Source organism: Diabrotica virgifera, chromosome 2, assembly GCF_917563875.1.
Source record: "Diabrotica virgifera virgifera chromosome 2, PGI_DIABVI_V3a".
Classification (NCBI taxonomy): Eukaryota; Metazoa; Arthropoda; class Insecta; order Coleoptera; family Chrysomelidae; genus Diabrotica; species Diabrotica virgifera.
The window spans coordinates 107,434,426-107,578,604 of NC_065444.1; the positions used below are offsets into that span (position 1 = coordinate 107,434,426).

General features: G+C 34.0%; 3 protein-coding genes across 3 annotated transcripts in view; 1 reads left to right on the forward strand and 2 right to left on the reverse strand.

Annotated features, from left to right (window-relative positions):
* Window positions 1-8,887: 8,887 nt before the first annotated feature.
* On the reverse strand, window positions 8,888-44,646 carry LOC114334691 (39S ribosomal protein L2, mitochondrial). Its single transcript, XM_028284792.2, has 2 exons — window positions 44,033-44,646; window positions 8,888-9,367 (listed from the first exon to the last, which is right to left on the reverse strand). The coding sequence occupies exons 1-2, from the start codon at window positions 44,505-44,507 to the stop codon at window positions 8,910-8,912; spliced, it is 933 nt and encodes a 310-aa protein (XP_028140593.1). The 5' UTR covers window positions 44,508-44,646; the 3' UTR covers window positions 8,888-8,909.
* Window positions 44,647-44,938: 292 nt separating this feature from the next.
* On the forward strand, window positions 44,939-68,315 carry LOC114334690 (uncharacterized). Its single transcript, XM_028284791.2, has 5 exons — window positions 44,939-45,159; window positions 45,223-45,385; window positions 45,444-45,506; window positions 65,938-66,073; window positions 67,583-68,315. Exons 1-5 carry the CDS (start codon window positions 45,034-45,036, stop codon window positions 68,235-68,237), a joined length of 1,143 nt encoding a protein of 380 aa, XP_028140592.1. The 5' UTR covers window positions 44,939-45,033; the 3' UTR covers window positions 68,238-68,315.
* A 24,237-nt stretch (window positions 68,316-92,552) lies between these two features.
* LOC114334689 (uncharacterized) overlaps window positions 92,553-144,179 on the reverse strand; it is a 58,660-nt gene continuing 7,033 nt past the window's right edge. Inside the window, exons 2-3 of the mRNA XM_028284790.2 lie at window positions 118,766-118,828; window positions 92,553-93,355 (exon numbers count right to left, since the gene is read on the reverse strand). Coding sequence (XP_028140591.2) covers window positions 92,567-93,355; window positions 118,766-118,828 — 852 coding nt within the window. The 3' untranslated portion in view covers window positions 92,553-92,566. The remainder of the gene's footprint in view (window positions 93,356-118,765; window positions 118,829-144,179) is intronic.

Consider the following 144,179-nt stretch of genomic DNA (forward strand, 5'->3'; position numbering starts at 1 on the left):
AGTCCAACTGTTTTTAAATATTCGACATTCTTTGTCAACTTTACGTTTTTTTTCTGATGACATCATGTTTTGCAACAAACACAAATCAACACTGCAACACAAATGAACCAAATCGCCAAAAGAATCTTCACTAAGTCCGTTATAATTGCTTGTATCGCCCTTAAGTATTCGCTGATCTTCGCTTTGTTTCCGAACTGGAACTGTATCTGCACGTTTACCGTTAGCCGTATTTATACGCGAGTATAAATAATAAAGTTAAAAGGTACAGGTACAGAAGTTTCTCCTGTTTAAGGTTTTAATAGTAAATACTATTTTTAGTTTGGAATTATCTTCTATATAAAAATAAGCCACAATCCTTCACTATTCACTCATTCAGGTAGATACATTTTACCCCCAAAATCGTATTTATAAAAGCACAAAGGACTGGTCAGTGGTCATAAAAGTATTAGTAAATCCGTATCTGATATCTGCTGCCTGGCTCGCACGTGTTACAAGCTATTTAAGTAAAGTGATTCAAAAATTCTTGAAAATTAACCAAACTCTGTTGCCAAATCTATCCGCTAAAGAAATTTTGTAATAATTTTGTTTTTGCGGTAGAAAAAAGATTTCGGTAGAACGGTAGATTTTACAGGTTTTCGGACATTTCAGGTAGATCTACCGAAAAATCGGTAACTGTGGCATCACTGGATGTGCGTGAGCTCTATGGCTCTGCGTGGGTGTGGGTTCGGTGAGAAGGGACTCGCGGGCCGGATGAAGGGCCTACGCGGGCCGCATGAAGGGCCTACGCGGGCCGCATTGTGGCCCGGGGGCCGTATGTTGGACATGCCTGTTCTAGAGGGTATTTCAGGACTTGGGTCTAGAGGAACAGAGTTTACAGCCGATGGTCCTGGAAGGACGTTATTAAAGGGCTCCTCTTCTAAAATTTCTATAGGATGATCTGTCACTGCCGATCCAAGAAAGTCGCTCTCTCTAAAAACATTTGGATTGAAGGGACATATCCCTGTTTTTTCAAAGCCTAACCGAATATTTTGAGGTACGAGAGCTTTATCTTGTGCTGTACCTACCAACTCAGCGATATTGTATGTTGTGATAGGCGTTCCTGGATGATTCAGTAGCCAAGCCTCACATGCAGCATTATAATATACCTTGAAAGGCCCAAAGACAGCCACATCTAAGGGCTAGAATTCGTTGCTACAATGTGGGGGCAACGTCAAAAAATGGACACCTGCTTCACGAGCCTTCATGATTACTTCGACTGTGACGTGGCTCTTGTGATTATAAAATATTAGCAGCGACGGATTTTCTTTGGAACTGCTGCTGTATTTGATAAAATGTTCAAATACTTGTAAAAAAAGTTCTGCTGTCATCCAGCCTGAAGGGTTAACTAGTCCCAAGGTACCACGAGGTGCTCCATTAAGCATATGCTCTTTAAAGAATTTACGTGGAAACACCATCACTGGTGGACAGTATATGCCAAGAGCGGATATTAAACAACAGGTGGTAACTTAACTGCGCGTCATAGAAAACGGGCACCCTAAAAAATGGGTCATTTTTGATGTCGCGTATCTCCTAAACCTGTTGTCCGATTTAAGTGATTTTTTGAATATGTTATAGCCTTATTCTTTGTCAATATCCCTGTAATAATATTTTTGCTGAACAGGTAAATTTTCATTGTATATCGGGTGTCCGAATCAAACTGTGTTTTTTTCCTCAAAGTTCGCAACACCCTGTGGAATATTCTAGCATTTATAAAATACTGAAATTAAAACCCAATTATCGCCTCAGGTTTTCTTAACATTCTGTTTTTTGATTTATTCGCTTATGTTGGATAATACAAAAGTTATGTACTTTAACAACTAGCCATGTTCTTCATCAGTACAGGGTGTTATAAGTCTAATGGGTTTTAGGGACTAAATAAGTTCGACAAACTTTAAGGGGTAATTCTGCATTAAAAAATAATGACAGTTTGCTTTATAATCATATATCCGCAAATACTTCGTTTCCGAGATACGGGATGTTAAATTTTTTCTTACAAACTGACGATTTATTTATTGCTTTAAAACCGGTTGAGATAGGCAAATGAAATTTGGTAGGTTTTAAGAGATGGTTATTGCGCATTTTTTGACATGCAACTAAGAATTTTATATTCACCATTGGACCGCATACGGGTAATATGACCGATCATATTATTCGTATGCACGCCAATGGTGAATAAAAAATTCTTAATTGTATGTCAAAAAATGTTCAATAACTACATCTTAAAACCCACCAAATTTCATTTGCGTATCTCAACCGGTTTTAGGGCAATAAATAAATCGTCAGTTTGTAAGAAAAAATTCAACAGCCTGTATGTCGGAAACGAAGCATTTGCGGACATATGTTTATAAAGCAAACGGTCATTATGTTTTCATGCAGAATTACTCCTTAAAGTTTGTCGTACTTCTTTAGAAACACCCTGTACTGATAAAGAGCATGCCTAGTTGTTAAAGTACATAACTTTTGTAATATCGAACATAAGCGAATGAATCGAAAAACAGAATGTTAAAAAAACCTGAGGCTATAGTTGGGTTTTAATTTCAGTATTTTATTAATGCTAGAATATTCCACAGGGTGTTGCGAACTTTGAGAAAAAAACACAGTTTGATTCGGACACCCGGTATACAATGAAAATTAACCTGTTTAGCAAAAATATTATTACAGGGATATTGGCAAAGAATAGGGCTATAAGATATTCAAAATACACTTAAATCGGACAACAGGTTTAGGAGATACGCGACATCAAAAATGACCCATTTTTTAGAGTGCCCGTTTTCTATGACGCGCAGTTTAGTACAGCATGTTCACCACTAGTGTAGCTATTTACTTGTTTAATGCCTTTTTCAGTCACAACTTTTTTGGGGTCGTGGACAGCTTTTGTGCTAGTCTCATCAAGATTAAAAATACGTGAACTCTCAATTAAAATAGGATATTTGTTTAGGATGTTTTGAAGATTATCAAAAAACAGCTGAACGTTATGTCGGTTGAAAGAAGTAATAATAATGATATCGTATGGCATTTTTGCCGGGGAGATCCTTTCGGACAAGTTTCGGCGCCACTTGCATCTTTAACCCTGTTTCAAGTAACTAGTGTCGATGTACACTAGCCCAGGGGGACCGACGGCTTAAGGTGCTCTCCGGATCACGGTGAAACGGCTCGTATCATTTTTAGAAATGAAAATGGATTGTCGTTGTCGGGTCTCGAACCCGGGCGCTCTGGCTAAGCCAGTTTCATGCCGCTGCACTACGGCCGTTCACAATTTTTTTAATGAAAGAAATTAAGCGTGCCAAGCTACATGCCTCAGATTGTAGTATGCTCAACTTTTTTCTTTTCATAAATGCACGAAGCCAGTCGATACCGGCCATTCTACGTTCTGTCCATGATTTTGGTATCTTCAATTTATTTACTTTAAGCTACATCAAATGCGATGCGTCTTACAGCTACGGTAGTTAGGCCGTACGCCATATTACTGTAGTAGTGTTTTAATGTAGTTACATAGAATATTTTCCTGTTCATCTGTAAAAATTTTGTTCACCGAATAATTTGGTTGCATATTGATTGTTAAATTTTCAGGATTGCACATATCTCTGAAGGGTTTGAAATTTGATATCAAATTGTTGTGCCGCTTGTCTTAATGGACATATTCCATCAATGACAGCATTAACAGCATTGGACATCTGTTCAGCAGAAGCCTTGCCAATTTTGCGTGGAACATTCAGTTTTCTAGGCATCTGCAACAAAAACGGTATCATTATATTCAGGTAATTGTGTTAATATTCATTTGTGGTACACAGTCCCACTGTGTACGAGTAATGCTTGTCTCACTGTGTACTGTTGGACGTTATTTTGAAATTTACTATTCTGAAAAAGTACAAATTATAAACAACAACGTACCTTGTTCACAACACCTGATACTCCAATATTCAGCTGAAATCACTCAATAACTGCTTATAGTTTCAGCAAAATATTCCTCCGAATATTGGTTTTAATGTAACTTTATACTATCAAAAACACGTTTTAGTTAAACCATTTACACTATACGCCATGTTGCAAAAATAACAATAAGTAGTATGTAGTGACATCTGTGATGTATAAGCCCTCCTTAAGTAGATTGGCAAAGAAAAAGGAAGAAAAACTTTCGAATTTAAATTGGTTGTCTTACTGTGTACCGTGTCTCACTGTGTATTATACCACCTTCCCCTACTGTATTTAGTTTCCAGAATGTTTAGGGTTTCGTCTATGTCTACAGTAATGTTTGTAAAAAGTTAAAAGATTTCGAAACTTACTAGAATGTCTGAGTGAAGAAAAATGAAGCATTTGCGGCGAAAGGTTGTAGAGTTTGGGCCAAGTATTTTGTCAGTGGTTGTTTAGGGGTTGTATGCGCGGACAATGGGACGTAAAGAAATATCAGGTTTATGAATTTTCGCTAAGTCACATATTCGACGTGTTCTAGAAGACTTTTCACGAAGAATTAAAGTTCGTTTTGCGTCAACAGGAAGAAAGGTAAGTATTATAGCCCAGTAAATGACCGTTTGGGATTGTAATTTTTAGGGTCAACTACGAATTGCATGAAAATTTGGATTTAGGTTCAACTTACCCTCCACTTCAAAGTTGAACTTGTGCGGTTGGTTGCATTTACTTGGGCGGTGACAATCACTCCTTCTCGGGGGTGAAAAAAGGCGCGTGTAAAAGAAGTCTGGAAATGGATAAAATGACTAATTCTAAACAACATACGATCTATGAAAAAATGGTGTAAGTATTAATACAGTCTATAAACCCAGAAAGAAAAAAGTTGTAGCTCATGAAAAATACGTTTTTATTGGTGAAATTCCAAATCGAACATTTCAATGTGAAATAATTAATAAATTAGGCAATTTTCGGGAAAAACTGATTAAAAGTATTTGGAGTGTTCAAAAAGAGCTTTGTTTTTGTTTCCTATAAAAGTTTCTAGCATCAGAACTAAACAAATTACGCTCAGAATAAAGTTGGCCACTTTTTTCGGTAAAAAAATTCGTAAAAATCGCCCCCTATTTAGCGCTCTAAATAAAACTGGTCGTTACCGCTTCACCCATGTACTTTATGTGTGTGTGCGTGTGTGTATTGTTTATACAATCTGTAAGTTTGACCGGTTCGAAGTGCTTATTTTTGAAAAAAAAAATGGTTTTATATACAAATATTTATAAAAATTTTGGAAAAAAGCTCTTTTTTAAAATAACTTAAACAGTATTAGTGATACGAAAAATCTTACAAGAGTAAAAAAATGTAGGTTTTGCTTTTATTAATATGCTAGTTTTATTTTGCTTTTCTGTAAAACAAATATTGGTTAAGATATCGTTAAGTTTGCATACACACGAGATTAGTGACTCGTTCAATCCCCTTCAACTATAACCTTTTTAAAAATAAGCACTTTAAACCGGCGAAAGTTACAGATTATATAAAAATACATAAATAAAGTAAACTGTTTGTAAAGCGGTAACGATTAATTTCATTTGGGGTGCTAAACAAGGAGATATTTTCACGATTTCTTTTACCAAAAAAGGGGGACCAATTTTATTTTGAGCCTAACTCGCTTCGTTTTAATGCTAGAACTAGAAACTTGTATAAAAAAAATAAAAATAAAGTTTTTTTTAAGACTTTAGTTTTTCCCGAAAAGTGCTTCATTTTTTGGTTATTACACGTTGAAATATTTGATTTGAATTTTGACGAAAAAAAAACATATGTTTCATTAGCTACAACTTTGCTTTTGCTGAGTCTATACACTTCACGGGTACACAAATTTTTTTTTTAGTTATTTTCTATTAATGCTACATTTTTGCTATGAATGTTTTTCTATAAAATACTTAGCTAAAGCACCAATTACAAGTAGACATTGAAAAATATCTGGATTTCATGGGATACAACCTTTTTATATCCTTAAATGTTAATGACCATTTATGTGTTGAGTCCAAGCGGGGATTTTTGTAGTTACTCGAGCGAGTCAGAAAATCACATGGGGAAAACATTGTAGGTACTCTGTAAATGTACCCCCTACTACATATTGGCCCTTAATTAAGGGGGTTCGTTAAGATGGGGCCGAAAAAAATATATTCTTGGAAAAACTCAAAATTCTCAAATTAAGATAAGTAAGGTAAGGGACCGTTCAAGTATTACGTAGCGCAGGTTGGGGGGGGGGGGGTTAAAAATCTTCAAAAATCGCGTTACGTAATACTTTAACGCTCCCTAAGTACATGCAGAACTGTATACAGTGGAATCCCGATAAGTCGGCCCCCGATAACCCGGAAGTCCGGCTAACCCGGACCGATTTTTATCAGACAAACATTACAACAATAAAAATGTATGTCCTTTATGCTGGATTTTCCAATTTCTTTTCAACATCTTAAAATATTTTCTTTTATCTTTCCTTATAAACATATTGTTGGAATACTATAATATCTTATATTTTTCAGGCTAATTTTATTTATCATAATAAACTTTCTTCGTAACAATTTGTCGCTTTAGCGAATTCCTATATGTAGTTCATTCGTTTCAATTTTCAATGTCAAACACATTATACAATGAGAGATAATGCGTATTTGTGTAATTTGATACATAATATACCTTAGTAAAAATGACTGGCATGGCAGACAACGCTCTTTGTCGTGTTATCGAAACCAACAGGCATCTGTAGTATCCTTTATTTACTTGAAACTGTCTAGCATTGTTTAGAAAAGACTATTAAAAAATTATTTTTCAAACAATGGTCTTAGTCTTCTCTCTTATTAAATAACATAAGTTCGTTCTCGTTGCGAGACGGTATTGTGTGTGTGTAGTAAAGTCGCATTGTTCGTTCCGTTCTGTAATCGTTCGTAAATATATTCAGATTTTGTGTTTGCGTCTACGTAATGGCAATAAAACTTAAAATGTTTTTGTTTCAAAATGATAACAAAAGACAGTTTGGACAATCGGTGCAAAGCTAAGAAAGCTAAAAATGAGACTCTCGACGACGCTTTGTATGTGTGGAACGCGAACGTGGTTTACAAGTGTCTGTGTGCCAATTATAACGGAGTTTATCTGTAAGCATACCATATTTTAATAATTTTTACCATTTTCTCCGGCTAACCCGAATTTTCGATAACCCGGATAGGCCGCGGTCCCGATTAATCCGAGTTAACGGGGTTCCACTGTATTTCAAAAATCTGATGATTTGAGCGGGGCCTAAGGAAATGGACAGTTAGAAACTTTTCGAAACGAACGTCAGATCGAAAGACTAAAAAATACGTGTTCAACATTTTTCCAAAAAAACTATCGAATGATACCAAACACGACCCAACATATTTTTTATGAGTTATGAAAACATAAAATACCGTACAATTCCAAATGAAATATAAAAAAATTAGAATTTTAAAAATTAATCATCGATTAATAATCAGTATCACTCACACTCACTGATTAATTTTATTGGCTTTCAAGATAACTAATTTTTCCAAGTTTTCATCAGTTAAAGCATTTCTTCGAGGGCAATTAATTATTGTAGCATAAGAGAATAGGCGTTCTACATGCGCAGAAGAAGGTAAACATGTATTATACCTATCTTAGAAAAACTTTTTTAACTATAGGAAACTCATTTAACAAACTCAAACAACTTTTTTTGCCGTGTAGCAATTTAACAAGTTTTAGTTCTATTTTGGATGTTTTAATTATATCATTTTCAGTTGATTGAGACTGATGAGATTGGTTTCGTGTGTCTTATTTAGGTGGATACTCTGGTTCATTAAAATCGAAAAAGCCGTCTGGAGTAGTATCACTTGAATATCATGTGTCTAGTTCTTCGCAATAATCAAGAGAAGTTAATTTTTCAGTAGAGTTAATCACTATCTTTTTCAAAGCGTCCATAGACAATTCTGCATTTTAAGACATTATACCACCGCAATTTAAACTTCCAATGACAAATTAAGTTTTCAGAAAATCTTTTCTCCAAGCTCTGCATACATATTTTTAGAAAAAAATCACCGCCAGAACTCAGTGTTTGAAACTTTAAGTTCTCCCATTTATTCCTCAAAGATAGCAGACTTGGAAGTAAGTACCCATAGTAGACATATTCTTCTCCTTGCAGAACATCGAGGTAGCGAGATGTTTCAAGATCATAAAGTACTCCTCTAAGTACGGCAACTCGGTTTCTTTAAAGTTTTTTTTTTATATCAAGCCTTTGAAAAAGAAACGGTAGCTTTTCTCTTTCACTTAAAATTTGCAAAACCGTGTCATAATAAGAGTTCCAGCTTGTTACAGCTGGAGAACCTAGACTCTAGAGCAGGGGTGGGCAAATACTTTTAAGCGCGGGCCAAAATGAAAATTTCAGAATATCTCCCGGGTCGGAGGACTACACAGCATACGTGCGTTATGCATACTCTAATATTTTTGGCGGAGAAAAGAGATACAAAAATTGCTTACGGGATTTTTCAACGGGCCGGATTAAGTAAGCAAAAGGGCCGGATCCGGCCCGCGGGCCGGCTTTTGCCCACCCCTGCTCTAGAGTGTGTCCTAAGACATCTTTAATAATCTCAGCAGTTTAATAAACGCCGGTACCGGGTATTTTAGACCAATTGCTACGAGTACGAGTACCCAAAATGTACTTAGAGTACAAAATTCGGGTACTTGTACCCGGCTATTGCCCAGCTCTGCAAACAAATGTCTGGAACTGTGATCTAGAGTCTAGAGCTTATCTTGGGGATAAAAAAAGTATAATAGTTAAATATCTTTTCCTGTTATTATTTAAAATGAGCTAACATGAAACTAAATACTTAAGTGTTATAGTTTTGGTCACTAGTTAGCTCTAAGATGATATTAATAATTCTACACTTAATAAAACAATATATTTTATATCACACATTTAATACTTAATAATGATATTGGAATCTAAGAGTTTTTACAAATGGTCTAGTAAAGGTAAGTTGGATTGGTTCAACATTATCTATTGGTTTAGCAACAATTGTTCTTACTGGTGGAGGCCTTCTAATTTTTCTACCATGACAGCCCCTCTTTCTTTGCCACAAACCAGATCTTGGCCTATTGCCCAATTCTCTATTCTTTCCAGCAGAGCCAATGGGAGTACTGCCATGCTCTACATTACTCAACCTTCCAACAGTACACATGCACTGTGCTGGTAAACTAAACTCCTTCTTTGAGGGCATCATGATAATAACAAAATTATTTGGAGCTTTTCGTAAGACTGTTGCATATGTTCCTGCAGCATGAACCAACATTCCTCCTTTTCCAGGATACATCTCAACATTGTGTATTTGAGTGCCTATTGGTATTGCCCCTAATGGATAAGCATCTCCTTCATTAGCTCTCACTAAAACAATTAACGAATGTTAAAACAGTGTGTAGGATATTAATAAAAGCCTACTACTATATTAAAACAAAATCAAGACTTAAGACAAAGGTATTGCTATGATATTTTATTGGAATAAACAACAATTATTTTATTCCCATAAAATATTGCAGCTAATATAAAAAAAGAGTTTCAGAACCATATAAAGATATTTCTCTAGCAAATATTATTGAGCTTCATAATTATATTTTAATTAAGAAGCATGAAAGGAACAAAAAGGAAACAAATAAGAGGAATTAGAAATGAGCGAAGTGAATTAAAAACAAACATACAAGACATACTAACCATATGGAATAAGCACTATAAAGAAAAATTCGAGGCAAGCAACCAACAAAATGAGGAGAGAGGACAGCAGGAAAGAGAAGAGGATAGGGACAATCGAGTAGACGAAATTCATATCAAAGATATTGAAGAAGGATTGGCAAGAATAAAGATTGGAAAAGCAGGAGGTGCCGATGACATAGATCCGGAGATGATGAAGTACGTGGGAGAACGAGGCAAGCTTTGGCTACTGGAAATAATGAGGGAAGCATGGAGAACAGAAAAGATACCGAAAGACTGGGAAGCAAATTTATTGATACCAATACACAAGAAAGGAGATGAAGCGAAATGTGATAACTATAGGGCTATATGCTTATCATCAGTGGCATATAAAGTCTACACCGGGATAATAGAAAGGAAGCTCAGGAAAGAACTGGAAGGAAAACTAGAAGAAGAACAAGCGGCTTTTAGGAAGGAAAGGGGAACAACAGATAATATATACATATTGAGAAATATAAATGAAAGCAAAAACGAAATAGGAGAAGACTTATATATTACGTTTGTAGATATTAAAGCTGCTTTTGATTCTATAAATAGATAAATAATATGGTCAGTAATGAAAGACCTGCAAAGATCGCCGATAATAAACCTAAGGAGAGGAATAAAACAAGGGGACAGTCCCAACCCAGTTTTGTTTATATTAGTAATGGATAGAGCAATAAAGAGCGCTAAAAGAAGGTCAAGGCAATTACAGTCAACAATAGGGTACAGGAATTTAGTACCAGTGAGAATGGAGGGATTACTATATGCAGATGACCTAGTAATAATAGCAGACAATAAACAGAAAATGCAAAAATTAATCGATATCTGGGTGGAAGAAATAGAAAATTTGAAAATGGAGATAAATGTAAAGAAAACGAAGTTCATGATAGTAACCCAAAAGAAAAGGGAAGAAATAAACCAAACGGTATTTAGGTGCAAAAACGAAATAATAGAAGCAGTCTCGACGTTTGAATACCTGGGAGTAATAATATCAGAGGATGGAAAGCTAGATCAAGAAATCTCATACAGGACGAAAAAAGCAAATAAGATCTACTATGCACTAAATAAAACAATATTTGGAAAGGAACAAATAGATAAAGAAATTAAACTGAAGGTATTGGGACCGTGCAAGTTCGGCAAAGCGACCTCTATTTCTACGCTCCGTACTTTTATTCGCACTTTTAATTATATTGGCCAATTATATTAGTCCTGGTTGCTGGATAATTGTCAAGACCATAGTCCAAAAAAATAATAAGAAGAAAAAATAAGATGCAGGTTATGTTTAGCAAACGTAAACAATTGTATGTAGTAAATAAAATCAGTTATTAAAATGCAGTACTGCAAGCAAAATACAATTAATTAAATTTACCTTTATATAATAATTGCATATCATATCAATATTGTGGAGTAATATATAATTTTTCTGCGTCAATGACAGAAGGTATGAAATATACGTCAATTTGACAATTTCAATTGACAATATGAATTATTTAAGATAGTTGCAATATTTCTCCGCGACTCGCGCACGGTCGTTTCTCGTTTCCCTTTCCAAGTACTTGCACACCGCGAATACAATGCAATATATGTACCAACTTTAATATATGCAAGTGAGACATGGGTAAAAACTGCAAAAATAGACAGTACAATAAACGCAGCGGAGATGAAGCAGCTGAGAAAAATAGCAGGAAAAACGAAATTGGACAGAATAAAAAATGAAGATATTAGACAAAGACTGAAACAGGAATCGATAATAACCAAGATCAAAAAAAGAAAATTGAAATGGTATGGACACCTTAACAGAATTGACCAGGGAAAACTACCAAAGCAGGTGATGGAATCAAAAAGATATGGTAACAGAAGGAAAGGGAGACCAAGGAAGAGATGGATCGACCAGATTATAGAAATTGGACAGGAAAAAGTAAAATCACACCAACAAATGAAAGAGTTAGCAAAGGACCGCAAGAAATGGAAGATATGGATAGAGGATGAATAAAACCTCCGACACCCTTGAGGGGCATAAGGAGTTTCGAGAAAGAAGAAGAAGAATTATATTTTAAAAAAACAATAAATGCTGTATAAAAGGTATATTTAAAAAACCCTCAAAAGGGCCACATCAATTCACATAACTAGTTTTCGACTGGTTTACCAGTCATCATCAGTGCTTACCTAAAATGAATATAACCTGATAAAAAGGGCAAAGATGTTGAAATTTTGACTAGGGTTAAAAAAATATTAGGTTATACTCACGTGCAATGTACATGTTAGCCACCAAAATGCTATTTTACAAAAATATGTGGGTCAAAGCCCATTTCAAGTAGTCCGTTAAGGAAACATAAGTATAAGTATATTAAGCCTTGATGTTTAAAATATAATTTAATTTGCCCTAGGTAACATCTGAAATTTGGGTGTGACTTGTTCACATGTTGGAAGTTTGACGGCAAGTGAAATTGAAATGGTTAGGAACCTCGGAACGATGACAAGACAAACGACAGTTCCACAGGTAGTTTTTAACATAACCTGTCATATTTAAGAATAAGGTATAAATATTATTGAAATTAGAAATGATGTAACAACACACCCAATGTGGAAATAATCATGTAAAATTCATTAAACTAGTTGTTGTAGTAAAATGGATTCTCGTATACTGTAAGTGGAACTAGTTAGGCAAACCACATTACACAAAAGGTTAGTATTCGACAACTAATACCGTAATGAAATCTTATTGTCAAGAGATCGAAGATTTATAAAGGCAAATTTTGTGGTGATTTAGAGTTATCGAATTTATTTAACTTATTAGTAGCTGTTGGGATTTGTGTAAGTGTGTAAAAAATCACATTTGGGGTGTCTGAGGTGTAGCATGTCTTAAATAATCTAGGGTATGTGTCATTATGAAAGCACAAACTCAGACTGAGACGACTGTTTCTTAAAGGCAGTGCAGGCTACCCGGATCTCTAAGGGTCCAAAAACCAAAACCGTAATATGATGATGATAGTAAGGACTAGGTGGGGGGTGGGTATGAGATGTCTGTGAGGGAATTAGTGAAAGGAACATGAAAGAGACCCAGAAAGAAAATTAAACTGTTGATTTGGTTTTGCTAGAGATGAGTATTATATGCTGATGGTGACAAATGGAGTAGGTATGGTGATAATAGTCATATGTAGAAATATAGTGGTGGGTTGTATGTAGATGAAAATTTGTCCAAAAAGGATATTTGCAGATGATATCAGTAATTTCTATGTATGTTGTGAATAGATAAAATTGGTGAGATGGCTGAAAATGACAGAAGTATAATTATGACTAGTAACAGATGGAATATTAAAAGTGTGACTGAGAATGAAGTAGTTGAAGTGAGGTGAAAAGAAATATTGTAAATGTATTAAGAAAAAAGTTGTCGATGGAGTGGTTGGAAGTCCCGATTGAACGAAACATGACGGTTGCCACAATTCGGACTTTTTTGTTTTTCTTTGACTATTTCTAGGTCTTCGTACAAGTCTAATTTTAAGAAATCTTTCTGTGGGATGTTGTGAAGTAGAGCAACATCATCTGGGATATTCAACTTATGGTTCTTTTGTTTAAGATGTTGTGAAAAGGTAGAGGTGTTCTCTCTTTTAGTGTGTTCAAGAGAGCGAGAAGCCAGTGATCTACAAGTTCTTCCTATGTAAGTAGCATCACAGTCAGAACATTGTAGTCTATAAACACCACTACGGTTCATGTAATTGATGCTATCTTTAGAATTAGATAGAGATTGTCCTAAGTTGTTGGATACTTTAAAGGAAATTTGGATGTTGTCTACTGATCTTTTGATAATGTTCGAAATATCCCCAGATAGCCTATCTTGGTGAAATGGTATGGAAGCATAAGTAGGTTTGGTTGTCGGATCCCTAGGGAACGCAGCATGTCGTAAGACTTTAAGCTGTCTTTTATGAATGAGTTTGTCTATGATGTGTGGATCGTAACCGTTATTAAAAGCTATTTGACGAAGTATGTTTGATTCTTTATTGTAATTAGATTGTGACAGGGGAATGGTTTCAAGGCGGTGTATGTAACTGTGAAAGGCGGCAAGTTTGTGTGACATAGGGTGGTTGGAAGATAGAGGTATGACATGGTCAGTTTGTGTTGGCTTCCTAAAGATACTGAAATCGAAGTGGTCATTTAATCTGGTAATAGTGAGGTCAAGAAAGTTAATAGATTGGGATGACTCTAATTCCATGGTGAATTTAATATTGGGATGGATTTGATTAATTTTAGAAAGTAATAAATCAGCTGTATTTGAATTACCTGAGATGATCAATAAACAATCGTCGACATAACGATACCAATGTAGAATTTCAGGATTTTTCATAATATGTACGGATTCTAAATGATCCATAAAAATATCAGCTAAAAGAGGAGATAGGCAACTACCCATGGCTAAACCATCAGGTTGTCTGTGATATTTATTGTTGAATACAAAGAAGTCTTGAGCTAGACAAAATTGTAATAATTGAATAATTGAATCAGTAGTGGAAATGGTAATGGAATTTGCTCTTAGAAGAGAGTGTACCAGATTAATAGTTTCTTGTTTAGGGACTGAAGTAAAAAGATTGCTAAAATCAAATGAAAGCATGGTAATGTTAGGGCGAAGTTGTATTTGTTGGAGATTGTTGACAAGATGACTTGTGTTTTTGACAGAGAAACGAGGGGTGAAGTTCGTCAAGTTGTTAATAAGATTGAGTATGAATTTTGAGAGAATGGAAACAGGAGTGTTTATGAAGCTAACAACTGGACGAATGGGGATTCCCTCTTTATGTATCTTAGGTAAGCCATAAAGTCTTGGTGTTAAAGGATTGCTAGGTAGTTTATAGTAAGGTGCAAATTGTTCAGAGAAAAATTCGGTAAATGGTTTGAGGTTATCTTTGAGTTTATTAATGAATTTTTTGGAGGGATCTTCTGGGAGTGACACGAAATTATTATCAGAGAGAAAAGTGGCGACTTTGTCAATGTAGAGATTTTGGTCTAGAATAACCAGACAATTGCCTTTGTCTGCCTTGCTAATTATTAAGTTATTAGATTTGACTTTATTTTTGATGGAATTAAGGGTTTTGAGATGATGTTGACGTTGCTTGTCAGAAAATTGAGGAAGGCTATAGTTCAGAACTGTGTTCTGAGAAAAGGCAGGCACATTAATAGACGAGGCGTTGTTAGAAGTATTTATTGACAAATTAGTGGTGGAATTGTTAGGAGATGAAATGTATTTATGTTTGAATTTATTAATAGTATTGAAACATGAGTTTCTGATAGAAGTTTTTTGATTTAATGGGACGGAGAGATTTTGAATGATAATATCTAGCTCAATTGAAAGACTCTGGAGGTCTTTTTCAGAGACCTTTCTCGGAATGGAGTATTTGAGTCCTAGATGAAGTAGATCTAATTCATTTTTGTCAAAGATAACCGTAGATAAATTTTTAAGTCTGGGGTGAAATTTAAAATTGGAAAATTTAGTGTTATTGTTACTGTTTCTATTAGATAAATGAGAATTTTTGAGGATTAAATTATTGAGTTTAGATTTTAATGTGTTGAATTTAATAAAGGTTACTCTGTCAAGTCTGTCCTGAACATCATTCAGAAAGTTACCCAAACTATCAAAGCCTAAAGATATAAGTAAAGAGTCATATGTTACCTTGAGCTTACAATTGATGAAGTTGAGCTTGCTATAGTGGTTACAAATCTCCTTTTTCAAAATTTTCCGTTGGAATGTGTTCTTTAAGTTAACTGGAACATTTCTAGGTGTTTTGATGATGCAAAATTTTGGATAAACGTTATTATTGATGCATTGAGAGATGAACCATATATCTAGCTTGAGAGTACATCTTTTGGTGGCTAGACGCATGTATTGATTAGCCAAGTTGACCATACCGTCAAATATAAAAATCCACAAGGAAAAAAGTTTTCCTGTAGTTGGCTCTATGATGGTTTAGCCATGGGTAGTTGCCTATCTCCTCTTTTAGCTGATATTTTTATGGATCATTTAGAATCCGTACATATTATGAAAAATCCTGAAATTCTACATTGGTATCGTTATGTCGACGATTGTTTATTGATCATCTCAGGTAATTCAAATACAGCTGATTTATTACTTTCTAAAATTAATCAAATCCATCCCAATATTAAATTCACCATGGAATTAGAGTCATCCCAATCTATTAACTTTCTTGACCTCACTATTACCAGATTAAATGACCACTTCGATTTCAGTATCTTTAGGAAGCCAACACAAACTGACCATGTCATACCTCTATCTTCCAACCACCCTATGTCACACAAACTTGCCGCCTTTCACAGTTACATACACCGCCTTGAAACCATTCCCCTGTCACAATCTAATTACAATAAAGAATCAAACATACTTCGTCAAATAGCTTTTAATAACGGTTACGATCCACACATCATAGACAAACTCATTCATAAAAGACAGCTTAAAGTCTTACGACATGCTGCGTTCCCTAGGGATCCGACAACCAAACCTACTTATGCTTCCATACCATTTCACCAAGATAGGCTATCTGGGGATATTTCGAACATTATCAAAAGATCAGTAGACAACATCCAAATTTCCTTTAAAGTATCCAACAACTTAGGACAATCTCTATCTAATGCTAAAGATAGCATCAATTACATGAACCGTAGTGGTGTTTATAGACTACAATGTTCTGACTGTGATGCTACTTACATAGGAAGAACTTGTAGATCACTGGCTTCTCGCTCTCTTGAACACACTAAAAGAGAGAACACCTCTACCTTTTCACAACATCTTAAACAAAAGAACCATAAGTTGAATATCCCAGATGATGTTGCTCTACTTCACAACATCCCACAGAAAGATTTCTTAAAATTAGACTTGTACGAAGACCTAGAAATAGTCAAAGAAAAACAAAAAAGTCCGAATTGTGGCAACCGTCATGTTTCGTTCAATCGGGACTTCCAACCACTCCATCGACAACTTTTTTCTTAATACATTTACAATATTTCTTTTCACCTCACTTCAACTACTTCATTCTCAGTCACACTTTTAATATTCCATCTGTTACTAGTCATAATTATACTTCTGTCATTTTCAGCCATCTCACCAATTTTATCTATTCACAACATACATAGAAATTACTGATATCATCTGCAAATATCCTTTTTGGACAAATTTTCATCTACATACAACCCACCACTATATTTCTACATATGACTATTATCACCATACCTACTCCATTTGTCACCATCAGCATATAATACTCATCTCTAGCAAAACCAAATCAACAGTTTAATTTTCTTTCTGGGTCTCTTTCATGTTCCTTTCACTAATTCCCTCACAGACATCTCATACCCACCCCCCACCTAGTCCTTACTATCATCATCATATTACGGTTTTGGTTTTTGGACCCTTAAAGATCCGGGTAGCCTGCACTGCCTTTAAGAAACAGTCGTCTCAGTCTGAGTTTGTGCTTTCATAATGACACATACCCTAGATTATTTAAGACATGCTACACCTCAGACACCCCAAATGTGATTTTTTACACACTTACACAAATCCCAACAGCTACTAATAAGTTAAATAAATTCGATAACTCTAAATCACCACAAAATTTGCCTTTATAAATCTTCGATCTCTTGACAATAAGATTTCATTACGGTATTAGTTGTCGAATACTAACCTTTTGTGTAATGTGGTTTGCCTAACTAGTTCCACTTACAGTATACGAGAATCCATTTTACTACAACAACTAGTTTAATGAATTTTACATGATAATTTCCACATTGGGTGTGTTGTTACATCATTTCTAATTTCAATAATAGTTATACCTTATTCTTAAATATGACAGGTTATGTTAAAAACTACCTGTGGAACTGTCGTTTGTCTTGTCATCGTTCCGAGGTTCCTAACCATTTCAATTTCACTTGCCGTCAAACTTCCAACATGTTGAACAAGTCACACCCAAATTTCAGATGTTACCTAGGGCAAATTAAATTATATTTTAAACATCAAGGCTTAAGGTAGCTTTTTATACTTATGTTTCCTTAACGAACTACTTCAAATGGGCTTTGACCCACATATTTTTGTAAAATAGCATTTTGGTGGCTAACATGTACATTGCACGTGAGTATAACCTAATATTTTTTTAACCCTAGTCAAAATTTCAACATCTTTGCCCTTTTTATCAGGTTATATTCATTTTAGGTAAGCACTGATGATGACTGGTAAACCAGTCGAAAACTAGTTATGTGAATTGATGTGGCCCTTTTGAGGGTTTTTTAAATATACCTTTTATACAGCATTTATTGTTTTTGTATCACATGGTATACAGCCAACTACAGGAAAACTTTTTTCCTTGTGGATAATTATATTTTAATGATATTTTTCTCTGGAAGCTCTCAGTTCTACACTGGTTGTATTCCAGCTAACCCGCTGTGATACAACCTGGATATAAACTATCAGTCCACACCTGATAAACCTTATATTACAAACAATAGTCCTGATATAGCTAAGCCTCTTGCATCAGGACAAAATCAACCCTTCTGCTAGAAATAATAAGTTATATCTAACTGCCTTTTAGTATGATGAACGTTCACCTACAAGACCCTGATTGTGTCACCTACCTGTAAGACCAGGATTAAGGGCATGGATATAGACAGAGTCCTCAACAGGGATCGCCTCTCTACTTGTTCCCTTTATATTTGTTATTTTTGTAGATAACAAATGAGTGGTTCTCAAAAGAACCACTCATTTCTTTAACATATTCGCTGCCTATCATAGAGGATGAAACTCGGCTAGGATCCATTTTGTTAGACGGTGCCAGACAGAAGTAACCATATCACGTGTTGGCACGTGGTTGGCAGCAAATAGGTTAAATCCTCCTCTAGGTCATCTTTTTTTGCCTCTTGTGTATTTTATTCCCACAAGTTAAGAGGAAAGAAGTATCGGATCACAAGCCTATTCACTCTGGCGTACCACAAGGGAGAATACTAGGGCCATTATTGTACATACTCTATACAGAGTGATTGATTAGTGGGGTAAAGCTCCGTAGATCCGTTATAGTAATAGATAGCCATAAAAGTTAATAACAAAAATTGTACCAAACTTTGAGCTTCACATTAAAAAATTAGTTACAGAGTGTTCAATAACGTAGTGGCAGACCAAACTTATGTTTTTTTTTTAAATGGAACACCCTGTATTTTATTTTATATTCGAAATCTTCTTAATTTCTCCATTCCAAAAATATAAAAATATAAAGGTTTGGTATGTTATACAGGGTATTTACAAAGTTATAACCAATTTTATATGAAAATCGTAACAAGTTCAACTCCCTGTATAAATAAAAATAAGCACAACGGCAATAGTTTATTGATGCCATATTTTTTTATTTATTGTCAAAATTTTCATAAATGACTGATATTGCTAATTTTCTTTATATTCAATACAGGGTGAGTCAAAACGTAAGTACATTATATTCTCAGTAATTTTAAATGGAACACCCTGTATTTTATATTACTATCGAAAAGTACCATTACCGTAGGTACTTTAATTTGTATACAACATTCTCTATGTCTAAATTTATGAGTTTTCGAAATATTGTCATTTTTGCATGGACCAGTAGAGTGACCACCCAGATTACCAGAATTTAATAAACTGAACCGATTTTTTGGGTTACAAGAATGAAGGTTATGAAATGCCTCAAACAACAAGAGATGATATGAAAAGTACAACAATACAAAGTGTATTTTGAAGTGTTAATTTACAAATGCTTCGTAGTGTAAGTATCTCATTCAATGGCCGTTTTTTGGCCTGCATAAATGTGTTAGGAGGTCATTTTGAACACCTTATGTATCTATCCATATCTATATGAATCCATAAATATTTAAAATATTTTATTAACAGTAGCTTTTAATTTTTTCAAAAATGTTGTATCTTGTGTTCATGTTTTTTATTGTAAAATTTTTTACTGATAAATTATCTTTCGTTCTTTATTTGTTACATTGTTACATTTACATACAAAAGTAGTTTTTAATTGTTTTCACAAAATGTCGCATTTTGTGTTTTTTTGTAAACTAATAAATTAAATTTCTTTCTTTATTTGCTACATTGTTACCTTTATTACCAGATTGATAATCAGTAATCGTAAATTGTCAGTTTTAGACAATTCAGTCATGGCTTACTTAAAATTTGGAAAGATTTAAACCGATAATTAATAATTTGCTCTAAAAATGAAAATATCTCGAAAACTGATAAAGTTCGACATAGGGAATGTTATATAAAAATTAAAGTAGGTACGGTAATGGTACTTTTCGATAGTGATATAAAATACAGGGTATTCTATTTAAACTTGCTGAGAAAATAATGTACTTGCGTTTTGACTCACCCTGTATACAATATAAAGAAAATTAGCAATATCAATCATTTATGAAAATTTTGACAATGAATAAAAAATATGGCATCAATAATCCATTACTTTTGTGCTTATTTTTATTTATACAGTGAGTTGAACTTGTTACGATAACATACAATTGGTTATGACTTTGTAAATACCATGTATGACATAACAAACCTTTATATTTTTGAAATGGAGAAGTTAAGAAGATTTCGAATATAAAATAAAATACAGGGTTTTCCATTTAAAAAAACATAAATTTGGTCAGCCACTATGTTATCAAACACCCTGTAACATTCTAATTAATTTTGAAATGTGAAGCTCAAAGTTGGCTACAATTTTTGTTATTAACTTTTATTGTTATCTATTACTGTAACTTACCTAAAGAGCTTTACCCCACTAATCAATCACCCTGTACATATGATTTACCTACAAATGATAAAACAACCATTGGGATATTCGCAGATGACACTGCTATTTTTGCCAAGCATGACGATTATATTGCAGCAACCCAAAATCTCCAAGAGCATCTAAACTCACTTGAAATATGGCTGAAGAAGTAGAAGTTTAAGGTAAAGGAAACAAAATCATCTCATATAACATCCACTCTCCGGACTAGAATCTGTCCACCGGTAACTAGCAATCAAATAAAAATACCACAAAGTAATCAAGTCAAATATCTAGGACTACACTTTTACAGTAAACTCAACTGGAAACACCATATAACAAAGAAAAGAATACAAATTGACCTAAAAACCAAAGAATTTTACTGGCTCATCGGAAGAAAAGCCCATCTTACAATAGAAAACAAATTATATATAAGTAGTGGGGTTCCTACGGTCTCCTCCGCATCCCACATTTCGCCCGCCATCGTTTTCTATCCACCCATTCGTTTTCGTCAATAGCTCTATCTGCCATAGACTGTTCTATGCCTTTCTTCCATGTTTCTGTAGGCCTTCCTCTTCTTTTTCTATTTATGGGTGTGTAATTTAACGCTCTTTTTGGCCATCTTTCCTCTGACATCCTCATAACATGACCATACCATAGCAATTTCTTTGTTTCTATATGGTCAACCGTGGAATGTAAACTATTTGTCCGTCGTCTTATTTCTTCATTTGGTACATGTTCTAATCTAGATACTCTGCATGCTCTACGTAAGTAATCCATTTCCGCTACTTCTATATTTTTTCTTTCCTTTCCTGTGAGTTGCCAACACTCTGCTCCATAAGTTATAATAGGTTCTACAATTGTTCTGTAGATTGTTAACTTTGTGTTCAGCTTCACCTTGTCAGACCATAGTAGACCATTTAAAATACGAGTTGCTACAAAACAAATTGCTAATATATAAAGCAGTGATAAAGCTAATCTGGACTTATGGCATTGAACTGTGGGGCTGTGCTAGCAAATCCAATACCGTGATTATCCAGAGAGCACAATCCAAGATACTTCGAGCAATAGTTAATGCACCATGGTATCAAACCAAACTCTACACACTGATCTAAAAATTCCATATGTAAACGAAGTCATTCGAGAAAATAACAGAAAACACCTAGACAAGGCGAAAACGGCGGGTTCGAAGGGAAAAATATTCCCATGAGATTTTTTTGCATAATCACATTCGTGAGACATCCCAGGATAAGGTTCAAGAAGTCGCCCAAGTGAAAAGTGGGCCAATTTTTTTTTAACAATTTTTTTTTATCAAATTGCAAGAATAAATATTTTTGGCCCGAACAATTTTTTCTTTAATTTTTTGGACCATTCTGGACAAAAAAGGTCTCTTATAATTTTTCTCTGAAGTTGATCGTTTTCGACTTATAAGCAATTTAAAATTGAAAAAAACGAAAAATGGCGATTTTCAAGGCTTAATTACTCGGTTAAAAGTTATTATTATGAAAGTCAATATATGACTAAATCAAAGTTTGAAGCCCCCCCTACAAGATCCTGAAGAAATTTTTGTCATTATTTTATTACTAAGCTGTTATTTTTAAGTAATAATAATAAGTGCCATGCACGTGTGCGGGGCTGTAAATGCTGAGTGCGAGAGAGAAGCTATTCCAGTAGTCCAAATTGTGCATCTTACTCGCACTCACATTTACAGCAGCGTCAATACGATACAACCACTCATTGTTATTAATTAAAAATAACAGCTTAGTAGTAAATTAATGACACAGATTTCTTCAGGATCATGTAACGGCAACTTTAAACTTTGATTTAGTCACTTTCTGACTTTCAAAATAATGATTTTTGACCGAGTTATTAAGCCTTAAAAATGGCCATTTTCGCGTTTTTCAAATTTTAACTTGCTTATAACTCGAAAAAGACCAACTTTAGAGAAAAATTATAAGAGAACTTTTTTGTCCAGAATGGTCCAAAAAACCTAAAAAAAAATTAGTCCGGGCCAAAATATTGATTTTTGCAATTTGATTAAAAAAAATTGTTAAAAAAAAATTGGCCCACTTTTCTCGTGGGCGACCTCTTGAACCTTATTCTGGGATGTCTCACGAACGTGATTATGCAAAAATATCTCATGGGAATATTTTTCCCAACGAACCCGCCGTTTCCGCCTTGTCTAACCACAACAAACTAGAAGACTAAATTAGTTCTGGATGTGGATGTAGAGAGCTAAATTAGTTCTGGATGTGGCAAATTGCTGGTTGAAGTCATGTTCAATCTATAAACTTCAATTATTAATAACAGATGCAGTGTCTCTGCCAGATTCTCAGTTGCTCCAAACAGGATTATTTCATTATTTTATAGTTACACCACACATACATGGTGTCCCAGACTAATTTATCCAGGCTATATCTCTTAAACCAATAGAGATTTTCGAATGGGACAAAAACTGATCTATTCCATTTGTAATACACTTTAATATGGCGTAGAAAAAAATGATCAGCTAAATATTCATCCCTTAGTTACAACCCCTAGCTTTAATTTTTTTAATAGTACCCACTACATTTTTTTATGGTTTTGGATGTGATCTTCTATCGTTTATTCAACAGATTTTTTAAAAATAAAATCGGTTCGTAAGTAATCAAGAAAATATCAGTTTATTTTTGTTAATTATGTGTCCCAGACTAATTTGTCCAGGCTATATGCTATATTTCTTGAAGGAATAGAGATTTTCGAACGGGACAAAAACTAACTTTAATTTTTTTTAATAGCACCGTGTACATTTTTTTTATAGTTTTGTATGTCTATTCTATCGTCTATTCAACAGATTTTTTAAAAAATAAAATTTTATAAATAAATAGTATTTTGTATTTTGACAACGGCACCCGATTTGGGCGTCGAAACGTTAATAAAATTATTTTTTTCATTTTAATTGTGGCTTATTTCCCATATAAATAATTAATCAAAAATAAAATGGTTTAGATGATTTGTTATTGTTATTTTCTGACTCTACATATGTAAGCTTTGACCATAAAATTGTAAAATTTTCAGTGACAATAAAGCATATTTATTTTTTATTCTATTTTTTAACTATCTTGATTAATTTTATCAAAAACAAAAAATTAACTGATAGTCAGTCCATTCTTTCACGGTTTTTGCTCTAAATTTTAAAGAACCGCTTGGATTGACATGAAACTTGGCATACGTATAGCTTACATGTCAAAGAAAAAAAGTGATATTGTGCCGATGTGTGCTTTTGCCCTGGGGGTGACTTTCACCCCCTTTTGGGGGTGACTTTCACCCCCTTTTGGGGGTGAAAAAATATATGTCCAAAATAAGTCCTGAAATGGGTAAACTGACTAATTTTAAGTAACTTTTGTTCTATAGAGCTTTTTCGCCAAGTCAACACTTTTCGAGTTATTTGCGAGTGAATATGTTCATTTTTCAACAAAATATCCACATTTTTAGACGGTTTTTCGCAAATAACTCAAAAAGTAAGTATTTTGTCGAAAAAAAAACGTTCTTAGCAAAAATATAGCTTATAAAAAAGTATAAAAAATGGTGTACGCGTTAGGTCTCTGAATCTCGTAGAACCAGAGTTATAGCCAATGAAAAATAGATTCATGTTCACCAAATTTCAAATAGAATGTTTCGACGTGAAATATCCAAAAAATTAAGCACTTTTTGGGGAAAACCCATTATAACTTTTTTAAAGTGTTTAAAAAAAGCTTTATTTCTGTTTTTACAAAAAGTTTCTAGCATTAAATTTAAGCAAGTTACGCTCAAAATAAAGTTGGCCCCTTTTGTTTTTGCAAAAAAAAATCGGGAAGACCACCCCCTAATTAGCAACTTAAATGAAATTAATCGTTACCGCTCCACAAATTATTTTACTTATGTTGTCTTTATATGATCTGTAAGTTTTATCGATTCAAAGTGCTTATTTTTGAAAAAATTTGGTTTCAAAGTAAAATTTTTAAAAATTTAAATTTTGAAAAATATGCTTTTTTTCAAAATAACTTAAAATATGTTAGAGATACCAAAAATCTCGAAAAACAAAAAAAAAGTCAGATTTGCTTTTCTGAATATCATGTATTTTTTTGTTTTTCTGTTAGACAAAAATTGATTAAGATTTGGTGTTTCTAAATTTGCATACATTCGTGATCAATGACTCGTTCAACCCCTTTTAACTATAGCCCTTTCAATAATAAGGACTTTGAACCGATGAAACTTACAGATTATATATAAACAATATATACACGAGTCAAGAAACTTGTGAAGTCGTAACGATTAAGTTCATTTAAGGTACTAATTAGAGGGTGATTTTCTCGATTTTTTTACCAAAACCAAATGGGACTAACTTTATTTTGAGCGTAACTTGTTTAATTTTGATGCTAGAAATTTTTTTTATAAAACAAAATGAAGCTTTTTTAAACACTTTAAATAAGTTGTAATGAGTTTTCCCCGAAATGTGCTACATTTTTGGTTATTTCACGTTAAAATATTCCATTTGGAATTTGACGAATATGAACCTATTTTTCATTAGCTATAACTCTACTTCTACTAGGTGTAGAGACGTGATATATACACCATTTTTTAAAAAATTTTACAGGCTATATTTTTGCTAAGAATGTTTTTTCGACAAAATACTTACTATTTGAGTTATTTGCGAAAAACCGTCTAAAAGCGTGGTTATTTTGTTGAAAAAATGAACATATACACTGCCAAATAACTCGAAAAGTATTGACTTAGTGAAAAAACTCTATAGAACAAAAGTTACTTAAAATTAGCCAGTTTATCCATTTCGTGACTTTCTTTGGACGAATATTTTTTCACCCCCAAGAGGGGGTGGAAACCACCCCCAGGGCAAAAGCCCATATCGGCACAATATCACTTTTTTTCTTTGACTTGTTAGCTATGTGTATGCCAAATTTCATGTCAATCCAAGCGGTTCTTTAAAATTTAGAGATTTTGCAATATTTTACCGTTAAAGAACAGACTATGATATTTTCTTGACTACTTACGAAACCATTTTATTTAAAAAAAATCTGTTGAATGGACTGTTGAATAGATAGAAGAACTATAACATACAGAACTATAAAAAAACGTACAGGGTGCTATTAAAAAAATTAAAGTTAGGGTTTGTAACTAAGGGATGAATATTTAGGTGATCATTTTTTTCTACGCCATATTAAAGTGTATTACAAATGGAATAGATCAGTTTTTGTCCCATTCAAAAATCTCTATTCGTTTAAGAAATATAGCCTGGATAAATTAGTCTGGAGACACATAATTAACAAAAATAAACTGATATTTTCTTGATTACTTACGAACCGATTTTATTTTTAAAAATCTATTGAATAGACGATAGAAGACCACATCCAAAACTATAAAAAAATGTACAGGGTGCTATTAAAAATTTTTAGTTGGGGGGTTTTAACTAAGGGATGCATATTTAGGGGATGATTTTTTTCTAAGCCATAATAAAGTGTATTAAAAATGGAATAGATTAGTTTTTGTCCCATTCGAAAATCTATTTGTTTAAGAGATATAGCTAGATTTATAGTATGTTATAAAAACTATTTTCATATTCTGATTCTGAAAATTAGAAATAATACCAAAATATCCGATATACTCAGGTTTACTTTCTGTAATCACAAAATGAGTCACTGTTTACAAATTATCCCACTGTTGTGTGATATTACAATATTTTACTATGTTCTGCAATCTTATCAAAATCCAAAATTGTAATAAAAATTTTGATTATTTTGGTAATTTCTTTATCAAAACAACGTTCTAAATTGTCTCTTTTTACATTAAAAAAAATTGATTTTTTTGGCCGGTATTTTTCAAAAAAAAAATGTGCATTAAGGGGTTAAACCATTTTTTTCGACCATAAATTATTAACATCTTGCAAGAGATCTCTATCTGATACATCATGTATGTAACGAAAAATGTTGTTCATCAATAATAATTATGTTTCGGCAAGCCTAAGTAAGATTTATTGATACCAATTTATCTTAAAGTTTTGGCATTGCGGATTGAATAGTTATACCTCTATAATTATTTACACACTCACAACTGCCAGATTTATAGATAGGAGTAAGAAAACTATTTTTCCAATAATGTGGAAATACAGATGATGACAATGATAAATTGAAAATTTTGTCGTAAAGGTTTACAAAGGAAAAAAATACAGTTCTTTCCCATCACACTGAGCTATTACATCCCCACCTTCATTAGACATTACATTAGGATAAGCATTAGACCCACAAGCAGCATTAACATGTCTCCAAAAAGACCAGGGATTGCTTGAAAGATTTGCTGAATATTCTCTAAATAAATGTTGAATGGGTTGCATATGTGAGTTCATTTTAAATGAAGTAAAGATAAAGAAACACAGACTTACAATCATTTAATTTACTTCAACGACCGGTTTCGATCTCTACAATATACAGATCATCTTCAGGTCGGCGGTTACAAGTGATTAAATGCTACAATTAAAGAAAGCCAGAGTTAGAACATTGTCTGGTTGTATCAAAATGCTAATAGAAAGCCAAAATTTTGAAAGGTATGTGTACAATAAATATATTATACACGGCTCACTAAAATAATTAGTTACGCCCCTGTACTACTGATTACTTAAAATTCAAGTAGTATTTATGTAACCTTTCTGGAAACTCCAGGTTATTGTTGAGACTCGCATTTGAACCCCTCGCCGGGGCAGATCGTAAAAAGCTTCCTAACGAGAATCATCTCTAATCTATCGACGCTCCCGCTATTCGTAAAAAGGCCGCATTTTACCGGCTTTTTTTGCTATCGTTTTATACCGCTCAGATAATTCAATCTGCTCAGTATTATCGACGATGATTTATTTAGCGTATTAGTGAGTGCCTTACAAATGAACCAAATGGATTATGGAATTCAATCAGAGCTCTGATGTGACACGTCATCAAGGAATAAAACTGTAAGTACTCTACATGTATGTGAACATAACTTATTAGTCGTGATACTGTATGCATTTTGAACCATATACCTCTCGTAGCAAATATTCTTTGTGCCATTTATGCAGATAATACTTTAAATTACATATGAAAAATCGTTATCTACTCTTAACCAGCTTACCTATGGGAATATACTCTATAACCGTACAATAAGTATAGGTTACTATTGTTAAGGATACTTTACGTATTGCCTAAACATTTCTGTTCCATCGAGCCGTATCATATTAATTATTTATTAATTAAATCCTCAAGGTCCTTCGTATTTGCATATTTTGATAATCTCTATTCTGAGAATAACGGTTTTTCATTTATAGTGTCTTTCTGTTGCATTTGGAAATTTCCAAGCCACGCCGCCCCGGCACAAAAATAAAATATTCCTCTCTTTCTGCACTCAAATTCTCAGTATTTAACCCAGCACGTCTCTACAATAGCTGGTAGGTTGTTAAGCCCGGTCTACACGTGCAATTTCAGAAACTACTTGCTTTGTTCAAATAAAGGAGTCGTTTTGTTTGTATGAAAAAATATTTGCATATATTACATTATTTTATTTTCGTAAATATATTTTTCTGTTTATAGTATACAAAAAGTGTACTCATTTCTTGGCTGATAGTACGGGTGTTATAATTTTAACATTGTTTGTTCAACCTTTTGATTTAAATTAAATTTATAATTTTGAATCCGATTAAGCCTGGTTCACAGGTTACAAAAATTATTAAAAATAATTTTGTTTTCTTGCATAAATTGTAAGTTTTTGCTACATTTAGCTTCGCTTAAGCTCATTTTACACTTCTAGAAAACTATAGAAAATAAATAATTGTTTTTTCCTTCAATTTAATTAATTTAAATACTTGTTAAGGGTGTCTCACACTTGCTGAAAAATACCCATTTTGGAAAATTGCATATATTTTGAAATTTTATAGTTTTGCATTTCATATACTAATCTGCGCTCATACAGGGTGATACTATTAAGCCAATCTCACACTATTAAACGTGTAATATATAATATATTGTACATATTCTCTCATTTTCGCATCGATTTATAGGTTTAGACATTTGCAAATAATCTATCTAATCTCACATTCTCGCAACATGGCTGACCGATCAAAATATAACCGACAGAGGCTCACCGCAAAACTTGATATAACCAAGTTGGCTGATTCGGTTCCCACAACTCTTAATTCTCTAAACAAATATAAAATTCGTGAAATAATTTCACAACTCAAACATTCTTACGGACTTTTCCGCGATGCTCAAAATGTGCTGGAGACGATCCCCGAGGAACCTACCCCCTCTACTGATTCCTCTGTGGTTTTTGATAAATATTTGGATACAATTTCTCTATTGGAAGAAAGGTTAGAGGTCATTGAAAGTTCTAATGTGACTGCTACCCCCTCCCTCCAATTTGACCCTAATTCTTCTCTAACCTCACAGTCTATGGCTAGGCAACGAACAGTAAACCTCCCTCGTATTCAGTTAAAACCATTTAGTGGCTTAGTTACTGAATACAATTCATTCATTGAGACCTTTGATACAATAATAGGATCTGATACTACATTAAGTGATCTGGAAAAACTCATTTACCTCAAAAGTTTTCTAACTTCCGAGCCTTTGACGCTTCTCGAGCATATCCCACTCACAGGTGACAATTACAAAATAGCCCGGGATAACCTGACACAAAGGTACGCCAACTCTAAATCGCTTATCAAAACTCTCATCTCTCAAATTCTTGATGCGCCTCCTATTTCTGGAAACGCAAATCACTCACAATTAAGAAATTTTCATACGGTCATGTCAAATAATTTCAAGGCCCTATTGAACTTGAATAGGCCCCCTTCAGATCTCTTGCATTTACTTCTCATACATATCGCTACTCAGAAACTCGACGCACCTACCATTAGGGCTCTTGAGTTCCAATCCGGTGGTAGCCAAGCTACCCCTGATTTTGTCCATTTTCTAGGGGAAATCGAGACACGCGTTGTTCATCTTGAGAATATTCAATCTCAATCAAAACCAAAATCGACTACTACTTCCAGACACTCTTTACACCTAGCCTCAGACACTTCTACCAGTAACCTTTCGCCTCGCTTAGGTCCTAAGAAATGTTCCTATTGCAACGACTCTCACTCGATCTACTCTTGTCCTCAGTTCAAGCAGTTGAATTCTAAAGAACGTTTTAGTTTTGTCAAACAAAATAAATTTTGTATTAATTGTCTTGGGTCTCACATGCTCGATCAGTGTAAATCCAAATTCTCTTGCATAGTTTGTAAATCTCGTCATCACACGTTGCTCCATTTCGACAAAACGGGTCATAGTAACCCTTCCGCGGCTGTTGGCCAACACAACTCAAATAATCATAATAAAACCGCTATCTCAAATAACTCCCATACACAGGGTAATTCACAACAGGGGCCCTCACATGTTAGAGCTCCTGAAACGGAAGTTAATCTTCAAAATTCGACTCCACATTCAATGGCTCTATCTGCAGCCTCGCTTGATAATCATTTGGTGTTATTAAGCACACTCCAGGTCTATCTTGTCGCTCCTAGCGGCAAGAGGGTCTTCGCAAAGGCACTTTTAGACTCGGCCTCACAGGTTTCATTTATTAGTGCTGACCTCGTAAAGGAACTGTCACTCACCACTAGAGATGGAAAATTACGGATCAATGGAATTAACTCCACCTCATCCTCGTCTCAATCTATTGTAGATACAACAATTTTCGCTGTCGCTAACGACGTTCCTTTTGACATCTCGTGCTCTGTACTCCCAAAGATAACAAATCCGCTTCCTCAAATTTCTATTTCGGCGAGCAAACTAAACATACCCTCAGAGATACCATTAGGTGATCCGATGTTCCATGTAACATCCCCAATTGGTATCCTGCTCGGTGCAGACCTGTATAACGATATCATTCAACCTGAAATAATTCGTTTGGGAAAAGGTCTTCCCGTTCTTCAACGCACTCTACTCGGGTACACGATATCAGGGTCAGTTCCAGACTTTGCTCTTAAGTCGAAAAATACTAAAAAGGCTTTGGAATTTTATTCAAACTCTCTCGTTACTTGTTGTTCTCATAACACTCCTTCCGCCGTAAATGAGCCGGTAGTGTCCAACGAGGAACTATCCGATCATTTACAAAAATTCTGGGAGCTGGAAGAAGCCGCTCCTCAGAACACCGATCTCATTAATGATCACCCCGCTGAAATTAATTTTGTAAAACATGTTAATGTTCTCCCCAATGGACGATATGAGTCCACACTCAATCTCAAACTCCCTATCGAAGATATAGACATGGGAAATTCGTTTCTCTCGGCAAAAAGACGTTTTCTCAGTCTCGAGAAACGTTTTCAACTCAACCCTGATTTATTGGAAAAATATCAGGACATTATATCGGAATATCTCAATAACGGACAAATAATTCAAGTGCCGTTAAAAATGCTAAATGACTCAGGTAAACCTAATTACTTTCTCCCTCACTTTCCCGTTTTCAAATCCAACTCTACTACTTCCACTCGTATAGTTTTCGATCCAAACAATAAATCGTCTACGGGAATCTCCCTCAGTGACGTCATAGACAAAGGTTATGTCGTCCAACATGAACTTTTTGACATTCTCGCTAAGTTTCGTCAGTTTAAATTCGCACTAGTAGGCGACATCAAGGCTATGTTCCTACAAATCGCCATTTGTCCCACTGAAACATTTCTGTTAAATTTTCTCTTTAGGGACAATATTCAGCAGCCTTTACGGTGCTATCAATTTCAAAGATTACCCTTCGGGCTCCCAAGTAGCCCATTTATCGCTCAAAGAGTTATCAAGCACATCGCTGACAACAACAAACATACCCACGAACTTGCTACTAGTGTTCTGCAAGAATCTATCTATATGGATGACCTGATCAGCGGTGCTGACAGTCTTCATGAATTAAGTTGTCTTTTCGAACAATTAACTTCTTTGCTAGAAACCCATGGTTTCCTCCTCCACAAGTGGAACTGCAGTTCTTCAGAATTTCTGTCTCAACACAATTTAAATCCCGTCTCTGAAGTCAGTCTTAACTTCACGGGATCTGATAAAGTCTTAGGCATATTCTGGGATTCAGAACGCGACCACTTTTCGTTTAAAACTCCTATCTTCAAATTGGCTAATGTTGTTACTAAACGTACTATTCTCTCCTACATTGCTACTTTGTATGACCCGCTAGGATGGTTATCCCCTGTCCTTGTGAACGCTAAGCTCTTGATACAGGAAATATGGTCCCAGAAATTGGACTGGGATCAACCCATTGACTCACCCATCATTATGAAAAATTGGCAAAACCTCTTATCGACATTCAAAACTATAGAAGAGGTCAAGGTACCTCGATGCTTACTTTTACAAAAGAAAGTTGTTGATGTTCAATTAATTATTTTCACCGACGCATCGGAAAAAATATACAGCACTTGTGTGTATCTCAAAGCGACATACTCAGACTTTTCTGTATCGTCGCGGCTTATCGCTTCTAAAAACAAAATTTCTCCGCTAAAAAATAAACTCACCATCCCCAAATTGGAACTTTGTGGAATAGTGTTGGGAGTCACTCTGGCTCATAGACTTTTTCACATCTTCAAGAAAAATTTGAGTATATCTTCATCTCATCTCTTTGCTGACTCTACAATTGCCTTGTCTTGGATACTTTCTAAAAAACACATTTGGAACATTTTTGTACAAAACAGAATTCAAAAGGTCAATTCCTTGTTGGAAACTTTTCCTTGTGATTTCCATTTCGTCAGAAGTCACGAAAACATCGCTGACCCCGCTTCCAGAGGGATAAATGTCTTTGATAATCCCCAGACCACCGAAGACTGGTTATGCGGACCTAGCTTTATTAGAGACAATCCCATCGATTTTTCTCTTCATCAAATTCCTCATTTTCAGGATGATCTTCCTGAATTAAGGAAGTTAGTTGTCTCAAACATAGCAACAAATCACGAACTCAACGACACCTTTGAAAATCTATTCGCTAAATCTTCTTCTTTTCGTAAAATTCAAAGAATTGTCGCTTATCTTTTTAGATTCATCAGTAATATTAAAAAGAAAATAAATAACTCTCCACGAGATACGGATATATTGACGCCACCCGAAATGGAGATCGCTGATCACGCGATCATCAGGTATATCCAAAGTATCTACTTTAAAAAAGAGATTCTTGAATTGAAAAATGCTAAACTCGTGACCAATAAAGCCATTCGTAAACTCAACCCCTTCCTACAACATAATGATGGGCTGATTCGTGTGGGAGGACGTCTCCGACACGCCCCCATATCGTATAATCAAAAACACCCCATTCTACTTCCTTCTAAATGTCGAGTTGTAGAACTAATCTTGACTCAAGCTCATCATAAGTTATTACATTCAGGCGCGCAAACAGTACTTTCGTATGTCAAAATGAAGTACTGGCCAATTGACGGATTAAGACAGATTAAACGCTTAATTCGTAAGTGTGTAAACTGTTTCCGATTCATGACACCCAATTCTGTTCAACAGATGGCAGATATGCATCCCGATCGTGTACTCCCCACTAGACCCTTCCAAGTCGTCTCAGTGGACTATGGGGGGTTCTTCTTAATTAAGTCCTCACATTTGAGGAAGGCACCGCTTTACAAAGCATACGTAGCCTATTTCATTTGCATGAGCACTAAATGTGTTCATATCGAACTCGTCACAGGATTAAGCGCAGAAGCCTATATTCTTACTCTGAAAAGGTTTATTGCCAGAAGATCCACGCCCAGTATTATTTGGAGCGACAATGCCACAAATTTCCATGGGGCAAAAAATGAAATGCGCGAATTCTATGATTTTTTCTTAAATCAAAATAATTCGGAACAGATTAAGGAATTCTGTACTCAAAACTCCATAACTTTCAAGATGGGTGTTCCCCGCAACCCCCATCAATTCGGCCTCCATGAGGTAGGAATAAAGAGTGTGAAGTATCACCTCTATCGAATTATAGGAAATTCCCACTTCACCTTTGAAGTGTTTAACACAGTATTATGCCAAATCGAGGCTATTCTAAATTCGAGACCCATCACTAGGATGTCGTCTGACGCCAATGACTTCGCTTTCCTATCTCCAGCTCACTTCTTAGTTCAAAGAAGTTTAACCGCGCCCCCTGAACCAAGTGTTTCAGAGATACCTGAAAATAGGTTGAATCTTTTTCAGCGTATTAGTAAAATTCAACAGCAATTTTGGAAATTGTGGAAAAAAGACTATCTTTGCCTCCTGCAGCAAAGAAATAAATGGACCGACCCTACTGACCCTGTCAAGATCGGGGATTTGGTTCTGTTGAAGGAGGATGGTACTCCTCCACTCTTATGGCCAACTGCCAGGGTAATAGATGTATTGCCTGGTAAGGATGGTCTAGTTCGTACTGTCAAGATTCACACTACTCACGGTGATTTTCTTCGTGGTATTACGAAAATCGCTGTGATTCCCCTGGAAGATTAAAATCTATCCCTAGGGGGAAAACTTATCGTTTTCCTCCATTTTATCGTTGTTACCCCTTGTGTATATAAACTCTAATTTCTTCAAACATTTCTTATCGTTGTGCACATCTTTGCCAATCCCCTCTCTTCGAGGTGATATAGGCCATCTCTCTCGCCTGTCGCCCCCGGCAATATGTACAATAAATATATTATACACGGCTCACTAAAATAATTAGTTACGCCCCTGTACTACTGATTACTTAAAATTCAAGTAGTATTTATGTAACCTTTCTGGAAACTCCAGGTTATTGTTGAGACTCGCATTTGAACCCCTCGCCGGGGCAGATCGTAAAAAGCTTCCTAACGAGAATCATCTCTAATCTATCGACGCTCCCGCTATTCGTAAAAAGGCCGCATTTTACCGGCTTTTTTTGCTATCGTTTTATACCGCTCAGATAATTCAATCTGCTCAGTATTATCGACGATGATTTATTTAGCGTATTAGTGAGTGCCTTACAAATGAACCAAATGGATTATGGAATTCAATCAGAGCTCTGATGTGACACGTCATCAAGGAATAAAACTGTAAGTACTCTACATGTATGTGAACATAACTTATTAGTCGTGATACTGTATGCATTTTGAACCATATACCTCTCGTAGCAAATATTCTTTGTGCCATTTATGCAGATAATACTTTAAATTACATATGAAAAATCGTTATCTACTCTTAACCAGCTTACCTATGGGAATATACTCTATAACCGTACAATAAGTATAGGTTACTATTGTTAAGGATACTTTACGTATTGCCTAAACAGTATGTAAATGTTGACATTTCAGAACAACAAACAAATACATATTATGTATGCACACATATGAGCAAACAGGTACTCATAAGCACGCACACGTACACAGATGCATGTGGTTTATGACTATTTGTTAAATTAAATTGAATTACAAAAAAAAAATTAATTTTGATTTACTTACATGCTGTTACAAGGGATGATTTGTAAGTTCATCAGTAACATGTTTAATAACAACATAATCTGGACGTTTAAACATGTTACTGATGAACTAACAAATCATCCCTTGTAACGGCATGTAAGTAGATCAAAATTATTTTTTTTTTAATTTAATTTAATTTAACAAATAGTCATAAACCGCATGCATCTGTGTACGTATGCGTGCTTATGAGTACCTGTTTGCTCATATGGGTGCATACGTATGTATTTGTTTGTTGTTCTGAAATGTCAACATTTACATACCTTTCAAAATTTTGGCTTTCTATTAGCATTTTGATACAACCAGACAATGTTCTAACTCTGGCTTTCTTTAATTGTAGCATTTAATCGCTTGTAACGCTGACCTGAAGATGATCTGTATATTGTAGATATCGAAACTGGTCGTCGAAGTAAATTAAATGATTGTGAGTAAGTCTGCGTTTCTTTGCTTCATTTATTCTCTAAATAGTTTTTATAACATACTATAAATCTAGCTATATCTCTTAAACAAATAGAGATTTTCGAATGGGACAAAAACTAATCTATTCCATTTGTAATACACTTTAATATGGCTTAGAAAAAAATCATCCCCTAAATATGCATCCTTTAGTTAAAACCCCCAACTTTAAATTTTTAATAGCACCCTGTACATTTTTTTATAGTTTTGGATGTGGTCTTCTATCGTCTATTCAATAGATTTTTAAAAATAAAATCGGTTCGTAAGTAATCAAGAAAATATCAGTTTATTTTTGTTAATTATGTGTCTCAGACTAATTTATCCAGGCTATATTTCTTAAACGAATAGAGATTTTTGAATGGGACAAAAACTGATCTATTCCATTTGTAATACACTTTAATATGGCGTAGAAAAAAATTATCACCTAAATATTCATCCCTTAGTTACAACCCCTAACTTTAATTTTTTTAATAGCACCCTGTACATTTTTTTATAGTTCTGTATGTTATAGTTCTCCTATCTACTCAACAGTCTATTCAACAGATTTTTTTAAAAATAAAATGGTTTTAGAGACTTACTCACAATCATTTAATTTACTTCGACGACCGGTTTCGATATCTACATTATACAGATCATCTTCAGGTCGGCGTTACAAGTGATTAAATGCTACAATTAAAGAAAGCCAGAGTTAGAACATTGTCTGGTTGTATCAAAATGCTAATAGAAAGCCAAAATTTTGAAAGGTATGTAAATGTTGACATTTCAGAACAACAAACAAATACATACAGGTACTCATAAGCACGCATACGTACACAGATGCATGCGTTTGCTCACTTCAGACAATAAGCGTAACCGTGAGACCACTTTAGAGCAGTGTTTGACGCTATTTAAGTGTGTAGTTTTTACGTTTCATAACTTTCGACGAAACATGGATTCACTGGTATACACCAGAAACCAAGGAACAGTCGAAAGAGTAGACCGCGCCTGGCGAACGTGCTCTGAAGAAGGCGAAGACTGTCTAATCGGCCGGAAAGGTGATGGCCAGCATTTTCTGGGATTCACGAGGTGCGATCTATATCGACTACTTGAAGAAGAGCAAAACGATCACAGGGCCCTATTATGCCAAATTATTGGGCCGATTCGACGCCGAATTGAAGAAAAAACGACCCCATTTGGCAAAGAAAAAGTGCTCTTCCACCATGACAATGCACCTGCTCACACCTCCGCCGTCTCTATGGCCAAATTGGTCATCCACCACACCATCCACCGTATTCTCCAGATTTGACCCCTTGCGACTACTATTTGTTTCCAAACTTGAGAAAGACACTCGCTGGGCAGAAATTTAAGTCGAATGAGGAGGTCATCGCCGCCACGGAAGCCTATTTTGCAGACCTCGAGAAAAGGTATTTTTCAAACGGGTTAAAGAAGTTGGAGCGTCACTGGGTCAAGTGTATCGAGCTAAAAGGAGACTATGTAGAGAAATAAATTGCCACTTTTCCAAAATTTTCCTTTTTCTTTTGTAGGCTAAGTACTTATCGGACTGCCCCCATATAACTTGTTCATTAACGATATTGATAAGACTATCAAAAACTCACACTTTCTACTACTTGCTGATGATATTAAATTATTTCGTTACATACATGATGTATCAGATAGAGATCTCTGGCAAGATGTTAATAATTTATGGTAAAAAAAAATGGTTTAACCCCTTAATGCACAATTTTTTTGAAAAATACCGGCCAAAAAAATCAATTTTTTTTTTTAATGTAAAAAGAGACAATTTAGAATGTTGTTTTGACAAAGAAATTACAAAATTACAAAAATAATCAAAATTTTTATTACAATTTTGGATTTTGATAAGATTGCAGAACATAGTAAAATATTGTAATATGACACAACAGTGGGATAATTTGTAAACAGTGACTCATTTTGTGATTACAGAAAGTAAACCTGAGTATATCGGATATTTTGGTATTATTTCTAATTTTCAGAATCAGAATATGAATATGAAGGATATACGTCCCTAATAAGTTATAAGAAGAAAATGATATTTTTATACTTGAATAAGTAATTGGTATTCGCGGTGTGCAAATACTCGGAAGGGATACGCGAAACGATCGTGTGCGAATAGTGGAGAAATATTGCAACTTTCTTAAATAATTCATATTGTCAATTGAAATTGTCAAATTGACGTACATTTCATACCTATTGTCATTTAAGAAGAAAAATTATATATTGCTTCACAATATTGATATGATATGCAATTATTATATAAAGGTAAATTTAATTAATTGTATTTTGCTTGCAGTACTGCATTTTAATAACTAATTTTATTTACTACATACAATTGTTTACGTTTTAATAACATAACTTAAATCTTATTTTTTCTTCTTATTATTTTTTTTGGACTATGGCCTTGACAATTATCCAGTAATCAGGACCATATGATTGGCCAATATAATTAAAAGTGCGAATAAAAGTGCAGAGTGAAGAAACCAGGTGTCGCTTTTCCGAACTTGCACGGTCCCAATAGCCTACAATCCCAGGTAAATGACAAATATCAATAAAACGTTTGTTTTTTTGCTCTCACATTGTTATTTTCAATTCTTGATTGCATTCGAGTGTGATAAACTATAGAAACATAAAATATAACGTCGCTCGAATTATCTTGAGTGTGCACATTTTGGCAAGTTTAGTGCGCTCGATTTAATTCGAGTGTGTATGTTAAGGAATTAAGCTTAAATCCGACTAAATATTCTTGTATTTCATTTGGTTGTATAAATAATCTAACAGCTAATAGATATGTTCTTAATGATGTAATATTGCATTCAGTTACTGAGATTAGAGATTTGGGTGTATTATTGCATTGTACATTGACATTTAAAAGCCATTTTCTTAAAATTAAGGAAACAGGATTTCGCAATCTTGGTTTCATTTATCGTAACAGTCATGATATCTCACCTACTGTATTCAAATTACTGTACTGCTCTCTAGTGCGCTCAGGTCTTGAATACTACTCTGTTGTTTGGTCCCCATTTCATCAAGTCTACATTGATGGATTGGAGAGCGTTCAGCGGAAGTTTCTAAGATCTTTAGCTTTTAAAGCACATATTAATACAAGAAATACTGAAAATTTCCTCATAGATTATTCTGGAATAATGTCTCAATTTAACATTGCTACACTGTAGAACCGCAGGTTGAGAGCTGATATGTTATTTCTATTAAAAATTCTAAACAATGCTATTAATTGTCACTCGTTATTGGATAATGTGTACTTAAACACAATACATAGAACTCGACACACTGCACTCTTTTATATTCCTTTTCATAGGACTGAGTATGCTCTTCATTTTCTCTTGTCCAGAATGCTAGCTTTTGCAATGACATGCTTCTGGATCCATTCTGTCCAAACATTAATATCTTCAAAAGGCTACTTAGGAGTTTAATGATTTAAATTCATATGTGACATTTTTCACCTTCTGTGATTTGATATACTGTATTATTTTACAAATTTTATTGTTTAATTGTCTTTTATGTAAAACAGTATTTACTCCATGTAAAACAGTATTATTTGCAGACGACACTACTTTTATTTTTTCTGACAGAAATCGTTCTCTTTTAGAAACCACTTCTACGAATGTAAATTCAAATGCTCAATCATGGTTCGCAGCAAATAAACTTAGACTAAATGACAGCAAAACTCAAAATCTATTCATTTCATCTAATCCATTCGATGCTGGAAAAAAATACTGTAAAATTGCTGGGCATGAAAATTGACAACACACTGACTTGGTATAACCATATTGACCATCTCAAAGGCAAACTTTCAAGTACTTTATTTTTACTTAGACAACTAAAATTTATTACAAGTGTTGATACCTTAAGAACAATTTATTTTTCTCTTTTCCATTCGTTTTTAAGCTATGGCGTTATTTTGTGGGGAAACTCTTGCAATGCACTAACAATATTTAAATTGGAAAAAAAGCAATTAGAATAATTGCAAAAGTTGGTTACTTGGAATCTTGCAAACCATTATTTATTAAATATGAAATAATGCCCTTGCCAACACTACAGCTATACAATGTTCACAAGGAAAAGAAAAAGTTTTCCTGTAGTTAACTGTATACCATCAATCACAAAATTGGAAAGAAATCCTTTGTAAAAGGTATAAAAATTTTTTATTAAAAATCCCTTAAAAGGGCTACATCACAACAAAACGTTTTCGATTTTTATAAAAAATCATCATCAGTGTTCGATCTAAAAATAAGTATAACCCATTTAATGAATATAAAGTTATTATTTAAATTTTGACAAAGGTTAGAGCAAGTTGGTTATACTTACAAACTGGATGCTAGCTGACCCACAAAAGAAAAATATCTGGGTAAAAACCCTTTAAATAAAATATAGATGCCTTAAAAGTACTACTAAAATATAGATACTTCAAGAAAAAGGCCTGTGATGGTCACATGGCAAACATGATAATGCCCTAAGGTAAGGTATACTGGTTTCCCAACACGTGGGATCCAAATTGAGTTGATCACATTTCAATGACTTAATGGCAACTGAATGCGAAATGAGTGATGTTTCTGAAAGGTGTCAAAAGACAGATGGACAACGTGACGTGGAATTTACCCTGTATTACGACAGCCAACTAATTGTTAGTAAAATATTTAATGAAAATTTACATAGTAATAACAAACATCAACAAAGTTGTGGCTATAATTACATTTAAGTAAGTACCTTGAATATGTAAGATGAACGTAAAGTATGAAATGATTTTTATAATGAGAAATAGCCAAAATCTATGCAGCCATCTATACATGTTCCTATTCAAATTGAAGTAAGTCCAACTGTGCTGTTGAAAATTTGATTTACTATGAATTAAAGGAGTGTTTGGTTTAATTGTACCAATGGCAGAGTAAATTAGAGAGTCTGTGGTAAATGAAAGTCTGATGAAATTAAGATAAGTTGTATGAGTCACAGGAGGAAACTGATATGATATAATGATATGTGAATTAATTGGTTAAGGTACCTGAGTGTTGATATTGGAAGTGAAGAAGAATATCAATTGAACTAATAACCTGGCAAAAGTATGAGGTCCTTTTATGTAACATAAGCATCTAGGACTAACCATGTTTATGAAATAGGAATTTTTTCTATTTTTTATTTTTTGTACCAAGTTATCGAGTTGAATTGAAAAGGTTTAAAACTGGATGGATGTATGAAGGTGTATTGGAAAACAAGCAATATGTGTAAAATTAGAAGGTAGTGAATAATTTGTGATTTGATATCAGAATTTCATCACACCTCATTAAAGTAAAAAATTCTGATATCAAATCACAAATTATTCACTACCTTCTAATTTTACACATATTGCTTGTTTTCCAATACACCTTCATACATCCATCCAGTTTTAAACCTTTTCAATTCAACTCGATAACTTGGTACAAAAAATAAAAAATAGAAAAAATCCCTATTTCATAAACATGTTTAGTCCTAGATGCTTATGTTACATAAAAGGACCTCATACTTTTGCCAGGTTATTAGTTCAATTGATATTCTTCTTCACTTCCAATATCAACACTCAGGTACCTTAACCAATTAATTCACATATCATTATATCATATCAGTTTCCTCCTGTGACTCATACAACTTATCTTAATTTCAACACTACTTTAATATCAGACTTTCATTTACCACAGACTCTCTAATTTACTCTGCCATTGGTACAATTAAACCAAACACTCCTTTTAATTCATAGTAAATCAAATTTTCAACAGCACAGTTGGACTTACTTCAATTTGAATAGGAACATGTATAGATGGCTGCATAGATTTTGGCTATTTCTTATTATAAAAATCATTTCATACTTTACGTTCATCTTACATATTCAAGGTACTTACTTAAATGTAATTTTCCGCAAATCGCCAGGAAATTTTGACATTCCTGTCAAAATTTCTTGAAGAAAAAGTCAGGACTTCCTTACTGTAAGGAAATGATATTTCCGTACAGTTGTTAGTGTTCTACATAAATGATAGAAAACACATTGCTATTAAAACCTTGTAAATTACCTTAATCATTAAATTTTCTTTATCTGGAGCTTCCTGGATAAATTTTTCAATTTCTTCCTTCGTTAAAATCTTAGATTTCTTTGCCCTATAACCTTGAGCTTGCCGTTTCAATAAAGAACGAAGTTTTGAGTATGTAGATATATCTACATTGTGTTTAAGTGCAAGGGTTGACTTCAGCATTGAATAATTGGCCCATAATGTTGAAGATTTCATCTTTAAACAAAGGTCTAGGAAGTATGCCATTACAACATTTTCTGAGAAAGAACTCGTATTTTTACTCATGCGATAATCCATAAAACGTCTGTATGCATTTTCGTACTTTTCTCTTGATTTCTTTGGCAATAATTCTAATGAAGCAGTATTCACTGCCTCAACCAGCTCTGGAGGAGTCCCAGGAATGGAAATTTCATCATCACTTATCATTTTACTTTCGAGAACACCAGCAATTAAATTTATAAGTGTCAAGTTTGACAATTCAACCTCAATACGTTTCCATAGTAACCCAAGTAATTTTATTAGGAATTTCAAAGCACCATTTATTTGGGAATAAAATTATCGCGTTTTTTTTAAATCAATCAATATCTGTCGAATTTTAAACGATTTGCGGAAAAATAGTATGTTTACCTCGTAGGAAAAGCCACATTCCTGGACTCTGTGTTGCTAAGTCTCGGCTTGCGCCTCGACTTAGCAATCTTCACAGTCGTCCAGGAATGTTAAGCTTTTCCTACCTGGTAAACAATGTACTATATAGCCACAACTTTGTTGATGTTTGTTATTACTATGTAAATTTTCATTAAATATTTTACTAACAATTAGTTGGCTGTCGTAATACAGGGTAAATTCCACGTCACGTTGTCCATCTGTCTTTTGACACCTTTCAGAAACATCACTCATTCCTCATTCAGTTGCCATTAAGTCATTGAAATGTGATCAACTCAATTTGGATCCCACGTGTTGGGAAACCAGTATACCTTACCTTAGGGCATTATCCTGTTTGCCATGTGACCATCACAGGCCTTTTTCTTGAAGTATGCACTTTTAAGGCATCTATATTTTATGTAAAGGGTTTTTACCCAGATATTTTTCTTTTGTGGCTCAGCTAGCATCCAGTTTGTAAGTATAACCAACTTGCTCTAACCTTTGTCAAAATTTAAATAATAACTTTATATTCATTAAATCGGTTATACTTATTTTTAGATCGAACACTGATGATGATTTTTTATAAAAATCGAAAACGTTTTGTTGTGATGTAGCCCTTTTAAGGGATTTTTAATAAAAAAATTTTATACCTTTTACAAAGGATTTCTTTCCAATTTTCTATACAATGTTCTCGTGGAAACACACAAAACTACAGATACTTTAGTTAAACAGTCTGACTTGCATAATTACAGCACAAGAGGTGCAAATAATATCAGAACAGTCAAATATCGTTTGAGTAAATCACAAAAAAACTCAATTGATTTTAACATATTATAATGTCCTACACCTATAAATCCTATGGATTTTAAAAACCTTACAATCAATAAATTTAAAGTCTTTCTGAAAAAATATCTACTGAGATTTGCTTTTTACTCTGTTAGTGAATATTTCGATCATTTTAAAGCAGTATCATGGACATGAATATTGCTCACCATGTTTTCCGATGTTTTATTTTGTAAATGTGCGTGAATGTATTTATATTTCTATATGTTATATTGTATATACACATTATCTCATGTATTTTATATATTGTCAGCTTACTGCCAAAACCGACTAACTCCATTTTTAAAATTTTGAGAGATCTACTTTTTAAACTTTAATTTGAAATTGAAGATCAACTGAATTTAAAAAATTATTTAAGAACTGAAAAATATTTTTGTCATATTTTTCAATTATTAAATCATTATTTAAATTCAGACGATTTTTCATTTCAAATTAAAGCTTAAAAGTTAGATTTCTCAAAACTTTTAAAAATGGAGTTAGTTGGTTTTGGCAGTAAGCCGACGATATATCAAATTGACTTACTACAATTCAACAATTTTTTTTTGTAAACGTAGTCAATAAATTTTTGAATGTTCGAATCTTTTATTCATTGATTTTTTGATTTTTTTGTACATGACCTTTACTTTCACTATTTTCTTGTATTCTTTTGTGGTTTTACCGTTAAAATAAATAAATATACCCTTGATAAATTAGTCTAAGACAAACTGTATATCAATATGATATTCTCTGTTACGGCACATATCCATACAAGGCAAACCCCTCTCCGTGAACCAGCTCGAATGGATAGGCTATGAGCTCCCCTCTCCCCTACATATAAACCGCAAACCGGTTGGATCAAAGAGGGTGAGTTCTGAGCGGGGTTCACTGATGTATCCACTATGTGGAGCTGCTTTGTTGTAATGCACTGTAGCAAAGGTTCACTACAGGACATATATGCCTCATAACGCACTCAACGGGAGTTTATAAATATTTGTAAACGCAACCAAGATGTTTAAAATAATTAACATAACTAATAAATAAAATATAAATGTTAACATTTTGGTATCCTCATATTCCAATTACTTACCAGGGATGCGTGGAATATAGCAAGAAGTTTTAATAATATCTCCAGGTTTCATATTAACAGTGGCCAAAATGTATTTCAATTTATCTCCATATGCAACTAAAGCAACATTTGCAGTGCGACATCCATCTTTAATAATTTTAATAACCTTTTCAGTCTGTACTTTTCCTTCTTCATTTGGTCCAATCCTCTTCCAATCTATCCAATGGTACTTGTGTTTTATTCCACCTCCGATTCCCTTTACAACCATCCTTCCTGTTTTAGGATCTCGACCTCCCAAATTGGTTACATCTAAAGGTTTTACCGTGTATTCTTCAGGATAATGTACTATTCTGCGAAAACAATTTCCACTTCCACCACCAATTGCAGGCAAGGGTACTATTTTTGCTTTATATCGGACACTACTTATTATTGGAGAAATATGTAAATTGTCAAGAACTGGATTTAATTTATATAACGTTCTGGTTAACGAATTCATTTTAGTTTAGAGTTAGTACTATTTTCTATTTTATTTAAAATTATTTTAGAATAAAATAAATGAACATTAAGGTTAGGTTATGCATTGACATTATGACATTTGACATTTAGACAAATACATGAATCACACGATCTTCATGCTGTTCAGCACAACTGGAAAAAATATGGAATTTTTGAATAATATCAATTGTATAACTAGACCAATATTTATTAAAACTGTTTAACAGATGTATATCCTTTTGAGGAACAATGGAAACTCATATGATAAATTTCATATCAACGAATACTTACAAGATTTCAAGAATTTTGTTTTGAAAATTCACATGTGAAACATGTCAACCTGCTCTTGCAAATGTTGGAGAGTGGTTGGAGACCGCTAAGCTAAACGAAAAGAAGAGATTTCAGTATTTGACGTAAAATTTCATTTGTCATTTTCAAATGTCATAATGTCAATGTGACATTTTCTAGTGCCGTTAATTTTTTAATCGTAATAATTAATTGAAATTTGTTGAAAATATTAATCAATTATGAGTTTTAATATAGAAGTGAGAAAAAAGCAGTTGAATAGTTTAAACCAATACATTAATTCAACCAAAGATAAAATCGATTCAGTTCTAAATTACTTAGGATGGACTGCCAAATCAGTCCTGGATGTAAGTATAATTTGGTTATTGTATTTACAGTAAGTGTACTCAAGTGTACTGTTTATTTTTTAGGCTTCTGATAGTATTAGCTGCCCTTTAAACAGAAAACATATAATGCCAATTGAAAAAATTGAGGAACATGTCAAAAAATGTAGCCTTATATCTGCTGGTTACAAAACTAATGAAGACTTCTTGTCAGAAACTCCAGAACCTTCCTCGTCTTTAATTTCATTAGGTAATTAATATAGTAGTAGTTTAATTATTTAGTTATTTTTCTAATTATTTTTTTGCAGATCTATCTAAAAAAATGGAAATATTTAATGAAGCCCAGCGGCAAAACTCAAAGTTTAAATCAGGTTTGTTACATTAATTGTTTAAATATGCATTGTTATCAAATGATAACAACTATTATTTTTTTCAGACTTACTATTTATCCATGTGCCATTCATTGTGTGTTACTGAAATAAAAGTAACACTTTATATCCTTTTTTAAATATCCTTTTTTACCAGAAAAACGAGGTCATTATTAAAAAGCATGCATAAAGCTTATACAGTTTGGCACATTGGTTAGACAATTTAAAAAATTATTGGTGTAAGTTTCTCATAGCACATATTATTTTTAATGTGAATAGATTACCTGTTAACCACTTGAAGTATATAAAATCATACCTATTGGTTAAATTTTATACATCTAATAGTTAAGATGGTATTTTTGCACAAGATACAGTAGAACCCTGATTATCTGAACATTTAGGTATTTCTTATACAGTTATACATGATAAATATATACACATAAGTATACATAATACATATATGAAGGGTACAGGCAAAGAAGGTACCTACTATGTCAATTTTTGCAAAAAATGAGTTTCTGGTTCCCTCTTTGAGCCAGCGATCTCGACTACCATTCTATAAATCAATCACCGCTATAAACTTGTTTAGTCAGGAATAATAACAAATTTTAATTTCCCTAGTGCTAAGAAGGTGGAGAGCCCACGTGGTCCTGGCGAAAAAAGTGCTATATCATGTTGTACACATAGACTGATGCCATCCCTGTAATTCCAGCAAAGGGCCTAGCCGGGTAAGATGGTGAAAAGTGCCCCCAAGCCGATTCGAATTCCATATAGGCCACTTTTTAGCACATATAGAGGATATCACTTTCTGAAATTTTTGACCCCCTAGGTGGTCACGTGACCCCCCTAGAGCCTAATTAAGCTTTTTATGTTTTTATTTTTTATCTCAGCCGCATCGAGAGCTAGCCAAAAACTTTATTTAAAAAATTTGTAAGTTTAAAAAAGATCTATATGAAAAAATTTTTTTTTTAATTTTTGGCGGGAAATTCGAATTTTTAGAACAATTTTAAACTTTTAAATAAGTCTGAAAAAAAAACTAAGACACTCGTTTTTACGAAAATCAATTATAATGTGTATTTTTGCACAATCTTTCACCCTGAAATTTTTCAGATTTTTAAAATTGGTGAAACGTACCTTTAGAAATGAAAAACCGCATTTTTTCGCTTTTTTCGGGTATTTTTTGAAGAAAATCCAGTATTAAAAATCAGAAAAAAAATTTTGCGCATTTAGCATAATTTTTAGATTGTTCAATACCTTCTATGTAAATAATATATTCTTCATTCTTAACGATAAAATCATTAGTTTAAGAGATTTTTGAAGTTAAAACCGAAGGGATATAATGCATTACTCAAAAAAACTCTGCGTTTCATTTTAACTTCAGATATCTCGAAAACTAACGATTTTATCGTTACGAATTAAGAATACATTATTTTCATACAAAGTATTGGAGAATCGAAAAATTGCACTAAAATAGCAATTCCGCCAGTGACGTAGAATTTAGGAAGGGTCAACCAATCATTCTCCCCTGTCGTACGCCTCTGGTAGTAGCCTGAAACATTTGTTTAACATAATTTAGTAGGGTGTATAGTACCTACACTTGCTGCCAAGTATGACAAGGATATGTCGAACAGTTTTTTACTTTTAGCGGGAAATTCGAATTTTTAGAACGATTTGAAAATTTTAAATGAGTCTATAAAAAACTAAGAAACTCGTTCTCACGAAAATAAATTATAATGTGTATTTTTGCACAATATTTTACCTTGAATTTTTTCAGGTTTTTAAAATTGGTGAAAAGTAGCTTTAAAAATAAAAAAACTCATTTTTTCGCGTTTTTTTTTTTCAGAAAACCTAACAAAATCAGAAAAAAAATGTTTTGCGAATTTAACACGAAGTGCTGCTGCTCTGAATTAGGTAAAGATACTAGATGGTTGTTTGTAGATGCTGTAAAAAATCAAATACTAATTTTTTCAATTTTTTTTTTTTCGTATAAAATGCACTGAAAATTCTGAAAACACTTTCTCACGTGTTTAACATAAAGGACTCTTGACCATAATATTTTAAGAGTCAATCAAATAGTCAAATAGATACCATAAAATATCAAAAATCGATTTTTCAAATATTTCTTATAATGCTATGTTTACAAAAAAGCCCCCATGAAACTCTAGAGTTCAGCCTTTACATTATTTCGGCGTATTCAGCTTAGTTTCACAGCGTGATATAATCCATCAAAACAAAATATATAGCAACATCTCAGGAGAGCGAAGTTTTCTGAAGAAGTTATATTTCTATTATATGATTTCAACGAAATATATATATATATATATATATATATATATATATATATATATATATATATATATATATATATTCTAAACAGTTTATTTGTATTTTGTTTAAACATTAGACCAATTTTAATACTTACTACTTTCAAAAAAAAATTTTTAAAATATGTAATACCAAAGATTAAAAGTGGTCACCCATCCAAAACATAACTGCACTCGACACTGCTTGATTCCGGTTGTGGATCGACAACCGCTCAAGTCAGTAGGCTATGATGCGCGTATGTATCTAGGTAGCAGTGGAATAAAATTGACACCAAAATGACATTTAGTCAGATTATATAAAAATAATTCTCAACATTTTTACTGTGCAACATTTACTGAAATAAGTTCAATTCGTGTTTTTATTTAAATTAATTTCAGTAATAGATCTGGACACTTGAAATATTGAAAACAAAAAGTGGTTAAAAAGCAAATTGGAGTCTGTGGAGCCAAGCCGTTTAGCAGTCGTTTACGTGTTTTATCCATTCACAAAAAATACTGGTAAAATAATTTTTCTTTATAATAATTTTACGAAAGAATGACTTGTCTTTATTGCAGTCCTGTATGAAAATGTGTGTTTGTTTACATTGTAAGTGAAAAAAAATGTTGATTAGTTTATAAGGTGGCATATAATTTATGGTCTCATATAATATTTTTCATTGAATCTCAATTTGCGCTAATTTTTTAGTCTAATACTAACTTTAATCTATTTATTTCAGGTTAGTAATGTCTGATAGCACTAGTAAAGGTAAATCATACAAAAAGTACATCAAATGCGGTGCCGATGAAAGAAAAGCTACGTCGTATAAAAAATTCATTGTGTCTGATTCTTTAGCCAATCAAATAAACCAAGTTTTGAATCTAAATAGTGCACTCGGTGATTACATCTGCAAATCTTGTTATACAACGTTTCAATTTTTAAACCCAAAACCAAAGGAACAACAGGATTCATCGCAACAAGAACAATGTTCACAAAGTACACAAACTGATAGTCAAGGTTCAGGACCGATTACTTTGTCACAATCTTCTAGCAATGTCTCAGAGTTCGTACTTGAAGAGTATCCTAAAGAAGAAGAAGAGTGTATAGAATTGCCATTTCCTCGTCCTATTTCGACACATAAATATTGCTTCTTATGTGGAAAATCAACTATTATTGTCAATGTACCCTTTAATGCTCGCAAACAAGTCTTTACATCCAAGAAAATATTTATTCCTGATGGCAACCGGTGTTGTTCTACCCATTTAATAAAAAAACGCTTTTTTGAAGATGAAATAAATAATATTCAAGTATATACACATTATAGTTCAATTAAAAAATCAGACGTCATAAAGCTTCTTGAAAACTTGAGAGTTGATATAGACAAAGAACTAACAGACAAAATTGGCGAGTGCTCTCTATCCGAAGAGCGTTTACTTATTTTTACTGGCTTAACTTGGGAAAATATTATTATGCTACGTGATATGATGACGTCACTGAGAAATACGGAATCGAGAAATATAATTCAAGCATTGGTCGTATTTCTTTTTAAATTACGATCAGGAAACTCAAACAACACAATTGCAGCTGTACTTGGACTTGAGCGCCCTCAACAAGTATCGGATTTTTCTGCATCGATTTTAAGTTCTTTTGAGAAAGATGTTTTGCCATCTCGTTTTGGAATTCAAGCTGCTAATCGACAACATTTAATCGACCAAACCGCGCCGGTTGCCAAAATATTGTATGATATTCGGGGCGATCAGCTAGGTCTCGTATGTGATGGCACATATCTCCGTCACGAGAAAAGCAGTAATAATGAATATCAAAGAAAATCATACTCTGGACAAAAAAAAGCTCCTCTGTGTAAACCTTTTACAATTTGCACTACCAATGGCTACATCATAGACATACTCGGCCCGTACTATGCAACTGACAACGATGCTAAAATTCTTGAGAGTATTCTCAATGACCCAAATGGATTGATAACGCTTTTGCAGGAAGGAGATAAATTTTTTTTGGATAGAGGGTTCCGCGACGTTATACAAAAACTGTCAAACCTTCAATTTCAAGCACTGATGCCTGCATTAAAGGGAAAAAGGAAGCAACTCACAAGTATAGAAGCCAATGAGTCACGTATGGTTACAATGGTTCGTTGGGTTGTCGAAGCTGTACATTAGGGTGGAGCGCTGTTATATGGGGAAAAATGAAATAACAATTTTCACAAACGCGGGGTGCGGAATCGATGCTACTGTGGGAAAGGATTCGAAAAGTTAATTGTCATTGTTTTATATTTTCACTCTAAAAACTGCCCCAACGTGATTTTAATTTTGAAATTATAAAAAAAAAATTTTTTGCCTTTTTACATACGCGGGATGCGGTATCAATTCGCTTTTAGGATACGAACCGAAAACTTCAATAACACTTCTTTCTATTTCTATTAGAATAACTGCCCCGACGCTACTGAAATTGGTCTATTTTGAATTTGCAGGCCAACCCCCAACCTAACGGTGCAAAGAAACAGTTATAACCTGTCACACGAGTGGACCTTCACTCTCCCACTACAGTTCAATTCTAAGTAGGTATTAATTATTCACTCACTATCTATTCAGTACTGTTTCGATAATCGGTTGGGTTAGTACCGTTTTCTGTAGCCTCAAAGCTTAATCGTCAAAGTTTAGTGTTGTGACAAATTTTGTGTGAATTCGTTTACTGTTGTTATAAACAACTATGGCATTACTTCTGAGTGAAGTATCTTGTCCAATATTTGTTTCTGGCAGTGAGCTCCCCAAAAATGTTTTACCTACGTTTAAATATATAATGAAGTTGTTTATATTCGTATCTCAAAACTATAAAAGACAGTATAAAAACTGTGTGCGGAAAATCAGTGAAATTGTGACGGAAAGAGTAGAGGAGATGTGGCGCAAAGCTTCAATAGCAATCGTAGAACACAAAACAATATTATCTAGAATTATAGCTTACCACGATAAGTATAAAACATTATTGAAACCTTATAACGGCAGGAAGGACGAAGACGGTTACAAAGCGAAGCTGTTCAAGTTTGGTGAGGATAGCAAGAAATTATTTGATATTGCTACTTGCAAATGTTTAGAGTTCACAGATTGCAACTGTCCTAGAAACCGAAAAATTCCACTACCAGAACGAAATTTCTTAATCGACCAAGGAACTGACCGTAAAATGATGATTGGCAGTTTAGATCGTGAAACGACCAAAAAAAATCAGATGAATTTACATAGATTACACCAACAAAAGCAACGTGAAGAACAAAGAGCCTTGCAAATCGAGGTGGAATCTATTTCTAGTACCTCTAAATCACCTACAACTTCAAAGGCACGATCGAATGTTCAGCAGACAGATACATTAAAGAAAAATGATGAAATTGAGGACTTCCAATCGCAATCTCTTATTTCCACTACTTCACTCACAATGACTGATGTCACATTTCCGGTTGTTGCCAGAACATTAGATCGTTATGGGGTTTCAGATCGTGCTGGTGCTGCAATAATTTCTGCAGCTTTACAAGACATTGGTCTTATTACAGAGAGCAATTCATCACGGGTTATAGACCGAAGCAGAGTTCGAAGAGCTAGTTCTAAAGCTAGGGCTACTATCTCAGATGAACCTACAATTTTTGATACTGACACTATCGGATTATTTTAAGATGGTAGAACGGATAAAACGTTAATACACGAAGATGGTCGTAGAAGAGTGACTCAGGAGGAGCATATTACCATATTGAAAGAACCGGACTCTGAATAACTAGGCCATATTTCTTTGAAAACTGGTGACGCCAAAACGATTTGTAACTCTATTTCTGACATTCCTTTCCTCCAAGTCTATCGATGCAAATCAAATAATGGCTATTGATTGTGATGGGACTGCTCTTAACACAGGAATCAAAGGTGGCGTTATTCGTTTATTGGAAATCAAGTTTCAACATCTACTCCAATGGCTCATATGCCAACTACACGCTAATGAACTGACGTTGCGTCATCTTTTTCAACATCTAGATGGCACAACAAGTGGACCAAAAGGTTTCATAGGTCCCATTGGCAAGGCTGTTACTAACTGTGAAGTATTACCAGTTGTTCCGTTCGATGCAATTCAATGTGCGTTGCCCGATATTACCAAATCGACACAAGAGTTAAGCACCGATCAACTATATCCACTGCAAATATGTCAGTATATCAATAGTGGACATTGTGATGCAAGTTTTGCGAAAAGAAATCCTGGTAAATTAGTTCACTCTAGATGGTTGACAATGGCGAACCGGATTTTGAGATTATACGTCTTAAGTTAAAGTCCGTCAGAAAACCTAATCATATTAAGCACATTTATTTTAACGGTGTATGCTCCTATGTGGTTTAAGATCAAGACTGAGCCAATTTGTATTTTTGGTGCCAAATATTTACATGATACAATAAAACTGTCGCGCTATTTGCCAAACCATTTGAAGGATGTTATTGACCCAGTTATACAAAGAAATGCATTCTTTGGCCATTCAGAGAATATACTACTAGGAATGTTAGCCGACAACAGAGAGTACGTCAGAGAACTTGCACTCCGCCGAATATTGAAGATCAAAGAGACATCAGAGATCGGAGTCTTCCGTATTTTCCAGGTACCTACCTTAAATATGGATGCTGATGATTATATCGATCAGATAGATTGGAAAACCAAGACAGAACCTCCACTTACGAAGAGTATTAATACCGAAATAATATCTCAGGCAATCATAGAGCCACAGCTTGTGGAAAATGAAATCCTGAGAAATATCAGAAAAATTCCGTGTCACACACAATCCACTGAAAGGTGTGTCAAATTAGTTATAGAAGCAAGTGCTGCCGTCTGTGGGTCACAGAGGAGAGACGGATTCATTAAGAATAAACTCAAATCATGCCTTTTGATGCCTAAGTTTGATACTAAGAGAGACTATAGTTCATAGCGATTTTAATGTTATTCTTCAATTTGTAACTATTTATATTTTTTATTTTATATTAACTATTTATTTTTTTTTCCTCATATTATAGTTCTAATAGCTCTAATAAGTGAATAAAAAACATCATCGTTGACTCTATCAAATTAAAAAAAAAATTAAGAAATTCTAAAATTTCAATCGCAGTGGGGCACTTTTTAGACTGAAAATACGAAAAAATGTCATTTAAGTTTTTCATTCGAAAATGGAAGACGCATCAATTCCGCACCCCGCGAAAATGAAATTCGAAAAAATAAATTTGTGCTCCACCCTACTGTACATGGTGTAATAAGCCAAAAGTATAAACTTCTGCATAATCAGTTCGATAACAAGATGATTCCCAACGCAGCTCTATATTGTAAGATAGCGGGTTTTTTGATAAACACATTTGGAAAGAGATACGTTTCCGAAGTTTCAAGTAAAAACGAAATAATTGCACAAATCAACAAAATAAAAAGTTTAGAGAATACGTTGCTTCAAGAATGTGAAGAAAATAGATGGGGTAGGCGGAAAACTTTATTTCAACCACTCCAGTCCAATGATGTTTTAGATTTCCCCGAAATGACAGAACAAGATTTAATAACTTTCTTCACAGGTACATATCAACTGAAACAATCAATTTCATATTTGGCCGAGTTAATTACTGAAGATAATAAAGTGGATCTACAGTTCTTGAAAGAAACTGCAGACATAATTAAAATTCAAGTTCGTTCGAGACATATAAAGGCTTAAACATACAACTGTTACATTCACTATCAGCCTCATTCAATTGGTACCAGTGGAATCAAACGCCATTATTGCGATTGCGCAAATGGTGCCAGAACAATAGGATGTTGCTCACATGTAGCCGCTATCATCTACTACTTATCAAATGCAAGATATCTAGCTAAAATTGTAAATCCAGCAAAAATACTAGCAAACATATTTGATTCCAATGTTATACCTGTTATAAATGAAGACAGTGATGAAGATTGAATGCAAAAACGATATTAAACTATTGCAACAGGGCCATTTCGCTCCCTACAAAAAATATAAGTAAGTACTTTTTTTAATGTTAGCAATGGAAAACTTTTTTCAACATAGGTTATTAAATTAAGTTAAAAATTTTAGATTACGAGGTCAAACAATTATTTCGACGTAACTCTCCAATGCTCAATCAATAGTGTCCAAATAGTGTTCCGTCATCATCTAGTATAACATAGAACAATGTCCAAGTGGCTTGGTCCCGGCTAGGATTTGTAACAGTTTCTAGCATCGGCGTCGACTGTATATTCAATTTATGTATTATAATATTATGTATATTGTTGCACTTATGTAAATAACTTCAATAAATATCTTTTTTAAAATACTGTTATAACTAATACGTACTATTAAGTGGGTTCTATAATATTATTATAGAATGTATTCATTATGTATATCGTTTATAAATATACAGGGTGTTTCATTAATAATTAGAAATATTTTAATAGTAGATTCTTGGGCTCAAAAGATTAAGATCCAATAACCAAATACCCAAATCACTTAAATAAAATGTGGCTAGTTACAAGGTGTTTTATTAATCAATTAAAAAATTATATTTGTACCCAGTACTTTAAGATTGTTTGACATATCCTTGTCATATTTGGCAGCAAGTGTAGGTACTATACACCCTACTAAATTATGTTAAACAAATGTTTCAGGCTACTACCAGAGGCGTACGACAGGGGAGAATGATTGGTTGACCCTTCCTAAATTCTACGTCACTGGCGGAATTGCTATTTTAGTGCAATTTTTCGATTCTCCAATACTTTGTATGAAAATAATATATTCTTAATTCGTAACGATAAAATCGTTAGTTTTCGAGATATCTGAAGTTAAAATGAAACGCAGAGTTTTTTTGAGTAATGCATTATATCCCTTCGGTTTTAACTTCAAAAATCTCTTAAACTAATGATTTTATCGTTAAGAATGAAGAATATATTATTTACATAGAAGGTATTGAACAATCTAAAAATTATGCTAAATGCGCAAAAATTTTTTTCTGATTTTTAATACTGGATTTTCTTCAAAAAATACCCGAAAAAAGCGAAAAAATGCGGTTTTTCATTTCTAAAGGTACGTTTCACCAATTTTAAAAATCTGAAAAATTTCAGGGTGAAAGATTGTGCAAAAATACACATTATAATTGATTTTCGTAAAAACGAGTGTCTTAGTTTTTTTTTCAGACTTATTTAAAAGTTTAAAATTGTTCTAAAAATTCGAATTTCCCGCCAAAAATTAAAAAAAAAATTTTTTCATATAGATCTTTTTTAAACTTACAAATTTTTTAAATAAAGTTTTTGGCTAGCTCTCGATGCGGCTGAGATAAAAAATAAAAACATAAAAAGCTTAATTAGGCTCTAGGGGGGTCACGTGACCACCTAGGGGGTTAAAAATTTCAGAAAGTGATATCCTCTATATGTGCTAAAAAGTGGCCTATATGGAATTCGAATCGGCTTGGGGGCACTTTTCACCATCTTACCCGGCTAGGCCCTTTAGTAAATAAAGGAGTTTTTGTTAGTGTATAAATAATAAACAGGAGATAGTCTTAATCTTTAAAACCATTTTTCTCGAAACTTACTATTTTGGCATATCACCTTCTTTGCCTGTACCCTTCATATATTAATATATACCTACTCTATAAAAAGTAACAGAAAAAATAAATCTCATGTTTAAACTAACTTATTGTTCAACCTTCTGACATTCAGTGCAAATTAAAAATATCAACAAGTTCCGAAGATTCTTGTTGTTCAAGTCTAATAGAATATTAGCAGCTTTCTCAGTCACTTGATTAGTTACTATTTTTGATTGATACAGTCCCATCATTTCCTATGCCTTGACTCTCATTTTCAGGGAATCAGTTTGAAAGGTTCTTTTATTTTCAAGTATCTGTGAAAAAAACTCTGCTTGCTTAGCATACATAGCCCCAGAGATTGTTACACCCTCTGATCTTTTCTGAGAAACCACTTAGTTGGAAAGTGCTTCATCAAGTTGTTGAAAAATGGATCTTTTCAATATTTTCGTGTAGATATGTCTGTAAAAGAGTCAAACTGGGTTATAAAATTGTATAGATTCACTTTGTATTTATTGATATTATGTCTTTAAAAGAGTCAAACTGGTTTATAAAATTGTATAGATTCACTTTGTATTTATTGATATGGCATATTGTTACTTGCCAAATTGATAGATTTGTGATAATGAAGCAATGTTGTTCAAAAGTCAATCCTTTCAATGATTTTTGTGCAGACGTTTTTAACAGTCAGACTTAGATATACACTTTTGTAGAATTATATATTGTTTACTTACCAACTTTATAGATTTGTGATAATGATGCAACATTTTCATCTTTCCACTTATGTTTAAAATCTCATGATTGTTCAATATTGTAAAAGCATTTCTGTCATTTTGAAAACGACATGTGTCATATGTTTACCCTCTTTTGACCAAGAGAAGAAATCCTCAACCCATGATAATTTCTTTTTAACCTTCGGATGACCAAGTGGGGGAAATTGTGACCCCAGCGTATGTTTTTCTGTAATAAACTCAAAAGTATTTTCAATTTTTAACTCATTATTTTTTATTTGACTTTAATATCATTCTAGATATCCTCATATTTTGAAATAAAAAAATTCCCTATACAGTGGAACCCCGATAAGTCGGCCCCCGATAACCCGGAACTCCGGCTAACCCGGACTGATTTTTATCAGACAAACATTTCAACAATAAAAATGTATTGCTGTTACAAAATCTCGTGAACCTAATTCATTCATTTGGTGACGTCAATATACGAACGAAACAATTGAATCCGACATTACTGAAAATATCAGGGTGCAGATGGGACCCTGTCGTGCAATTCGCAGCAAATAAAATAGTCGTATGTTTTTTGCTTCATTTTATTTCGGTTATACATACGCATTTTCAAGGTTCACGAGGTTTTGTACCAACTCTATGTAATATAATATTTGAGAGATAATGGAACCGGATTGAACTACATTTACCATAGTAAAAATGACTCATGGCACACCACATTCATTGTGGTGTTATCGAAAACAGACACCTGTATTATCCTTTATTTATTTGAAACTTTCTTAGCATTGTTTAGAAAAGACTATTAAAATTCTTTTTTTAACAATGGTCTTAGTTATCATTGTTATTAAATAACATAACATCAGAGACGGTATTGTGTGTAGTAAAGTCGTATTGTTCGCTTCGGTTTTGTAATCGTTCGTAAATTTATTCAGATTTTGTGTTTGCGTGTCTTTTGTCTATAAGGGCAACAAAACGTAAAAATGTTGTAGTGACAATGGAAAAGAAACTAGAAGCATTAAGTAGAATTGATAAAGGTGAATCTTGCAGCATTAAATTATGGTGTCGGTACATCTCCAGTATCGGATTGGAAGAAAAATAGAACTAAAATCGAAGAATTTTTTTTCAAAATGATAACAAAAGACAGTTTGGACAATCGGTGCAAAGCTAATAAAGCTAAGAATGAGACATTTGACGACGCTTTGTATGTGTGGTTTTGTGTGGAATGCGAACGTGGTTTACCAGTGTCTGTGTGACAATTATAACGGAGTTTATCTGTAAGCATACCATATTTTATTAATTTTTACCATTTTCTCCGGCTAACCCGGATTTTCGATAACCCGGATCGGCCGCGGTCCCAATTAATCCGAGTTAACGGGGTTCCACTGTATTTTACGAATAAAAAATATATTCTGAAGTTGATGTTTAGTAAAATACCGTCTATTATGTGTAATTTCAAGTAGTTTTACGCTAATGACGTCAACTTTGCAAAGTAACAAGACACTTACTCAACATACAGACTACACATGACACTAATACTCATGTTGTGACTGGCTGAATGACATAAAGTCCATGCCAAAAAAAACACTTCATACACTTCATTTTTTTGTTGATTGTCATTTTTGACCTGGGGTCATTCCCCCCCCCCCCTTGGTCATCCGTGTAACAAAAAAAGGTTGGTCATTGGAAGGTTAACATCTTATTCTTTTAGGGCTCAATTAAGCAAAAATCATATTTAAAATTATTTCCCCCCTCCCTCCCACATATGCTGCGCAATTTGTACTGGAAGATACATTTTATAAAAGTATATTGCAAATAAACCAGAAATTATTAGTGCCTATAACTTGTGAATAATTAAACTTAAATGTAATATTGTCACTGTAATGGGTTTTTATAAAAAAAAAATATTAGAATAGTAACAGTAGGTAACCTGAATATACTTCTTGTGTTGATGGCTTAAAAAAGGCGCACATTCACAGAACAAGAAACTAAATCAACATAATACTTTGAAACCGTTTAAATCAAACAAAGATAGCCAACCGACTAGAGAAAGAATAGCTGATTGTGACAACTAAAGTTTGAACTATTGAAAAAGCCCTCAATATTTAAAAAATCAATTATAAAGTCATATATCTTGTGAGATATATTGGGCAAAAGAGGGTTAAGAATATAGCGGAGTAGTGATTCTTCTCTAGTGCACAACTAAATCCCAACCATGCGAAGTAACAGGCAGTGGTACATAATAAGTAAATGACTTCCGGGGATTCCCCAAGCACTGTTGCTATCGATGTTGCATTATGCGTCTCCCTCACAGTATATAGAATTTCCATCAAGTAATTTACAGTGAAACTATTTGGATAAAACCTCAAAAATGCATTTTCTGTAATGGATAATGTGCGGCTCTGATAATTTGTGCACGGATAATTGGGGTTCTATTGTAACGTATAACATTACAATAATTTTTCACTCCAAATTACACTTTCAAGCAGATTTTACAAAATCAGATTTAAACAATTTTTAAAGGTCAAAAAGACTTTTGAAAAGTTACTGTGGTTATTGTTAAGGATTTATTCTGCCAAATAATTTATAATGAAATATTAAGTACTTCTGGGAAATTTAAAAGATCAAAGTGTAAATGAAATTTCCAGAAAATTTTGTTTGTTTAAAAAATTTAATATTGTGGCCCCTACAAAACATAATATAGATGTCTAAGAGGACAAAATATTGTATGTCCGTTTTTGTTTAAAATGAGATAGTCCCTGGTCTATGCCAGTTGAAATGAAATCTTTATTGTGCTCAAATATTGTATGTCCTCTTAGAACGGTTTGATAGTTACTAAAGTAGCGTTAACTGGTTGACTGCCACATATAAAATACATAACACTTCTTGAAGGCCTAAGCTATACTGAATCAATTATGTCATATGGTGCATTTGACTCCAGAGTTGAGTCATCGGTCTGTAAGTGGAAACCGTTGTGACTAAACTGTTTTGTCACCAGTTTTCAACATATTTAGACAAAGCAACGGAGACCTAAAAAGAACAAAACCCAGGAATTTTGTGCAGTAAGATGAATCGTTATGCAACTTTTTGCATTCAATTCGAGAGTGTCAGGCAATTTTGTGAACTAAATTGATCTCCGGCAAACATTTGTGTGCGTGAGAAAATGCATTTTCAAAGTGCATCTCGACGAGATGGAAATGAAACATTTAGAACTCAGGAAATATTGATGGAAATGAGTTAAATTTTTATATTTGGGGGTTTTGGAGTCAGTGAACACAAATTTCATGACGGCGATGGTCTCCGAGGTACCTGGTTCTCAGGGTGGAGCTCGTCGCCTGGGACGATCGAATAATTCGAGGGGCGATCGAATAATTGCAAAATGAAGATTGGATTGAAAAACTGAAAAATACGCGTTTAATATTTTTCAAAAATCTATCGAATGACACTAAAGACGACCCCCCCACTCCATCCCCTGGGGGTGGGGTGAGGGTAACTTTAAAATCTTAAGTCAAGTCATTTATTCATGTCAATATACAAAAGTACTTACATACGTCGAAAAATAGTATACAACTTTGGTTCACAGATATAAAATACAAATATAAAAACACAAGATATAAAATACAAGTATAAAAACACAAGGCATAATATGAAATAATACACACATCAATTAAGACAGACACTTTCTGGGTTCCTAAGAATAAAGTACAATTCAACAATTCACAACCCAGTTCCAAACATTAAAGTTAAAATTTAAAAATTCATCACTGCTGTAAAATGCTTGGCCCATGAGAAAATTCTTTAGTTGTTTTCTAAATTGTAAAGTTGGCAATTCAGTAATTTCAGTAGGCAACTTGTTGTAGAATGTTAAACCATATGAGTTTGGTCCGTCTCTACTTCTTTGGAGCCTGGTGTAGGGCAGTATTAAGGCATGCTTATTTCTGGTTTCATATTGGTGTACATCCTCATGTCTTTGATGACAATCTATATTTTGTTTCACATGAACAAGACTCTCCAGAATAAATAGCGAAGGCAGAGTCAGTATGTGCAGTGCAACAAATGCTTGCCGACATTCTTTCTGATAGGACAGGCCAGCAATTATCCTTACTATTCTTCTCTGAATACGAAAGACATCTTTGGCTCCAGCACTGTGACCCCATGCCAAAATTGCATAGCTGATATGTGAATGACACAGTGCAAAATAGGCCTGTTGTAAAGTGAACTGAGATACACACTCAGAAAGTCTTCTAATCAGAAAAGTTGTAGTTCCTAACTTAGCAACAAGGGACCGTGTATGAGCCTTCCAACATAATCCTGCATCCAAGTAAACTCCCAAAAATTTTATTTGTTTGTCTGCATCTCCGGATGGAAGCTGTCTTGTTGAAAAAATCAAAGACTGGGTTTTATTGATGTTTAGAAGCAACATATTTGCTGCAAACCATTGTTCTGCATTATCTTGTGCTTGCTTTGATGCCTCTATTGCTGCCTTACAATCCCAATCTTTGCAGGTAATAGTAGTATCATCAGCAAAAAGAGTAAATGAACTGGTAAGGTCCATCTGTGGAAGATCATTAATATAAATTAGAAACAAAAGTGGTCCCAATATTGAGCCTTGAGGTAATCCAATATTTATAGCTCTCTCCGCCGACCTCACAAATTGCTCATGACAGTGTCTGCCGACACTCAGATCATTGCAATGCTACTATCTCCAAACCCATATCTCTCCAATTTCCTGAGAAGCAGTTCATGTGAAACACAATCAAAAGCTTTGCTCAGGTCACAAAATGTAGCCGACAGATAGCAACTCTGCTCAAAAGCCTCTTGAATCTTCATCACTAAGTCCATGATGGCTTTTGTCGTATTTAGACCCCTCCTAAAACCAAACTGACTATTTGTGAACAAATTTTTGGATTCAAAGTACTTAATAATCATTGCTGCCATACATTTCTCAAATACCTTTGATATTATAGGAAGGAGTGATATTGGCCTATAATTGGATGGGTCGTCATTGTCACCCTTTTTATAGATCGGTACCACCACTGCTTTTTTGAGCAGATCAGGAAAGATGCTTTCCTTAAAGCAGTGATTTATAAGTGTTGTTAATGGACCAGCAATGAGATGTTTCACTCCTTTTATTATGTTAACCGAGAATCCAAAGTAGTCTCTACTTTTCTTGTTCGCCATATTTGTTAAAATGTCTCTGGTTTCAACGAGAGAAACATCTTGGAAGAAAAATTCTTCCCCAAACATGGTGACATTAAAATCCAAGGGATTGAAAAAGGAGGGTTGAATCTGGGTTTGCAAGTTACAGGCGACATTAGTGAAGAAGTCATTAAATTCATTAGGTGTAATTTTTGTTTCTAACTTACTTTTAGACTTGTTTCTGTGTTCATTGATGATATCCCACATACACTTAACTGGATTGGATGCAGTTGAAATAAGGTTATCATTGGCCTTTTGTTTAGCAGATTTTATTGCTAATTTGTAATATTTTTTGTGATTTGCTAATAGAGTTTTCTGAGCCAATGTAGGAAACTCATCATACTGCTCCTTTAGTAAGTAGAGTGTTTCCCTCATGGACTTCAAATCATCGTTGAACCAGTTTATTAGTCGACTTTGATCTCTACGTTTTTAAAAGAGTGTAAGAAAGCCTTACTTAATTTATTATGAAATGCAAAGAATTTAGCTTCAGCAGACAAGTCAGAATCTTTTAGAAACTCCCATTTTAAACCTTCAACATATGAGAAAAAAGAACATTTACCCTTTTGTGTAATTGGTCTAAAAACAGATCTAACAAGTGCTGGATGATTACCACTAGTAGGCACAAGAAAATCCAGAAGCTGGCCACAATGATCAGAGAGTGCAGTCTCAACAACCTCCAGATTACAGTCATGATGATCCAAACTCAGAAATATATTGTCCAGACAATTATTCCCCCTTGTAGGTTCAAAGACCAACTGGGATAGTCCAAAAGAGGAAAACAAGCTACATACTTCAACACATTCTCGAGTCGTAGACAGAAAATTCACATTGAAGTCCCCCACAACTAATAGATTACCTTTACCATGAACTATAGTCAATGCTTGCTCCATTATTTCCAGAAAAATATCCAAAGAAGCAGATGGTTTCCTGTAAACTGAAATTACATATAATTTAGATGTTTTTAAGAAAATACAACATATTTCCACGCATTTTACAACAGTCATGGCATTTACTTCATTTATTAATTTAAAATCATACATGGATTTAAGAAAAATAGCTGAACCTCCCCCTATGCTGTCTCGGCAACTAGCTGCAGCCAGTCTATAGTCGGTTATATGTAAGGCTTCAATCTCTCCATTTGTGTGCCAATGCTCTGTTACACAAACAATGTCACAATTTTTGTCAGCTAGGAACATTTCAAATTCATTTGTTTTATTCCTCATTGAATGTATATTTATGTGAAATAGCTTTAGTTTATTCTTGTGTTTTGCACCACCATCAGGCTCTTGACACTTGGATGCAGCATCTTTTTTAAATGGAAGGTCATCTACAGCATTTGGTTTTATGACCTCATCACACTCGCTTGCTTTTACTTTTAAAAATTTCCACCTCTATTGTCAAATAAATCTTTATACCTGTTCATGTGAAATCTTTTTACCCCTACACCAGCTGGCCAGAAGTCAGGTTGATACTTCTTGTCCTTGTGGTTAAAAGGAGCAGATACTACGAAACGCTTTAACATATGTTCCTGGCTAGGCAATTCTTTTACTGTGATGATAGTTTCTTCCATACCACGTTTCTCCTTTAGGAATTTATAAATATCATCTTCTGTGGAAGTTCTTCTAATTCTGTACAAGTATAACCATACCTTACTCTGTTCTCCCAGGAAACCTCTGTTATTTTCATCTAGACTTATCTCTGCAGTACCAATATTTCTTTTTGTTTTCCATTTTTCCCTTCGTCTGTTTACCATTTCTACAAATCCACTATTTTCACATGACTCATTATCATTTTGCACTTCATCATTTACTCCATTACTCTCCAAATTAAAGGTTTTTCCTTTTGGTTTATTTTTATTAGATTTGTTGTTGACGTTGTCAGCTGTCAACTGTTTTGGTGCAAATGATCTACTGCTTGCTACCATCTGACTGTATGTTTTATCTACTGTTTGTGTAGGCAGCATGTTCTGTGTCGACATCAAAGTGGGTTCACTTGTTGTTGGTTCACTTTCACTTTTTTTCTCACTTTGTTGATAATTACTGTTTACAGTTTTTTGATCAGTGGTTTTTACAGTTACATTTTTTTCTAAAAAGTTGATTCTTTGCAACAATAATCTATTGTTTTCTTTTAGAATACCATTTTTATCTTCCATCTCAGTAATCAGTCGTTTTAGCAACTTATTTTCTACCTTTAATAGATTTTGGCCGTCTTCTGGTGCTTCTACTTCATTAAGGTTCTGTTCAGTTTTTTCACAGCATTTTGTCAGGTTCTTCTCACAAACTTCTAAACCACCTCTTTTTGCGCAGCTTGGGAGGAACACATTGTAACACCATTTGCACACTACTATTTTGCACTCTTTCTTTATGCAACATTTATAATAAATTGAAAAATTATCTCCATCAACTGAACGTGCGTCTTCATCGCCCGCCATCTTGACAACCGCTCTGGTTCTTAAACGGAAACGCCCATTTGTTATTACAGATTTGGATTATGTAAAAATAAGCAACTTCTATTCGAGAAATTTTTTCGAATTGTGGATAGATGGCGCTATAATCGGAAAAAACGATTTATCGTGATACCATAGGTGAATTATAGAAATGGTCTAATATCTCGAGAAATAGATACACTTCCGAATAAAATACCAAAAAATACGTATTTAATATTTTTCAAGAACCTATCGAATAACATCAAACACGACTCTCCACTCCACCTCCTGGAGGTGGGGTGGGGGTTAACTTTAAAATCTTAAATGGGAATCCCCCATGTTTTATTGCAGATTTGGATTCCTCATGAAAAAATAAGTAATATTTATTCGAAACATTTTTTAGAATTGTTAATAGATGGCGCTAATAAATAGTGTTTTTCCGATTATAGCGCCATCTATCCATAATTCGAAAAAATGTCTCGAATAAAGGCTGATTCTCATTATAACGCAAGGCAAGTGCTCGGCATGGGTAAGGCATCGGCTCGGCAAGATACATTTTACATAGAATCTTATGCACTGCACAGGATGTAATTCACACTATGCGTGCCAGGCATGCGACGTTCTTTTCGAAACAATCTTTGCCGAGCACGTGCCTTGCCGGTTCCTTGCACGTCTAATGAGAATCAGCCTTTAAGGTTACTTATTTTTACGTAAGGAATCGAAATCTGCAATAAAAAAATGGGGGCTCCTATTTAAGATTTTAAAGTTACACCCCACCCCACCTCCAGGGATTGGAGTGGAGGGTCGTGTTTTATGCTATTCGATAGGTTCTTAAAAATATATAAAAGACGTATTTTTTGGTTTTTTGTTGGGAAGTGTATTTCTCGAGATATTTCCGTTTCTACAATGTACCTGTGGTGTCACGAAAAAATCGTTTTTTTTCCTATTATAGCGCCATCTATCTACAATTCTAAAAAATGTCTCGAATAAGAGTTGCTTACTTTTACGTAAGCAATTCAAATCTGCAATAACAAATGTGGTTTCTATTTAAGATTTTAAAGTTACCCCCACCCCACCTCCAGGGGGTGGAGTGGGGTGGTCGTGTTTAGTGTCATTCGATAGATTTTTGAAAAATATTGAACAAGTGTTTTTCAATTTTTCGATCAAATCTTTATTTCGCGAATTATTCGATCGTCCCGTGCGACGTCCCAGGCGACGAGTTCCACTTTGGGCACCAGGTATCTCGGAGACCATCGCCGTCATGAAATTCGTGTTCAGTGACCTCCAAAACCCCCAAGTATAAAAATTGAACTCATTTCCGTCAATATTTCCTGAGTCCACAAAAATTTTTGCCGGAGATCAATTTAGTTCACAAAATTGCCTGACACTCTCACGAATCGAATGCAAAATGTTGCATAGAGATTCATCTTACTGCACAAAATTCCTAGGTTTAATGCTTTGTTGCCTCGTCTAGTTAAAGACATGTCCTTTAACAACACGATAAATTTAGAGCTCAAAAAAAATTTAGGCATGGGTGCAACAGGGAGGTTGATACTGGTAGAATTCAGGCCACACCATTTTATAGTAAATCTAGTAGAAGATATTGAGTTATTCGCTTCATTTTGAGTTACAAAAAGAAATTTTATTTATTAACAAGTTGTAACTGGCGCTTAGATCAGTAGATGATGTGTGCATTGTTGATTTTCTTCTTGTAGCTTGCACCACCTTAAAAATATTCAATACTGAACACTGTATGTTACTTATATAATTGAATAACAAAAAAAATATTTTTAAACCATGATTCAATTAGAGAAAAATGTAGGTACCTATAGGTTAGTCCAGTGTTGAAAAAGTTAAAAAAAAAACTGAAAAAATAGTCTACTGTTTTGCCAACTATTGTTTTTGAAAAAATTGTTATGGGAAGTCTAGATTGTTGGTCATGGTAAAAAATCTTTTTCTGTTATTTGTTTTATATTCATTGTGTCTATCATATAGATTTTTCATTCTGGGTGTTTTGAATAACAACTTTATGAAATAAATTACAAGTAATTAAAATTAAAAGAAAAGATCAAAAGATTTAAGCTACTACAAGGAACAAATAAATGATCTCAAATTCATATTTATTTTATTTCTTGCTACAATAACTCTGAATGTATTTTGGGCTCATTTTTTATAGTTATACTGTTTTTTATTAGTGTGGAATCAAATTGATGCAGATCCAAAAACGAGTGATAGACTTCTATCAACATATTCACCTGATGAAAGGTTAGCAATTTATGATTATTGTGTACAAAGTACACAAGGTCCACCAGTACCAGAAGAAATTAGTATGTAAGTATTAGAAAGTTTCTAAATATTTATATATGCAAAAAGTTGGCTAGATACTTCTTTTCAATTTGGCTAAACTGTGACTAGTGTGTAAACTGTGTTTGTAGTAAGCAACAGCATAGTACATTTTGACTAACATCAGTTTAAATTACTATCTCCTAAGTTTGATCAATTATTTTAACACAGAGTGTGAACTAACCAGTTTTAATTTTTAAAACGTTTTTAGATATATGTTTTTTTTCTGTCTCTTTATCACTTTGTCCGAAAAATCTTGTAGTCGATTTTAAACATATTTCCCGACTAGCTAGGGCTGTGAAATTTTCAGAATAGCAATGACAATGCAATATTCAACAGCCTTTACATGGATGTATTGAGTTTTATTCCAAAAAATCATAGTTATTTTAATACTGTTGCACTAGAACTTATATGCCAAGTATTTATCTCCATACCTAACATCCAATATGGTCTAGTGCAGGGGTTCTCAATCTATGGTACATGTACCACTGGTGGTACATTTCATTAGGTGCGGTGGTACACAAAACGCGAAACCACAGCCAAAATCCAGCATATTTGTAGTTAATTAAATTACCTACCTCCATACATACTTCAGTTACATGGTACCAAAAATAATTATAAGCATTTTGGTGGTACATGGCTCAAAAACATTGAAAACCACTGGTCTAGTAAATAGGATATCTGGCTTTCACCCAGGAGGCTGGGGTTCGATTCCCAGTATTGGGTTTCCTTTTTTGTTTTTAAAATGAACATTTTGACTTAAAAATAATAATTGTGTTTATAATACTTTTTTTATATTGTGTCCTATAAATAATAAAAACGTGGTATTATAAAAAGTTCTTTTTTATAAAAGTGTAATTGTTAGGTATATATGGGATTGTAAGTTTGTCCAGGAGAACATGACATTGTCTTTTAGTTTAGAAGTTCCTTTAGCAAAGCCGAAATACTTGAGAGATGAGGAATATAACTTATACATATAACCTTAAATAAATTATCATTCCAAGAATACTTTGAAGTTCTTTATTTGATAGTTTTTTTTAAATTTTTTATGGCTGAAATTTATCATAGTCAGGACTCACTCCTTCTATTCCAAATATATTTCCCAAATATCTTACTTCGTTAACCCTATACTGAATATTTTTCTCATTTTACCATTGAGCTGTCTTGTCCTATATTTAAATCCATATCATGTTGCTCCTTCCCCCAAAAGTCAACAATGTTTAGTAAACATGCCGTATTGTTTTTCCTTGTTTAACTTATTGTGGTTTCTATGGACAAGCAGTTTAATTTTGTGTTACTAGTTTCTGTGAGTAAAAAAAGGGACCTAGTATAAAAAGTAATTCGTGAATAAATTTCATGTATGTGCAAATATATAATGGAAGAACTATACCACTAAATAACTTCTCATAGTTTTATAACATTCATATTTCTTTAAATTTTTGCTAATAATTAAAGAAAAATCCTGATTTCACATGTTTACATCACTATAATTTTTAGGAGCATTAAAGAATCAAACAGAAAAGAAGATACAACACCCACTGAAGAGGAGGCATTAAAAAAACAACGTGATGCCAAACGACGCCCAGTTAAATATAAATCTGTACATACCAGCCGCAACAAAAGTTATATAGAAGTTATGAGGGAAGTTATTCAAAATCAAACAGATATGTACAAGGATTATTTAATTGAAAAGCAAAAAGAAGAAGAGGCAATTGAGCGTAAAAGACAACAGGAATTATTAGAGAAGGCTGAAAAGTATGAGCAATTTCCGCACATTGATAGTAGGGTAGTATATGATTATGGACTTGATCCATACGAAATTGAAAATTCAATTAACGGTAATGTTAGCGTTAATGTAACGTATGATTACAGTGTAGAATTACCGATTAAGATAGAAAATGATGATGAAAAGCATGAGTCGCATATGTATAATTGTGATGGATTAAGTAATGAAGCAAGAAGTGGTTATAAATCTTCCAATGGGAGCTCTTATCGCGATAAATATAGCCGAAGGAGTAGAGATAGAGATAAAGATCATAAAAGAAGACATGAACGAAGAAGTAGGGAAAGAAAGAAAAGGGACTTTTATCCTAGGCGACGAAGTCGGGAAGATAGAAGGGAAATTTATGTAAGATCTGAGAAAAAATATTAGTTACGGTTTTGACTAAAAGATAATAAATTATTTTTAGTACTTTTTTAGTTAATTTAATAAAAGAAATGCATAAGTAAACTGTTCTTTTTGTCATCACCTTCTTTTTATTGACCAAAAATAGAAATGTGTATAAAGCTATTTTTAGCAAAATAAACAGGCTACGGTGGTTAGGCCACTCAGAGAGAATGAACAAGATGGAGTCAACGAAACACATTTATAACCAAAGACCGGATGGAGTGAGAAGAAGAGCCAGGTCCAGAATATGATTTAAGGACCAGGTGGAAGACGACTTATGAGTTGTTACGAGTGCGAATTTGAAAATCAAGGCAAAGGAATGGAAGCTGATTCTTTATCAGGCTAAGGACCACAGTGGTTTTAAGCCAATGATGGTGATGATAAAGCTATTTTTATATTATGCGATTGCACATCCCCACTCGATCTTTTAATGCAATGTCTGTGCTAGACGAAAAATTGTCATGCAATAAGTCTCCCCTCCCTCGCAGAGGTGGAATACATCGATTTACCAATAATATAATTTTTACGGAATTTTTTATAGGAAAAAATGTTTCAAACAAGAAATGTAGCTAATATAATTTTGAACAAACATGTTTATTAGCATTTTTTGTGTAGAATGAACCATTCTCTCAGAAACAAGCTTGAAGTGACCGACGATTTTGAATATCAATACGTGCCCGAAATCAATTTTTTAAATCAAATTTGTATCAACTCAACGGTCAAAATTCGATATCTTTTTAATCAGAGTGTTCTATCGACAACAATTTGAAATTTTGAATTAATTGTTGAAAAGTATACCTGTCCATCAAGAAAAATTTACTTTTACTGTTGGTAGTTGTTTTGTTGAAAATAAGTATTTCCATGATAGACGTCAATTAGAGTCATATAAAAAACAGCTCCTGAAAATTACTATTTAAATAGTGAAATAATATATTTTGGGCTTGTAAAACTCGATATATTACATCCTTAATAGTTTTTTATTCCCCGTGACCAAGAAAAACCTAGAAGTTAATTGTATTTGAATTTATTTTACCCCATTTGGGGTTTCCGTTTGGAGACGTCAATAATTGGAAGTGACAAAGTGTTCAGTTATTAAAAACGTAAAAATTTAATATGGACTATGCAGGGAGACCTCCAGATAAACCTCCAGATATTAACAGGATGGATCAAGATGATAATATAGAGAAAAGTAACATCAATATAAATAACACATGGGACGGTAAATCAAAAAATAAAGGAGAAACTGTAAGTAATAAATCTGATATTTCTACAGACAATATAAGAGAACATTTCCTATATCAGAGCAGTGACGTAGGACCTTTCCATATATATATATAGAAAATAACACTCCGAACTTTAAAGGTCAGATTAATGCTATCAAAATTGGCGACATTATATCTCTAATTTTTCGAATTTAGATAACAAAATTACTAGTATTGATTCAATAGGCAAGAATAGAATTAGAATTAAATTTAAAGATTATCAATCAGCCAATTTTTTAATAAATCAAAAAACTTGCTCATTGTTTACAAACAACAATTTAGATGTTTACGTTCCGAAGTTTATACTCCATAGACAGGGTATAATTAGGGACATAGATATAGAATTTTCAGAAGAATATATCAAAAATAAAATTAAACAATACGATATGCACTGTAAGTTCGAAGTAGTTTCGGTTAGAAGAATAAATAGAAAGGTAGAGAAACATATCGAAGATAAAACAATAATAGACAAAGTTCCAACAAAATCATGTATTGTTAATTTTAAAGCACAAACTCTTCCTAAATATATCACAATTAATAAAGTGATCAAAGACGTTGAACCCTATGTTCAAAAAGTTCTATTATGTTTCTCTTGTCTTCGTTTTGGACACCTTGGATTTAATTGTAAAGCACGTCCCAGGTGCAACAAATGTCATGATTTCCATAATACAAAAGATTGTACAGTAAATGAATATACTCCAACTTGTTTCAGCTGTCAAGGTAATCATTTGACTACACACCTACGTTCATGTCCTGAATTTTCTAGACAGAAACAAATTAAGAATACGATGTCATCATTAAATCTAAATTTCTTTGATGCATGTAAACAAATTCCGAAAGTTTCATATGCCAATATTGCTTCCATAAATAGTAGTTCTTCCTTGCCAGCCAATTCTAATCCGAATGAGCTATCTTATCAAGTAATTCCAAATCAATCAGCTTCATCCGCAAAGAAATTCTCCTCACAAATGTTCTTCAGCAGTAATAACCCAGAAAAAATATATTTTAAGCGACACCGGCCAAGTTCTCCCAATACTTTGTAATCAGCTAGAAAAGAAATACTTTCTCAAGAAAATATTCCTAGACAAAAAGGTGGTATTTATAATACGTCTAAATATACAGAGCATACACATACAACAAACTTGAAAACACAAGGAGTACCATCACAATTAAATAATGTAATTTTAGAATTGGTTCTTAATATAATTAGTTCATTAAAACTCACTGAAAATTTAGACAAATCAAAAACAGAGATTATACAACAAATTAATAGATACTTAAGTACGGCAGCGATCTCACAAGAAGACTTACTATCTCAAACATCATGTCAGACACAACTAACCCTTTAAACTTTTTACAATGGAACTGTCGCTCAGCAGTTTCTAATAAACCAAATTTAGAAGCCTTACTTATTCAAAAAAATGTATATGTGGCCATGTTATCAGAAACATGGTTTAAACCAGAAACATTTTATAACTTCTCAGGATATAATTGCTTTAGGTCTGATCGCCCTGATGGGTACGGAGGCACAGCAATTTTAACTAAAAATAAAATAATTACAGAAGAGATAAATTTATTGGATAATTATAATTTTACTTATACTTGCATGGCTGTTAAAATTTCATGTATCAAGAAACCAATACATATAATATCCGTATATAAAGAACCAGGTATTAGAGTAACGGTTGAAGAATGGGTCAATTTTTTTCAAAGCATTCCTTCTCCATTCATCATTGGAGGGGACTTCAACGCTCACAACATGGCATGGGGTTGCGAAAATAATGATACTCACGGTAAAGTTTTATTAGAGGCGATAGAACAATGTAATCTATTATACTTAAATGATGGTTCTCCAACTCTTGCACTAACTTCCAGCCCATCAGCAATCGATATAACAATATGTACCCAGGACATTGTATCTAAATTAACTTGGTCTGTTATTCAAGATCCACATGGTTCTGATCATCTACCCTTGATCATAGCCTTGGAAAACTCAGAACAAGCAATACAACCTGGTGACAATACACACAAAAGATGGAATTTACATAAAGCAGATTGGAATTTGTATTCATCGAACTTTTATTCGGGAAAACAACCACAAACTTATGAAGAATTACCCAGGCAACCAAATGACGTCATATAACGTTGAGAAAACGTCAGTTTTTGGTTGAATATAACACGTGTTTGAACATTACGTCATATAGACGTCTTTTGTAGGTGATTTTAAAAACGTAAGATTAAGGACGTAAAAATTACGTTTAAAAAACGTTGTAATTTCAGAGAGCCTAAGACTGACGTCACAAAGTTGGGAGGAGCTTGCTTGTTTGTATTGACTCCAAACAATTTCGTTTCGGTATAGGTAACGCTAAATGTTCATAAGACATTTCTCATTTATTGTTTACGTGGTTTGTGTCTTGTGTGATAAAATAAGACTTTTCATTCAGATATTTAGTTGAAGAAACGTGTAAATTAAGAGATTTTTATGTGTTTTTGCTCAGTGAGTTAGTTTAATGCAGTAATTCTTCTTGACAACTATTTGAGGTTATGTTTATTTGTTTTTAATTAAGCGTTAAATTAAGATATTAAGTATGCTGGATAATTTGTTAATAAATTATTTATTAGTTCCATATATGTTGTTTCAGTTTTGACACAGCAAGTAGGTATATATAACTAGTGAAAATTCTATAATGTGAGGGCTGGTACAATCATGCAGAATCAATTATGCTTCTAGCCTAGCGCACAAGAGATCTTAAACAAGTGGTAGTACTTATATCTTCGACACATGGGACGTAGGCCTATAGGTTTCATGTTATGTACCTATCTTTTATACTATTTTGAAACATCTGAAAGAGGTCACTTTTTGAAAGTATTAAAGACGTGATTTTACCGACGTGAAAAAACGTAGATACGATTACGTTTTAAAATCGTCACAATTATGACGTCAAATCGATGAGACAAATACACGTGATTTTCAACGTTAGTACTACGTCATAGAAACACGTCAATTGGTCATTTTTATGACGTGTTATCTACGTTATAAAAACGTCGTTTGGTTGCCTGGGTAGTTACCGAAATAAACCGATGCGCAACCATTTCAATTCCAAAATCATACAACAATAACAAATATCCTACAAACAAGATACCAAAACCATGGTGGGATAATAACTGCGAATCAGCTGCAAATAACCGCAAAACAGCATATAGACATTATAAAACAAATCCTAATCTTCACAATCTAATTGAATACAAAAAATTAGATGCCTTAGCAAAGAAAACTTTTAAAATTAGAAAAAAACAAACTTGGATAAATTACTGCGAAAGCTTAAACTCCAACACTCCAATCAGCGACGTCTGGAAGAAAGTAAATCGCTACAAAAACCGAAAGCAGTCCAATCAACTTCCGATAAACACCGAAGCTGCATGGATAGAAGAGTTCCATTTCAAGATTTCACCTCCTTGGGTTCCAAGTCAGATAAATGAAGCTACAGTTACCGTACCCAGAGAAAACTTCAATCTAGAGAAACCATTTGAATTATGGGAATTAAATCATGGACTCAAGCAAAATAATAGTTCAACTCCAGGGATGGACTGTATATCATATTCTATGCTATATTTTCTACCTACAGAATATAAACTATTTTTACTACAAATTTTTAACACTATATGGCAAAACAAAAATTTAATTCCCAAAGCATGGAAGGACTATATTGTATTACCTATAAAAAAGCCAGGAAAGCCAGATAACAAAGTTGAATCTTCCAGACCTATATCTTTAAGTTCCTGTATACTAAAAACTCTAGAGAGATTAATCAAAAATCGGCTTGAATACTGGCTTGAGTCCGAAGATATCCTTCCCAAATCTCAGTACGGCTTCCGAAAATCCAGGTCTACACAAGATGCTCTCACTTCCCTAGTCTCTTCTTTACAGGTCAATTTTACAAATCAGGCGTCGACAGCTGCAGCATTTATAGATGTAACTTCAGCGTTTGATAACATAAATTTAGATATTCTTTATAAAAAATTAGTAGATCTTGGAATGCCACTTAAAATTTCAAATTTCATTGTATCCTTGTACAAGAATAGATGGACTTACTTAAAAATAAACGAGAACCTTTTACCACCAAGGTTAACGAGTATAGGTATACCACAGGGTAGTATTTTAAGTCCACTTCTCTTTTCATTGTACAATATAGATTTAGAACATATAGTACCTCCACACTCTAATATTTTACAATTTGCAGATGATGTTGTGTTGTACACCTCCCATTCTTCCCTAGACATTTGTAGACGTCAACTTGAATTTACATTAGATTGTGTAAAAAATGATTACCATTCTCTAGGCTTATCCATATCAACCACAAAGACTGAAATTTGTTTTTTCTCCAAAAAACGCCAAATTCCTCAAGGCACCTTCAAATTAGGTAGAATAGAATTTCCGATAAAAAATTGTGTTAAATATCTTGGGACGTATTTGGATCGTAAATTGTTATGGAAGGATCAAATTCATTCTATTATAAAGAAATCAGAAAATTCTATGAATATCCTTAGAGCTTTTTGTAGAACCGGTTGGGGAGCTGACCCGAATATTGCATTGCTATTCTATCGCTCAATGATTCGACCAATTTTCGACTATAGTTGTCATTTATATGGGTCTGCGTCAACAGGATATCTTAATAAAGTTGAAATCCAAAGGAATAAATGTTTGAGACTCTGTCTCGGTTACTTAAAATCTACTCCTATTACTATTATTGAGATTGAAGCTAAGGAACCACCACTTACTCTACGTAGACAGTTTTGTACAGATAAGTTTGTAGCTAGAGCTATCTCAAAAAACGTCAGCTACTTAAGGACTATTCGTAACTTGAATATATTAGATTTAAGCCATAAATATTGGTGTACTAAAAAAACCCCCATATACGTTGAAAGCTACAGGAAGTTGACAATGAATGAAAACCAAATGTACAAAAATAAAATACCTTTAATTTACACTAAACCTCCTGAAACTCTCTTTTCCAAGGTAATACAAACAAACTACATGGATTCAACCCTTCCAGGCAATATTATCAACAAAATAATTAAAGACAGGTGGCCTATGTTTCAATATATTTTTACTGACGCCTCCAAAATTCAAAATAAAACCGGATGTGCAATATATCACTGGAATTCTGAATACAAAGAATCATGCCGATTGCCTAATGAAGCTTCGCAATATATACTGCCGAATTATCAGCTTTATTACTTGCGTAATAATTATTAACTTAAAATAGCTTATATTAGCTATTAACTTAAAATTATTAACTTAAAATATATAGCCTCTGTTGGTATGGACAATTATATCATTTTCACCGATTGTAGAAGTATTGTGGACAAACTCACTTCTATCCAATCGACAAAAAATCTAAACCACATTGAGATAGAAATTAAGAGTCTATATTATGATTTTACTTCCTCGGGCAGTTCAATTATTATTTGTTGGGTGAAAGGACATTCTGGAATATTAGGAAATGAAGAAGTCGACAAATTAGCTAAATCTGCAGCTTTAACCAAACAAAACATAAACAACATACTCCTACCAGTAACCGATATAGATAATATCAGTAAAAACCATTGCAAACAAAATTGGCAACGTGTATATAACCAAAGTACAACGGGAATAAATTTTAGACATTTCCAGCCAGTAATTCCCAATGAGAGATGGTTTAAACAAGAATCAAATAGGCTATTTATAAAAACAATAAACAGAATGAGGTCAAATCACGCACTAACCCCAGCATACAAACACAGCATAGGTATCAGTGATAACCCATATTGCGCCTGTGGTGGAATGGGAGATCTACAGCACCTCATATTGGAGTGTGGACTGTACAGACAAAATATTAAAGTAATGTATGAAAAGTTAATTGATCTAAATTGTCCTTTACCTGTCAATTTAAACGAAATTCTTTTTCCAAAAAATAAGCAGACGTTACAATGTCTTTACGAATATGTAACGTCCTGTAAATTTAAATTTTAAATAGGCTTAGATAATAAAATTATAAAATTGTAAAAATATCACACAAAATTGAAAAATGTATCCATTAAGATAGTATAACACTCTGTAAATTTAGATAATAAGTAGGCTTAGATATTAACTTAAAATTGTTATTGTAATACCATACAAAAAAACACAAATAGTCTGGCTAATTGGCTCTGTCAAAGCCATTAATAAAAAAAAAAAAGTATTTCCATCTCAAGATACTGGTGATAATTGTGCATTATTGGTTTTATTTTGTTTGTGTTTTTTTGCTCAAAAGCAATTACCAGGGAATTTAATTAAATTCAAGGTCAGTCCAGCTTATATTTTCTACCAGTGGCGTGCCTACATTAGTTTGCCGACAATTAATAATAAGATTTGAATGTTTTTATTGGTTTAGTTAAATTTTATGAATATGAATGGATCTTATAATGTGTGCTCATTGGAGCTTGGTGAAGACGAGAAACAATCCATAGCTTGTGATAGTTGTCGTGTACGTACACATCTTCAGGAGAGTTGCTCTGGATTAACTGCAACAGAAGCCAGAGCAGTGACCCTGCAAAAAAGATTACTCATGCATTTCTGTGAACAGTGTCGTTCTGCATTCAAGAGTGTACATATCATGGTTAGGAAGATAACTGCTTTAGAGGATGAAATTAGATCATTAAAAGAAAAGGTGCAAAAGTTAAAGAAAACGCCGACAGCCATTTCCACTGAAACTATTTTGTATGAGTCAAATCAAAGAATTATAAGGTCACAAAATCTGATGGTATTCAACGTGCCAGAATCTGATTCTCAGAATCTTAATAACCGTATACTACATGATAAGTCAGAAGTCAATAAGTTATTTTCTAAGTTAGAGATCAATATTGGAGTCGGTAAATAAAGTAATAGGTACCTACGTGTTGGTAAAAGGTTGGAGAATAGTGCAAAAGGGAGACCACTGAAGGTAATTTGTAATAGTCCTGATATAGTGAAGACTGCTTTGAAATCTGGAAATAAGCTGCGGAACTCTAATATAAGAATAGCTAATGATCTCACAAAGATGCAACAAGATGCATATATGGCTGCCAAAAAGAATTAAGAAGAAAGAAAATCTGCGGGTGAAGAAAACTTAATTATTAGGTATAGAAATGGGGTTCCTGTAGTGTTGGAAGTTAAACCAAAAAACTAGTTTCTCTCCCATTAATGGTGTATTATCAAAATGTTGGTGGCCTACGTTGCAAAATGTTAGATGTTATTAAAAACATTTCATGCTGTTCCTATGACATTATTATTATGGTCGAGAGCAATCTGGATGCTAGCATTGCTGATGGTGAGGTTAATTGTAAGGGATTCAGTATCTACAGGTGTGATCGCAACCAAATGACTAGTGCAAAGCAGAGTGGTGGTGGAGTAATAATCTTTATTAATAACAGAATTCAGTCTAAGCGTATTTCAGTTGATGAAGTTCGGGTTGAACAATTATACATATTGTGCCAGTGCGATAACACAGAGTTTGTGATTGGTGGTGTTTACATTCCCCCACAGTCTCCACGTGAAATTTACTCTAGGCATTGTCAAACTGCTGAGAGCTTAGTTTTGCAGTACTCATCTTATAGTATGTTCGTATTTGGTGATTACAACTTGCCTAATGCAGTATGGGATAATGATGAGTATGGTGTGTTGGTGAATTGTCCTGGTGGAGATCCTGCGGTGGATGTAGCACAAGCTTTTGGTTATTTGAAATTCTTCCAAAATAACAATGTCCCTAACAATCGTAATGTATTTTCAGATTTAGTTTTTTCTAACGTTAGGGAACTGAATGTCATCAAAGCGGGAGATCCACTTGTTGATCCAAGTTTACACCATGTAGGGTATGAATGTTCCATAGCTCTCAACTTACAACTAAAACTACAAAATTGATTTATGAAGATTTTTTTTATGATTTTAGGAACGGTAATTATTTTGAACTGAATAACTTACTTTCATTCATTAATTGGGATGGGTGTTTGGACAATAACGTTGGTGATGCAACAAGTCTCTTCTATGATATTCTTTTAACAGGGATTTCTCTCTTTCTTCCTCTGAAAAAATATAGAACATCTACCTTTCCTAAATGGTTCTCCTCAGACCTAAGAAAATTAACTAGGGGAAAAAAGGTATGCGAACCTTCTATATCTTAAAAATCATTCTGACACTGAGTATATGAGGTTTTCACGTCTTCGAGCTGAATGTAAACGTTTATCTGAAATATGTTTTAACAACTATATTAGAGGGATTGAGTTAGACCTAATTAATAATCCTAAATCCTTTTGGAAGTATGTTAATGACAAAAGGTCAGGTCATCATTTACCTAATTCCTTATTTTACCAGGAACATACAGCTTGTAATGGTCTAGATATAGCCAAGTTGTTTATGAATTTCTTTCAGACAGTGTACATACCTAACAACAATCACTCTCAATTGCCTACAATTTCCGTAATTAAAAACTCAAATGTAAGCATTCATACACATCCTATTTCTGTTTCCGATATTTTTAATTGTATTAGCTCGATTCCCAATAAGCTCACTACTGGTCCAGATGGCGTCCCAAATTTCCTGCTGAAAAAGTGTGTTTGTACGATTGTTGTGCCATTATTTTTATTATTTAATAAATCATTGGAAACTTCGACGTTTCCGATGGCCTGGAAGGAAAGTTATATTGTACCTGTATTTAAGAGTGGTCTGAAGGATAATGTTGAAAATTACCGTGGTATCTGCATCCAATCTGCTATTTACTGTCTGAGTCACAACATGGCTTTTGCAAAAATAAGTTCACTGCCACAAATTTGGTATGCTATCAGTTTGACCTTCTTACTCAGATCGAGGATCGTAAGCAAATCGATGCAATATACACAGATTTCTCTAAGGCCTTTGATCGTGTGGATCATCAAGTTCTTTTGTGTAAGTTGGTCTTGTTTGGTTTTTATGCTGGATTTGTGGAGTGGATAAAAAATTACTTAACGGGTCGCAGTCAAAGGGTGAAGATTGGTAGTCATCTCTCCGATGAAATAAAAGTAAGTTCTGGAGTTCCTCAGGGTGGTCATACTTCACCTCTCCTTTTTAACATCTTTGTGAATGATATAATTGACTGTTTTCGTAATAGTAAGTGTCTAATGTTTGCTGCATCACTTAGCTTCCATTCGTCGTGGTAGTCAGACGTGCGTAGGAAAGAAGCTTGTTTTATAAAACCGGTGTCTATAAATTAGATATTTAAATAAATATTTTGTGAACTTTAAAAGTAAATTAATTACACCAAATAAAAAAGCGAAATCGGAATAAAAACATTAAAAAGTTATGAGTGCAGTTAGCGGGGGCGACGCCCCCGATAAAAATGTTTTAGAAACCCAAATGGATACAGAACATGCAACATCTTCAAAGGAGGAGCTATTAGGATTCCAAAATCTTGTTCCAGTTACACAGATAAGTACCACAAAACTTGTTAATAATAAACCCATTATCGATAATGACTTTGCTAATGTACACACTTCAATAACAAATAACATTAACAAAGAAGTAGGAACAAAAAGGGAGGAATTTCTTTACCGACAAAACGACCTAGGACCTTTTTACGCGTATTTAGAAAATAATTCACCCGATTTTAAAGGCAGATTAAACGCGTTAAGGATAGGTGACATTATTATCACAAATTTTAAAGAAATTGATGAAAAAATTGTAAGCATTGACGCAGTAGGAAGAAATAAAATACGTATAAAATTTAAAGATTATAAATCGGCTAACTATATCATATCAAAAAAAAATGAAGCAATATTTATAAAAAATAATCTAGACATATACATTCCTAAGTTTCTCTTAGTTAGACAGGGCGTAATAAAAGATATTTCCACAGAATTTTCAGTAGAGTATGTTAAAAACAGAATAAAAATGTACGATTTACACTGTAAATTTGAAGTCCTTCAAGTCACAAGATTAAATCGAAGACAAGTAGATGAAAACGGTACTCAATACATTCCAACAAAAACATGCGTAGTTAGTTTTAAGTCACAAGTGCTACCAAAATATATAACAATCAACAAGGTACTAAAGGAAGTCGAACCATACAAACAAAAGGTGCTATTATGCTTTAATTGTCTTCGATTTGGACATACAGGTGGGCAGTGTAAGAGCAAGGCTAGGTGCGATAAATGTCAAGAATCCCACAACTCAAAAGATTGTAAAAAGACCGATCTCACTCCAAAATGTTTTAACTGTTCGGGGGATCATTTTACTACAAATTTAAGCGCGTGTCAAGAATTTCAGCGTCAAAAACTTATTAAAGACGCTATGTCTTCCAATAATATTAGTTATCAAGACGCAAACAAACAGTTCCCCAGAAACTCCTATGCAAAAGTAACATCCATAAATACGGAACAAACTACAAACCTCTCCTGCCTCAAAACTTTCCCTCCATTAAATCCCAATAATTATACACCCACCCAATTCCCATCAAATCCAATTAACAAAATGTCAACTAATAATATATTCTACAATAATAATTCAAATAATACAAATTCTCGAACATTCAAAAGACAGAGACCAAATAGTCCAGATCCAACATTAATTTTGCATAATGAAATTATATCTTCCCCTAGATCTCAATTACCTACGGGAGGAATATTAGACAGCATTAACTATAAGGGAAATATTAATAATAATCCAGTTGCATCTCCTTCAGACTTGAGCATGATAAATTCAATATTAGAATTAGTTATAGAAATTGTCTCAAAAGTTTTAGTAACAAAAAGTATAAACATAAATAAGGAAGAACTCGAAAACTTAGTCAAATTAACTATAAATGGAAACACGTCATCACATTCTCAGACCTCAACCATGCAATAAATATCCTTCAATGGAACTGCCGTTCGGCAGTTTCTAATAAAAATAACTTAGAATATCTACTAGATAGGGGCAACTACTCCGTTGCACTTCTATCGGAAACATGGTTTAAAGCAGAAAAATACTATAATTTTAAAGGCTTCAACAATATTCGCTGTGACCGGGACGACGGGTACGGCGGCTCTGCCATTTTATTAAAATCAGACTTAATATACCAAGAAGTCTCAATTCCAACTACAATCAACTTTGAGCATACTTGTATCTCGGTAAATTTTCCATATATACATAAAAAAATTTACTTTGTTTCAGTATACCTTAAACCGAGAACTAGAATATCATTACAACAGTGGATTAACTTTTTGGAACAAATTCCAAAACCATTCATAATTGGGGGCGACTTTAACGCACATAGTTTGGCATGGAACGATGGATATGACGATATCTATGGCAAGATTCTTTTGGAAGCTATCGAACAATGCAACCTAGTAATTATAAACGACGGATCACCTACATTAGCAAACAATAAGAAGTCAGCTGTAGACTTGACCCTCTGTACACAGGATCTGACACAACTAATTACGTGGTGTACTTTAGAAGAACCTTATGGCTCTAATCACTTACCAATACACATACAATTTGGAAGGAATATCCCACCTGCGCAAATTAAACAGACAAAACATAATATATGGAGACTCAAGGCTGCTAATTGGGATGTATACACCGCTACCCTTGAAGCAACAGAACCAAAATCATCACTAATGGGCATTATCGACAATATTAACAAAGCTGCCGACAAAGCAATTCCGTTACGAAAATCAAACGCACAAAATAGAAATCATTGCTCAAAGGACTGGTGGAACGAAACCTGTAACATAGCTGCTAAAGCAAGAAAACAAGCTTTCTTAACCTACACACAGGCTCCAAATCTTAATAATCTAACAGAATATAAAAGACTTGATGCAGTAGCTAAAAAAACTTTTAAAGAAACTAAGAAAAAAAGTTGGATAAATTACTGCCAAAATCTAAATCAAAATACACCAATTAAAGAAGTGTGGAACAAAGTAAACCGATATAAAAACCGAAAACAAGCGAATAAACCCCTAATGGACCCCAAAGAAGACTGGATAAGCGAATTCCACACAAAAATCTCACCTCCATGGGTCGAAAACAACATTACTCAACAAATAGCTACTGTAAATAGGAACACTTCTTTCTTACAATCGTTATTTCAATTATGGGAACTCGATCATTGCATTAAATCAACAAATAATAAATCTCCCGGGGCGGATAACATTTCATATAATATGTTGCATAAAATGCCCTTAGACCATAAGAAAGCCCTGTTGGAATTGTTCAATTCGATTTGGATAAACAGGATTCCTTTTCCACCGATGTGGAAAGAATACATCATAGTACCTATCAAAAAACCTGGAAAACAGAATGGAAATGCAGATTCATATAGACCCATAGCTTTATCATCGTGTATATTTAAAACCATGGAAAGAATGATAAAGAACAGGCTTGAATATTGGCTAGAAAATGAAAAAATATTACCTGACTCACAATATGCTTTTAGAAAGGGAAGATCTTCCTTGGAACCCCTAACGATACTAGTAAATGACATCTATCTAGGATTCACACACAAATACAGCACTTTGGCCACATTTTTGGATATAACTTCAGCATATGATAATGTTCAAATAAATATACTAGAAGAGAAGCTCATCAATATTGGTCTACCAACCTCCTTTGCCAACTTCATAAAATCAGCTTACTCTAATCGATCAGTTTCCTTAAAGATAAATAAAGAAATTTCGGAATCAAGAATATGTAGATCTGGATTACCACAAGGTAGTATCCTGAGCCCAATCCTCTACAGCCTGTACACAATGGATATAGAAAATGTTATATCACAAAAGTCTAAAATCATTCAATACGCTGATGATGTTGTTATTTACACCAGTAGCAAATCAGAGGACAAATGTATAGAAAATATCAACACTGAATTTATAAAAATCCAAAAATACCTAGACAACATGGGACTTTCCATATAACAATAGGAAAATATAAACTGTATTAGTAACTCTGTAAAATATCTTGGTCTGCATCTAGATAGAAAACTATTATGGAAGGACTGTATCCACCAAATTATCAAAAAAACAAGTAATTCTATAAATATCCTAAGAGCGTTTTGTAGAGCAAAGTGGGGAGCAGACCCAAATACGGCTTTACTATTCTACAAAACAATGGTACGATCAATAATGGATTATGGAAGTCAACTCTATGGAACAGCAGCAGATACACATCTAAATAAAATCGAGATACAACAAAATAAATGCTTAAGAGTTTGCCTGGGATATCTTAAGTCAACGCCCATAAACATTATACAAGCTGAAGCCGTGGAACCTCCTCTTAAACTAAGAAGACAACTATTGAGCAGAAAATTCATGATCAAAACCATTTCAAAAAAAACTTCTTACCTCAATAGTGTACAGTCACTAACAGTTCAAGTTTTGACCCATAGATATTGGCACTTCAAGAAAACCCCCCTCATAGTAGAATCTTTCTCAGAAATAGCTGACATTACAGATATACTCTATTCCAACCAACTCCCTCCAGTTTTAATTTACTCACCTGAACAAATTTTTTCACGTGAAATTAGAACCTACTATTTTGAAAGTGAAGAAGTAGCAAGTATCAATCAAACAAAGTTCAACGAAACAAAAAACAAATACTGGCCAAACTATGATTCTATATTCACTGATGGATCAAAGTCAAAAGAATATACCAGTTGTGCCTTCTACCATTTTGAGGAAAATACTGACAAAAAATTTATTTTACCAAAGGAAGCTTCCATATACACTGCAGAACTAACAGCAATAGTGCAAGCTATGAAATACGTACTCGGCTCTAACCACGACAAATTTATAATATGTACGGACAGCAAAAGTGCAGTAGATAAACTTAAAAATGTTAAAATAAATAGATCAGTTAATCATATTGAAGCAAAAATCCTGTATTTACATAATGAGATACACATCAAGAATAAAGTCGTCATATATCTATGGGTAAAGGGACACGCAGGCATAACAGGTAATGAAATGGTGGATGCCTTAGCAAAAACAGCTCCAACATCAGGAGAAGAACTAAATCTTAAACTACCCCCGTCCGATTTATTCTTAAATCAAAGGAACAAAATAAATGAGATGTGGCAAAACCTATACAGTGCATCAACAACTGGAACAAACTTTTGTAAACACCAGCCAAGGATCCCCAGAAAACCATGGTTTCACAATATACCAAACAGAAACTTTGTCGCCACAATAAATCGAATACGTGCAAACCATGCACTAACACCTTATTATAAACACAAAATAAAAATTACAGACGATCCACTGTGTAGTTGTGGTAAAATGGGTACATTGGTACATGTTTTACTTGAATGTCCAATAAATATTGTAAACATTAATAATCTATATAAAAACTTAATTCACTACAAGATAAACCTTCCAATAGACCTAAATTGTATTATTTTTTCAGGAAATAATAATATACTTTATGTACTTCATCAACACATCATAAACTGTAAACTAAAATTGTAAAATTACTAACCAATTTTGTAAGCAATTCTGCAAAACAAACTAAATGTAAAGCATTAAAGGAAAAAAAAAAGGTGAATACAAAAAAAAAAAAAATAATAAAAAAAATAAACCAAGTAAAAAAAAAATTAACCAAATAAAAAAAAACAAAAAAAAAACAAAAAAAAACAAAAAAAAAACAAAAAAAAAACAAAAAAAAAAACAAAAAAAAAAGAAAACAAAAAAAAAATAAAAACACACACAAAGAGGGCTAAAACCTCCGCGGCGTTGAACCGGGTTGATGCTCTAGCGCGGAAGGAAAAAAAAAATTAAACACCTTACACTTTACTAATGCTACATATTACTAACAAAACAAATGAATACATCATGCTCAAGTTTGATACTATGAAACAATTTACACAAACTATTTATACAATCTAACATAGTCTGGCTAATTGGTCCTCACCAAAGCCATAAATTCCACGAAAAAAAAAAAAAAATGTTTGCTGATGATTTAAAATTCTGGAGAGTTATAGAAACGATTAGAGACCAAGATTTGCTACAGGAGGATTTAGACTATCTACATGCCTGGTGTGTTCAAAATAGACTTAATTTAAATACCAATAAGTGCTCTTTCATAAGTTTTACACATAAGGTTGGGAGACTTAGGTGTCATTATGTATGAAAAACTTTCTTTTGTAGAACACATTAATACTATTTCTGTAAAGGCATCTAAGCTTCTAGGTTTTGTTATGAGAAATTGTAAGTGTTTTTCTGTGGTAGCAACGAGATTGGTTTATTGCTCAATTGTTAGATCCTTGTTGGAGTACTGTTCGGTAGTTTGGTCCCCTTACTATCAAAACCATATCGATACGGTCGAGAGGATCCAACATAAATTTTTACGTTACTGCGCATTCAAATCTTATCTGACTATAGTTAACCATGATTACTCAACTGTAGAGTCCCATCTCTCTCTACTTCCTCTCAGATTACGTCGTGACATCTCTGGTGCGGTCTTTCTGCATAAGTTGATTAACGCACAAATTGATTGTCCAAGTCTCTTGCGCCTAATTGATTTTAATGTTCCCAATCGAGCCCTTCGCTATCATAAAACATTCAATGTCTCTTACCACAGAACATCCTATGGTTTTCATAGCACAGTCGATAGGTATATGGGATTATTGAATATTAGTAATGTCGATGTTTTCAATATTTCATTGGATCAACTGAAGAGATCTCTGGCTTTATGATGTTCATTGTTGCAAAAATGTCTGTTTCATTATTGTTAATACGTCTTGTTAAATTTAGTGTTATATGTTAGATATATTTGTCACATCTTATATTTTAGGTATATTGTGATTGTATTATTGCATTGTATCTTCTTATGTGTACTACTTTTTTGTGTTGATGCTAGTTATTATTATTATTTACTTTATAATTATACTTTTAATGGGGTTTTCCCGTATGTTTAATAAATAAATAAAAAAAAACAATCAAAATGCGTGAAGAGTGCAGCTTTAAACGCCTAAGGAATATGCTGAAAACACACTGATTCAAACTTTCACATTACAAACAATCTAAAATATTTGTTTTTGATTGCACAAGTCTGGACCTCGGGGGTAAACTACACTATGTCATTTCGAGCAACTGTGTTTACAACAAAGTTTAGAGCACTTAGGATATTAATAAAAATCTGATATGCCACATAATTGATTGAAAGACAATATGGCCATATTTTAATGGTAATATATAACCAATTTGTATAATCCAACTAATAAAATAAGTGGATTAAATCAACTTGCTCAAAATAACACCATGTCGACATAGTGTAGTTTACCTCCGAGGTCCAGAAGTATTAGACCTGGATCCCGCGTACCAAAAAAAAGTTGAATAATAGCAAGCTGAAAAATTGTTAATAACTTAACGGTGTCTAGTCGAACAAACGTTGATGTCCGGTAACACCGGAACAGGGGAAGTTTTAATTGTGGAACAGTTTAAAAATTTAGAACGGCAGATTACTAAAACGTCCCATGTATTTTGTCGGACAGAGCATCCAATTGATTTGTTATCTTTTCATTAAACTGTCATGAAAAAATGAGACTGCTATTACTAACTAACATGATTCCGGTCATTTGACATGTTCGTGTTCCACTCATTAAAATGCCCAGTTGGTGATGAACACGTCTGATTTTTGCATGGGAGTTTAATGAAATGGTAACAAATCAATTGGAAGTTCTGTCCGACAAAATACATGGAACGTTTTCGTAGGCTGGCGTTCCAAATTTTTAACCTGTTCCACAATTAATACTTCCCCTGTTCCAGTGCTCCCATACACCAAAGTTTGTCCGAATAGACACCGTTAAGCTATTAACAAATTTTCAGCTTGCTATTATAATCAACTTTTTTTTGGTACGCGGGATCCAGGTCTATATGTTTTTGGAAATTACACAACTACAGCTACAAATTCCACTCAATGCCGTCTTCGTGGAAGCATTTTCTGTGACGTGAGGTCGGTCGTAATGTGAAAGTTTAAATTCATCGTGTTTTAAGCATATTTCAAGTGTCTAATTAGTTGCCAAAACTCAAAATCGAAATTTCATGTTATAGATTTTTAAGATTAGGCTCTCAAATGAAAATTCCTCAGCACCAGTGAATGAAAGTAATACATTTTATTGATCTGGTGGGAATAATAAAGGCAAAAATTGTGCAACGTTTATTTATTAAAGAACTTGATAGAAACTAACTTCATTAGCGACAAAATGCAAACATTTCACACGAAAACTGCACTCTGCACTTTTAAAACATATTTTGATTTTTTTATAGCACATACTGATCAAAAGATATCGAGTTGATACAAATTTAAAAAATTAATTTCGCGCTCTTAACTTACATAACAAAACAACTGACGTTGTTTCTGTGAGAACGGTTCATTATATGTACACAAATAGTGCCAATAAACATTTTTGTTCAAAATTACCTCGGCTGTATTTCTTGTTTGAACATTTTTTTTCTACAGCATACAGATTCTTGGTAAGTCGATGTTTTTCGTTTTTCCCTTACGAGGAGGTTTTTAGGGGAAACGGGGAGTAGCAGTGACATACTTTTATAGGACCCCAAAGTTGACATTCTCAACAACATTCAGCTTTTTCGTCTCGTTTGTAGACATCAAATCTCTCACGACTAGACTAATACTGCTAATAAAATCCTAAGTTAGGTATGTATAGTAAAACTTTATTTTTCTTACAACCTAAAAAGCAGAAAAACCCGCATAGATATAACACAAAATCACACTCTATTAAAACCCTTCTTAGCGTTTATTAGATTATCTTTTCTGAACGAGATTTACTTTCGACAGGCCCGAGAAGTTTTATGTATGAATTCTTTTGGTTTGTTCTGGTCCCAACATTTAGTTAGATCATAATCTTTTGGTAGATACACCTTTATACGATCTGTGGTTATATGGTTATAGCGAGGTGGAGGATGAGTTATTGGTGAAGGTGAGATATAACCAGAAGAACTTCGTCGGTAGTTATTCGGGGATATCTCGATGGGTTCCAAATAGGATGTAAGATGCACATGAACCTTCTCCTTAGAGACAAACAAAATAATTCCAGAATATCAATTCGGTTTCCGTGACAAACCCGGAACCGTAGAACAAGTGTATAGACTTATCAAACAAATAAACAAGGATTTTAGCTCCAAAAGATACTGCTCAGCTGTTTACCTTGACATATATCAGGCTTTCGACAAGGTATGGCACATAGGACTACAAATAAAACTAAAGAAGCTCCTACCCTATCCTCATTTCTAACTCTTAAAATCCCAAATAGAAAATAAACACTTCCTGGTGAAGCATGGTACCAAGCACACTAAGATATATCCTATTCACTCAGGCATCCCGCAGGGCAGCGTCCTCGGCCCAATTCTATATCTCTAATACACAGCGGATATTTTAACATCAAGGACAACTACAGTTGCAACATAGGCAGACGACACTGCTATTCTGGCATACCTCGCAGATCCATCAACAGCATCAAGAAACCCTCAATCAAATCTAAATAGAATTCAGCAATGGGAGAAAGTAGAGGGCATCAAATCTATTGGAACTAAATTATTGCATATAACATTCACGTTACGTAGAGCAACATTGCCCCTGTATACATTAATAATTGTCTAATTTCTCAATCCAAGGACGCCAAAAGCGGCATGCACTTGGACCACCGCTTGGAAAAAACATATTTTCAACAAACGCAAACAGCTTGGACTTAAATTAAGAAATATGTGTTGGTCATTGGAGGCAATTCAAAAGTATTTTTGGATAACAAAAATTTATTGTAAAAGTCCATCCCCAAGCCCATATGGACTTATGGGATTCAGCTATGGGTAGGGTTACCATAATTTATTAAGGTCAAATCCGGACAGGGGTAGTCCAAGCTAGGGGTTATAGAAAATGTAAAATGTGAATTTGACTGTGTTGCTACCTCTACATTGTAGATATATGCGAAATGCATATGGCACAATTAAAATTACTTACAGCTGTTTCGCTACAATATTTAACTAACATCGAAAATCTCTGCCAGCTTAAAATACATATACACCTATGTTTTAACATACCTTAGACTTAGAAAATAATATCACAGAACGATATAAAAAAATATTTTTAAAATAGAAAAGGTAGTTAAAATAATAAATTTCAAATATACAGGGTGTAACAAAAATACGGGTCATAAATTTAATCACATACCTATTTTGGGACCAAAAATAGTTCGATTGAACCTAACTTACCTTAGTACAAATATGCACATAAAAAAGTTACAGCCCTTTGAAGTTACAAAATGAAAATCGATTTTTTCCAATATATCGAAAACTATTAGAGATTTTTTATTTAAACTGGACATGTAGCATTTTATGACTAGCATCTTAAAAAAATTATAGTGAAATTTAGACACCCCATAAAAATTTTATTGGGGGTTTTGTTCCTTTAAACGCCCCCAAACTTTTGTGTACGTTCCAATTAAATTATTATTGTTGTACCAATAGTTAAACACATTGTTTTTAAAACTTTTTTGGCTCTTTGTACTTTTTCGAACTTCTTAAGCCATCGGTCCAGATGGACTTCCATCGGAACTTCTTAAGCTTGTGGAAGATGAAACAGTAAATGTTTTGGTTGACCTCTTTAACTGCATTTATAAAACAGGAGAAATACCTAAGGAATGGCTTCTGTCAACTTTTGTAACTATTCCAAAGAAAACAAACGCAAAACTGTGCACCGACCATCGCACAATAAGCTTAATGGGACACACACTAAAAGTATTTCTTAAAGTGATACATACAAGAATTCACAAAAAACTAGACGCTGACATCAGTGATACTCAGTTCGGGTTTCGAAACGGGCTTGGAACAAGGGAAGCACTATTTGCACTTAATATCATGTGCCAAAGATGCCTGGATGTTAACCAGGATATATATATGTGCTTTATTGACTACAACAAGGCGTTCGATAAAGTTCGCCACGAACACCTGATGAGACTGTTGGTAGAGAAAAACTTAGATAAAAGGGACGTCAGAATTATCTTCAATATTTACTATAACCAGAAGGCGAATATTAGAGTAGAACGGGAAACAACCGAGGAACTCGAGATCAAAAAAGGCGTAAGGCAGGGATGCATACTTTCACCAACCTTGTTTAACTTATATTCAGAAGATATTATAAACAGAGCCCTTGCTGACCAAGATATAGGGGTTAAAATAAATGGCACTTTAATAAACAATTTGAGATACGCTGATGACACAGTATTAATAGCAGACACCCCGGAAGATCTCCAAACACTGATAAACAGAATAGTAGAGTGCAGCGAAAAGTTCGGTTTATCACTTAACATCAAAAAAACAAAAATAATGATGGTGTCGAAATCTCCACAAAATTTTTCTGACATAACCGTACATGATCAAAGAATTGAGCGTGTTAGAAAATATAATTACCTGGGAACTGTTATTAATGAAAACAACGACAACTCTGAAGAAATCAAGATCAGAATAGAAAAAGCTAGAGCTACTTTTACCAAAATGAAAACAGTTTTATGCGGAAGAGAGCTAAGTTTAAATCTTAAAATTCGCCTCATGAGATGTTACGTGCTGTCAGTTCTTTTCTATGGAATGGAAGCTTGGACACTGAAAAAGATCGATACAAGGAAAATAGAAGCATTCGAGATGTGGATGTACCGCAGGATACTGAGAATATCGTGGACAGAGAGAGTGACAAACATGGAAGTGTTGCGAAGGATGCAGAAAGAAAAAGAACTTGCGCTTACTATTAAAAAGCGCAAACTGCAATACTTGGGACATATAATGAGGGGACAAAAGTACCAGCTACTACAATTAATTATTCAGGGAAAAATAATAGGTAAAAGATCCATTGGCAGAAGAAAACATTCATGGTTGAAGAATTTAAGAGATTGGTACAAGTGCAGCAGCTGCCAATTATTTAGATCTACGGTATCAAAAATACGCATAGCCTTGATGATAGCCAAACTTCGGAACGAGGACGGCACCTGAAGAAGAAGACTTTTTCGAAAAGTCAGTTTTTATCGAGATATTTTGAATATTTGTCAAATTCACCACATATTTGTATATGGTTAAGTACGATTATGGAGAGTAGGTAATAATATGAAAATTTATGATTTACATTTTTAGGTATATTTTGAACCATATTAAAAAAGAAGCCACATCTCGATAAAAGGTGCCTTATCGAAAAAATACAAAGAGGCAAAAAAGTTTTAAAAACAGTATGTTTAACTAATGGTACCGCAGAAATAGATTAATTGGAACGTACACAAACATTTGGAGGGTTTAAAGGAACAAAACCCCCATAAAATTTTTATGTAAACATATTCAAAAAGAAGCTGCAAGTCGATAAAAACTGCCTTATCAAAAAATACTAAGATGCAAAAAAGTTTTAAAAATATTGAGTTTAACTAATGGTACCACAATAATGATTTAATTAGAACGAACACAAAAGTTTGGGGGGTAAAAAGGAGCAAGACCCCCATACAATTTTTATGAGGTTCACAAATTTCACTATAATTTTTCTTTAAAATGCTCCTGCCATAAAAATGTCACATGTTCATTTTCAATAAAAAATCTCTCATAGTTTTCGATATAATCGAGAAAATCGATTTTCATTTTGTAACTTCAAAGAGGTGTAACTTTTTTCATGTGTATATTTGTACTAAGGTAAGTTAGGTTCATTCGAACTATTTTTAGTCCCAGAATATGTGATTTAATTTATGACCTGTATTTTTGTTACACCCTGTATAATGACGTAATGTTTAATACACTTTTACTTAATTAAAAACATAAAAACATTCATGAAAAAGAAAAGGATAAACATTCAACTTTTGCTTAGTATGTACTGGGTTCAGAGATAGGTTGTTCTTCATCTGTTCTTCTTTCGTACTTTTCAGAGGACATTTTTTTTCTCAAAAATGGCTTGTCGTTTTTTATTTTGTCATGGAATTCGGAACATGACATTACAGAATTTACTTTAATATTGAGAAGCTCCTTTACAACAGGCAGAGATAATCTTCCTCTTTTAGCCGTCCATATAAAATTCATCATCGAAAAGATACGTTTAGCAGGGGGCGATGTACCAGGCAGACAAAAGATAAATGCTACTATTTTAAAAATATGTAGGTACTCGTAAAGGAAACGTTGCTTTTAGAAAATGCTTCAAATATTGCTTTCCATTTATCATGAGTGTTTGGAATTTTTTCTTTAGGTAGTAAAGTCCATTTAGGTTTTAGCTTTTTTAGAACTTGGAGAAGTGACGAGCCCTCATCAAATAATTCATCCACATTGAAAGAATTCGGTACAACGCTGACTACAACAGTTAAAGCGCTCTCTTCCATCTCTTTCCAGGTAGGATCATCTTGTAGCGTTAACCATTTAAAGTTGTTAGCCGTGTCAAAGCTAAAATTTCCCACCGTTGGGCCAAGTGTTTTCCATTTTTTTAGTAAAGAAAAAAATCCGAACATTTCTCATATCCGGACACCAATCCGGACATGTCTTTCAAATCCGGACTGTCCGGACGAAATCTGCACGTATGGTAACCCTAGCTATGGGGAACTGCCTGTGTCTCCAATACAAATATCTTAAAGAGATTCCAAAATGAGGTGCTGCGTAGGTACCATAGTCATGGTTTCATGTTACCTATTTTTTATACTACCTGTTTTGAAACATCTGAAAGAGGTCACTTTTTTAAAGTATTAAAGACGTGATTTTACCGACGTATAAAAGTCGTTACCTTTTTGACGTTTTAAAATCATCACAATTATGACGTCAAATCGATGAGACAAATACACGTGAATTCCCCTCTTTTTGGGAAGAAGTAATGACAGAGGGAATATTCCCATTTTTTAAATTCCTTAGCGCTGGGAATATTCCCAGTCCACGTCACTAATTCAGACTAATAAAATTATTTTAATTTTAGAATTGTAAACTGCTTGTCTGTATTTCTTAGCAAAATAAATGCTTAATGCACAATGAGCAGATTGCTGTACTCAATGAAGTTAATAAAAAAAAAACAAATAAGTACATAGTAAAACTTTATTTTTTCTTACAACCTAAAAAGCAGGAAAACCCGCATAGATACAACACAAAATCACAAACACTATTAGATCCCTTTTTAGTGTTGTCTTTTTCCGAACGAGATTCACTTTCGGCAGGCCCGAGAACTTCTATGTATGAATTCTTTTGGTTTGTTCTGGTCCCAACCTTTAGATCATAATCTTTTGGTAGATACATCTTTATACGGTCTGTGGTTATTTGGTTATATCGAGGTGGAGGATGAGTTATTGGTGACGGTAAGATGTAACCAGAGGAACTTCGTCGGTAGTTATTCGGGGCTATCTCGATGGGTTCCAAATAGGATACAGGATGTACATGTACATTACCCTTCTCCTTCCTTCTTGCACTAGGATTAAGGCGAAATGTAAAATATTTTGAAGAAGTTCGATTCTTACCACTATGGAAATCATTAGAAGGAGAATTTTGGTGTTTTTGATTTTTGATGTGTTGTAAATTTCTCATTTCTAAATCCAGATTTTCTTTTGCGTTTAAAGAATCATCCGCTACATTTATAGTATCTATAAAAGAATTTTCGCATGAACATCCGTCGTCAGTATCTTTTAAATTATGTAGTGATAAATCTCCAGATAAATTATAATCTTGATTTTCCGTATGAGTGTTAGTTTCTGCATCTTCATCTTCATCTACTAGAGCTAGCCTACTTTTTGATAAAGATCCGAGGGTTACTTTGGTACAGTTGATGACACTTAATAATGTTTTCTTCTCATAATCCGTAAGTTCAACACTAACCTCTTGATCAGAGAATACCTGCAAATACAAAAAAAAATTAAATTAGATATAGAAATGGACGGATTAAACGACCCCGAAAAGTTATAAATAGGTATAGAAGATTTATGGCACCAAATAAGCTTGAAAAAAGCATGAAATTGCACGAGGATACATATACCCCAAAAAGTGGCCCTATGCGGACTATGAAATAGAAGAGTTCTTCTATAACATTACTTTAGCCCTAAATGAATACAATCACACTAGGTATACTATAATGCGCCAGTCAAAAGGGAAAACAATCTGAAAAATATTTGGGGGGTAGCTTATGATAATTCCGTGAAAATGAACTTTGAGCTAATTTAGCTTTGTTTTTTTTTAACAATCATAAAGAGCTTAAAACATTTTTTACACATATTTTAGAGAAAAATGGTTCCAATAAAAGTTGTAGGCCATAAAAAGTTCTTTAGTTTTGACAGTTTCCGAAATAAAATTCCGAATTAAACAATTAATCCAGATAATCGCTTTATAATAATTTAGCTTTGTTTTTTTTTAACAATCATAAAGAGCTTAAAACATTTTTTACACATATTTTAGAGAAAAATGGTTCCAATAAAAGTTGTAGGCCATAAAAAGTTCTTGAGTTTTGACAGTTTCCGAAATAAAATTCCGAATTAAACAATTAATCCAGATAATCGCAAAAACCTTTATTCCTGCAGTAATCTATAAATGTTAAAAGCCTTGTTTTTTTGCATAATGACATGTATGTACATGTACAACAGTTTACCAAAAGTTGTGCTTTCCTGCTATTTATGTAAAAATATGTTTGTTTTTTTGTTCAATTCTTTCACCCTATATTTATTAGTTTTTCAAAAAAATAATACCGCCATTGAAACGACCTAAAAATATTTTTTAGGAAATATTTTGAATTTTTTAATTATGTTAATTACCATTTAATAAATGCATAACGTATCTTCACATGTATCTATGTGCGGCAGCAGGGCCGGCGATAACGGGCCTGCAAGGGATGCACTGCAGGCGGGCGCCCCTGTTTGGGGGGCGCCAGAATGAGCTTTTTTTGCTTGTGTTATGCAAAATACTTAAATAGAAAAATTCATTTTTTAGATGTGGTTTAAATTCGTCATAATACCCTAATCTGTGTTTGTTTATTTTTGCATATCACACATGTAAAATATACAAAAATATGCAATTCCGCATATAAATCTTACTGTTAGGTAGTAAAATAATTTATTGGTCAGATATCATATTTCAACCAAACAACTTTGCTCTTAATGAGAATGCTTTGTTTATTTTCTTCAAATTCCCTGCAAGTTGTTAGTTTTGTATCAGCAGTTATGAGAGGAAATGAATGATTTCTAGTAAAATAAACAAGATTGCGATACTGTTCTCTTGCCGCCTGTCTAATTTAAGTTTAAGTATTATGTATTTACCTATTAATAGGTACCAATATTAGTATTAATCCCATATAAAAACAATATTTAAAATAAACATTTTACAAAAAATCTAGTTTAGAGCTCTTTAGATTTGTTATTATTTCATGTGATTATAATACAGAATAGTTTGTCAGTTGTACTCTGCAGTTAAAGAATCTAGTGTTGTTTTCAATTAATATAAAATTATATTTGTTAAGTACTCAGTACTATTATTAAATTACGGGTTCACATTACTGCAGAAGCATAATCTTGAGGTTTTAAAGTTATTATTTTTATTTAGTTAACAAAACAGTGGATTCAAAAAAATATCTGGGGTACAAATCGAAACACAAAAGCCGAAAAAGAAGAAATGACAAAAAAAAACAATCTTAGTTCTCTTAGACAATTTCTTAAAAAAGTTAAAGTGAAGTTGTTTTGTCAGATGATGGGCCCAATAAAACTGTAACCGAACTTTATTTTCCGTGGATATTAGCGGATAGCGGGACACCGCCTTTAGTCGGTGCCTCGTTGCCCGGAACACACATTTTTAGAACACAAGTATAAAATCAAGCCATTAATGGGGAGAAAAGCTCTTCTAGCTACCCCTAAAAGCAGGTGGTATAACCACATAAAGTAATACACAGGATGTCCCATTACCCAGGACATCCAAGGTAACGTTCGGTACAAAGCCTCCTCATTCGTTATGTACTGCGATGGGGAGGGGTGGTGGTATAGCTTGGGGGTCAGATAGATACCACTCCAGGTTATGCACGGTCAGATGGGTACCACTCCAGGTTACGCAGTCTGGGCCTCGATTTTTGACCCTTCGCTTCGTTATCGATCGTATTCGCTTCGTATCTGTTTAGTAAACGAAACGAATACGTTCGATAACGAAGCGGAGGGTCAAAAATCGAGGTCCTGACCGGTTTGAGCTTCAGACATATGAATCTCACTTCACTGTTCCATTAGAACACACATAATGTCCCTGAGGCTGGGGTTGTACGAGTATCTGTGTGTATGTTTGTGTGAGGAGATGTGGGGCGCCAGTGCTAGTTTTGCAGGCGGGCACCTTATACCCCAGCGCCTGCACTGTGCGGCAGATTCGTGAAAATATTATAAGAATTACTGTGCATTTAATGGTAGAAGCATATAATTTGGACCACATATACTACATAATATATAAAGGTTCAAATTTAGATATAAGGCCATCTCAGATTTTGCCTTTTACAAAAATTGAGGGCATTCAAAAGGGCGACTAAACTTATATGAATAATAGCACGATAACTTTTGAACGAAAAGTCCGATTTCAGCCAAATTTTGCATCAATGTTCTTTTTTTGATGACTAAGATCGAGATTTTGAACCGGAAGAATAGAAGTTGTGTTGTTACTGTTTTTTATGTAAAAATATGTTGGTGTTTTTTCACTTCTTTCACCCTGTATATATCAATTTTTCAAAAAGGTAATACCGGCATTGAAAAGAGCGTAAACATATTTTTTAGGAAATATTTTGAACTTTTTCATCATCATCATCATCATCATCATCATCATCAATGGCGCTACAACTCTTCGTGAGTCTTTGCCGCGTTTACTATTGCCTTCCATGTTTGTCAGTCCTGTGCCACTAATTACCATTGTAGCACTCCCATTTTCTCTAGATCTTCTTTGACTGCATCTTTCCACCTTTTTCTAGGCCGCCCTACAGACCTTCTTCCATCTGGCCTTTCCCAGAACACATTGTTTATAAGGCGATTTTCGTTACTGCGTATCACATGCCCTGCCCATCTGAGTCTATTAGCCTTTATATATCTGACTAGATTTTTTTTCCGAATAGAGACTCTACCTCGTTATTGTATCTGCGCCTCCATTCGTTTGTCACGCTGTCTCTGCATGGGCCATATATCATTCGAAGGATTTTACGTTCCCACACCATCAATTTATTTACTTCTCTTTTTGTTAGCGTCCATGTTTCGCTTCCATACGCGACTGCTGGTCGTATTATGGTCTTATATATCTGGATTTTTGCACCTCGTGAAAGAAGTTTTGACTTCATTAGATGTTTCATTGCAAAGAAAGATCTGTTTCCTGCCATTATTCGCGTTTCAACTTCTCTCTCTAATTTGTTGTCATTTGTGATTGTTGCTCCTAGATATTTAAATTCTTTAACCACTTCGAAGTTATGATCGTTTATAGTAATGTTTTGCCTTATTCGCCGTCGTTTTTGTTTTGTTTTCATGCATTTATTTTTAGACCGATGTTTAATGCAGCTTCTTCAAAGCTCGAGAAAATATCCTTAATTTCTAACGTTGATTGTGCTACTGCTTCTACGTCATCGGCAAAGGCGAGTATGATTTTGAACTTTTTGGTTATGTTAATTACCATTTAATAAATTCATAAGGTATCTTCACATGTACTATGTGCGGCAGATTTATTTTGAATGCCCGCCATTTTTGTAAAAGACAAAATCTGAGATGGCCTCATATCGAAATTTGAACCTTTGGATGTGTAGTATGTGTGGTCCAAATTATATGCTTCTACCATTAAATGCACAATAATTCTTATGCTATTTGAACGAATCTGCCTCACATAGGTTCCTAGGTACAGGTGAAGATACGTTATGCATTTATTAATTGAGAATTAACATAACTAAAGAGTTCAAAATATTTCTTAAAAAATATTTTTACGCCCTTTTCAACGCCGGTATTACATTTTTAAAAATTTATATATACAAGGTGAAACAATTGAAAAATTAAACAACATATTTTTACATAACAAATCAAGAATAACACATCTTCTGGTTCACGACCTCGATCTTATACATCAAAAAAAGAACGTATATACCAAATTTGGTTGACATCCGACTTTTCGTTCAAAAGTTATCGTGCTATTAGTCATATATGTATAGTCGCCATTTTGAATACCCGCTATTTTTGTAAAAGGCCAAATCTGAGATGGCCTTATATCCAAATTTGAACCTATGTATGTGTAGTATATGTGTTCCAAAGTGTATTATATGCTTCTACCATTAAATGCACAGTAATTCTTATAATATTCACGAGTCTGCCGCACAACATGTGAAGATAAGTTATTCATTTATTAAATGTTAATATAACTAAAAAGTTCAAAATATTTCCAAAAAAATGTTTTTACGCTCTTTTCAATGCCGGTATTACCTTTTCGAAAAATTAATACCTATATACAAGGTGAAAGAATTGAAAAAAGAACAACATATTTTTACATAAAAAATCAGGAAAAACACAACTTCTGGTAAACCGAAAGAACCCTCATACCAAATTTGATTGAAGTCGGACTTTTCGTTCAAAAGTTATCGTGCTATTAGTCACGTATGTATCGTCGCCATTTTGAATGCCCACCATTCTTGTAAAAGGTAAAATCTGAGATGGCCTCGTATCTAATTTTGGACCTTTATATGTGGAGTATATATGGTCCAAATTATATGCTTCTATCATTAAATGCACAATTCTTTATTTGCACGAATCTGCCGCACTATAACACATTGCGTGCCACGTCGCTCATATATGAGAGACAAAGATATGTTGCCAGGGGCCACGTCGTCGCTCAATTTTGATATACACGTGTGACTAACTTTCATGGCCATGGATATCAATGGCCCCTGGGAGTAGTATCCTGATTAAAGCGTGGCACGCAATGTGTTAATATTATTTATAAATTACTTCAAAAATAAGGGGTTTATCTCGGTCAATTTGTTAAAGTCTATAACTTTTATTTGAACCATTTTCTCTAAAATGTATAAGAATCATTCTATAGGGCTTTTCATCGATTTTCATTTGTTTGGAGCTTCTGCCATCTGTCATCAAATATTAATATATACAGGGTGAGGCAGATAAAGGGCCTATTAGAAATATCTCGAGAACTAAAGGTAAGAAAATCATGAAAATTGTTATACAGGGGTTTTCAGGTGTGAACTATTTAATGAAAATATTTTTGTCTCTTTGCTACTTCCGGTAATACCGGAAGTTGACTGTAACTTCGTTTTTTTAAATGAGACACCCTTTATATTTTTACATTTTTGGATTTTCCTTGATTTCTTCTTTCTTTAAATATAAAGTTTTGTAATATTATACAGGGTGGGTTAAAAGATAATTACGTTTTCTTATTAATTTCGCAGCAATATTCACACCCTGTAGGCTTGTAGTAGTTTGACATAATAAACTCTATTTATGTTCAAATGATTTTTAATGTAGTCTACTATTGTTAGGAATTATTGGTATAGTTAAATTTTTCGTTTTAGTATACAAGGTTGGTCGAAACTGGGAATGAGTATTTTCTGAGTTTTCTTAAATGGAACACCCTGTATTTTAGTATTGTAATGAAATGTTGTTTTATAGTACATTTTAATTACTTAAGCACTCCCTATACCTAACTGCTTTAATTTGTGAGTTATTGGTGATTCAAGCAAAACATTAATTGCAACACAAAATATGTGAAATTGTATTAGGTTGGCCGTGAAAATATTAAATCACAAATCATTTTTTGGAAATAAATACATATTAATCTAGACTGATACTTAAAATTGCCAATAATGGTTGAACTGTCAAAATACCATCGAAGTTAAGATTGTTGGTGCGGTTAACAATTAAGCACAAATTAAAGCAGTTAGGTATAGGGAATGCTTAAGAAATAAAAAAGTACCATGAAATATCATTCCATTACAATACTAAAATATAGGGTGTTCCATTTAAGAAAACTCAGAAAATACTCATTCCGAGTTTAGACCCACCCTGTATACTAAAATTAAAAATTTAGCTATACTAATAATTGTTAACAATAGCAGACTATATTAAAAATCATTTGAACATAAATAGAGTTCATTATGTCAAACTACTACAATCCTACAGGGTGTGAATATTGCTACGAAATTAATAAGAAAACGTAATTATCTTTTAACCTACCCTGTATAATGTTACAAAACATTATATTTTAAGAAAGACGAGATCGAGGAGAATTCAAAAATGTCAAAATATACAGGGTGTCCTATTTAAAAAAAAACGAAGTTATAAGCAACTTCCGGTATAACCGGAAGTACCAAGTAGATAAAAATATTTTCATTAAATAGACCAGTCTTCAAAACCCCCTTATTCCAATTTTCATAATTCAGTTACCTTTAGTTCTCGAGATATTTCTAATAGGCCCTTTATCTGCCTCACCCTATATATACGTCATACATTATTGATATATCCAATGATATAAACCAAAGACGTATGACGTAGATATCTTAATATTATAGGTACGACACGTGACAGAAGCTCGAAACAAATGACTGTGAATGAAAAGCCCTATAGACAGAAAATGATTATGTTCACTCTTTACGCATGTTTTTAAAAAACAAATCAAAATTAGCTGTACTTACGTCTTCACGGAACCGGTTCGGCTGGATTCGGAAAAATGGGAGGCGTGTTTAAAACAAATATTCCTATCAATCCATTAAAAAAGGAAAGCTTTTAACCAATGCGTTCTACCAGTCCTCACATACGGAGCCGAAACCTCAACTCTCACAAAAATTGAGAAGGGCACAACGAAAGATGGAGAGATCAATGCTTGGAATAAGCTTAAGAAATAGAGTAAGAAAACAGACAGGAAGTTCTTAGACAAACCGGAGTGGAAGATATCATTGAACGTATTACAAGGCAAAACATGGAGATGGGCGGGATATAGTATCATAGAATTGATTCAAAAAATGACATAACCCAGACAGACAAAGTGAAAGTTATCCACCAACACCAAATTGTTCTATATGGTCCATATAATGTTCAGAAAAAAGTCACACCTTTTTGAAAAGTCGGTAAATTCGTAGTTTTTTACGTTTTTCGTCAATATTTCTAAAACTATGAGGTTTAGCATGAACAACCTTCTATACAAAAATGTTCTACATTAAATTTGAAATAAAAAAGGCAATATACATGTAGGGATTCTTTAAAGACAATCGTAATAAAAGTCAGTTTGATGTTTAACAGTTTTAATTAATAAAATAGATAACTAAATTATAGTTAGGTACTATTAAATTGACGAAATGTAAAAGTGTTTGTGTAATTGCGACTAAAACTTTACGAGTTCTCACAAAAGAAACTGTCTTTGAGATATTCGCGTTTACCTACTTAACATATGACCGGCTTGTCAATATTACGTCCTTATGATTATCCCAAATACAACCTCTTAAGTTCGAATCTCAGAATCGACTAACTATACCACCCCTACGATAAAACAAATTCTATTACATACATCTAATCTCTCTTTTCCGTTTTCCAATGAGAACCAACCCATTAAAATTGATTCAAAGTATGTGCTGACCTTTTCACAATAAACGAAAACTATTAAAATTAGTCAAGGGGGCTACTTATGTTTATTTTGCAATTCCGATTTCCCGATCCCCAAGCTATCCGCACATGTGTTCTTATGCGTGAGACTCTTATTTCGTTTTCGGAATAATAATTAAGAAAAATTATATATACAGGGGAACTTAAAATATAAGGTAAAATATTTACAATTCTACATATACATAATCCTTCTAAAATGAACGGTTCCAAAGTCACGGAGGTAGTATAGTATAATTGGTCCAAAAAAAGGTCTAACCCAGACATCCAAAGTATAAGTTTTCCTCCAACACCAAATTGTTTTATATGGTCCACATATTGTTCAGTAAAAAGTTACACCATTTTGAACGTCCGGTTTGGAGGGGAGATGGGGGAGAAGTCGGTAAATTAGTAGTCTCTTTACGTTTTTCGTCAATATTTCTAAAACTATGATTAAGCGTAAACAATGTTCATACATATCCATATCCATAATATCATTTCCATAATTGTTATAAAATCAACGGTTCCAGAGTCACGGAGGGTGAAATGTGGAGGTTTTCGATACTTTTTATATTCTTTGGGCAATTGATGATGATTTTGGATGGTGAGGTTGACGTTTCTTCAAGGGCTTATCACTAACATACCATCGGCCACTGAATTAGCAAATCCTGTTAAAGAAAATTTCTTTCAATCAGTAAAAATATTATAAATTGCCCAAAAAAATATAAAAAGTATCGAATACCTCCACTTTTCACCCTCCGTAACTCTGGATTCGTTGATTTTATAACAATTTTGTATAGGACCTTTTTTGTTTTAAATTTGATGTAGAATATTTTTGTATAGAACATCGTTTACGCTAAAGCATATTTTTAGAAATATTGACGAAAAACATAAAAAACTACTAATTTACCGATTTCTCCCCCATCTCCCCCTAAATCGGACGCTCAAAATGGTGTAACTTTTTACTGAACAATATCTGGATCATATAGAACAATTTGGTGTTGGAGGAAAACTTTTACTTTTAATGTTTGGGTTAGGCCTTTTTGGACCAATTATACTATACTACCTCCGTAACTTTAGAACCGTTCATTTTAGAAGGATTGCATAGGGCCTTTTTTGTTTCAAATTTAATGTCGAACATTTTTGTATAGAAGGTTGTTCATGCTAAACCGCATAGTTTTAGAAATATTGACGAAAAACTTAAAAAACTACGAATTTACCGATTTCTCCCCCTCTCCCCCCCCCCCTCCAAACCCGACGCTCAAAATGGTGTGACTTTTTTCTGAACATTATGTGGACCATATAGAACAATTTGGTGTTGGAAGGATAACTTTCACTTTGGATGTCTGGGTTTGGATCTAGTTATACCATACTATACAGGGTGTTTCATTAATAATTGTCCATATAGTAACTGGAGAAACTTTAGCACAAAATACGAAGATTTAACCTAAAACACTTAAATAAAATGTGGTTCCTTACCGAGTTACAGGGTGTTTTATCTAAAAATTTAAAAACTATTTTTGCTCAGCATTCTAAAACTATTCGACGTATCCTTTTCATATTTGGCAGGAAGTATTTATAGGTACTGTACAAACTACTAAATTATGTTAAACAAACGTTTCTGTCTATTACCAGAGGCGTACGACGGGGGAAAGTGAATGGTTGATCCTTTCCAAATTCTACGCTATTGGCAGAATTGCTATTTTAGTTCAATTTTTTGATTCTCCAATACTTTCTATGAAAATAATATACCCTTCATTCGTAACGATAAAGTCATTAGTTTTCGAGATCTTTGAAGTTAAAAATGAAACGACACGGTTATTTTGATTAATGTATTGTGTCGCTTCATTTTTAGTTTCAAATATCTCGAAAACTAATCATTTTATCGTTACGAATGACGAGTATATTATTTAAATAACAAGTATTGAAAAATAAAAAAATTATACTAAAATAGCAATTTCGTCAGTGGCGTAGAATTTGGGAAGGGTCAACCAGCCACTATCCCCTGTCGTACGCCTCTGGTAGTAGCTAGAACCGTTTATTTATCTTAATTTAGTAGGGTGTACAGTACCTACACTTTCTGCCAAGTATGATAAGGATACGCCAAATAGTTTTAAAGTACTGGGTACAAATAATTTTTAAATTTTAATCATATGAATCCTATCGTAAATTAATCAAAATAACTGTGCCGTTTCATATTTAACTTCAAATAGCTCGAAAACTAATGACTTCATCGTTACCAATGAGGAGTATATTATTTACGTAGAAAGTATTGGATAATCTAAAAATGGCACTAAAATAGTAATTCCACCAGTGGCGTCGAATTTGAGAAGGGTCAACCATTCACTATCCCCTGTCGTACGCCTCTGGTAGTAACTAGAAACGTTTGTTTATCATAATTTAGTAGGGAGTATAGCACTTTCTGCCAAGTATGAAAAGGACACGTCGAATAGTTTTAAAATGCTGAGCAAAAATAGTTTTTAAATTTTTGGATAAAACACCCTGTAACTCAGTAAGGAACCATATTTTATTTAAGTGTTTTGGGATATTGATAAAAAAGAAGACTACACCTAGCTGGACAGAGTCTGATAATATAAATTCATTTGAAGAACATATTAACATCATTCTCGAAAGCAATAGAATACAGAAATATAAGAATACAGACCTAAATGTAACACCCTGAGGGACATTATAACAGAAGTTAGGGAGAAAATCCAGAACATACACTGCTAAAAGAAACCATATATCATATATAGACCGGTCACTCTAGTAGAGTATAGGTCGCTCAGGTTCATGAGCTTTTTTAATCCATTTCATGCGGTGGATTGGTCCGCATAAGCCCTCTTCACTATCCTTTAGATTTTCGTGTTTTTTGCTTTCTCTGTAATCTGTTTCCATTCTTTCCTGTTCTGTATTTTCTATCTCCAGCCTGTAATTTCCATATTTGATATGTATATCCTCTCGCAGTTGATCTTCCCATCTTATTTTCGGTCTTCCTCTAGGTCTGTTTATTACTGGCGTCCAATTTGTTATCTGCCTAATTAGTTCATCCACTCCTCTTCTTTGGATGTGGCCAAACATTTTAGTCTTTGTGCTTTAATGAATCTCACTATGTCTTCTCCTTCCATTAGATTTCTTATTTCGTGATTCATCAGAATTCGTATTTCTCCTTGATCTGTTTTAATTGGACCATGTATTCTCATAATTTTTCTTTCTATAATTCTCAGTTTTTCTTCATCTTTTTTTGTAAGGCACATTGCTTCTGCTCCATAGGTGATGACTGGTCTAATTGCCGCTCTATATATCTTTGTCTTTGTTTTCTTGCTCAGGTTTTTATCTTTAAGTAGATTGTAGTATTTCCAGAATGCCCTATTCCCTGCTTTAATTCTTTCATTTATCTCAATGCTTCTTCTGTTTTGACCATCTACTATCACTCCTAAGTATTTAAAGCAGTCAACCCTTTGGAATACATTATCACTTATTCTTATTTCTTTTATTCTATTTATTTGGTCTTGATTTCTAGTACTTATTAAGTATTTTGTTTTTTTCTGGTTAATTATTAACCCCCTGATGTTTGCCTCTCTTGTCAATGTTAGCAATGCATCTTCTAGACTTCTCTTGTCGCGGGCTATCAATCCTAGGTCATCTGCATACCCTATTATTTGTGTAGAGCTTTGGATTATTGTCTTTTTTGTTATCCCTGTGTTTCTAATTACTCCCACCAAGGCTTAAAGAGAGTTGTTGATAGTCTATCACCTTGTCTTACCCCATGTTCTATGTTGATATTCTTTGTTTCACCATCCACTGTTTTAACCTTTGCTTTTGAGTCCTTCATTGTCATTCTGGTCAATCTTATTAATTTTGCAGGTATATTCATATTTTTCATTTCTTTTAATAGCTGTTTTCTGTAGATGCTGTCGAAAGCCTGTTTTAAATCAATAAACAATATGTGCAATTCTATGCCATGTTCGTAACTTTTTTCGATTGTTTGCGTTAAAACGTGGATTGCATCGATTGTTGATCTCCCTTTTCTAAATCCCTGTTGATACGGTCCTAGGTTTTTTCTGTGTATCTGGTTAGTCGATTTCTTATAATTGTTGTCATGATCTTATATGTTGTATTTAATAGCGTGATTGCTCTATAATTGCTGCAGAGCGTTGGGTCTCCTTTTTTAAAAACTGGTATAATGAGTCCGTTCTTCCATTCTTCAGGCATGTATTCCTTTTCCCCAATATTGACCATTAATTTATATATACGGTTTAGAAGGTCATCTCCTCCATTTGCAATCAATTCATTGTTAATCTCATTCGGTCCTGGAGTTTTGTCAGATTTTAGTTGTTTTACTACTTCTATAAATTCTTGGTAGGTAGGTACATCTTCTTCTTCATCTCGGTTATCTGTTATATCTTCTTCTTCTGCGTCGATTGCTTGGTTGCTTGTATTTATATCTTTAAAGTGATTTTCCCAATCTTTTTTGCTTATTTTGCTGGTCACTTTGTTACCGTTATATTGTTGCTTTATGTATTGAAACAATTTTTTGTTGTCTTTATTATTAGTTTCAATCTCTTGCATTTGATCTGAGATCCATGTCTCTTTCTTCCTTTTATATAGTTTGGCCGCTTCTCTCTTTTCTTTTTGGTATTGTTCTCTTTCTTCTTGACCGCTATTTTCAAGCAATTTGTTTCGCGCCAGCGTTTTCAGTTGACTTTGGTATCGACATTCTTCGTCAAACCATTCTTTGGTTTTTTTCTTTTCTTGAGGTCCTATGGTTTGATCCGCAGCCTCTATGATGCTCATTTTTATATTTGTCCATTCCTCTTCTACGTTCGTGCCATTGTACCTCTTCAGTTTTTGTACTAGTTCCTCTGAATACTCTTGTTTTGTTTGTTGCACTTTTAATTTGGTTATGTTCCACTTCCTTCTTTTTCCTACTTTGTTATTAGATTTGATGATTTTCATCTTTATTTTGGCTATTAAGAGTTTGTGGTCAGCATCAGCGTTTGCTCCTCTAAAGGATCTCACATCTTGTATTATCTTTGACCATTTTTTTTTTGAAATCAATACATGATCTATTTGGTTGCCATCTGATCTCCCTGGTAACATCCAGGTTATCTTGTGTTCCTTTTTATGTATAAATTTCGTACTGACTATATAGGTATTTGTTGCTGCTGCCAGATTGCAAACTTTTGCCCCGTTATCGTTTGCGACATTGTGGATTGTTTCTTTTCCTGCTACATTTTGATTATAGCTCTCTTTTCCCACTTGCGCGTTAAAATCTCCCAGTATTATTAAGATATCGTTCCTAGGAATATTTTCGCAGTTTCTTCTAAAAGTTCATAGAATTCCATTTTATCTTGTTGGTCTGCTTCCTCGGTAGATGCGTAGCAGTTAACTAAAGATATATTGGCTTGTTTATTTTCGATTCTGATGTAGGAGATTCTTCCATTAACGGAATATAAGAAACCATATAACGAAGAAATAAGTCCTCAAACACAAGCATTAATGGAATAAAGGGAATAATGCAAAGATTATGCTGAACTTAGAGGGACCAGTAAAAGAATTTAAAAATCTATTAGGACTGACAACCGAAAGCATAAAAGTGAACAAATCCAACAAAGTATTGAAGATATCAAGAGCCTCAAAGTTCTAAGGAGAAAATTAACAAATTAATGGCAAAAAAGCAATTAAAGACCCGTGTTGAGCTGGCCCCCCACTTCCAAAAATTAAAAAACAAATAGCCCTGATTTATGAGCTATTTATGAGCTTTCATATTCCGCAAACTAAAAATTTTGAGCTCGTTCCAGTGAGCAGGAATTTAATACTTTAATGGGGGGCTGAGTCAGCCCCCCCACTACTTAAAAATAGGAATATTGAATCGGTTTTTGCGGCAGAATTATGAGCTATTTATGAGCTCTTGAAATTATATAGTTTCGATTTTTGAGCTCATCCCCTTCACCCCCAAACAACCCTTTAATTGATTTAACTTAAGAGAAAAATGCTGAGAAAACTTAAAATATATCGTATTGCGGATATAATTCCTATAGCTTATATACTCTAAGAATAAACTATTAAATCACGTGCATTTCGATTATTGAGCTACAACCCCTTCGCAAGAAAACCACCCTATCTTCCCGGCTTAAGAAAAAGTTGTACTTAAAATGCATTAAATTAATTATTTGGCGACTACATACCATTTAATAATTTATAAGCTACCAAATTACGCGCATTTAGATCAGTAAATTGCAAATTATTTTGTATAGTGCAGTCACTGAAGGTAAAAATCAACGATTACCTTCAATTTCGGTGAACCTTCATCGATTTTCACGAAAATTGGTCAGTGGTTAGAGGATACCTCAAGAAACAAAGGTGACATGGTACCACCTTGCGCCTTTACCCTGAGGGTGGATACCGCCCCTTCTCAGGGGTGAAAATTATTTTATAAAAAATAACTGCACAAATCTATAAAAGAATAAATTATAAGCAAAATGTATTATATAAAGTTATTAAAATAAGTCAATACTTTTTAAGTTATTAAAGACCAAAAATTTTAATTATTCGTGAAAAAAATGCATGTTTTGAAGCGGTTTTTCGTAAATCACTGAAAAACTGTAAGTTTTTACCAAAAAGTTAATAGTAGTTTAATTCGTATAGCTTATATTATAAGAATAAACTCTTAAATCACGCGCCTTTCGATTACTGAGCTACAACCCCTTCGCAAGAAAATCATCCCATATTCCCGGCTTACGAGAGAGTTGTACTTAAAATAATTTAAATTAATTATTTGGCGACTAGATATCGTTTAATAATTTATGAGCTCGCAAAATATACGCATCTCAATTATTAAATTGCCATTTTCTTTCTATAGTGCAGTCACTGAAAGTAAAAATCAACTATGACCTTCGATTTCGGTAAATCTCCATTCATTTTCACGAAAATTGGTGAGCGGATAGAGGATACTTCAAGAAAGAAAATTAACAATAATAACTTAGCCGGGGGTATATGTCACCCCTTCTCGGGGGTGAAAATTACTTTATTAAAAATAACCCCACAAATCAAGAGAGGGACAAATTCTAAGGAAAATTTGTTATATAATGTTATTAAAATAAATCAATACTATTTGAGTTATTAAAGATCAATTATTTTAATTTTTGTGTTGCTCTGCGCCCATTGAATTGGCAAGTACCTAGCATCTTCGAGCAGGGAAACATGGTGCCCTTTTAGCATGTGTTCCATTATATCTATCAACATCGACTTGTAGTCATAAAATTTTACCAAATTATATTATGTAAACCATATATTATGGGGTTACCACTATATACAGTGTGTTAGTTTCAAACTACTCGGCAGAATGCACTGAAGATGTTCTGTATTAGAACGAAAACGTTTTGAAATCCATAACATTTTAGATAGTTTTTAAATAAACGATTTTATACCAGAATATATCTCGAAGTTTTTTACTTCTGTATGAGTTTTTTTCAAAAAGTATTGATTTATTTTAATAACATTATATAACAAATTTTGCTTACAATTTGTCCCTCTCTCGATTTGTGGGGTTATTTTTAATAAAGTAATTTTCACCCCCAAGAAGGGGTGACATATACCACAGGTTAAAACCGCAAGTTGTTATTGTCAATTCGTGAAAATGAATGGAGATTTACCTAACTCGAAGGTCATAGTTGATTTTTACCTTCAGTGACTGCACTATAGAAAGAAAATGGCAATTCAATAATTGAGATGCGTATATTTTGCGAGCTCATAAGTTATTAAACGATATGTAGTCGCCAAATAATTAATTTAAATTATTGTAAGTACAACTCTCTCTTAAGCCGGGAATATGGGATGGTTTTCTTGCGAAGGGGTTGTAGCTCTATAATCGAAAGGCGCGTGATTTAAGAGTTTATTCTTAGAATATAAGCTATACCAATTAAACTACTATTAACTTTTTTGTAAAAACTTACAGTTTTTCAGTGATTTACGAAAAACCGCTTCAAAACATGCATTTTTTTTTCACGAATAGTTAAAATCTTTGATCTTTAATAACTTAAAAAGTATTGACTTATTTTAATAACTTTATATAATAAATTTTGCTCTTAATTTGCTCTTTTATTGATTTGTGCAGTTATTTTTTATAAAATAATTTTCACCCCCGGGAAGGGGCGGTATCCACCCTGAGGGTAAAGGTGCAAGGTGGTACCATGTCACCTTTGTTTCTTGACGTATCCTCTAACCACTGACCAATTTTCGTGAAAATCGATTAAGGTTCACCGAAATTGAAGGTAATAGTTGATTTTTACCTTCAGTGACTGCACTATACAAAATAATTTGCAATTTACTGATCTAAATGCGCGTAATTTGGAAGCTTATAAATTATTAAATGATATGTAGTCGCCAAATAATTAATTTAATGCATTTTAAGTACAAATTTCTCTTTAGCCGGGAAGATAGGGTGGTTTTCTTGCGAAGGGGTTGTAGCTCAATAATCGAAATGCACGTGATTTCATAGTTTATTCTTAGAGTATATAAGCTATAGGAATTATATTTTCACTGAGCTCAAAAATCGAAACTGTATAATTTCAAGAGCTCATAAATAGCTCGTAATTCTGCCGTAAAAACCGATTCAATATTCCTATTTTTAAGTAATAAAAGCTGAGTGGGGGGGCTGACTCAGCCCCCCCACTAAAGTATTAAATTCCTGCTCACTGGAACGAGCTCAAAATTTTTAGTTTGCGGAATATGAAAGCTCATAAATAGCTCATAAATCAGGGCTATTTGTTTTTTAATTTTTGGAAGTGGGGGGGGGGCAGCTCAACACGGGTCAATTAAAGAATAAATATGGAAATATCACCATCAAAGATGAATTACTAAGAGTAGTCTACTAAGGTGTACAGTCAAACCCGCTTATTAAAATACCTCTTAAAGGAATATCCCGGTTTAAGGAATAGAAATTTGAGATCTCGAAACGTTTCTAATAGCAACCAATGATCGGTTATTCGAATATCCCGGTTATAGGAATACTTTTGATTGGCACGAAGGCTATTCCAATAAGTGGGTTCGACTGTACTCGTATACAGAATTATACAGAAGTCAACAAAAACATGATAAGCAACTACCTATCAGAAAAGTTAGATAATTCAGGAAAAACAAAAATGAAAAGAAATAAAGCTCTGGGAGAAGATTGTCACGATAATATAATTTTATCCTCTAGACTACGCCAATGAATTAAGTAAAACGTGTTTTTGTACCGTCTTGGACGATATAAAAGTTAGAACGAAAAGCCTAGTTGATTATTATTCTTGGAGCGTTGATGGAAGAATAATAAACAGCAACGAGGTATAAGAGGTGAGTTATCCCGACCATTTTCCACCGTCGTTTTGGTGCGACCATTTTCCACCGTCGTTTTGGTGCGCTGAACGAATCCGACGGTTTTTCCTTTTAACTATCCTTATACGAGCGGTGATCGTATTTCCCAACATGTCATTTCCATGTCAGGCGAGCTGAGCGAGATTTCCTCTCCTTATACGTCCAATTCATATTAATAAAAGTAATTCCTAATCCACGCGATCGTCAATATCATTCATTCATGTACAAAATATCGTCACATGCATCGACCCGAACCGAAAACTCGATGCGTAGATTATAAATATATTTATTAACGAAATTAACGAGTAATTAAGGCTAATTATCTTATCTTTTGTATGTTTTGATTCCAAATAAAAATGTCTTAAAAAGTGAACTTTTGTCTTCGACTGATTTTGTTACCTGAAGCAACAAACGCAACGACCACGTTACAAGATAATATCGTTATAGAACCCGCAAAGATTGGAGGAGATAGACTTTTAGACAATAATATAAAGGAACTGTTCAACTTATGTATATGTTATAGTCAAAGCCCGAATTTCAGGCACTCCTAGGTTTGACTAGGCAATCCTCAGGTCTGACTGACGGTCTTAGTCAAAGCCCGAAATAAATTAGTTTCGGCCTTTGACTAGTCAAACCTAGGAGAGACTAAGTTTGTTAGGCAAAGTTCGAAATTTAATTTTATGAAATCGGGGTTTGACTAGTCAAACCCCGATCAGCTATTAAAATGTCGTAATTTGTTAGATTAGGTTTAATAAAACGTCATGTTTTAATTTTATTGTTTATTATTTTTATATGGTCGTAATTAAAATAAATAAATTAGTAAAAATAAAAATGTATACCATTTAGAGAAAAGCAGCCTATGCAGTCTTTGATGAACCTCTAACAAGAGGTGAAATCGTCGATAAGGGTGCTGGCTGCACTCTCTGATCTGAGTAAAAATTAAGACAGTTTTGGTTTCGCACCGCAACTGAATGAATAAAAATGGTATACATTTTTATTTTTATATTAGTATTACTCCTATAGAGTAACTAGGTCCATTTTCCGTTGGAACTTTACCACGCTGCAGACGGGGGTTGTGAATTGCATAGTGTAGAATTCCTTCCCTTTAGTCTTCACTGCAGCATCCATTTGGCTTGCATATTGTAGAAGCCTTGGAGGTTGTCACCAGGAAATGGGCCAATAAAGTTTTTCAATTAAAAATCTTTTAAAAATATTTAATTTACAAATATTTTTATTAGGTTGAAAAACTTAGTCTTTTAAATAAATTAGTGTTTATTCTCACATGTTAAGGCATTATGGCATTTAGTTTTCTAAAATATCCCCAGAACACGTATATTTAGAGAAACGAAAACTGGTACGCTTATTTATCTTCCAGAGATAAATCGATTCCATCAATAATTACGAATTTCTAGTACCGGTCATAGGCGTCCATTTTGAGTAGGGCAACGGTTATTTTATCGCATAACTTTTTTGTCTTTAACTTCTAAGCATTTTTGATACTTAATTATTAAATTATAAGGCATTCTAGTACTAAAAGGTACTGTTACTTTAAGTCTATAAAATGCACCGTTTTCTAGAAAAATCGATTTCAAAATTTTTAGTTTTTTAAATTTGAAAAAAATTTTCAGTAGTAATTGCACTACAGCTCTAAAATTATCAATTTGTTTCCCGAGTGACACTTTGACAGTTTTAATTTCACGACCCGAAGGGGAGTGAAATTATGTCAAAGTGGCACGAGGGCAACAAGTCGATAATAATTTTAGAGATCGAGGGTAATTCGCTGAGATTATTTCATGAATGAAACTGTCTTTTTAAATAATTTTAACTAATATTTTATTGATATCTTCACCCGAATATTTACTAAACGTGTTTCTTGGTGTTCTCTGTGACAATTTGTAAAACATTGATTGTCATTAATGTCACTGAATGTTCATTATTGCATAGTGACGAAGGGCATCTGACGTAATGCTTGACAACGGGATATTATCAAAAAATATCGGGTATAATATCACAAGAGAGTGAGAATAAATTGAAAATAATGCGACAGTTTTTCGAAAATTTGTTGTCTGGCAATAGATACGAGAGCCCGCAGGGCTCGAGTGGCTATTTCCAAATGACAACAAATTTGAGTAAAAATGAGGCATTATTTTCTTATTTATTCTTACTGTCGTGTGATATTCGTAAGATTACTTTTTAATACGTATACGCTCTGAGCTTCGCTGGTGTCGCTCCTAGCGGATACTTATTCAACTTTCACCGGTAATTTTTAAATTTATTATTTAATTGTTATCGCTTAATATTTACAACGCAAAAAAGTAATTAAATTGTAATCGATTTTTTTTAAGATTTTGCTAATCATTTTGACGTTCTATTGATGAAATATGAATTTCTTACTTCGGATACTTTTACAATTATCGTGTAGATGGCGCTAAGATTAATTTATAATTACATATTACGGAACATTAAAAAAACAAATTCAGTATTTAAAACGTAAGTATATTTAAGGTAAAAATATATACCACAGCTTTGACCAAATAATATTTTTTATAATTAATGTTTTGAATTTTAATTTTAAATTAATCACTTTGACATTTATGTCAAATTTCCGGTAAACGTTTACAGACTTGTCACTACTGGCGCTCGTGAATTTGTAAATATCCCCTCTACGTACGAGCTCACAGCGTATATGTATTATGGATATTTTCTTAAATGTGACAGTTGTCAAAACTAGGAAACTGGTTGACATTAAACAGAAACAATCTACTTACAAAAATTCTATCGGTCATTTTCTACAGTAGATAATTCTCAGTATAATTTTAATCTGATTGGACAGAATTAAACAAGTGATCAAATATATGTATTACTATACGATTGGAAGTTAAAATCATAAAAAAATAATCAAAGGTAATACCACGAGTCCTCTAAATTTTATCGATAAATTTTTTTGTTTTCACGAAAACTTCTTTATTTGGTAAAATTACGAAAACAAACCGAATGATAAAATCACGAGTCCGAAGGACGAGTGATTTTATCCATTTCGGTTTGTTTGAGTGATTTTACCCTAAATAAAGAAGTTTAAGTATGAAAACGAAAAAATTTATCAAGCAAAATTTAGAGGACGAGTGGTATTTGAAAAGATTATTTTGTGAACCAATATCGAATCCTTTTATGTGATTGATAACACTGGTTTGTTGAAATCGGCAACAAAATAGAAGACTTAGTTCTGTGTTCTGTGTACGGTTTACATCGGTTCTGTTTGACGTTTATGAAAAGTTTAGAAATATTTATTTTGAAAATAAAAACTGTAGAAAATCTGAGTATATCGGGGTTAGTGTTTTTAAAATATCTATGTACCAGGGCTGTTCATAAATTAAGTTAGTAAACACAGGTATGTACGTATTATGTGAAATTTAGGGGTACCTTAAGTTTTATCAGGGAAGAGACTGTTTTATCAAGGAAGAGGCTGTTTTATCAGTATTACACTCAATGATTGGCTAGAACGACGCGTGGTGATTGGCTGAAAAAGCAAAAACGTCAGAATTTGACAGGTCAAAAAAATAATCACTTTAATTTTTATTTCTGTAGCTTTCTATTGGTCAGAATCTCCTATGAACGAAATAATCAGAAAAACACGGTGTATTTTACCGACTTAAAGCAAAAGTAGCTATTAGTACTAGAATACCTCACAATTTAATCATCAAGTATCAAAAATGCTTAAAAATTAGAGACAAAAAGTTATGCGATAAAATCGTCGACCTATCCAAAACGGACGCATATGACCTGTACTAGAATTGCGCAAAAACGTACCAATTTTCGTTCTTCTAAATAGTTTTTTTAATGTTTTTTCAAATTAGAAAAAACGAAAAATTTTTAAATCGATTTTTCTAGAAACGGTGCATACCTACCGGAGCAAAAGTACCTTTTAGTACTATAATACCTCACAATTTAATAATCCAGTGTCAAAAGTGCTTAGAAGTCAATGACAAAAAAGTTATGCTATAAAATATCCGTTGACCTACCCAAAACAGACGCCTATGACCGGTACTAGAAATTCGTAATTAATGGAATCGATTTATCTCTGGGAGATAAATAAGCCTATCCGTTTTCATTTTTCTAAATAGAAGTGTTCTGGAGATAATTAAGAAAAACTAAATGCCATAATGCCTCAACTTGTGAGAATCAACACTAATTTCTTTATTTTAATTACGACAATATAAAAATAATAAACATTAACATTAAAAAATGGCGTTTTATTAAACCCAATCTAACAAATTACGACATTTAAATAGCTGATCGGGGTTTGACTAGTCAAACCCCGATTTCAAAAAATCAAATTTTGACCTTTGCCTGACCAACTTAGTCTCTCCTAGGTTTGACTAGTCAAAGGCCGAAACTGTAATTTATTTCGGGCTTTGACTAAGACCGTCAGTCAGACCTGAGGATTGCCTAGTCAAACCTAGTAGTGCCTGAAATTCGGGCTTTGACTATAACATATGCACCAAAGTGAAACACCTACAAGTACACGGCACCGTACACTTACCATTTTATTACACAAAAAGGGCAATCACCAGGTCTCCTCGAAAATTACCAACCTATAATCCTGATCAGGGGCGTAACAGAGGCCCCCGCAGCATTAAGCTTGCGGGGGGCCCCAATCGACCTGGGGCCCCATCTTGTCGTCTGATATTATGTAAAAATCTGTTATTGGTATATTATTTTTACGTTGCGTGTTTAAATTTAAGAACGTAAATTTCTAAATAAGCATGTTCGGCAAGTGAATCATCTCATATCTATAAACTTAATCTTTTCCGGTCTCACGATTTTTTATGGTAACGGCAATAAAATATATTGCTTTGTACGTGACCATTGAAAGATTTGAGAATTGCAATTTGCCGAATGTCAGAACAATATTTCTAAATTTAGAAATGGGTGTTCTCTTTACATTTAGTTTTTCGATACAATTATCGGCAGTAGTTTCCATAGGCGTAACAGAGGCCCCCGTAGCATGGGCTATCAATATTGCGCCGTCTTCATAACAGAGTATTTTTACTTCTCTGTTTCCCACTCTGTATCCTCTTCCTTTGTTGATGCTGTTGGCGATTTCATTCATGATTAAATTGAAGAGAATTGGGCTCAATGAGTCCCCTCCCTTATTCCGTTGCGTATGTCTATAGACTTTGTAAATTGTCCATCTATTCTGAAGGAACTTCTCTATTATACAGAAGATGGATTACATGTTTGAGTCTTGAAACTTGCGGGGGCCCCAATATGTCAGGGGCTCCATCTTGTCGTAAGATATGTAAAGATGTGTCATTTTTATATTAATATAGGCGTAAGTACATACGCAACGTTTTTTAAGCAGTGTAGTATTGAAAATAAAGTTTTCCATCAGATAGATATGTATTAATAAAAGTGTAGATATATTGGCTGATAGTAATACACGAAGAAAGTTGCTCATCTCATCAATAATACTATGAAATATTGTAATCATTTATCAATTTTTGTTTATACTGTGGACTACAACTTTTGTTGAATATTTTTCGAGCTATTGCGAGTGAAATTGTTTATTTTTCAACAAAAAAATCAAGTTTTTAAGCGGTGATTCGCAAATAACTCAAAAATTTTTATCGAATAAAATATTATCAAAAAAATATTTTTAGCAAAAATTTAGCTTATAAAAAACAAAAAAATGGTCTATTCATGAATTCAATCGACACAGTAAAAGCAAAGTTAAAGCTCATGAAAAATTGTTCTTATTCGTCCAATTCCAAATCGAATATTTTAACGTAAAATAACCAAAATAAAGCATTTTTGGGGGAAAACTCCATAATTTTTTTTAAATGTTTAAAAAAAGCTTTATTTTTTATAAAAGTATCTAGGATCAAAACTAATCGAGTTAAGCTCAAAATAAAATTGGCCCACTTTTTTTGATAAAAAAAATCGTGTAAATTTCCCCCTGTTTAGCACCTCAAATAAAATTAATAGTTAGCGCTTTACCATTTACTTTATATACAGTCGGAAAAATGAAAGAATACCCATGAACGAACATATAAAACACGCTGTATTTTTCTGTCACCGTGTCACAAAGAAAATTGCCCAGCGTAAGTACATGTAATAATATAATTACTACATGTAATGTATATTTACATAATAAAATGTAAATATAAAATTATATTATTACATGTACTTGCGCTGGCCAATTTTTTGTGTGAGACGGTGACAGGAAAATACAGCGTGTTTTATATGTTCGTTCATGGGTATTCTTTCATTTTTCTGTTGACTGTATGTATTGTTTATATGATCTGTAAGTTTGACCGGTTCAAAGTTTTTATTTTTGAAAAAAATTGGTTTTTTAGTAGGAAAGGGTTTTTTTTGTTTTGTAAAAATACCCTTTTTCAAAATAACTTAAAAAGTCTTTTTTAAGTATTAGTGATACAAAAAATCTCAAATAGTAAAGAAATGTAGGTTTTGCTTTTATAAATATTATGGTTTTATTTTGTTATTAACACAAAAATTGGTAAGATATGGCTGTTTAAAATTTGCATACACTCGTGATTAATGACTCGTTCAAAAATAAGGTCTTTGTAATTTGTAAAGCGGTAATGATTAGTTTAATTTGGGGTGCTAAATAGGGGGAGATTTTCACGATTTTTTACCAAAATAAGGAGTTAACTTTATTTATATATAACTCGATTAGTTTTGATGCTAGAAACTTTTATAACAAATAAAGATAAAGATTTTTTTTAAAAAGTTTCAATGAGTTTTTCCCGAAAAGTACTTCATTTTTTGGTTATTTCACGGTGAAATATTCGATTCAGAATTTGAAGAATAAGAAGAATTTTTCATAAGTCACAACTTTGTTTTTACTGTGCCGATAGATATAATTTTTTTATAAGCTACATTTTGCTAAGAATATTTTTTAGATCAAATTCTTTTTGAGTTATTTGCGAAAAACCGCTTGAAAACGTGGTTTTCTTGTTGAACAATAAACATTTTCACTCGCAAATAATTTAAAAAATATTTACTTGATCATTTAGGTATTAACACTGAAAATTACACGGAATCTCCGTATTTCACGGTCATTTACTAGGCTATTACATATACGTTTTTGTTACACAAGTTGTATTTAGTAACTTTTTAAAAAGGTCCCCATTTCCAATTCTGCGGGGGGGGGGGGGGAGTTTGTTACGCCACTGATCCTGTTAAATCACTTCGTGATATTCACAAGTTATTCACAAGAATAATGACAAATACACTGGGAACAAAGATTAAAGGGAAAACATTAGATATTTGCTAACCTAGGGAACAGGCAGATTATAAGAGAAACTTTAGTACGTATGATCACATTCTTTGCCTAAAAGGGAGCACTGGCATAAAAGGGATTACATTGTATAAGAGGGACAGAAAAATCCATCGAATACAACTGTCCATTGGTCCTGGCTTTTGTAAGAGACTTTCGCAAAGCATTCGATATGATAGACATTAACAGCATATTGAGAGCGTTGGAGGAAAATCGTATATTTATATTATCGGTAGGTACTCCAAACTGATCGAAAGAAATATACATAAAAATAATGCAACCATTATCGTAGGATTAGACAAAATGTATAAAAATCAAAAGAGAAATCAGACAAGGAGACACGTTATCTCCCAAACTCTTTACGGGACTTGTGGAACAGACTTTCAAACAATTGGAGTGGGACGCAAAAGGAATCAAATGTCCACACGAGATGCTTTCTCACCTACGATTTGAGGACGACATAGTTCTGATAAAATTAGATAACTTTTAGATGCTACCTGTAAGGAAGTTTGTTTTAACAAAAATTTTGCAAAGACACAATAGGTACATGACAAATCTGGTACCAAGTGAAAATCCAAAAGTCGGCTACAACAAAATAGCATTAATTTATAAATATACTAAATACTTATGTTCCTTAACCCAGTCCACAGCAATTAAACTCAGAGTGGCCCAAATCTGAATGGGACAGTAGTTATTTGGACTATTTGACTCTCAGAGACAGGGTTAGAAACAAGGAAATAAGTAGGTAATCAAAAAGTGGACTGAAGTGAGCGGGCCATGTAGTCAGAATGAATGACGGGCCGTGGTCCCAAAAAATTACAGAGTGGACCACGGCCAAACAGAAGAGGCAGAGATAGACGAACGGCGTGACAGACGATGTCAAAAGAATCGCTGGGAATTTGCTGCAGGAAACTCAAACTCGACAGAACTGGAAAAAATTAGGCGAGGCCTATATTCAACTTTGGGCGCAGAAGGCTTGATGTTGATAGGTATATATATTTTATTTCTAAATCTATATTAAAATCTTACCAATAGAAACTTTCCGTCAATGTTATATTTCTTGACAATTCTGGCCGCTTCAAATTGTCCAATCTGGAAAAATAATTAGTCTAAATAAAGGTAATTTTGTCACACATAAAGTCAGTTTCTATAAAGCTGTTATTTTTACGATTTTCATGAGATCAATAAAATCTATCACTTCCATTGACCGGTGGCGGTGGAATATCATTGTTTTAGAGCCTAATCTACAAATGAAATTTCGCTTTTGAGTTTTGGCAACAATAATGAGGCATTCGAAATATGCCTAAAAAACGATGGTCTAAACTCTCATATTACGAACAATCTCACGTCACGGGAAATACTTTCACGAAGATGGCATATTGAGTGGAATTTGTAGCTGAAGATGTGAAGTTTCGAAAACCCTACTTGTGCAATCGAAAAGAAGTGCAGCTTTAAATATTTTGCTGCCTTTTCTAAAGAGGTGTTACCCAGGAGCGGCAATAACTTTTTTCTAAAATATCATTGACATTGATATTAGAATATGTATATAATATTATTAAATTAATGAAAGAAAGTGTATATTTATTTATAAAAGGTGATTTGAATTTTTGACTCCGATGGAAGTCTTGCGCACCTGAGCTAAGAATAATTTATATCTACTGTATGGCTGACTGGCTCCGATCGGCACAAGGCAAATTTTTTTAGAAAAATAATTATTTACTATTATAGAAGTTTATTTATTCTATAAAATACAGAAATTTGAGTCACATATTATAAACAATTTCAAAGCATTCTTATATTCTTCAACACAAAATCCAGGTTGATCAGGACACTTTTCGCAGTGATATATAGATGCCTCACAAGTCAATTCTCCCTAAAAATGACTTATTGAAGTTTAACACACATTATTATATATAATAATATTATTATTTCCTTGTTTGTATTTATGAATATGTTACCCATATTATGATAGATAAAGACGGTTTATTTGTTTTTAAGAATTACATACTTATATTTCTGCAACTACATTCAGAAACATCTTAGTAAGTATCTCATTTTAAACACTTATTGACTTACATCGATTGGCTTCTGAGGCATCGATATGTTGTCGTCCACGATTTTTAATTTTGTTTTCGGAGCATATTTTGCAATGCTTTCTCTTTGTTTATGTCTTATTGACTATACAAATTTTTGAAATACTAGTAGTATGGTATAGTTAGACCCAAACCCAGACATCCAAAGTGAAAGTTATCCTTTAACACCAAATTGTTCTATATGGTCCACATAATGTTCAGAAAAAGGTCACACCATTTTGAGCGTCGGGTTTGGGGGGGAGAAATCTGCAAATTCGTAGTTTTTTACGTTTTTCGTCAATATTTCTAAGACTAAGCGGTTTAGCATGAACAACCCTCTACACAAAATTGTTCTACATTAAATTTGAAATAAAAAAGGCCCTATGTATAACCCTTCTAAAATGAACGGTTCCAAAGTTACGGAGGTAGTATAGTATAATTGGTCCAAAAAAGGCCTAACCCAGACATCCAAAGTAAAAGTTTTTCTTCAACACCAAATTGTTCTATATGGTCCACATATTGTTCAGTAAAAAGTTACACCATTTTGTGCGTTCGGTTTGGGGTGGGAGATGGGGGAGAAGTCGGTAAATTAGTAGTTTTTTTACGTTTTTCGTCAATATTTCTAAAACTATGCTTTAGAGTAAGGAATGTTCCATAGAAAAATGTTCTACATAAAATTTAAAACAAAAAAGGTTCTATAAATAATTGTTATAAAATCAACTCAAAATGGTGTGACTTTTTTCTGAACATTATGTGGACCATATAGAACAATTTGGTGTTGGAGGATAACTTTCACTTTGGATGTCTGGGTTTTTGGGGTAGTTATATCATAAATATTGCCCAAAAAAATATAAAAAGTATCGAAAACCTCGACTTTTCACCCTCCGTAACTCTGGAACCGTTGATTTTATAACAATTATGTATAGAACATTTTTTGTTTTAAATTTCATGTAGAACATTTTTGTATATAACATTGTTTACGCTAAAGCATAGTTTTAGAAATATTGACGAAAAACGTAAAAAAAACTACTAATTTACCGGCTTCTCTCCCAGCTCCCTCCCAAACCGGACGCTCAAAATGGTGTAACTTTTTACTGAACAATATGTGGACCATATAGAACATTTTGGTGTTGGAGGAAAACTTTTACTTTGGATGTTTGGGTTAGGCCTTTTTTTTGGACCAGTTATACTATACTACCTCCGTAACTTTGGAACCATTCATTTTAGAAAGATTATGCATAGGGCCTTTTTTATTTCAAATTTAATGTAGAACAATTTTGTATAGAGGATTGTTTATGCTAAACCGCATAGTTTTAGAAATATTGGCGAAAAACTTAAAAAACTACGAATTTACCAATTTCTCCCCCCTATCCCCCCCACCCCAAACCCGACGCTCAAAATGGTATGACTTTTTTGTGGACATTGTGTGGACCATATAGAACAATTTGGTGTTGAAGGATAACTTTCACTTTGGATGTCTGGGTTACCTATGCTATCTTTTGGATCAACTATACTATACTATAGGTAGGTAACCTGGAGGACAGTTTTTGTGGATTTTTAAATACAAGTTTCTGTTTTTTACACTTTAAAGGACTCTGCATACTTTTCGCCATTTTGAATAACGAAACTATCACAGCAAAGAACGGGTAAAAATTTTTAACACTTCAAGTCCTCACTCACACCCTGACAATCATTAACTACAGTAACGTAGGAGTCGTACTCGTACTAAGTAAAATATACCATCGTCATAAAAATCAACGGGTTACTGTCCTCGATCGGAGTCATGCGCAGCGAAGGTGTTAAAGATAAAAAGACCGACCAAAGAACCAGTGGCGCACCCAGAATTTTCCTCTAGGGGGGGTTGGCTTGGGCGGGGTTCGGGCAAATAATAAATAATCCCTGAGAAAAAATCCCCACAAATTATCCCTGGACCAAAATCCACAGACAAAAAATCTCCGGACAAATAATCCCCACAAAAAATCCCGGAAAAATAATCCCCACAAATTTTTTTCGACAAAATATCCCCACAAAAAATCCCCATGAAATATTTGCTACTGAATAGTTCTCTAAAAGTTTTCCCGTGGACGCAATCGACTCTGTTTTTCAGCATCAGTGCATAAGGCAGGCCGCACATCAAAGAAACATGAAACGTAAATTACGTTTCATGGAAATAAAACACTGCTAAACAAATATACGTCCGGTCATTTATGAAACTCTCCGAAAATAAAAATGTGTCATGAGCATGAATCACACTCGTTTCATTGGTAGGCGGATTTTGAGATTTGTTTAGCAGTGTTTTATTTTCATGAAACATGTTTCACGTTTCATGTTTCATGTTTTTCGTTTCATGTTTCTTTGGTGTGCGGCTTGCCTTAAGAAATGGTCATGAAACCGCTTTTTGGTACGACAATAATGATTAGTAATTACGATTAAGCATGAATTATTGTAATTTCTAATTCCAATTACATGCCGAAAACTTCAAATTTTACATGACAAACGAGTGTGAGTTTTTTCAAAAATTGTGGAAGATATGGGGAATCCTCTAAGTCTGTGGGAATCATCTTGTAATTATTCGCTTAAATCTTTTGCTCACTCTGTCTTGAATAGCTAAGTTCAAAACATTGCCTATTACCTGTGTGAATCCGTGAAAAATTTTTGCGCTATTAAGAATGTTTAGCTTTGTTATGAAAACGCAGAACACAGGTTTTTGACATAGCTTTTGAAAGCTTTTGAAGCAGGTTTCTGAAATGTTGTTTGCAGTGAATTGAAACTGATGACTACATATTTTTCGTTATGTTACTAAAAAGATTACTACCATACGCCGAAGAAATAGTTGCTGACTACCAGTGTGATTTTAGGCCCGGAAGATCGATTGTTGATCAAATATTTACCATTAGACAAATGCTTGAAAGGATTGGGGGTATAATTAACACGTGCATCAGATTTTTATAGATTTCAAACAGGCTTATGATTTAATTAATCATCCTACACTATGGAATAGAGCTTTTCATTCACAGTCATTTGATTCGAGCTTCTGTCTTGTGTCGTATAATCCGTGTATATTAATATTATACACAGATTATACAACATATGACAGAAGCTCGAAACAAATAACAATCGATGAAAGGCCCTATACAATGGTCGAGCTGGGCGTACCCAAAAAACTAACTGCGGTAACGCAAATGTGTGTAAGTAACTTCTTTGCACACGAGCACACGTATTAGAAGAGGTGGGGAAATATCAAATGCTTTCTGCGTAAATTCTGGACTGAGACAGGGAGATCGGTTGTCCTCATTGTTATTTAACCTGGCCTTAGAATATGCCATGCTAAAAATTTATCCAAAAATCAAACCAGACATAGCTGCTCGGGGAGAGGCCAGATGGGAGAAAGTCTGTAGGATGGCCTAGAAAAAGGTGCAGTCAGAGAAGATCTGGAGAAAATGGGAGTGAGACAATGGTAAATAGTGGCACATGGAAGCCAATAGTAAACCACTCGCAAGGACACTCGAAGAGTTATAACGCCATTGATGATGATAATAACTAAATATTTTTGACGTTAAATTTACAAAAAGTAACAGGTTTTTTGCATTACAGTCAAGATTATCGTTTTCAGGACCAGCAGTTCTCTCTCATCACGAATAGGCAATATTTTGAACATAGTTCTTCAAAGCAGAGTAAGTAAAAGATTTAAGCGAATAATTACAACATGGTTCCCATAGCCTTAGAGCATTCCCATATCCTCCACGACTTTTGAAAAAACTCACACTCGTTTGTCATGTAAAATTTGAAGTTTAGGGCAAGGAATTGAAATTCGAAATCTGGTAATCGAAATTACAATGCTTAATCTTAATTGCTAATCATTATTTGCGTGCCAAAAAGCGGTTTCATGGCGATTGCTATAGCTCTCACGCACTGAGGCTGAAAAACATTTGAGTCGATTGCATTCACGGGAAAATTTTTAGAGATCTATTTGGCAGCAAATATTTCTTGGTGGATTTTTTGTCCGGGATTTTTTTGTGGGGATATTTTGTCCAAAAAAAATTGCGGGGATTATTTGTCCGGGGATTATTTGTCCTAGCTTCGCTTGGGCACCGAAATTTTTTTCTATTGTTTCTGAAAGACAAGTTATTACATTTTCCTACTAGTCTTTATAATTTTTATATGCCCTGGGGGGGGGGTTAACCCCAAAACCCCCTGGGTGCGCCACTGCAAAGAACCGACCATATAAGTCAAAAAACAATACTTTGGAGTATGTAAATTTTTAAAGTTCTTTCAAACAAAAATAATGGAAAAGAACAGACGTTAGCATTTAAAACAAAACAGAGAATTGGGAAGTCCTATTAGAAGATGTGTGACAAACTAATACACAACGAGTGAATAGCAATAATCACAAATATACCCAACAACATAATATAGGTACAAGTCTGGAGAAATACCAACAGAATGGCTGAAGTCTGAGTTTATGACACTTCCAAGAAACCAGGAGCCAAACAATGCAAAGAATGCCTACGATAAGCCTGATGAGTCATCTTTTAAAATTGTTCTTAAAGATAATCAATTAGAGAATGTACAAGCTATATGGAGGTCACATTTCCCCCAACCAGTTCGGGTTCATAAATGCTAATGGTACGAGAGAGGCTTTGTTCTCAATACAAGTCTTATTCCTGAGATGCAGAGACGTTAATTTCGACATATAGATACGCATGTCTTGTTGATTACGAGAAAGCGTTTGATCGAGTACAGCACGCCAAGATGATGCAATCCTCGAACTACAACTACCTCGAAACCATAATAAATGAAGAATTGACAAACAACCAAGAGATAAGCACGCGCAACGGAAAAGCCAGATCTACTTTCAACTATATAAGGACCTTCTTCAAGACCACAACTTCTCTCTTGGTGTAAAAGTAATAATCTGTTCTTCTATGTCTTTTTTATGAATCGTGGACCTTAAAAGAAGATATGTGCAGAAAATTGAAAAGTACTTGAAATGTGGCTTAAGAATCAGAGAATTCTTAAAATCCCGTGGACTGACCGACAAATAAGAAGGTCCTCAGAAGAATGAAGAAGAACCGAGAGGTACTGACAACCATAAAAACCCGAAAATTAGAATACTTTGGACATATTATGCGAAATGAATCCAGACATGCCGTCCTACAAGCCATCCTGCAAGGAAAAATATTTGGAAAGCGAGGTCCAGGAAGAAGAAGAACATCCTGTTTAGAAAACCTCAGAAGCTGGTTCAACTCAACATCTGTGCAGCTTTTCCGCGTGCTGCAGATAAGATAAAGATTGCCATGATGATCGCCAACATTCGTCACGGATAGGCACATCAAGAAGAAGAATTAGGAGATAAAATATTTTTCTTCTCTGGAGAAAATTGAAAACCCGTGTAAACGAAAATAACACTGACAACATGATCCGTCCCATCCTGATCATACAAACGATGCCCTCGCGAACACCAGTAACTATTTTCATACTCAAGAACACCAAATTGTTTGAGCATTAAAAGTGAGCAGGGATATCAAGAGTTGCTTTAATATAATTTAGAAGGTGAGGTTCCTCTAGCCTCAGAAATACTTGATTATGACAATAGTTCAATGGAACCCATAATATTCGATGAACCATGGTAATATTAAAGACAGTGTTAAAGACAGACATGGAACAGCATGAAACAAGTACTTTGTCAATAGAAAGAATTTCAGTTTCAGATATCAGTGAATTTAATAAACACTAGATATCGACACAAACAGAAGAGATAAGTCAGATATCAGTTCTACCTAAATCACCGGAAAATTCAGACAATCCATGTAAAGAAAAAGTACCTATCGAAAAAAATGCCAGAATGTAAAGTACAACATCATCAATCTGTTGAGTAGGTCACGCTTTACACCCATACCAAAAAAAGATAAAGTGCAAAGATCAAGTTCTTACTGTGCCACATCTGTACAATGCCTAGAATATTTTAAAGCAAAAGACAAAGACTGAGGAAGAAAGAAAAAATACAGAAGCAGGTAGAAAGAGAGGTGTGTAAAGGGGTAGTGAAGCACAATACATGATGTCGTATCCTGTTGGCATCACTTAGCCTTTCCTACTCAATTCCTATCTTCACCTCCAAGCTGGTACACACCGGTAACCTGAGCAACCCCACTGGAGATTGGGTAACCAACCCCAGTGGAAGGTGGGGTCAGGGCTGACGAAGAAGGGAGTCCTGGTCCTCCGATGAATAGGGGGTTGGGCTGAAGGTTAACTACCTCCTCCTAGAAAAACTACGAGTTATGAACGTGAAAGGAAGAAAAGCCGGACTGATCAAACGACGACGACTGTGCGAGAAAAAGGAACACGATTTGAGGGTTGCGACATGGAATATTCGAACCTTGTATAGATTGGGAGCTCTCCAAAATCTCTTAAATGAACTAAATAGATACAAAATAGACATAACTGACATACAAGAAATGAGGTGGATTGGAAACAATATAATGGAAAAAAGAAGCCATACGATTTTCTACAGCTGCGATCTTAAAGATCACGTCTTGGGCACTGGATTCATAGTAAACAAGAGAGTAAAACATACTATAAGAGATTTCAGAGCCATTAGTGCCAGAATGTGCATTTTAAGAGTAAAAGAACGTTTCTTTAATTACAGTCTAATTAATGCGCATGCCCCGACAGAAGAAAAAGAAGATGAAATTAAAGAAGAGTTTTATGATGAACTAGAGTCCGCATATCAGTCATGCCCAAAAAATGATATAAAAATAATCTATGGAGACCTAAACGCCAAAGTTGGAAGAGAACAGCAATTCCAACCCACAATAGGCAGGCACAGTCTCCATGAGCAATCAAATGACAATGGCAATAGGTTAATAAACCTAGCAAGATCACTTAACATGGTGATTGCCAGCACATACTTCGCTCGCAAAGATATACACAAAGGTACCTGGAAATACCCAGATGGACTGACAGTAAATATGATAGATCATGTTACTGTAGACTCGAGACACCAATCGAATATAATAAACGTCCGCACCAGAAGAGGGGCAAATGCGGATTCTGATCACTATCTGGTCGAAAGTAGGGTAAGGGCTAGAATTTCAAACATCAAAAAGGAAAGAGGCTCTGAACATGAACGATGTAAGGTAGAAGGAAGAAACAAATAAAAATAAAGAATATAAAGAAAAGATAAGCATCACACTAGAAAACAGACTAAAACATGAAAACCCAAATAAGGAGTGGGAAGAGTGCAGAGAAATCATAAAAGAGACAGCTAAAGAAGTATTAGGCATAGAAGGTAAAGAAAGAAGAACAAGAACGAATGACTGGTTTGACGAAGATTGTCAGATTATAACAGACAGAAAAAACGGAGCATATTTACTGATGCAACAGGGACACAGAACCCGACATGCAGAGGAAGCAGAGGCGTGCGGTCCATGGAAGCGGGGGAAGCGCCGCTTCCCTGTTTATTCGTCGATATAAGAAAATATATTATTAATTAATATTTAATAATAAAATTTCTTTCTCTAATCCAAATAATCTACATATTACCTAGCCAATAGGCATTGAAAAATATTAAAAATTATTCGCGTACGAACGAACTCAATATGCACACAATTCAAGTATTTGGTCCACTACTGGCAGAAGCGCATCTCAAAATCGCCGCTTGTCATGCAGTTGTCCCTTTTAAAATTGGTCAGGGTTCAATGACCGCAGCCACTAGTCGCGCGAATTTTGGTATGCCATGGAAGCGCTCGTCGTATCGCCTTCCCGAAAGTGAGATGCTCCGACTGTTACTGCTGCTAAGGGGTGCTTAGGTATTACATACATTCGCTTAAAGAATATTTCGATTTAAATTTTTTGCAGAGATATTTCCTTTTACTGATCTTTTATTTGACATTTTACAGAAATCAAATGGTATTGCATTTTGTATAAGACAAATTGATGACTTTATTAATACGATAATTAAAAAAACGAGAGCAGTTTAAAAATATTTGGGATAAAACGGAACATATGGGGTTTGAACATGAAAGAAAAATAATGAAGATTGATAATTTCGGAGACAGAGAGACAGAGAAAACAGAGGAAACAAAGAGACCTTTTCAAAGAGAAATTTTAACGATTTAAAATTTGTAGAATTATATATAATCTTAACATTTCTAATTATAATACATCAAAAATTTCCCACAGAGGAATTTATGTCATTACGATTAAATAATGAAAATTTTTTGATATCCCAGCTTTGCATTCTCAGTTAAGTAAGTATCATTTATGAAACAACTGACATGAATGATAAAGCGATACCCAGAAATCTGGGATTTCTTTATAATTACTGGTTTAAACAAGTCGCTGTGTGAAGTGGTCAAGTTGTGTGAATTAGTACTAATAACTATCCCAGCCACAAGTACATCAGTTGAACGAAGTTTTGCAGTATTAAGATGCATTAAAAGTTTCAAATTAATAGTTTAAAAGAAATTCAACAAGCGAAGACAGACTTTGAAAGTTAGCCCTATTATCCATTAAAAAAGACTGCATTCAACAATTATCAGAAGTTGATAGGAGAATAGACCTCGAGTATAAATAAGTGTCATTTTAGTGAAAGTTGTGTGTTGTGGAAAATGCCTCGGAGTATATTTTTTTTAAATAGGATTCTTCTTTAGAAAACCAAGCCCGGCGCGAGGACTCAAGGCCCGAGCTAGCAATACAGATCAATGATAGGTCACTAGTCACTAGAAATAGCGGGAATAGAGTGCCTCACGCATTCACGCGTCACGGATTTAATGTGTGAGTCCTTGTACGCAGGACGTCTCACATAATTAAGTACTTTGCTGATAGAGAGCCCCTGTGCATCAGAGTGTTATCAGGTGGAAAATTGCTAGACCCTCGACTCTTAAGAAAATATTTTTATATCCTTATTGAATCGCTTCCCCTTTCGAAAAAGTCACCGCACGCCACTGAGAGGGAGAATATAAACAACTGCGCAAAGAAGAAAAGAAAACTCACCGAAGAAAAAAGAGAGAATATATGAACAAAGAACTTCAAGAACTGCAAGAACTAAGTAAATCAACAGAGACAAGAAAATTTTATCAGAAACTGAACAAAATCAGAAGACTTCAAACCGAGAACAACGATGTGTAGAGATAAGGAAAGTAATATATTGACAGAACAGCAAGAGATACTAAGAAGATGGACAGAACATTTTACGGAAAAGCTTGAAGGAGATGGGAGTGAGACGAACCCTGATATACCATTAGACTAGCAGACAACAGAGAAAAGAGTCCACCAACAATAGCCGAGATTAGAACAGCAGTAGACAAATTAAAGGACAATAAATCACCGGGATCGGATCAAGTAGCATCAGAATAACTGAAGGAAGGAGGAGACGTGCTACAGAAAACAATATATGAATTGATAACAAAGATATGGTCAAATAAACAGCTACCAGCGGAGTGGAATAGCGGTATTATTGTACCATTACATAAAAAAGGAAATCAGTTAGAATGTGGAAACTACCGCGGAATCACGCTGCTGAATGCAGCATACAAAATAATGTCCAACGTCATTTATGAAAGACTTAGACCACACGCTGAAAAAATAGTTGGCAAATACCAAACTGGCTTCTGTAGACAGAAGTCAACAATAGACCAGATATTTGTTCTGCGACAGATCCTCGAAAAAAAAACAAGTGAATATAACATCGACACACATCATCTCTTCATAGACTTCGAAAGCACATATGACAATATAAACCGAGAATTCTTAATAAAAGCACTGAAAGAATTTAATATACCAACACAACTAATAGAACTATATCGATAAAAGAATCTCTAAAAGTAGAAAGTAAAATCCGGATACAAAACGAACTAACGGAAACAATAGATGTGAAAAAGGGACTACGCCAGGGAGACGCTCTATCATGCATCTTGTTCAACATCGTACTCGAGAAAATAATGAGGGACACAACAGTCAACACTCGAGGAACAATCATTAATAAAAGCGTGCAAATACTAGCATTTGCAGATGATGTGGACATAATCGCAAGATCAAGAAGAGAAATGATAGAGGCATTGCTAGCCACCTTTGAAAGAAAAATCTTGCGACACATATATAAGGACACAAAAGAAAACGGAATTTGGCGAAGAAGGTACAACTTTGAACTATACAAAATATACCAGGATCCGGATATCATAACATTCATTAAAATAGGACGGCTGCGTTGGATGGGACATGTAGAAAGAATGGAAGAAATCGAAATACCAAACAAAATATTCAAACAGATGCCAGTAGGAAAAAGAACAAGAGGAAGACCGAAGCTGAGATATTTAAAACAAATAGAAAATGATATAATAACCTTAAAAGTAAAAAACTGGAGAAAAAAAGCACGAAACAGATCAGAATGGAGAAGAATCCTAGAACAGGCCAAGACCCAGAAAGGGTTGTCGAGCCAGTGATGGTGATGAGGTAGAAAGAGAAAATGATAGATACAAATAAAAAGTCAAAGAAAGGAAAAGTTGCTGATGCTGAAATATCAAAGGAAGATGATAAAAAATTATCTCAAAGCAGTTGAACGACCTTAAAAATGAGGCATCACTCAACCCCACTTTTCATTAAAGATTTTGGGGGTAGTGAGCATAGATATATTAACGATAGATCAGGCTAGTTATATGCCGCTGATTGCATCAGGGTGTAACGCCAATATCAAGTACAGTCGTCTAGCTATCTTTGTCTGTCGTACGAGTGTGAGCGTATCTACCAAGAGGTGGGAGTAATGGAACGACACAGAGGCAGCGGCCATCATATGCTAGAGAGAGAAAGCTAACCGCCAGTAGAGAGAGATAGATAGACCACCGACCCGAACTGCTCCGCGTTACGCTATTTTTCGGACCTTGCCTAACCTACGTGTATCTATGGTGCGCCCCGTTACAGGGTTGATGTAATTGAGTTGATAACTGGTCTACAAATAGTCGAGGAAATGAAGCATTTTGGCTCGAAATTTTTTCGTCCAACATGGATTTACTTGAAATTTTCACAGAAGGTAGGGAATAGTCCAAGAATCATTTTCTATATCATGCCGCTGTACGCTAAAACCTTGGGGGTGGTTGCCGCCCCATCTCGGGGGCGGGAATTTTTTATTACATTTTAACCATGTAAATCGATGTAAAAGGTAATTCTAAGAAATAAATGTTTTTACATTTTCTTCGTAAAACTAATATTTTTCGAGTTATCCGCGCTTGAAAGTAACAGTTTTTCGATGAAAAAATTGACTTTTTTAAAGAGTTTTTTAAGAATACATCGAAAAATATGCATTTCATCAAAAAAACTGTAGATGTCAAAATTGTATCTTTTAGTAACACAAACCAAATTCTTTTTCTGTAATATCTTTAAGACTAATACAAACCGAGATACGGCATGTTGAAAGTTAGCTTTTTTCGTCAAATGCACAATTTGAAATATTCAAAGTAAAATAACGGAAAAACTTTGCATTTTTCGAGGAAAACTTAAATAATCTTTTTTCAAGTATATAGTTAGGCCTTTCAACAAATAATAATGGAAAGTTTCTAGCCTAAAAAGCAAGCGACTTATGATCAAAAAAATGTCGGTACCTGTTTTTCTCTATGAAAAAATCAGTGAAAACAACCCCCTAACTACCCTCCTAATTAAAAATTGGTCTTCTCCTTTCTGTAATTCCTTTTATATTTGCATTATCAATACACCCAAGAAGTTTGACCTATTTAAAAGGCCTAATTTTAGAAAAATTGGAGTTTAAAGAAAAATTAATTTTTTGGAATTTCCCATTTTTCACCTTTTACTTCAAAATATCTCCGAAAATACTGGAGATACTAAAAAAATGATGGACTACTAAATTGTAGCTTTTTTAATAACTAAAATTCCCTTGTGCATAGATTTTCATTATAGTGAACAGTTAGCGAGATATAGCTGTTTAAAACCTCTATTTACGAGCAAACACCTCCTTATTCGAGCCTTTTAAACCCACCCTAATTAAAAACTAAGGGATCTTACGGAATTTAGATTACACAGTCTTATAACTCTTCAAAAATCCTACAAAGTCATTTTTGAAAAACTTTTTATCGCCAAAAATAAAGGAGCTATGTTTATAAAACGATTTTTTTTTCGAAAAATTCGGATAGTCCGCTTATGGATAATTTTCAATGTATGTATAATACCACAGAACCGGTTCGTATACTGGAAGATGGCTAAAAAACTATTTGTATTTGTATTTGTACATATTTGTAAATTCGTATTTTTGTGTAAATAAATGTTTTTGTAATTATTTAATTCTACTTTTTTTTCTGTATAGATCTATTAAAATATCTAGAGGAGAGTTGGATAAAACGGGATACCTAGCCTAGAGACCCAACTAGTGCTGCTATCAATCAGACAACGACGAAAACTTGTTCTCAGTCGTCATTTTAACATTCTCAGTTCGTTTTACCTCGATGCCATTATTTGATGAAAAGTTGTTGTGTTTAGAATTGTTTGACTTTTTTTGGTACTTTGTACTTTTAAGTGCGTTGTTTTCTACATTATATTGCCTATATATCTAAACATTTAATTCCGGTGACTATTACATTTAATTAAGCACTCATTAACGAATATTCTCATATGTAGTCTATCTAATTTTACTTTCACGTTTAGGAAGGAGCCTAAGGAGTTTGTTTTGAAAAATGTCTGAGTTGGACAAAACGGGACACTTATAAGTTGGATAAAACGGGATACAGTTTTTTAGGTCTTGTTTTATCCACCTATTCATTTGTTGGCCTATTAATGTTTTAAATGGCAATAAAGCGTGTTCTCATACTGCAGAAAGAACAACATATTTTTATGTGACTTTTGTTCTGATATATGTATCTAGTCCTAAATTAAAGGTCTTATTTCCCATTTTGCAATAAAACAAATAAAAGGCCTATTTTCAAGTTTCTGACTACTGAAGATATTTTTTCTTCAAAGGTAAATTTTGCTTTGCAGTCTTATATCTACTTAAATATACTTTTTAGATAATTTTATGCAAAAAATTAAATATTGTGAACCTATCCCGTTTTATCCAACCGTGTTATGCTAAAACGGGATGTGCAGGGCTTTAATAAATATTTTTTTTATTATTTTTCAGTCATTAAAAATAGCTAAAAATATGTTTTTTGTGTGCTTCAATAAATGTTATACCTATAAAAAATAATAATATGATAATTTCTTTAACATTTTTTCCGTAATAAAAATAAACAAGAATGGTATCCCGTTTTGTCCAACTCTCCCCTACTTATAAAAACTGTAATGTTATCAAGGGTGGTTTTTAAGGGTTGAAATATTATGATATTATATCCTAAAGTATAAAACAATCATTATTTAACCAATCAAAATCAAATTTTACCCATATTAAAGTTTACAATGTTTTCATATAATTTTTGACAATAGAGGGTAGTTTACACCCCTAAAAATAATCAATGCCCTTAAGCATGACATAAATATAAAGTACAGGGTAAGATGATCCTAATCCCAAATTTTTATGTAAATCGATGCAAGCCGAAATTATTATTTTAGGATAAGTAAATTTTTTATATACAGTTCCAACAAGGTTGGTTTTAAGGGTTGAAATATTATGATAGTATATCTTAAATCATAAAACAATCATTATGTAACTAATAAGAACCAAATGTTGACAATATTAAAGTTTAAAATGTTATTTTATAATTTTTTACAATTAGGGGTAGTTTTCACCCTTAAAAAACCAAAAGCGTACAACAGCTCAATATAGAAAATGAACTAGAGGGTGTAATGAGCCTAATCCCAAATTTTTGTACAAATCGATACTGGACGAAAAAATTGCGAGGTTTTGCCATTTTTTCAGCTTCATTTCCTCGACTAAAAATATCCCCTTCACAAATCAATTTGACGTGTTTTTGCATATTTTCAGATTTTCTATAGGGACCAAATTATAAAGCGTGGCACCTTTTCAAATTGACAAACTGTATACTTATTATAGATGAAATGTTAGAATTTTTGGATTACAGTACAACCTGCCATATCCGGACCTGTCATATCCGGACCTCCTCATATCCGGACGGTTCTGCCGTCCGGATCTACCGAGAAAGGCAGTCCTGCTGTTGGACAACGCACCCTCTCATCCCGACCTAAAAGAACTAAAAGATGGCGAAATAATGTATTATAGAATCTATAAAACGTGTCTATCGACGAAAGTTATTGACGGCGTTGATTACTGGAATGTATGAAGGAGAAAACGCTTCAGAGACTATAAAATAAGTTCACAGAAGTGGTTTTGATATCCGGATTTTTTCATATCCGGATCGGTCTGTCGCCATATTGATCCGGATATCGCAGATTTTACTGTAATTATTAAATAAATTTTTTTAGATACCTATAATTATTAGGCTTATATGCAGTACGTATTTATTGTTTTTATTTTCTTTCTTTATACTTAGGTAGTTATTAGTTATTAATTTCATACTGCCGAAAATAGATACAAAAGCCTGCTGAAAATACGCAGACTTCCGTTTTTCGTTTGCAAATGATTACTGCATACGTACATATTAACAATAAATATTAATTCATTACGAATTTCTCAAAATAGAATGTTGTGTATTTACTAACGTAGTAGCGGATATATTTACTTCGTTAAGCAACATCCTTAAGGTGGAGATATGGACTTTTATTAAGGTTGAACAAACCTCTAGATATTTTTTAAATACATATGTACACTACTCCGATAAATTAACGCACCATCTTAAAATTGGAACATTTTTTATGTCTTGAATTTTTTAAACCTGTTGCCCGGTATGAGTGATTTTTATTAACCGCTTTTATTTAGTTCAATAGTTTGCGTCAAATCTTTAGACGTTTGACTGCCTTTTCTCCAATGCAAATGAATGAAAATTTGCAGACATATGCATTCGCGGGAACAATACACGAATATCTAGTCAATAATTTTTTTTATGTTTATTAATTGTTTAAATAAAAAAACGATTTTAATGGAAAATGCTTAATTTCTCTTGTTTTTTACAATGTAAAAACTTGAAACTTTTACGGATTGTATCTAATGATATGAACTATACATAACTTCACTTTTTACCTTAAATGTTTACGTTATGAGACTAAGTTTTCACTCTAATGGCATATAAAGCAACATAATGTTACTCTACATCCCACCAGACTGAAAACAATGGGAACCTTCTCTGGTTACACCTCCGAGGCTTCTACAATTTGCAAGCCATACGGATGCTGAGACTAAGGAATATGAGGGAATTTTACAATTTATAATTCACGTACCATCTGCTCAGCGCGGTAAAGTTCCAACGAGAATGGTTCCCTTCGTACTCCTATCAGAGTAAACATGTAAACCAAAAATGAATAACCATTTTCAATTTCGTTGCAACTCGAAAATACAGCCGCATCATATTCTAGTCCAATCAGAGAGTGCAGCAAGCACCTCTACCGGTTTCGAAACTTATTAGTCTCTCATCAGGAGGCACATATGCTGCTCTCCCCGATCCAACCAAAACAGACCCCGGCCGGCGTGCAGTTACGGATCGCAACGAACGAAATGGCATAGATGCCCTAGCGGTAACTGCTATCAAAAGACTAAGTTTTCACTCTAATGACATATAAAGCAACATAATGTTACTCTACATCCCACCAGACTGAAAACAATGGGAATCTTCTCTGGTTACACCTCCGAGGCTTCTACAATTTGCAAGCCATACGGGTGAAAAACTTAGTCTTTTGATAGCATATGTGCCTCCTGACTAGAATATGATGCGGCTGTATTTTCGAGTTGCAACGAAATTGAAAGTGGTTATTCATTTTTGGTTTACGTTATGCTTCATAAATAAACAAAGTTTCAAATTTTTTGTCCATTCCGACTACTTTTCATGTTAGTACATCATATGTTTTATACATATTTTAATAAACATGACGACATATTTTAATGTTTGAAAAGTGTAAGACTAAAAAGTAAAAAATAAAAAAATATGAAAAAAAAATTTTAAGAAACGCTTTTCGTTAGTTACGAGTAGGTAACTAAAATTAAGACCGCTTAATATTAGTATTAATATTATTACCGCTGGGGTAGCGGGTAGACTCTCTTTACGATCCCAGTAAAGACAAGTCTGCTTCAGGGATGCGCCCCTGCCCTTGCGTACGCGAGCTCGGCTTTTTCTCCCAATCCTCTTCCGGGAGAGAAGCGGATCCTAGTCCCTATATCCTACCCACCAACCCAAACCTACCCAAATCCTTCCCTCCTCAACCCGCACTGGACCAGCGTGAGGAGATAACGGTCCAAACCTTCAAGTCAATGGATAGCACAAAAAAGAAAAGGCCCCCAGTCCCCAGCACTTCCCAAAGTCTTGATCAAGGCAGCGATCAAACAACAGACGGAAGAGGGGGTGCCAAGAATCCCTGGGCAGGACCCGGCTGCCACAAGATGACAATTTGGCTATATTCTTAGAACGATGAAGAAGAAGTAGAAATATTTTATGATGAAATAAGAACAGCTATAGAAACAAATAAAGCAAACTACGAAATACTATTAGGAGATTTTAATGCTAAATTGGGCAAAAAAGAAGAAGATTATGAACATTTAATTGGCAATTATGGCTACGGGCAAAGAAACGATAGAGGAGAAATGCTTCTCAATTTCATGAATGAACATAACGTGTACTCAATGAACTCCTTTTTCAATAAAAAAACCAAGCAGAAAATGGACATGGATGAGCCCCGATAAAAAGACAAAGAATGAAATAGATTATATCTTAACGAAAAATAGAAACCTAGTAAAAGACGTATCGGTATTAAATCAGTTTGACCTAGGAAGCCACCATGCATAGACTAATAAGAACAAAACTAGTAATAAACAAAAAACTAGAAAGAAAAAGAATACATGAAAAAAGATACAAATGGACATCTGAAGAAATAAAAAATAGTGAATTTAATAAAAAGATAATGCATGCATTAAATCAAGTTAACATGCAACAGATAAACTCCAATGATATTGATGATTTGAATAACCTTATAACCGAAACAGTGAACAAAAGCATTCTGCAACTGAAAAAACCAAAAACGACACACAATGAATTCGATAAAGAAATATTACAACAAATAGAAAAAAGGAAGATCTTAAATAAATCTAACAAAAAGGGAACCGCAGAATATAGAGAACTTAATAGGCAGATTAGAAAAGGAATCAGAAAACAAAAAAGAAAAGAAGAAGAAAAATTAATAACAACAACTATTGAAAAAAATAAGAGTATGAAATGCCTCAGACCGACACTAGGACGACGTCAGATAATATCATTAATGGGAAAAGACGAAAATGAAATTACAACTAGAGAAAACATATACTGAAACGAATAGAAGAATTTTACACGGAACTCTACAGAACACATCAACAAGACGGTGAAATGAGACCAGCACGGAAATTAATAAAAAATGTTGGATCGGAAATAATGCCAAAAGTAACAATTTCAGAGGTAACTACAATATTGGGAGACATGAAGAGAAATAAAGCTGCAGGAGAAGATAGTTTACTACAGATATGATATTAGAAGGAGGTAAGGAACTCATTGCAATTGTAACTAAGCTACTTACTTACTTTCCGTGTCCGGAACACCAACAACTTTAAATTCTGTATTTCCAATGGTTGGCCACATAGATGGCCCTGTCATTTGCTATAATTAAGTCTTGTTCTGTGCAGGTCTCTCTCATCTCTGTGCATGATAGTAGATGCCGGCTGGTCTGAACCGCGCCACAGTCGCAGGTATCGTCCTCCTGGTATCCCCATTTTTTCAGGTTACTAGCACAACGTGAAACGCCGGTTCTTAGTCTGTTTAGCGCTTTCCAAGTCGGATACGGTAAATTGTGTCCAGCAGCCATTTCCTCCGAGGGACGAAAATGTGTCGCGGTAGCTGACGCTTGCCATAGGTCTATTCGGCGCGTCTCTGGCGCTTCGGGGATGGATCTTGATGTTTTCAGGAAGCTTTTCCGAGATCTTAGTCTGCTTGGCTGAGTTTGGTGGTCATATAAGGGGTGTCTTCGGTCCGTCTCCTGCTTTTTCCGTTCTACCTCTGACGTGACCTTCCTCCTGATAGGTGGTGGAGCAATTCCATCAATGGGGTATACCTCTTCGATAGGTGTCGGTTTCAGGCAACCCGATATTATACGGACCGTTTCATTTAGAGCCACGTCGACGTTCTTTGCGTGAGCGGAGTTTGCCCATACTGGTGCTCCAAACTCCGCGGCCGAAAAACATAATGCCAAGGCAGAAGTGCGGAGAGTGTGTGGTTGTGCTCCCCATTTTGTATTAGTTAGCTTGACAGTGGTATCGGTAAGACAGAGTTCTATCCAGACGGACGCCAAGGTATTTTGGCGTCTTGTTGTGTTCCAGCATCTGACCACGCAATTCCACCTCCAGCGACCTTCGGGCATGCTTGTTTCTCAGGTGGAAAGCACATACCTGGGTTTTTGTGGGATTGGGTTTCAGATGGTTTTTATCATAGTATAGAGCTAAGTCTCCCAGGGCATCTGTCAGTTTCACTTCGACTTCATTGAAGGTTCTTCCCTGAGCTGCCACCGCTGTATCATCAGCGTAAATAAATTGCCTTGTTTGTTGGTGTATGGCTTGGTCGTTGGTGTATATGTTGTATAGAATCGGCGCGAGGACACTTCCCTGTGGTAGCCCATTTTTTTGGTCCCTCCACCGACTGTTCTTGGACTGGAGCGTTACGTAGAAGCGTCTATTCTGGAGGAGACATTTCACTAACCTTGTTAGTCGGAAATCCTTTGTAGTTTCGTAGAGTTTTGCGAGTAGCCGTTGATGGTTAACTGTATCATAGGCGGCAGTTAGGTCTATGAACGCTACTCCTGTTATTTCCTTCCGTTCAAAACCATCTTCAATATGTTGGGTGAGATTAAGAATTTGACTGCAGCAGCACTTTCCGGGCCTGAATCCTGCTTGTTCTGGAATAATTTTAGTCTCCACATATTCTGCGATCCGGTTCAGTATCATTCTTTCAAAGGCCTTGAAAAGGTGGCAAAAGAGAGATACAGGTCTAAAACTCTTTGTATCCGCCGGATCCTTCCCTGGTTTTAAGAGGGCTACCACTCTAGCTTTTCTCCAGATTTTGGGGATTTGTAATGTACGGATGCAGCAATTCATCATTTTTACGAGCCACTCTACGGTTTTTAGTCCAAAGTTCTTTATTTGCTCTGTTCGTATGTCGTCCAGGCCAGCCGCTTTATTATCTTTCATTTGATGGATCGCGCCTCTCATCTCCTCTGGACAAAAAGAGGTACCTAGAACATCTCTTTCTTCGTCGATATTCCGTTGAGCTCTCACCTTGTTCTTTCTTGATGTCGTCTTACCGTTCATTAGAAGATGATGGGCTATCTGATCGGGTGTGACGTCTGTCATGTTGACTGCCGGAGCAGCGGGATCGTTGCCAAGATTCCGAATCAGCTTCCAGGCACGTCTGCTGTTTTGTTTCATGTTCAGACTCGTGACCAGCTTGCACCACCTTTCCGTTCTGTTGGCGGATATCGCATGTAACATTTCCTCCCCAGCCTGTATTGTCGCTTCCGAGAAAGGGTCTTCTTCATATAGCTGTTCGTATCTTTTAAGTAGGGGTTTAGATTCCTCATTGAGCCCCGCTATGTACTCAGTTCGACAACCTCTAGGGATAAATTTCCGTGATACTTGCTTTACGATTTCTACAAATTTATCGTATGAATCAGGGCAAGGTTCTAGCTGGGAAACTTCTTGATCCAATGTTTCAGAGAATTTTTCCCATTTTGCTTTAGTAAAGTTGAACCTTCTCTTGAAAGGAACAATTTCGTATCTGATTGCTGATTATTGGTCTGTGCTGTGTCTTTGGGAGGGCGCTTCCAACGATTTTTGTCACCTGGTCTCCAATTCTGTCGCTGACAAATATATTGTCTGGGTTGTAACCTCTGCGCCATCTTCCGCTGTTGAACGACGCAGGCTGCTTTGGATCGTGAATAAGTTTTAGGTTCATGCTTTCAGCCCATTTTTCTAGTTCTTCGCCATTGGAATCTGTTTCGTTGTAACCCCACGCGACACTGTGACAGTTGAAGTCACCCAGTACGAATTTGATTTGCTGTGATTGAAAGTTATTCGGTTCCTCACAAGCAAAGTCAGCGTTTGATGGTTTGTAGATTGACGTTACTGTACAGGAGTTTATCTCCACTGTGAGGATCTCGATGTCATTTTGATCTGTTAGAGATGTGGATGCTACGTCGATATCTGGTCTGACGAAGACTGCGCTATCATATTGGTCGTGTGGTCTCTCCAGTATGAGCTTCATACCCCGAATCCTTGGTCTGCGGCTTGCAGTACCTCTATGGGTTTCTTGAACCAGTAGAACATCGACACCATGTTCTCTGCACATATTAGACAATAGGTCTTCTTTATCTGCTGATAGTCCTTCAATATTAATTGAGGTCGTCATCAAAAATGGCCTTGATAAAGACCGTTTTGATTTTGATTGCATCTGTGTTGTTGGTGCACCGGTGTTGAAAGGATTAGCCGACATTACTCGTTTCCAGGGGACGCCCGATTGTATTCACAAGTGATCACAATCTACGTGGAGGCTCCTTTCATGTCCCCCATAACTAAGCTTATAGACAGTTGTTTACACCAGGGCAAAGTCCCTAAGAGCTGGAACAACTCTAAAGTAATCTTATTACACAAGAAAGGTGATAATCGAAAGTTAGAAAACTACAGGCCCATCAGTCTATTGTCACACCTATTTAAAATACTCACCAAAGTCATAACTACCCGACTAACAAGAAAATTAGATGAATACCAACCATATGAACAGGCAGGTTTTAGAAAAGGCTATTCAACTTCCGATCACCTGTTAACCACAAAAATATTAATAGAAAAATGTAACGAATACAAGTTTCCAGGTTTTATAGCATTTGTAGACTACGAAAAAGCTTTCGACACTATAGAACACACGGCCGTAATAAACGCAATGCAAAATTGTGGAATAGACAGCAGATATATTAACTTAATAAAAGAAACTATGAACCAAGCTACAGCTACATACTACCTAAATGAAAATGAATACTCGAACCCTGTACCATTAAACAGGGGAGTCAAACAGGGAGACACTCTATCACCCAAACTGTTCACCTTAGTTTTGGAGGACGTTTTTTAAAAATCTAAATTGGAAATATAAGGGAATAAACATCAATGGCCGCTATCTCAGTAATCTGCGATTTGCGGATGACATAATCCTGATAGCTACTGACCTACAAGAACTGCAAACCATGCTTTCAGAACTACACACAGAATCTTCTAAAATAGGACTGAAAATGAATTTAAACAAAACAAAAGTCATGCACTCCGAAGAAACGATGACAATAATAAACAACAAAGTTATAGAAAAAGTTGAAGAATATATATACTTAGGACAAAAAATAATACTAAATAGGGAAATTCAAACGGACGAAATAAAAAGAAGAAGAAAGTTAGCATGGGCAGCATTTGGCAAACTGAACTATATACTCAGAAATCAGCAAATTCAACTACATCTTAGATCTAAAGTCTTTGATGCATGCATTATTCCGATATTAACATATGGGGCACAAACATGGACAATCACAAAAAAGAATATGAACATACTCAGAGTCACTCAACACGCGATGGAAAGAGCAATGCTTGGCATATCACTTAAGGACAGAAAAACAAACACATGGATAAGACAGAAAACCAAAGTCACCGATGTGGTACAAAAATCACTAAAATTGAAATGGGAATACGCTGGACATGTAGCTAGGAGCGATCTTAACAAGTGGCACAGAACAATTCTAACCTGGAGACCATACGAACACAAAAGACCCAGAGGCAGACCTCCTATGAGATGGACAGATGATCTGAAACGAACTGCCGGGAAAAATTGGCTACAAGTAGCGTACAACAAAAAACAATGGAAAGGAAGACTTGAACAGGCTTATGTTCAGATATGGACGTGAATGGCTAGACGAAGAAGAAGAAGAAGAACTAAAATTAAAAATATTATAAAAAAATCAACTAAAAAGCAAAAAAAAAAAATTGAAAAAATCTAACACATTCGTTAAAGAAAAGCGTGGGGCGAAAACCGTTTATTCGAGGAAGACTCGCCACGCTGTTCTTTGACGAATGTGTTAGACTTTTCAATTTTTTTTATTTTTTTTGCTTGTTCGTTGATTTTTTTATATTTTCAATTTTAATCACTCGTAACTAAAGAAAAGCGTTTCTTAAAAAATATTTTTTCATATTTTTTTATTTTAATATGTTATAGCCTTATTCCTTAAGAATATCGCTGTAATAATGTTGTTAGACAGGTAAATGTCATTGTATACGGGGTGTAACAATCATACTGTGTTTTGTTCTAAAAGTTCGGAACATTGTGGAATATTCTAGCATATAAAATGTTGAAATTAAAACTCAATTGTAGCCTTAGGCTTCCTTAATATTTTGTTTTTTGATTCATTCGCTTATGTTCGATAGTCAAAGATATATGTACCTACTTTTATATTACAAATGAGATTTGCTATTTGGTCTTGATTAATATCATTCCATATCTCGAGAGCTACTTTTTTTACCTCTTGTAAGGTTCTACGAGGTGGCAAACGCTGTCGTGGTCTTCTGTCAATTATGCCCCACAAATGTTCGATCGGGATTGTAAATATTCGGTTACAGTTGGTGCAACGTGGTCTTGCATTAGCAAACAATTTTTACCAATATACAGGGTGTAACAAAAATACAGGTCATAAATTAAATCACCTATTCTGGGACCAAAAATAGTTCGAATGAACCTAACTTACCTTAGTACAAATATGCACATAAAAAAAGGTACAGCGCTTTGAAGTTACAAAATGAAAATCGATTTTTTCCAATATATCGAAAACTATTAGAGATTTTTTATTGAAAATAAACATGTGGCATTTTTATGGGAGGAATATCTTAAAGAAAAATTATAGTGAAATTTGTGCACCTCACAAAAATGTTATGGGGGTTTTGTTCCCTTAAACCCACCCAAACTTTTGTGTACGTTCCAATTAAATTATTATTGTGATACTATTAGTTAAATTCAATATTTTTAAAACTTTTTTGGTTCTTAGTATTTTTTCGACAAGGCAGTTTTTATCGAGTTGCGGCTTCTTTTCTAATATGTTTACATAGAGATTTTATGGGGGTTTTGTTCCTTTAAACCTCCCAAATGGTTGTGTACGTTCCAATTAAACTATTACTGCGATACCATTAGTTAAACACAGTGTTTTTAAAACTTTTTTGCTTCTTTGTATTTTTTCGATAAGGCACCTTTTATCGAAATGTGGCTTCTTTTTTAATTTGGTTCAAAATATGCCTAAAAATTTAAATCATAAATAAATTTTCCTATTATTATCAAGTCTCCATAATCGTACTTAGCCATATACAAATATGTGGCGGATTTGACAAATATGCAAAATATCTCGATAAATACTGACTTTTCGAAAAAGTACTAAGAGGCAAAGAAGTTTTTAAAGCATTGTGTTTAACTGATGGTACTACAATAATAATTAAATTGAAACTACGTTTGGGATGGTTTAAAGGAACAAAACCTCCATAAAATTTTTATGGAGCGTCTAAATTTCACTATAATTTTTTCTTAAGATACTACTGCCATAAGAATGCCACATGTTCATTTACAATAAAAAATCTCCAATAGTTTTCGATATATTGGAAAAAATCGATTTTCATTTTGTAACTTCAAAGGGCTGTAACTTTTTTTATGTGCACATTTGTACTAAGGTAAGTTAGGTTCAATCGAACTATTTTTGGTCCCAGAATATGTGATTAAATTTATGACCTGTATTTTTGTTACACCCTGTATATGGAGCTGATAGCATGGTAGCTAATAGTCACAGCTTGAGCACACTCATCGCGAGACAAATTCCTTGTAGGGCGTTCCTTTTCCACCAAACAACAACAAAAATTACTGACTTAATTGTTGGAACTTTAAATAATAAATTTACAAATTTTCACTTTTTGACTGTTGACAATTTGACATTTATCAAATTGTCGATTTCTCATAGCTTACATTAGGGTTGTTTAGTAAACTAAGCAGGTAATGTGCTTATGTCGATAAAAAATATGGCTAGTTCTTAAAGTACCTAATTTTTTTTATTATCCTACATAAGCGAATGAATAAAAAAACATCATGTTAAGAAAACCTGATGCTATATTTGAGTATTCATTTCACTAGTTTATAGATGCTAAAATATTCCACACAGTGTTGCAAACTTTGAGAAACAGAGTTTGATTAGTACCTACACCCGGTATACAATGACAATTTACCTGTCTAACA

Excerpts from the sequence above, each read along its gene's own strand:
- LOC114334691 (XM_028284792.2), bottom strand. The coding sequence starts at position 44,507 with ATGAATTCGTTAACCAGAACGTTATATAAATTAAATCCAGTTCTTGAC. Across the intron at positions 9,368-44,032 it reads CTATATTCCACGCATCCCTG|TGAGAGCTAATGAAGGAGAT; the intron begins GTAAGTAATTGG and ends TAATTGTTTTAG.
- LOC114334690 (XM_028284791.2), top strand. The coding sequence starts at position 45,034 with ATGAGTTTTAATATAGAAGTGAGAAAAAAGCAGTTGAATAGTTTAAAC. Across the intron at positions 45,160-45,222 it reads CTGCCAAATCAGTCCTGGAT|GCTTCTGATAGTATTAGCTG; the intron begins GTAAGTATAATT and ends TTTATTTTTTAG. Across the intron at positions 45,386-45,443 it reads CTCGTCTTTAATTTCATTAG|ATCTATCTAAAAAAATGGAA; the intron begins GTAATTAATATA and ends ATTTTTTTGCAG.